Raw genomic sequence first — 127,191 nt, 5'->3', positions numbered from 1 at the left:
TTTTGCATATTAAAACAACTGTTGTAGTTAAAAGCAAAAGGCTATTAAAGCATTAAAGAAATTTAAGTATAAGACTACAACTAATTGGAATGTGTGGCAACATAGTGTCCTATGCATACGGACAAAAATAAACTGTTCATATATAGAACAATATAAATATAGGGATGTTACATTAGGTTTTTGTAAAGGTGTATGACTGTAATCAGAAAAAGTACAATCAGCAGATCAGACATTTCAGGGATAGTTTTCTGGGCTCTCACTCGTCTACAGTTGGCACAGAGTGCTGGTATGGGCATTTTTCATAGCACACACTCTGACATGTGACACTTGGACAAGCTGCTTCAGTTTCAGGTCCTCTTGTTGTTCATGCTTGGACACACGTGTCACTTTACTATGACAAGTGTCAAAATGTCTGCTGTGAAAAAGCTGGTTAAGTTTCTGAATGACCGCACAGTAGGCAGTGAGCTCTGGGTCCTTCCTGAGCAGCATTTATGTAGTTAGTAGGTTTGATATGACAGGGTTTTAGAAGGCCTGGGAAAATATTGTTCAGGTGTGCTGTTGGGGTGAGTGCTGAGGGCTGCTGCCCCTAACGCTCCTGCTCAGGAGGATGTAGCTCAGAGATCTGAGGAGTACATGCTGTGTAAATGCACAGTTATACTGAAAAGCATTGCTCCACTGAACTCAGGGGACCCGAAGGAGTCCAGCTATATTGCAGCAATACACGGGGTGGACTACTGCTGCTGAGAAGCACCCAAGTTAGGGGGAGAAGAAGATAACCTGCCTTGTTACTTTACACATTATATTTACTTTAATGGACAACACCTTTCTCTGTCACAGTGCACATGCACCTGATGCAATTTTCTTCTGCTTTAAAAGTCACAAAGAAGATTGCCTACCATCTTGTGAGTTTGCACTACAGACAAATTTTATAGAGTGAAATCCCTATCAGCAAGCATAACTGAACACAGATTAAGATAATGATTAGCTCACTGCCACAGTGCACGTCATGTTGTATTCCTACAAATTAGACACACTCTCACTGACTTTTTTCACAGCAGGCCATGTGATCGTGCAGGAAAAGAACAGGTGTACTTAATTAAACTGATGATGGCTCTGTTACATCTCAGTGTTAGTAAATGGTGGTGAGCCAGCATGTGAAATGCCGTACCAGAACTTTTGGCGCTGAATCACCTAATGGTATGTAGTCATAATTAATGTTACTGTTTACGCCTGTGTTTGACAAGTCAAACCTTCCTTACGTGAGAAAGATCAGCAGCCAATGCCCAGTTCTCTGTGACCACTAATTACTAAACCACATGATATCATTGTTTAACAGTGAGAGGAGAAAATGCAACTACACTACTTACAAGAACTTGACCTTTCTAACAATTAATCATTGGAGACACTTTGTTCTGTGTATTTGATGGTTATACTAGATTAACTGACTTTGTGTCTGTAGTATTAGTGCAGTATAAGTATTGCACATAAGTCAGTATTATATGTTATATTTATATAAATTCTAGAAATTGTCCTGTGATTTCAGATAGATTGTCAGTGTATAATCTCAGTGTCAATACTTTCAAATCTGATATGCTATTTTACTGAGAGGTCAAATGTGAACAGTGAATTTTGTGAACCCACGTTTTGGTACAGAAGTCAGCTTTGTGAGAGACTCTGCTCCTGGTGGTGTCATTACTCAGAGTGGCCACTAGATGACATCTTCCTCACATATCAGCATGCGATGTCTTTTCACCTGCCTTAGGCATTCACAGTAGCTAGTTTTTGAGAAGTTTGCTGACTCACTCATAATATAGTAGCATTAGTATGTGTTGGCTGAAGAAATAGTGTGTATGTTTTTCCAGTGTAAAACAGTCTGCCTTTCTGTTGCATTCTTAAGATATTATAGAAACTTTAAATCTACTTTTTGATTCCCTTCTCTCTACTTAGCAACTAAGTTAAATAAATATTTTGGAGTAATTAACTCCAGTGGCTCGCTGCTATTCCCAGAACTGAAATTACACTGTAGCTCCTCCCTGATGTGTGCTTCCTTCTTTTGTGTGATGATGGAGAGTATTAGGCTGCACTTGCAGGAAGCCATGCAGCCTAATGAAATCCTGAGAAGCCAGAGGGAAAGGGACCTCTGTCCTTATCACCTGTGACAGGACATGTCAATGAATTCTGATAAACCTGTATTTACTGAAAATGAAACAGGTGGTGACTTCCTGTTTTCCAAAGAATAAAACCTGCATACCATAGTATTTCAGTTAAACTGGTGTTGGCTGTAGTGTGTCCCCATTAGACTGTTAAAAAGGGGTCAGTTGATGTTATGTAATGTGTGTTTGTTACCATCTATTGCTGATGGATATAATCAAATCAGTTTTCTGTAAACAGTTTGGTTGGTTAACAAGAACACATCACCCATAACTGAAAGTTGCAAACTGATGAAAGTCATGCTCCAATCACCATGATGTCAACTTTGCAACCACAGTCTAAGAGCTGGGGAGTGTCTGCACAGACTGTGTGTTGAGGGGTGATCTTTACTTCTTGTCAAGGCTGCAACCCTTCACTGTGTGGGTGATAGAGTAGATAACTTAAGAGGGAAAACTGGTTTGGTCACTTGTGCATCAACAACAAATCATTCAGATTGCAGAGAATCACACACAAAAAAAGTCAAAACATTTCACAGCTCAGTGCATATAAATAGTCCTAAAAGACTTTGTGGAGCAGGAGTAGCTGCCCACCCCAACATAACACAACAGCGTATCAGACAATGCACTGGCCTCAAAGATTTTACAGAAAACAATGAGGGTTTTACAACTGATCTCAAAGGACCTTGGTTTCCTGAGAAAAACAACCTGTGCTCTGCTTTTTAAATACAACATTTACACTTTCTAGCCATTTTACATTTTATATCCACATAAACACTTAAAAATTAATTTGTTAGAGGAAACAATTTCTGCCTGCTGATTTTTGATAAAGACTGGAATAACTGCCTCTTGCTTTGTTTGGAGGGTCAATTCAGGGAATGTCTTGCATGTGTGATAAGGTTTCGTCATTTGCCGTCAGTGACTTAGAGCCAGTTTCCCCCCCTTTTTGGTGAAAAAAAGTTGCCCTTTGCATCAGCCAAAGTTTGCCCTCTATTCATTTATGGGAGTCAAATATAGGACATGGGAACACTGATGAGTTTGAACATCTTCTTAGTTTGGCATGTTAGCGTGATAGTACTTCCTAATGACACTTAAAATTAGTATCTGCGGTCACTGATGAATGTGTGTGGGTTTCACATTTGAGTTTTTTCCAGATGTCCTCATCTCAGACCCTGATTCTACATGACTGTCTATAGGGAGTGGGTGTATCTGCTGATCAGACGTCAGAATCATCGTCACGTTAGCCAACATGTCCATAATCTGAGTTGTCACACACAGGGACTCCTCCCCCGTTTTGAATGACACAATGAAAAATGTCTTTCTCAATTTTACAGACTAATTTGTACATCGACACACATCCACTCTGTGACCTCTTCCCCTTTTGGAGAGCATGATATCTATTCTTAGGATCTGCTTTTTCAGCAGCTAAAAGGGAAGTGTGACGACCTCATTTATTTTTGGTTGCAAACAGTAAAACACAAAATGCCCACAAGATGATGGTTCAAGATAAATCACAGCAGCGTGCAGGATGATTCACAATATTGTCTATACATTATTAAAAATCAAACAGATGCAGCTGTTTGGATGACATCTGTGTTGTGCCTGTATGACAAAGCAAATCCAAAAGAATCAGAGTTTCTTTGATTTATCCAGCCTCACTACTGATCCCTGAAGTGTTATCTACCAGCCCTGCTTAACCAAGATGCTCCACTCGAGCACAGTTGCATGAATGAAGAGGGGTTTGCAACAAAAGACTGCCTGCAGAAATTTTAACCATATTCACTTAGATACCATAAACCTATTGGTGGAACTAGAATTTGTGACAAGAAAATACAGGATTCAACAGGGTGCAGAGATTTAGATGTATGCAAACAGAATATAAAAAGAAGGAAATCAGTTTGGTACAGTGGTGCATTGGTTACCTCATCAGATCCTGAGATCAAAGCATTCACTAGTGAATCACTGTAGTTTTGGCAGGGCTCTCTAGCTTTTTTGTTGTGGACTTTGTGCGTTTTTCCTGTGCTTTAGAGAGTTTCCTCCCAACAGTCCAAAGCCATGCAGTGTAAATTTTGGTTTATCCATATATTTAATCCACGTGACTGACTGTCGACCTGTTGAGGTGGTACTCCACTCATCCTGTATGAACTTATTTTCTCTCTCAGTGAGTTAAACACTCATACACACAAACTAGTACCACTACCCCCGCTGGGACAATCGTTGACTTAATGCACTCCTTAGTTCCATAATCTTGAAAACCTTGACCATCAAAACTAAATGCCTAATCATAATGCTAACCCTAACCTAATTATAAGCTGAACCCTAAAAGTTGTAACCTTCAAAAAGCAGTCTCTACTTGTGGGGACCTCACTTTTTGTCCCCACAAGTCCCCATGGGTTAGTGTGCATTTAGGTTATATTCCCCGCCAGGATATAAGGACATGAACACAGACACACAGCACACATGTTGCTGAGCACATCCACAGATGAATCAGAAATCATTTTTACCATCTTTATCATACTATTCTCACCAAATCCTCCCATAATGTGAATCAATTATTACATATATAGAGGAGGGTACTGCAGCTGTCAGAGCTGATTCACAAACAAAACATTGTCCCTGTGGGAGGACAGATTATCAGGAGGAAAAGGCATATTTTTTAATCTACACATTCTCCTGGCCCTGTACATGCTGTAAGAGGTAATTGGTGATGCCACGTGATTTGATAACTTTTTACTGTGCATGTGCCAGTTTAGACACTTGATGGAGGGTTAAGAGAATCACAGGGAAATTAGTCTATTTTTTCCTCATATTGTCATTGACCATCTGGTGCTGCCTGGGGGCTGCAAACATACAGGAATTCCTTGGAAATAAACCTTGCCCTGGGCAGACCTTTATAGTACTTTTAAACAATGGGAGTGGAAAAAAATTAAATTAAATGAATAAGTGAAATGCTTATAAGGGTGGCATATAAAACAACTTGTTTTAGGTGAACTCAGATAGGAGCTGTGAGCTTAATTATAACAAAATGTTTTCGTTTAGGATTATTTCAGGAAAGGGTGGGCTCTGATCCAATCTAACAGGCAAACTCAGGGTGTTTACAAACTGGCATCCCCTTTACCAAATATGGTCAAATAATTTAGTAATTGTCTGGGTAAAATGAAGACTGTTTGTTCACATTAACACAAGCTTGCTGTCGTAAATTGCTGAGGAAAGGAATGACAATTGAGCATGTTAACCATCACTTAGCTTGGTCAAAGACCTCCCCTTGTACTGATGTTTTTGACCGTTTGCTTCTAGTTTGTGCTGTTGTTGTTACTGTATGTGTGTTAAACCCTAGTATGTAATGACCGACACCTATTGCAGCAAGTTCAGTGAATAATCAGGAACATGCGTTGACTTGAAATGAGACATTAGTGGGTGTGATAAGTGCTGATAACGTTGTAAATGAATGATAATTTGAGACACGTTATGAATTTATCATGAAACAGTTTTTTGATTAACACAGAATCATCATCAATCAGTTGAACAGTGAAATAAGGAGACAGATTTGATATAAAAGATTGATGGATGAAAAAGGACTGGATGAGCAGTTCTGATGATTAAAACCTCATGCTGGTGGTTAAAATAGTAGTAATAAAAAGACTGTATTTGATAATAATGTGATGCTAAGTAGACTAAAACATGTAGATGTACCTGGTCCCTCAACTATTTCAGATTTTGCTGGTGAGCAAACCTGAAAACCTGAGGTGCAATTGCATGTGCAGATAAAAACCAAATTACAGCAACTGCTGCTCATTGGGTAGTTCTGAACTGTGTTGACAATAAAACTGAGCCTTGATCGTGTTTACTATTCCTGTCAACATGTCTAAGCACATGGGTTGGAGATAGGCAGGTCCCTTTCATAACAGTGCACCCATCAGCTCCTCATAAGACCCAGGTGTATGTGCATTTATGGTTTGTGGCTCACTAATTGGGCCAAGGAGGACTACAAGTCATTCATTTAGCTAATAAATGATCATTTGATGTTGCAAAGGGAAAATGTCTTTGCTCATCATGGAAAAGGGAATGAACAACTTTCTAACCCATGTGGAGAAACTTCTACATATTGTTTGGGTTTTTTGCACGTGTGAGTTTCAACCCAGGAGCTTGGGGAACTCTTCAGTTGTAATACATTCATTTTGAGGATTAACATTACACGACATTGCAAGTGTTGCCTAATGGCTGCACCAAGCTTACTGTAAAGTTCAAAGTCACACTTTAAGAGGAGGAGAACTCTTAGGCCAAATTTCCCGGTGTTATTACTTACCCTTACTTATGCAGAAGGGTCGGTGTTTACCATCATTTATTAAGTGTCCTGATAAGACTTCCTGAGAAGGTCCCTGCCCATTACCCTGCAGGTGGAGTAAGACCGTCTCGTGCGTCACGCCTCTGGGACTTTAAATAGAGGCTCCGGCGAAGAGCACGTATAACGGTCTGTGGAGGTGCGAAGAGACACATTTATTTACACTTTTGGCTATTTCAAGTCAAGATCTCGGACTTTTCTCGAAATTCACTGAAGTCGTCCGGTCTGTTGTTGTTGTTGTTGTTGTTTGGATACGATGGCCAGCTCGGGAATGCAGCTCCTCGGTTTCTTCCTCGCTCTCGTGGGTCTCGCTGCCACCGTTGCCGCTACCTTCATGGTTGAATGGAAGAAGCAGGCGCAGGGCAAGACGTACCGCATATACGAGGGCTTGTGGATGAGCTGCAGTGGCAATGAGAGAACAACCTGTGAATTTCACGAGTCTCTGCTGAAACTCCCAAGTAAGTTTGTTTTCTATCACATCTGGATCTCCTCTGAAAACCAGACACTGCTTGTTGAGATACTTTCCACTGACAATGTTACTATAATTAGCCAGAAGTGCGTCTTTGTTGTATAAGCTCTTTGGATTGACCTCATCTCATATTATGGCATGAGTCTGATTTTCAAACAAGGAATGTAGAGGGTCACAGGGATTTCTCTTTTACTCTTGGTTTGGGTATATCCAATCTCCTCCTCGTATATTTTGTGAAGTTATGTTTATGTGTGTGTGTGAGAGAGAGAGAGCGAGAGAGAGTGAGTAACATGCAGACTCAGAAAAATAAACACAAACAGAGATGTTAGCAAACACAGAGTGTATCAATGAGCAGTTCACCATATGGACTTACAATATCCTCACTTCCTCTAGGTGAAGTCCAGGCAACCAGGGCGGTGATGCTGCTGAGCATCTTCCTCTCTGCTGTGGCGCTGCTGGTCTCCACAGTGGGAATGAAGTGCACCCGCTTCATGGACAGCAAGGTTGAGAGCAAATCCACCACAGCTATGATCGGAGGAATCATGTTCATTGTTGCAGGTGTGTTCAGGATCATTCTCATCATCTTCGATTACATTTGTACAGAAGGTCATTGTCAGAGTTGGAACGTCACCTTAATCTAACGTTCAAATGTCAAAACTTTCTGTAATGTGTTGAATCATGTTAAGTAGTGGTACTAACAGAGGAAGTCACTCATCATTCCTTTATCTTTTATTTATCCTCTATATTAATTATTTTCTAATACTTTTTGCAGTCATTTCTATTAATAATAACATTAATAATATAACCACACATAAACACAAAAGATTTTAGAAAAAACAGAAAAATAATGGACAATATGAAATAAATTTATATGTGTTTTCATTTTTTCAGGTTTATTGACCCTCATCATCACCTCCTGGTATGTCAAGATGATTGTTCAGACCTTCTATGAATCCCACCGTCTACAAAGGTACAGCAGTCAAGAGGAGCCAAGAGCACACACACACACACACACACACACCACACACACACACCACACACACCACACACACACACACACACACACATTGATCATGTAAACACAAACATGCATCTAAATGTGTGTCTGTCTTTTTTTTCTCTGCAGCTTTGAGTTTGGTAAGGCAGTGTTTGTCAGCTGGGCCGGTGGCCTCCTCACTATGGCCGGTGGCGTTTTCCTGAGCTGTCGGCGATGCTCGCGGTCGGAGAGGGACGAATCCATAAGCTCCAACCACCTCCTGCCTACCTCCAGCTCCAAGTCCAACTATGTCTAGTTGGGAGGAGGGGCCAGGAAACACACTGCCTTGACACAGTCTGTCCAGAGGTTAGCTTCTATGAGGAGGAAACACACAGTGGGACTGTTACCTACATCCAGTCAGTAATTAGGATCAGGATCAGACTGTGTGACATGACTCTGAATCTAATTTATCATGTGGGTGGAAACAACTACAGCTGTAGTTTCTCTAAATGTCAGGAGTAAAGATATGAAGGATTCAATGTTTAAATTACTTTTTTTCCCATTGTCTGGTCCAGACTTGGTCAGTCTGTTTCTTTACATATGAAATCATGAAGTTTCTCTCCACAGCTGCAGATGAAGAATAGTTCACAGTGTAACTATGTTTTTACACTGTGCAGCAAGATTTCTGTACTTTTATGGTGTACTTTGCTATACAATTAATTCCATTTACCTCTTCAGTTTCACACTGGTGTAAATATTTGTTTATGTTGTTTATTATATGTATGACTGTTATATGTTTAACCTTGTAACTCTGGTTGTTTTATTGTTTATATGATACATTCTAATGTGGTTTAATATGTATATTTTGAGAAAAAAGTAAATCTATTTTGTTTTCCTTTAATCTGGTTTATCTTGTGTTCTGTTACACTGCATAACTGCTTTGTGTATACCTCAAGAAATTCTGCTGAAATAATTTGAAGTTAGGACTCCAAGCAGATGGTAAACTATTGTAGACTAACTAAAACTAAAACTAACTAAAATGAGCAAAAAACTTCATTGTGTAAAAAAAAAAAAAAGAGATTATTTTATACTGTATTTAGAGTATAGTTGCCAAATCATGCCAGAAGTCTTATTAATATCATGATATTAATTTAAGTCATGTCAGTTGGTGCTGCTTGAAGCATTTAAGACATTAGCCATGTTCATTTTGGATGCAGCCAGATTTTTGAACTTTACTCCACATCCAGTTTTAGTCTTATCAGAATTACTGAATATCTCATACTTTTTTTCTGTGCAGTTTTACTCTGAATTAATGTTTTGCCCTACCATATTCTTTAATTCCGACTCCCATAGTGCAGTGTGGTAAATTACCCCAGGTGGAAGAAATACTCAGAACTTTTACTTAAGTATAAGTATCATTAGTTCTCAGTGGCACAGTGTAAAAATACTCCATTACAAGTGAAAGTCCTACTTTCATAGTATTCTTTATGCGAAATGGCTCATTTAAGAATTATGCATTAAATGAATGGATTACGATTGCTGATGCATCAATGTGTGAGCAACAATTAAATGTTGCATTTGGTATAGTTGAAGCTGATTCTAGGTACTTTATATATGGTGGTAACCTAACCATGAAATTACATTTTAGTTCAGTTTTTGATAATATTTTGTATTAATAATCTGAATGTGCAAAGTAACTGAGGCTGTAAAATAAATGTAGTGAAGTAAAACAGAGAAGCATACAGTGGCATTACTTAGCCAAAGTACAAGTACCTCAAAACTGTACTCAACAGTGTTACTCTGGCCATGGTAAAGACTGTGGCCCCTGAGGCCTCAGTCTCTGTTTCAAGTGCAGTATGAGGGGAAAATCCATGTGCATTAGTCTATGTGACAAAACAGGGAGTCTGACATTAACTTCTCTGAATTAGCAGTTTCATTTCAGCAAAGATTCAACACATCATCAAATTTTACATTTAACTCATGCTCGTGCTTAATTTGATTTGGTTCAGTTTACATGATAAGACATTTCTGTTTGTCGTGACAGAACGGATCCTGTTGTCTTGAAAATGGCCTTCAGTGCTCTTGTAATGAGAGTTTTCCTGGCACTGAAACAGTTTCCTTCCTTTCATATCTTCTGTCATTTTACCCTTTAGATACTGTATTTAATGGCATCGGTTATTACTGCTGCTACCATGGTATGCTCAGAGTAGATTACTTACTGGAAGAGGAATGAGAATTTGTTTAAAAACTAAGCTGTGCTTTCTCCTGTGATGAGCAATTCAGATGGTGTTAAGAGAGTTATTTTGGGGAAAATGGGAGTATTACATGTCATAGGAGGGAATTACTGCTAGAAATAGAAAGTGTGTTAAAACGAAACATTTAAGATACTTAAAGACTGATAACTGAGGAGATAAAACTATGGAGGACTTCTCACAGTTTGTTATGGTGGAGAGAAATACCAGAGAGGGAATGTAGAAGCATCAATAAACAAAGAATTAAAATGTGCCTCAGTGGAGGTCCTGACCCCCATAACACGACTGTGCCAATAGATCTTAGTGAAGATTACAAATCCCACCATGTCAAGCTCTATGTTTTGAACACATTAAAACCACAGTTTGCTCCAGTCTCACACTATTGAACTGAGTCAAAGTGTATGTAACACCTTGTTTGACAAAAATGACTTGATCCTTTAAAGATATCAATTTCAGAGGAATTTATTATACAGGTAAGCCATCACAGAGTGGCTGCTGTGAGTCAAACTGTTGGAAGAAATGACAAAAAGCAGGAGGCTGTGTTGCGCCCTCAGTGGACGTAAACTAATGTCTCTCGAGGAACTGATACAATGCTGTCCCTTCCTGAACCCTCAGACAAGAAGTGAAAGTGAAAAGGTTAATGTTGCTGTTTTGATGCGCATTTTTGTACTGAGAGCACTTTGATTTTTCTGCCCCCTTTTTTTTAACATCTGAATGAATTTTAACTGTTTAAAGTTTTTTCTTGCTGTATCCACAAACAGACCACACCTTTACCAGTCATGCATCTCTTTGAGGAAAGTGCACTGCGAGAGTTGTGGGTCTGAAAAGTTGGACTTGGCTTGAGTCGCTTTACAGTTTTATTCATTTTACCTATTATTCCCATCAGACTCCCGTTAGCAAATTCAGTTGCAAAGAAAAAAGGCAGATGAACAAATTAAAGGGCTCTTACAAGTTCACCCAGTTTTAATAATACACTACTGATCACCACAACCACAAAATGAAACAACCATCCATCATATGTGGAATCCATGAAGTCTAGGTGATGATGAAACCCTGTGGAGTAAAAGACAACAGACTGAAGAAACACATGGATGGCTTTTTCTTGCACCTACAGTAACAGATAATACTGCTCTCCTACATGAACAGAAACAGCTGTGATGGAAATCCAGTACAACAGCTCTGCAATAAAAAACACCACTGTGAAGCTGACACTGAGTTACTGATTTGACTGTTTGTCTCCTGTGTTTGTTGTGTTTTTGTTGTTTGTTATTTTTTTCTTGTAAAGACATTTGAGTTCTCAGTTCTCAGTCTGTTATGCTTTGTGTATTTAATGGGTTCTCTCTGTTACAGTAAATGCATGCTTGTGTTGCTGAAAATGCAATTTCATCTGGCAAGAAATGTCTCCTGTGTTTACTGCCCTCTAGTGGTGGAGTCCGCATGTAGCAGCTTCCACAGTTTGTTTTTAGATTTCATTTGAGAAAGGCTTTTGATTGACATGATATCTTAAAACAGCTACACAAATATTTTACCTCGTCTTATTGCTAATAAAAGTCTGGACACACATGTAAATTAAAACAAACACATCCATAAAAATGTGTCTGCACTGGCAGCTGAATTAAAACAGAAGCTTATGTAAAGTATCTTCGGTGGATGTAAGTGGATAGGTTCACAGAAGTGATTTCACCCGCCTGACCACATACCTGTGGCCTCTGTAGTTTCAGGGAGGTTGCATGACAGGTTGAAGAAGTGTTTATTTATTTAAGATTCCCACACGTCTATTGTCTTGAATGATAAAGCTAGGAGAATGTCTCAGTGATCAAACTGCTTGTACCTGAAATGTCCTCAAGAGGGAGACAGTCTCCTTTAAGTGGATTGTTACTGTGACTGTCCTCAGACACTGAACCTCTCAAACAAAAGAAACTTCCAGAAAACGAGGCTGTGAGCGCTTGCACACACACACACACACACACACACACTACAACCATGAATTACACGGAAAAAAAGACAGCAATTTGTAAATGTTATAATAATCTAATGTCTATCAAGCAACTTAAATACTGGAAACTGTCCACTTATTATTATTTACATGTTTATTTAACATGGACAGAGCACATTAATAAACAGGCTTTAGTGCAGCAAGTTAAACAGGTTTATTTAGCATTTGTAGTCCCTGGATGTGATTAAGTCACTTTAAGAATGTTAGAATAAATATTATAAAGTTAATGAGCTTCTTTAGACAAAAATCTAATTTAAATCCAGTCTGTTGCTGCAGTTTTATGACAAGAACTCATTTTGTATTTGCTGCCGTTTGTTTATAATAGGCGCATTTGTTTTTCAGGCATTTCTGTAGTCACTTTATCTGTCCCGAGAAGGAACCCACACTTTTTCTTTTCAAAGTTTCCTCATATCTTCGGCGGCAAAATCTCAGTCTTTACTTCATCTATAGCAACAAAAACTCGAGCTGAGAAAAACTGGAAGTCCAAACTGAAATTTGTGCGGTGAAATAAACGTATTTTTTGCTCATGTTTGTGATTACCCACGGGGTTCCCTGAAGGACCCCTGTGACTGGTCGTAAGGAGAGCTGTGATTGTATCCTGGCCATTCATTCCTCGGAGGGGAGGAGTTAACACGGAGCCGGAGAAGGGGGTCATAACAAAATGTGTGTCCCTGACTAAAGCAACATTATTTCCGCCCAGGTCCCGTGCTGTCTCTGAATATCTCCACGAGCAACATTTAAATGGACTGTAAAACGAGTCTGAGCTGACTGTTGTTGTGACTGACAGCCGCTCCGTCTGCTTCCCCCCCTCCCTCCCCTCCCACCGCCCGTTGCTCCTCACGGTCTGAACCCGAAAGCAGAGGATGGATGGAAACTTTTCACCGGCTTCTATCTCAGCAGTGGTTCTCCTTTTAACCGTCGCGTTGTCATCTTCAGCCGCTTTTCTGGAGCCTTACGACCTCTTATACGACAACGCGGTGCAGGCGTTTTACAGCAGCGACTATGAAAATGTGGTGCGCTACATGGAGGGAGCGCTCAGCAGCTGCAGAGAGGTCCGGCGCACCAAAGTCCGGTGCCGGCTGAGGTGCCAGGACCAGCATCCGTTTGATGACACCTTCTCGGACCTGCGCTTCTTCGACGTGGTTCTCCGGAGAGCGGGGTGCATGAACAAATGCATCGAGGAGAAACTCGGCACGCAGTCCGTGCACAAAGTCAGCGAAGATGTGGTGCAGGACTTCAACAGGAGGATCCCCTACAACTATCTTCAACTGGCTTATAAGAAGGTAAGTGTGTGAGCAGATCTGCATGTGTGTCATGATCTGGGTCTGAGTGAGCGCTGTTGCCGTCCACCCAGTGGGGTGGGGGTGGGGGGTTTATCTCGCTGCTCCTCTCCACATTACCTGCTGCATTCTTCATCAGCTGTTGCTGCTGCCGAGCAACATGATGCAGGGGGAGATGAGAGGAGAGGTCAGAGCTGCTGCACAGCACATACAGTCTGCAGGGGATTGAACTGGTGTTCCCACTTCAGTAGTAGACCTCAGTATTTGTACACAGAGTAGAGCACGTACACATGTACCAGCACCTCCCTCATGTGCAGTATTACCAACACTGGACACACAGTAGAGTCCAAAAGTCAAAGACCACTTTAACGTTCAAGTTAACATTGAAGTGAAAAGGAGAGTGGTCTCAGACTTTGCGGACCCCACTGTAGGTGAAGTATAAGTCAGAAAACACGTTAATAAAAATTTGAAAACAGAGAAGCCAGCACCTGGCTGACAGCTACAATTCCACTGCACAAGTAGAGCCTAACAAATTTAGTTTTTTCCAGTTCCCAATATACTACTTGTAGCTATAAGTGAACTACTTACTCAGCAGGATGTTTCACAGAGCAATAAATGTTATTTCCAGAGTTCAATTCAATTCAATTCAATTCAATTCAATTCAATTCAATTCAAATTTATTTTTATAGTGCCATATCACAACAACAGTCATCTCAAGGCACTTTTCATATAGAGCAGGTCTAGACCGTACTCTTTAAAATAGGTATTTACAGAGAGAGACCCAACAGATCACACCATGAGCAAGCACTAGGCGACAGTGGCAAGGAAAAACTTCCTTTTAAGAGGCAGAAACCTCGAGCAGAACCGTCAAACATGTAGATGTGTAAGCCTAACTGGAATTAAACATGAATGTATTACATATTTGCCGTGTACAGACCAGCACAGGCCAACAGGTAGATCAAGGCTCAGTGGTGCAGCCACAGCAGGTTCTCACTGCCGATGTCTGTGCACTTGTTTCAGTCCTTTGTTTTACAGCTGCTTTGTTTTTTATGGCTCCCCTGTGTGCAATGTTGTGTTTGAAAAAAAGCTTGTGGTTTTTTTCAGTTCTGTTTCTGTTTTTCTGGCTTTCTCTCTCTCATGCTTCATCCCACATGGCACACAGCGGCAAAACATAGGCGCCGTGCTTGTTGTTAGAAGAGACAGCATTACTCAGGATTTACCTAGAAGTGCAGTCAGTGCAGTTTGAGTTTTGCAGCTCCTAATCTGCCACAATTTCTGCACCATAGAAATATTTGTTATTCGTGCTTCATCCCCTCTGCATTCATACAAAAAACAGCATTTCCCATGAGGTCCATCTTTTGGCTGGGACCATGTTGGGGACTAGGCGTGGGAACAATCCAAGAGGCTGATAAAACAGGAGAGCTGGGAACAAAGCGTAATTGCTTACTCAGACTCTGTGCGACTCTGTGCTGTATAACTCTCCCATGAGTAAGAAATTTTGATGTGTCTGTCGTATTCTGAGAGTATTCGCCATCAATTTTTTATGTTCTCCTTATTTAGAAAGAGTTGGAAACCCCTCCCTTGTTATGCATTGATCCTGCATCTATTCAACTGTATTCACAGGGCTTTGTTTGATTGTTTTGTGTGAAAAGAAAAGTGTCTCCCAGCCTCTTTTTATGCGAACTATTATTTTGGACCTCCAGCAGATGAAAAGAGTGGAACTTGAGCTTTTCAAACACTTGATTCAACATGCAGGCACACAATGAGATGTGTGACAATGATACAGTGACTCCTGCAGGGAAGTTGTCTTTTCTACATCCGTTCTTCAACTCAACAGCACAGTTGGGGTCAACTTCAGGACACTTCAGGGGGTGGATATTGGCAGTTTCAGGGGCTTGAAGTCTAACTATCATACAGCAGTGACTGCATGTTAGAATTTATAAATAATTCACTCGGGCTGTGGTTGAATTTTATTCATCTTTCCACCCTCATGCGAGTAAGAGAGTGACATTTTAACCCAGTTGGAGCTTGGCTGGTAAGCTGGCTGGCACCATCTCCTCACATGATCCTGAGACCCTGGTCGAATTCCACCACAGCCTCTGACTGCAGACCAGCTCCAAATGCCCGGGTGATGACACACAGCTTCCACACTGCTCAGAAGTGGTGCGAAGTTAATCGGCCCTGTTACTGTCTGCGGGCAAATGGTTTCTCAATTTTTTTCGGAATCGGCAGAGAAAGACTAAGAGCTAATGTTATCCCCTCATAAAAATGCACGCTCCTGTCTAGACATGAGCATGAAACGGCCTCACACAAAGGGCCTCGCCCAGCTGTAAAAATATTACTCATCTTTTATGCAAAGAACTATGATTTCTCTAACATCTGTTTGGGGGGAAAAAAAGTGGCATATTGTGTTTTTCCTGTCACAACAAAGCAGAAACCGAAAGCTCTCATGAATGCTGGAGCAGATCTTTATTTTGGCCTCCCCTGCGATTGCCCTGTGTTTCCTGGCGTGTTGACGTCTTCATGAACTGAGTACATGGCAGCACATCAAGGCTTAGAGCTCCCATGTTGATCTTACCACAGGTAAGGAGAGGCAGAGCTGGAGCGTTCCTATTGGCCAAGGCTGATGAGAGCACATCAGACCAGTTGGTGTGTACACATGCATATCAGTATCTGGATCTTCTGTGTGTGTAGGCATCCTCACATGTGCGTTCATATGGGGGCGCTTGGTGGTGTTTGTGAAAATAAATAACATTCCTGCAGTATTTAACATTCCAGCGTCACACACCCTCCTTTCCGACAGCCTCTGGCATAATGCTGCCATTGGATCTGTTGGAAGAGGCTCCACAGTCCCCAACTGTTCTCCTCGCAGAGGGCTGCTGCGTATGTCCCCAGCTCGCCCATCATTTAGCCTGGCAAATATTTTATTTTCCTGTTGTGGCTTGTTTGCTTTTCTAAAAAAAGAGAGCCACGCCACCTTTTGCGGGTATTAAAGGGAGACTTTTGTAGGTGCCAGTGGGCCTGACCCAGATGGCCTCCGCTGATCCCTGCCACTGTCCTCAGCTCTCGCTACAGTTACCCAACTGCGCAGCAGTCAAAGGCCCTGAACTGCCCTCGGGTGGAAAGAAGAGATCGTATCTCTGGCTGCTGTAGCTCCTTAATCTGATCTCACAGAGCTGCTATTCCAAGAAGTGATTATAAGAGTAGGGCTCATTACTCATTACTTATTTTTCATTATGAAAAAATGAATGAAGATCAGATAAACATCACGATAACAATATTGGGGTACAAATTTAGTATTAGAATACTGTTTGATTTGCAAATACTGTAACTTTTATTTTGTCTTATTTTTATTTTAGTGACAGGGACTCTAGGATTTGACCTGTTTTTTTTCCACTGTCTATTACCACCAGCATTTTCTACTGTAAGAGGTGCATGGAGACATTACATGCTATTGAAAATGTGTTTATATTGTCATCTCCCCATAAGATTCTTGGTATTTTCCAAGAAAATCTGTTGAAACTGATGAGCTTTAGGTATAGGAAAGGCAATGCAGAGGCGTACACTTAAAACACACCACTGATCAGTCTTTTCAAACTCAGACTGTGCAGCCAAACATTCTTTAAGCCCACAGAACTTTAGTCTAATTTCTAGTGGAGGACCTAAAGTTTCCAAAGATGTCAAATATGTCAGAGTGAATTTTGAGTGTGTATAAAAGCAGAGTCTTGGGTTTCTATATTTTACTCAGTATAAATATATAGCTTCAGCGAAGCCTGGAACCACATGGTATAGAATATACATATATGATACTGCTAGAGTGGAACAAGATTTTAAAAACTTTAAAGCACCTTAATGGGGAATTTAAATGAAATTGATTGTCAAGGGGTTAAACATGTAAACTTAGAAGTACTGACAAAGCTATACTGTATAACATATTTAAGTAAAACAATCTTACAGTCTACAACCTCCCAACTTCTCCCTCTTTGTCAAAATAAGATTCTTTCCTCAGGTATGAGAAATCTTCTGCACAGATATTTATCCTTTCCTTTCCTGTGCCTGAATGCAGCACACAGAGAGAGAGCTGGATACATGCTGTTGTCATCGATTGGTGTGTAAATGTGCTCATCTCACAATACGTTACATCTCATATAACCAGACTGTAATGGGGGTAGTCTAACAGTTTGCTTTACAACACTGCCAGCAGACATACCATTTTTGATAATGATCCAGTTGGTCCCAGGTTTTAGAGCTTAGGAGGACAATTACCAGTAATTAAGGGGGTTGATGATGCTCCATAATGACCGTGTTGACGTGCTCATCCTGTGTGCACAGTTTAACCCCTGAGTCCTGAGACCAGACAAGACTATTGGGTTTAAATGTAGCACCAGTGTTGAGAAACAGAGATGTACAGACTGTGCTGCAAATGTGGAAAATATAAGCTGACTGTGATTTGACACACACAAGTCATTTCTTCTAATTGCACTGACATAATAGAGAGAAGAGTTGCTTTCTCGTGAGCTGATTCATCTTGGGAATCGGGACACATGATTCAATAACCTTCCCATCGTCATTTTGTTTTGAGAAGTTCACAGAGCCTCCCAGCAGGATGTTTAAAGGTGACAGTAGGTCAGGACAGTCTCTGAAGCCTGCTGATGTTGTGGAATTTCCTTTTTAAAGTCAGACTCATTCATGATTCTCTCTCCCCTGTGAATATGATGATTTGATTACAACACAGCAGGCAGCCTGTGGCTCATGTACAACCCTACTTGCCTTAGCTGGCCATGTGGTTAGCTGAAATCTGCCTCCTTGGTTGTGATTAGAGGCTCGGTGTGTGTCTGTACATATGAATGGCTTGTAATGATCACAACGCTTTGGTACACTCTGGCTGTGATTGATTTACTCTTCCCTTTTTCAGTTTATTGAGAGAAGACTGACAGAATTAGCCAAATGTAACAACAGAGGCCACAGCAGAAGGGTGGGGTGTCTGCTTCCAGTTTTGGGCTCCCACATCAGCCTGAACCCCAGCAAGGAATGTTGGACGTAGTGAACATTTGAGTGGAAAATGAAAAGATTTTGTACTGGCAGAGCATAGCAGTGAGCATTTGTGCGCTAGATGGGAATAACAGATGATGTTATTGTCATCTGCAGCTGATAATAATTGGATTGAGAGGTCCAGACACAGGGAGCGTGAGCTCTGTCTTTGAATTGGGTAAAGCAGAAATGCTGCCATTAGCTCAGAGGCAGGTTGTTTGCTGCCAAGTCAGATTTATGTGTTTGATGTATCCTCAGGGTAGTTTTTCATTTATCTCATTTGCAGAGTGTCTGAGAGCCTAGGAAGGGAGGAGTGTGTGACAGTAGAAATCAGCTCTCCACCCCACTCTTCACTCAGATCAGTTACACAACTGTGACTCACTGATAAGTTACATTTTGAGGTTGCCATACATAAAGTAGTGCAGCAATGGTGGTGATTAATGACACTATTGCTCCACAGCGAGAAGGTTCTGGGTTCAAACCCAGTTTCAGTGGAGTTTGCACTCTCTAGGTGCTCTGGCTTGCTCCCACAGTCCAAAGACATGCAGGTTAGGTTAACTGGTGACTCTAAATTGGTGTGAATGTGAATGCTTGTTTGTTTCTATATGTCAGCCCTGTGAAGGACTGGCGACCTGTCCAAGGTGCATTTTGCCTTTTGCACACTGTCAGCTGGGATCCAATCAAGGCTCCAGATATATTATGTTAATTGAGTGAGCTTTGGAGGTGCTAGTCATTGTGCTAAGCTAAGCTAAGCTAACCTGCTGCTGTAGCTTCATATTTAAGATAAAGACATGACAGACGTATTTTTTGGTTGTCCGTGAATATGTCTTAAGTTTTCTGTACAACAAAGCTAACGCAGCTTTTGGTGCAATGAAATATCTTACCCTGATACTGGTGCTGCTGGTGATGAGCTGAATGACACTAATCACTGGTAAAAGATATCCAGTCCTGACGTCAAAAAGACACACATCTGTTTATTTTACTGCCTAAAACAGACGCTGGAAAAAGAACTAAGAGAAGCTTTTCTAGATAAGATTTAAACACCTCCAAGTCCTCGCTCATTAAAAAATATATTGATGATGGAAAATAGAGATTTAGAGGTGTACTGCACAGATGACTCTCCATCCCTCTCTCCTGTCCACACACCTGCAGTGCCATTCAGCTTTTCTCCTGGCTCCCCTAACCTAGCCTGCACCATGCTTTGCCCAGATGGCCAGACATTGTGGCACTCAGCTGTGCCAAAGGTCTTCTGCATGACTGGATTTGAGTGGATAATGCACCACAAGAATTCGGGGGCATGCTGTGGCATAACACACTAATATTGTTCTTGCCCTGATTAACAATTAAACGGCTGCAGGGGAGGTGGAGGAGGAGGAGGCGGCAGGGTGCAGGAGGCTGGTTAAGGATCACCCTTGAAAATGCTGCGGTGGTTTCCGAGCTGCGAGGAGACAACGGCAGGTTACAGACTTGGCTCAAAGGTGGTAAATTCTGTGAAAGCGCTGGCATCTGTGAAAGCGTAGTTGAATCCAAACAGAACATCAGACGAGCCAGAAGCAGGAGCTGACGGCAAATCAGAACGTTTTTGAATCAAGTTCCAAACCTTCACTTTTGATTAATTGAGATATTTATCACAATGACAGCATTCTGACCACAGTCTTTTCTGAATTTATGGAAGATCACAGTATCCTTTGTCACAGAGAGGGAGGATTTGGACCAAGATTCACTTTTGAGATCCAATCAGCTGGAGAACAGCAGTCATGTATACGTGTATATATATGCGTGTGTGTGTGTGTGTGTGTGTGGATCTCTGTTTTTCAGTACTTGAAAGGTTGGCAGCAGTGACAGTTGTTACTGCTATAGATTCATTGTGTGTGTGTGTGTGTGTGTGTGTGCGCGCATGTGCGTGTGCCTCTATATCCTGGGGGTGTGTGTATTATTCTTTGTATTTGGTGATTATCAGTCTGGCCAAAGACTCCTGGGTGTCTGCATGGAGAAATTAGGGCTGCAATGGAAAAACAAGAGTTTGCCAGGCATCTGTTCAGCTTCACTATGGCGACTTGAACTATGTGCTGGCTGCTGCGGGGGTGCAAACAGAGAAACCACCTCTATTTGTCATGTTATCTTTTTTGTATTTGATCAACACATGGAAAAGTTGTTTTTTATCTTCCTGAAACACAAGGAACATTCATTTCAGTCAAGTGTGACACCCACACTGAGCAAAGAAACTGAGCAGAAATGTGTGCTCATCTATTGACAAACAGCTTCCTGTGAACCCTGCAGTGGCTGCTCAGAGAGAAGAAGCCTTTTAGGATGATGCTGATAAGGTTGAACATACATTGATCTCTGTAGCTGAGTTATTCATACACCCATGGGTGTGTTATATACTGTAAACCCAGCTGTTAAAATAAAAGAGATGGAAAGGGCCAGAGTACACTGACTGTTTTTATAGCATTTCATAGTACAGACTCTCTTAGCTTAGTGTCCTCAGACTAAACACATCCAGTGTTCAGGATGTTGCCACAGATTTAAGCCAACCTTTTAATCCACACAAAGAGTAAAATGTTCATCAGGTTTTCTGAGGTATCCTATATCCAACTTGCAGCTTGTTCTGCGCAACCGTGAGCTATAAATTGTGCTAATGTCTCAAGTTGCTTCTGTCCTCGGCGGATTGTTTCTAGGAAGTGGAGAGCTGTGGGGCTTAGGGGTGGGAACCACAGAGGTAGAGGGTACAGGAAGTCAAATCTGTTGTGGAAAATACTGAAGAATGAAACGGTTTTCATTTCAACTAAACAAGATTCTTGCCCTCTTGCTCTTTATCAGTTCTGATGCAGATCAAGAATTTAAATCCCATGCTGCCCAGTCATGTATTGACCTGAGAGCTCCTCTTGGTAAATTGGGTGAAATTTCATTTAAGTCTTCTACAGCAGGAGGTTTGTGGTATTTGGGATGTGATCTCAGCTTGTGTGGCCTCATGATTAGAGCAGAGACACAGCAAGGTTATCAATCGCTTGTGTGTTTTTTGTTTCCCCACTGGCTTGCATGAGGCAAACTTAAACCTCGGCCTGCCACAATGTGATCACGTGCATTTCCACTGCACCCTCACATCAGTGGGTAAATGACATTGCAAAGTCTGGCTCGTGTTGTTTATTGTGATCATAACTCTATTGAATAGAAACACAGAGGATATAATAAGCATTTTCATATTACTCCTTTGTATTTCCTGTTTTTCATTTCTATGTTTTGAAGCATGAATGCAATTCAGTATTGATATAACTGGACCTGATGGTATAAAGTGTTGTGAACCTCTCTAACTGAAGGGTTACACAAGGTCATGCCCAGTTATGAGTCACAGAAATAAAGACATCAACTTTTTGGCAAAATCTGACACATATGAATCATATTAATGTTAATGAATGTGTGTTGTCCCAGAGAAATACATGAACAGAGTAAACTGAAGTAAAGTAAACCAGAAGCTGCTCTAAACAGAACAAGATTGTCATATTTCAATTTAAATTATGGATCTTGGGTCAAATGCTCCAGTATTCATCAAAAGTGAGAATCATTTATATTTTGAGGGCAGTTTGTTTGGCTTTTAAACCTCACAGCTGTTTCCTGTGACATTCAATTAGAGGTGTTGATTATTTATCCAGCCCCGCTCTGCTGTCGTTAGCCTGCAGGGCGATGGTGCCATGGTGACTCTGTGGTAAATGTGTGCTTATGTGGCCCTGTGGATGTGTGTGTGAGTGTGTTGACGTGTTGAAGAGACTGAGATAGATGGGCAATATCTGAGTATGTCTTACATCAAAAGGTCAACAAAGTCAGGCCTGAGATGCTCTGCAGCCACGTCCTGTCTGTCTTCTATTATAAACGCTCCAGTACAGATGTCTTTATTTCACACCATGAGAAGACAACATTACAGTTCTTTGAATCCACCCTGCGATACACATCAGCAAGTTAAGTTTGACAGCTGGCACAGAGAAGGGGACTATTTCCAATTGCACACCCCTCTTCCTCCCTCCATGCTACAACTGCCAAGGAATAATTCATCTTAGCAGTGCACAACGCCAGGATTTCCAACTATTATCCTTGCTTGTGACCTGTGTATCTCTCTCGTTAGATCTCAGCATTATCTCTCCCTGAGCACACTCTCCCTGCAGGGGAAACAGGTAGGATTACACCTATTTAGAGGACAGGAGAGAGTCGTTTTCATGATCCCGTGTTGACCTGACCCCTGGCCGACACTGACCTCCCAGCGTCTCCACATCTGGTTCAGATCTTGGTGAATTGCAGCAAATAACGGCCATAAACAGTGTTGGGCACAAACAGCAACAGGCAGGCTGGTCTGCTTTATCAGGGTGGTGTGACAGCAAGGGGAGAAAGTGAGGCTGGTACGTGCGCAAAGGTACTTATTTCTTTGGTTGCACTTATGTCATCTCTGGCCAATTAGAGAGTGGCTCAGGTGATGAGACAGTGAGGTCAGCCACTGACGGACTGCTGGTCTCAATTTTGGAAGTAAGCCCTGTATTATTTGTATGAATTACTTATCCAGACCTGGTGCCCTTTATTTCACAGAGCTGCTTTTTAGCCTCAGACTGCCTCTTGATTGTTGTTTATGCAATTATCCATGCTGCTTAAATCAAATTGAGACAATTATTTAGAAAACAATAATTCATCTGTTTCTAAAATAAATCCCCCAAGAGAGCTGAAAGTGGTTTTGGACTCTCGTGTGCCTGGGTCATATCTCATAGATTCCAGAAAGTGGTGATCAAACAAAAGTGTGTATGTGTTGGTCTTCCCCCAAAAGCATCCCAAGCCAAATGTCCTTAAAGAACCTTTGTTGTAGATTCAGGATTTTCCCCGAGCAGCAGGAGTATATCATCTGTGAAAGTTAAAGCGAGGTCAGCTTTGCATCATCTCTCTCTGGCCCCTGTCCTGTTTTAAAGATTAGCTGTACTGATTAATAGGGCAAAAAGTGAGACATAAGGAGTTACTCCAGATGGAAAAATCCTTGACAGTTGTTTGGCTTTGAAAATAGAAGAGTTCAAAACAAATTAATCAAATGTCTAATGGAATTAGTAGCCATCTGCTGAAAGCATGGCTGCAACAAATTATCAGTAATACTAATTATTATAGCAATTGACTTGCCAACTCAAACCTGCAGGAACTGATTTTCTGGGCACTTAATTTATTAGTTTATATGTTGACTTAATAGCCTACAGTGGCTTAGTTACACATTCTGCAAATGTAAAGTCATTCATTTTTGTAGTATTTTTGGCCACTTGATGAACAAGTATCCAATATTTACTCTCATTTTAGCTCTGTTTTGGTCTGCTCTCACTCCTCAAGGCAATATCTTGCTCTTTAGCTGCTAAATACACCAGCTAGTTTCTAACTTTGTCTGCTGTTAAGTGCCTGGTGGTTAGTGTACAAAGAAAACTACCTGTAGTGGCTGGGTGATAGCTCTCCGTTGGTTCATCTCTTCATCACAACAAGCCTTTCACTCCTTTCACACTAGAAGTCATATGTCAATATAAACATATTGATCATAACCTCTTTAGGAAAAAGTCAGCCAGATGATGGAAACAGAAAACTAACTTGCATCAAAGTTCAGAAAGCTCCACGCTAACAAATGTGCTGTGTGACGTTCAAAATAACATATAGATGTAAACTGTTATTATGTTCCTTCTGCAGCCCAGAGGCAGTTTGTGCTCTGTGCTCTGCCCAGAGTTGTAAAAAATTAACAGAGCGCAGTTTCCAGAATGTCCTGTGTATTTTTAAGTGTTTGTGATGGTGTGATGCCAAATGAATGCTGTGATCAGTACACAGAGAAAAACAAACCTGTGGCACCAGAAATAAACACCAAACTAAATTGCAGGATCCTGGTTTTATACCTGAAAATCTCAGTATGTCTCAGAAGAGGTGTTTCAGAGTTAAATATTTTATGATCAGAACGTTTTTAGCATCCAAAAGTAGATGTGATTATTCCAGACATGTTGCACTGTTCGCTGTCAACTTGAATGTTTTTATAAACTGGCTCAAACTATGAGTTTATTCTCTGTTCAATACAACTTCAGACCATCAGGATGATGTAAAATAATTTACTCATTAAGGCCCATCCTTAACCACAGTATGTAAGCCTTGGTTAGGTCCCTGAAAACTGCCGTCAGCTAATTCTGCATGTCCAAGTTCCAGTTTATTTTACAACAGCTTTTTACAGTTTACAGCTCGAGGCTCATGTTTATGCTCAGCTCTAAGTTTGCCAGTTCCAGTAATGAGTCATTAAAGTGGAGATTTGGACGTTCAAGTTTATGTGATGCATTCAGAGGACTGCGATGTCACCCTGTGGGAGACCCCAGCCCCCCACCCCCTTGGAGAATGTAAACTTTTTTGTTCTCCAGTTGTGATTTTGAGGGCAAACAACCTCAGACCTGCCACTTCAAGACGCTGTATCACCCTCTGACCACCTGCACCCAATAAAAGGGAAGGCATCAGTCTTCTTGAATGTCTACATGCAGAAGTGATCTTTTAACTTGTGGAGACAGAGGAATATTTGAAAATAAACGCTTCCCCCTAAAACGTTATGACACAGCCAAGACGCATTCAGTTCTGGAGACTTGTGACTTTGTGGAAACTCTACAGACTGTTGTGTCCATGTTGAGGGGATCCAGTGTTGCCCTGAACAGGTCTGCTTTGTATAATGGGGTGGCATGTTTACAATCATTTATTGTTGTGTCCTTGAAGCTATTTAGTTGTACTGTCTCTGGTTCTTGTTTGCTAAAGCCCTCAGTTGTGTTGTTATAGTTATGGTAGATATAAGTGTTTGCTGAGGAGGCCCCCTGAAGGAAAGGAATGGGACATATATTGGTGTAGATTGCACAAAATATGAACCATAAGGAAAATAATCCTTGTTTTGCTCAATCCTCATCTTCATTTTTTGTTATGTGAACAGTTGTGTGTCGATTGTGGCCTGGAGTATTTAATTCAAAATGGGAAACATGTTTCCATTCATCCATCTCAGTTACTTTGTGTTATTGTGTGATGAGACCTATGTCCAGCTAAAGGTAGAAAAAATTAAGTCCTCAACCTCCACAATGACTTATATGACATGTAACACTACAAATATGTGGCTGCTGTTCAGGGGAAGAAACTATTTGGATTTTAGTGTTTTTTTTAAAAAAGGGGGACTTTTTTTTCTTTTGGAGGAAAATGAATTGTTTTGTTTCTGCCATGACAGCTCAGGTTTTGAGGAATTTAATAGAAACGGGATTATCCTCTGGTATTGTTGTCTGGTATGGACATGTAGCCAGTCAAATAGGCCCGACAGGCTTCTTAATTTAGCAGACGAAATACTTAGGGCGCGTAAGACCCAGCTCAGAGGTATTTACAGAATGCGAGTCCTCTGGAAGGCCAAGGCCGTTCTATGCTGTCCTGACCAGTCCTGCACAAAGAGCTTGAACTCTTACCTGTGATTTTGCTACGAATACGTTAGGACTACAGGTTACTTTTGTATTAGTAGCTGCCCTCACTGCCTCCTCTTCTCTGGTTAAATTTCCACTTGCACATGAACATGTATTTGCATGTTATTCTTCCTCAGTTGAGTTTTAGGATTGAATCTTTGTTAATATTTACTTAGTTACCGACTATATCTATTTCTATCACCAGCTTTTTATATGAGGTAATGTTTATATGCAGAGGAAGGGGTGGTAACACTGTGTTTATGGTTGCTTAGTTGCAATCATAGCAATCATAGAGTAAAGACTTGATAATAAGTTAATTATATCAATAAAGGCCAAGTTGACACTAGGATGCAGTGACTCAATTATAAAACTCACTCCGTTTGAAATAAGTGTTATCTTGTAATAATATTTTTCTGCTGCATTCCAAAGTGACAATGAACTTTTGATTATCTTTATTGGCACAGACTCTAAAACATGCTGCTGGTAACATCCATCACTGAGTCTTTCACTTAAAATATAGCACTATTGTGTAATAGTGCTGCAGAATGGTTGAGCACGTAGCAGTGCGGATGAAGAGGTCCTGCTGCTCAGTGAATCTGGCAACAGTGCATCTTTTGAATACAGCTTCATGGCTGTATCATCCCTGTCAGAACATCTGTAAAACAACCATCTGTAAGTCTCTCTGTGTTAAACATCATTTCAAATCTCACCGGTCTCTTGTTAGAAACATAAAGACCAAAGCAGCTTCTTTTCAGTTCAGATGCGGAGTTGAGATATGTTCAGCTTTAGATGGCCTCCTCAGAAGACTGTACATTTTTCTGCCGAGCCCTGAGGTGCTGACGTATTAGAAATCCACAGGGCCCAGATATTTCCTTTCATGTTGCTTTCCCAGCAAACCCCAAGCTCTTGTAAAGTAAGGCCCAACATGTTTGCTTTTAATGGTCTAAATAAGGCTGTGCGTGGTAGTTTAAGTGGTTTTAGTTAATTATAGGCGTTAAGCCCTAAGAATATCTCACATGTTTATGGCATATGTGTGTGAGAGTGTGATGTTTTAAGCCTTTTGGCACAGCTGAAATAAATCATAAGTTGTTCAGTGTAATTAACTGAATTCCTTATTTTAACCACGGCTTACACAAACCAAACCACATCTCATCAAGATGTTGAATGTCAGCCGAGCAACAATGCCCGCCACCCTGTTGTTGCTACTTCCTCGCAGTGAGGGCTACTAATTAATGAAATCCAGTGCAGTAGCTCACCTTGTGGGCTGGTTTCTAAGCAGCAACAGGGATACAAATAGAACCAATGAGGGGGTTGCTGCTCTGTGGTGTGGTGGCTCACAGCATCTCTTCATCAAAGAGGAATTTTTACATGGTTTGGGCAAAAAGAAAAAAAAAAAAAGCCCTGAAAGTTGGAGACTGTGTCACACAGAGGAAATGAGCGGTTAATTCCCCCAGAGGCTCTGTAATATGGACTCAGATTGGGATGAGAGAGAGGAATATGACTTTCTGTACAGTAGGGCCATTGTAGCGCTGTGCAGAAATGACTTCATGACATCATGTAGATGTTGGACAGTAAACAACCATCCTTTGTTATACATAGTTTGAGTGGGAAAGTCTTGCTATGGGTTATTAGAATTCCATAGTGTAGTTTCTGAAGTGAGGTTTTATTGGTTTTACGAGTGGCAGTACATCACCTTATCTTGACAGCTTTTAATATACTGTACATCAGGTCACTGCCTGGCAGTAGTTTGGCCTGCTGTCATGAAAAACAGACAGCGGGTCATTTTTTTAATTGAGGCATCTTTTCATATAACTCACCAGTGCATTTTAATTAACTTTTTTCACTGAGGATGCTCTCTGTACGAAGCAGGCTCCTCATCCTCTCCGTCCCCCGAAACTTTAACTCTTTGAGTGGGCCTGCACTCACAGCCAACAATAACACAGATCTTTTTGTCCTCTCGCTCGCCAGCTGCGGTGTGGTTTCGAGGAACGTGTAAGCATGTAATACATACAGTGAAGCCTCCATGTTTCACGTTTTCCATGCTCCTACTGTACAGACCGGCTGTGGTTTATGGCTAGAGGTGGTGAGGTTTCAGAGCACCGTCTGCCCGTAGGAGGCTTCAGCTCAGGCAGCATGTGTGGTGTGAGAGGCATAGTCGAGAGGCTCAGTAATGGGATGCACAGGCGCTGACTTGGCCTCAGATGTCGTATTACTGCCAGGGCAGGATGAGCTCATGTATATTAGTGGTGCTACGATAGATTTTAAGATGTGGAATGAATGATGCATATCATGCGATCATAGTTTTTCCAACACGGATTCTGTCTGTGATCAGTGCTTCTTGTATTTATAGAGTTGAATCATGTTCACACCAAACATGTCAAAACTATTCAAACTCTGGATCAGTCATTGTCTTAGTCCAGTATGTGTGAGCAGGTAAGATATATACATATCTAATGAGGCATCAAACTGTATCAAGATGTGTGTGACTCTGACTCTTGAGACAAACAGAAATAAAAGTGTAAAACAGAGCCACTGGTAGGTATAAAGAGCATCATAGTCTGACCAATACTGTATATTAGAACTGGTATATGGCAGTTTAAGAAATCTGAAATATAATAATCCAGCCGATAGTGATGAGGATATCTTTTACTTGTCGGCTAACATACATACAATAAATTGATGTATAGTATCTGTAATAAGTTAATATTGGCCATATATATTAGTCCGGCCAATTCATTGGTCTGACTTTTAAAGAGGTTGTTGACGTTGCCATTACCCATACTGTTCATTTTCGAAGCATTACCATGAGGTCAGACCACAGTTTTGACTGATGCTCATATTCTTGCGTGGCACCAGCTGTGACACTGGATACTCTGTCACAGTGTCCAGTGCCTGAAGATGAGGTATCAGCTTTGGAAAGGATGAGGGTTCCTGTGTGTGTTGCCACAGATCTGTCATTGTCTCTCTAGTTAAATTGGTCTGTTAGTGCATCACCAGTGTTGGAGCGACGTGTTTGGAAAGGAACCCCTGCCCTGTGTGTTTTCAATCATGGCAGCCCTGTCTCTAATCACCCTCACCTTTGCTTCAACTGCCCTAAGGCACATGTCATGCACAATGGGGTCAGATGAACTTCTGAACACTTCACCATCTTCTGGAAAATCTGTGCACCCCCTCATTGTGTTATGTAAAAAGAAAAACCCCAGAATTACACTTAAGTGGGAATCATTATATGTCAGTAACATGTAAGCTACTATCCCTCACCTGGCTGAGATTAACAGGCAACGTAAATGTTTGAAGGTCTTCAGGAATGTTTTAGGTCTGCTTTGTTTTTGTCAGCCCCTCAGACTTACAGCTGTTGTGGCTTAGTGTACAAATTTACACTCAAAACAATCCTTCATCCTTGTTTATCCTGCAGGCCTAGGAAAGACAACTGTAGGTATTATTAACTGCCTTACAAGAGGCTTATTCCAACACTTTTGGCATGTACATGTGGGTGCATACCTTTGTGGATTTCTCAGTGAAAGTTTAGGCACGTACTTGTCACTCCCTGCTTTGTAATTTAGGGATTGTGTTTTGGAAATTACCGCTATTTTATAAGTGTGTTATTATGATGCTTTCTAGTTTTAACAGTAGCCTCTGTGCCTTCTCAGGCTATCACAACCAAGTGAGTCCATTTTTCCAATGACGTGATGGTGAAGAATGTGAAGTTCTGGTTTTATGACGGCGATTATTTCATTTTCTGCCTGTTTCCAGCTATTACTCTTCCTCACAATGCCACACGTAATATATCACAGCAATTCCTGGTATTGCACACCACAATAAAACCCAAACAAAAGAGCTGTCATTTGAATATTGCATCTGTGGGCTGTGGTCAGCAGCTAATGAAGTTAATGGAAACAGCAGTTGAGGCTGCGTGGTCGGATGCCCTGTCACATCTTCATCCCGGATGAACGGAGGCAGGGAGACAAGAGACAAGCAGAGATATGGCTGGTTTCATTCTCAGGGGCTCGGTATGAGCCAGCTGTGAGCAGAGAGGAAATGAGGTCAGTCACATTTTTGGAACCTCCCCCACATACACACACACACACACACACACACACACAACACCAATAATAGTGATGTATTTCTTCAGCCCCTATCATTATCTCCCCATATTTAAATACATTTGTACAGGGAACTTGTCAACCTATGAAGCCACCTGGCTCAACTCTTAATAGTGGCCGCAACAAGCTCTTCACAAAGCTTTGTTTTGGGATGTCTGGTGGTGTTTTTCTCCTCCAGATTGTTGGGGATTTCCTTTCCTCCCCTGGGGACATCCTGTTATCTGAACTATGATTCAGTGGAAAGACCTCATTCCAGTGACTGGACCTTTTCTCCCCCCTCCAGATTACTACATTTGACTGATGCAGACAGTTTTTCTAATCTGTAACTCCACATTAAAGACCTTGGTTTCATTATTTAGCACTGATGTAGTATTTCATTAGGTTACAGGCCAGACTATTAAGCTACTTAACTGCCAGTTCACAAAAGGAAACGAAAAGGAAGTAGAAATCAATCATCCTCTCCTATAACTCTAACAGCTGTGTGTGGGATGACTCAGGTCTGGACAAGAGGAAACTCTTTTTTTTAAAGGGGAAATTAATATAACATCCCCAACTCTAAAATTTCTTTTTGGGGAAGGAAAACTGAACATCCTCTTATTGTTAAGAAAATGGTTGAATTGCACCTGTTCAGACCCAATTCTTTTCGTGTTGACAACTGTTGTATGGATTGAGATAAAAACTTTTATGGTCCCTGGAGTATAAATCCTAAAGATGTTGGTCTTTTGTCTTTTTACACAGCGCCATCAACAGGCTTAAAATTCCAATTGTTCAAACTTCAGCTCTTCCAGCAGACCTCCAAAACTAATTCTTGTCAGATGAATTCTTGTCAGCCTTGGCTGTACTTTGAGAGAAATGTTAACATAGCTAATTTTCTCTCTGGCGTGTTAAGCTCGTACTTTCTCAGCCTTTGGATAAGCTCCAGTTTGGTACAGAAAGTTTTGGCCTTTCTGAAAATGCAGTCACCTCTTTGATTCGCTGTCTTGCCAGGGATGACTGTTCAATAAACCTCCATTATTTTTAATTGACCAAAGCAAAGACCAAACTTAAACTAAGGCCTCCCCTCAGCGATCTCATACTGTTGAGAAGCTGTCGCCAGGGGTTTCTCTCGTGTTTCACCTTAAAGCAATGCACACCCCAGTGAACCAGTCTGACCTTCGCTCGATGTAAATCTCTGTTTGCCCTCAGCTTCTGCCTCTGGCCTGATTAATTAGACTTCATGACAAAGGTTCGGTTGAGCCTGCTTTATGTCACACAAGCTTTCCCCAAATAGTAATTAACATTACTATGTGCTGTGAAGCACAGGGAGGGAGACTGATAGATATGTAGGCCAGCTGTGCCAGAGGGCCTATGGTTAAACAGCTGGGTGGGGTGAACTCTGGCCTCTCTGGCCCGTACTTTGGTTAGGGTTAGTCAGTTTGTCATTTTCTTCTCCTCCCTAGAAAGACTCTTATTAATGGAAAGTTACACCCAAAACCTGAGTGGAGATTTTCTCAAAAGATGCTGTGGTAGATAAAAACATCACAAGGGACTCATGCATCCAATAAAGGCTGAAGGGAAAATTGCATTTAAGTTAAGTAGAGTGAGTCACAAACATCTCACAGCCAACATCAGTGTTAGCTGCTTGTACCTTGTTTGACTTATTTTTGTCCAGAAGCCTTTGATTTATGAGTGAACGTGTGTTTCTGGGCCTCCTGACTCACCGTCTGAGTCTTGTCCAAGTTCAGTATCAGAAATTTTCCCCTCTTCATTTCCTCTTTCATTGAGACTCAGCACAGTGATCTCATTTTATGTCTGTGGAAAAGGAAGTGTTATGGGGGCAGCAGATTCTCAGGTCTGGGTCAGGATGTTGGGATCAGCATGTGTGTGTGAAGAATGTGAGTCTGGCATTCACAAATTAATCTGTATCAAGCTTCAAGAGACACATACTTATTCAATCATCTTGAGAATTTGCTGAAGTCATGCAAACACAGGCTTCAGGTGACTTTTTATTTTTTCAGTTTTTTATATTCTGTCAGCATGTGCTCTGTTTTGTTCACCTCAGCTTCAAAGAATCCCTTCTGTATGTCTGTCCTAAGCTCTCATCTCAAGAAACTGAATAATACTAATGTTCCATATATATTGTATTGTGCTTCCACTGCCCCCAAAAGTGCAAATTTTTTACAACTAAAGCAGACGTTTGAACCCAATTTTGTTGCCATAGGACCTTATTTTGTCATGGCTGTGGAGATTATGCAAGTAAAACCTGAGAATGAAGTATTTTATCAAAGGCACTAGATTATAGTTTGTTTGTTTTTTTTCTTTTTTCTTATTTCTAGTAGTTAGTTAAGTCTGAGACAGAGGTCTTCACAGAGGTTTGTTATTAAAGTTATTTAATTTCCAAAAATGCGACACAATTAAAACCAGACGCAAAATCAGTTTGACCCAATCTGAATGAACCTGAACGACACCAGTTACCAAGCAGAGATGGAAAACGAATGCATCTAAATGATTAAAACCCATGATAATCAGTCCAAATTACTGAATATAATTTGTCCAACTCAGATACAGAGAATGGAAGAACCAAATGGATCGAGGCTGAGATCCATAACATTATTCAATTTTATCCAGACACCAGCAAAGATGATGGAAAATCTTTAGGCACAATTCAACAAACGTGATCAGCAGTAGTCAATCTCTCAGTTGCACAATGTCTCCAGTGACAATGATTTTTGTTTCACCATACTCCACCACACTGCTATATAGACCAGTGATTAACTAAAGATGGTTCCAGCTTGAGTTTTTTGATTTTAATTTTGCTTTTGGGTGTGTTGATGAGTTAGCAGGTGAATTTTTGTGCAGCGAAGCTTGTGTGGCAGCTTTGTTTTGATTTTATAGACTATTTCATAATTCCATCTTCAGAAAAGAGGTGTTTGTAAAACAGAGTCAGATGTTAGTGGGGTGCTGCTGACCACAGTCTGCCAGCTACAACCAGCATTTCTCAGCAGAAAATAAGCAGACTCTGTATAATGAACAGATGTCTAATTCCAGACCTCCTGTGTGTCCTTCTATGCCAAACCACTTCCTCACAGTAGTAAAACAGCACAGAGTCCAGACCTGAAACTGAGACCTTTCAATCAGACCTCTCACCTCTGTAGTTACAGGTGACTTCCATCCAACATCTCCAACGTCTCAAAATACTTACCAGGGTTTAATAGTTGCTGAGGTCCAGAAGCCTCTTTGTTAACTATTTTAAGTGGCAGCTGGCATTGTTTCCTGCCAGAGTCACAGCCCTGAAAATAAGTTTTTAAGTGGAGCTGCCAGAGTCTGAATGTTCAGGATTCTTGGAAGAAGAGATCCACTTAGCTTGTGTTGTGGTGTTTGGCAGAAGAAAACCAGGACTCTATGTCTCTGTCTGCTTTTATACATTGCTGGGGAGGTTGAGACATTTGAGGAGGGGGGGGGGGGCAACCTGCAAAAATTTAGAGAGCATCTGCGTCAGTTTTTTTTCCGAGGGTCGGAACTCAACTCATCATTATTTATTCCTCTTGCTCAATTACACCAGAGAGCCTGTAAGCACTCAACCCCAGCAGGGAGATTGCAGCACACATGGGTGGACACACACACTCACACATGAGCACACAGATGCTCAAACAAACCTCTGCCTGAGGTGTAAACATGTGAGACTGCACACACGGGACGTGGTGCACTGGTGGGACAAATCAACAAGCAATAACTCAACACATGCATCCTCCTCCTGCCCACACACATCTCCTCCATCTCTGTTCAATCCACACTGATCCCACAGTGACTCTTGTTTAACCTTGACAGGTAATCTCGGCACATGTTTTTATTTCCCGAGGTGCTGTTCGGAGGAAGGGGCCGGGGCATTCGATCGTACAGTAGAGTGTTGATTTTATTGCCTGTGACCCAGCTTGACCCCAGCAGAAACCATTGCCAGGTGGACCACTCTGCCATGCAGACCAGAGGGTGCTGATAGATATCTCTGTCTCTAAGTGTTTCAGGATGGCTGATACTGAGGCATTAGCTGCTGTCAGTCATTCACTGTCATGGGCAGTGCTCAGAGAAACAACACATGCAGAGACACTTATTCCAAATGCAGGCTGGTGCTACCAGTGGTTTCATCTTAGAGACAGTGTCAGGATGAATTGTGTGCTCTTAGTCAGTAGACAGTTAGCAAGGCAGCCTGTCTATCAGCCAGTCAGTGACTAAAAGCTGTAGGTGCCCAAGGCCTTTAAATACTTACTGGTGTTTAAACAGATTACATTTACCCTTTATTTACACCCAGATTTGCCATGAAACTTTGCACAGATATTCATGGTCACCAGAGACCCAAGTAATCAAAAACTGGTGATCCTGTGACTTTTTCTCTAGTGCCAACAGCAGGTTCAAGTTTTCACTTATCCAGGGAAGTATCCCAATATCTACTGGATGAAATGCTGCAAAGTTGTGTCAGACATTCATTGTCCCCAGATGACGTACCCCAGTGATTTTAGTGATCCCTTGAGTTCTCATCTAGGGAAATGTTTTGACAACTCTAGTACTGGATGGATTGTTGTGAAAATTCATGGTGGTCCATTAACGCTCTGTCTACCACCATCATCATCTTTTAATGTCCACTTTAATATAGGCTCAAATATCTGCAAAATTAATTATGTACTGACATTCCCATCAGCCTCCGTTAGGAAATGTTACTAGGAGAACGTATTGAGTGTTGTAGAACACTGTAGACAGTGGCTGTAGACACTGTTCCCATACATGTATGAAAATATCAAGTGTCAAACCACTAGGTGTGGGGTAGAAACAGTCTATACAGCTTTTCACTTTTCATACTGACTATAAAGTACATATCAGATATGAATGACTTATGTGGGAAAACATCAAAATTAGAGCACTTTATATTTACATTTTGATAATATCTGGAGTCAGTCACATGCCTCAATTATGTAAAAAATTTCTCAAGAGAAGTTCAGGGCTCTCTCTCCACAGGATATGAGATCTTTTCCAGAGAGATGGAAGTGATTATTTTCATCTCCCACCGTGCTGTCCTCTGATAGTAGCCTCAGGTGCTGGTGTTATTTTGGGGTGCAGGTAAAGTCTTTTTTTTTTCTTTTTCTTTTTTTAAGAAACAGTCACTGGCATTTTTAGTAGTGTTTTGCATTGCCTCTGTGATTTATAGCCACTAAGAAAAATGACTAAAATATCCTGTCCTGGTTGTTTTTGTTCTGTCTAGTTTAAAAACTTATTTTTTTATGCTTTCCTCAACTTCAAAACAACATTCTTTCTGAGTCACACTGATAGAAGTGCACCGCGTTGAGTCTACAGTGTCAAATATATTTCAAGCATTTTCACATTAACATAGACACGCATAATCTGACAAAAGAGACAAATGAGGATACTGTGGGACTCTCAGTGTGTGGCCATGCTTGAACAGGAAATAGAATGTAAATAATGTTATCAACAGACAAACAAATAGTTTAAGATTGTAAACAGACTGCCCACATCTGGGCCAGCTCTCTCTCTCTCTGTCTATCGCTCTCTTTTTCTTACCTAACACACAGTGCAGTATTCAGGCCTGGGCTTAGTTTCTTTGGCTTATGAGAGCTCAGTTTCTCTAAATAGGTCCAATCATAGGGACACAGACTTTTACTCTTTCTTTAATTTGGCATGGAATAAAAACCAAATGGAAGGACTTGGATTCAAACTGGGGTCAATTGGTTTCTATTAGTCTGCACCCACATCGCTAGTGGGTTCCATACCTCCAACAGTAGAGGGGTTGCCCTTTTAACAAAGAACAATGGAGGGCAGAAGTAAAGTGGAAGCAGCTTTTCATAATGAAGGATGGAAATCCTAGCTGGAACCGTGTTTAAAGCCTCGAGGAAAAACCACATGGAGCATATTATTACCAGGACTGAATTTATGATGGTAAGAGATTGGCATGACTTCAGTATTTGTATGTTTTTATTTCTAGGTTAGATTTTGACGACGGCATCCTCTGGTTCCATATAATTTCAGCTTCGTAACGTTCCTATTTAAATGCTGCACGCGCTTGGCTGATGATTCTGACATTGTGGGGAAGCAAAGACGAGCCAGCTGCGTCACTGACATCACAAGAGGAATCCAGCTCCTTGCTGTTTCATTCATGTTGTACAAAACCACAGCCTTGATTACATGGTGCAGCCGAGCGGGCCTACCCTGCCCTATTATCAGCACTTTCCCTACAACACACAGTGTCTCTTTCATGAAGCCAGGCAGCGCCATCACAACTCAGCCTTTACACCGCACTTTTAGCCTGGTGAGGCTTTTGATAACATCTTTACATCCAAATTTCCATACGGTAGAGTAACACCCCCCCACCCCCCACCCCCCCAAAAAAAGCTTTAACAGCAGAAGTGAATGAAAGAGTAAAGAGCTGAGTTTTCCACAGTGGAGATCCAGGAGTGTGAGGCCAAGACCTCTACATTTGTTATTGTTAAAGAGTCTGAAAGTCAGGCATTTGTCTTTGGTGGATAAATCAGTGTTCCTGCCATGCTTACTTGAAACTTATAAAACAAAAACATATGAATTGTTTGTCTGAAACTCCCTGCTCGCCTCTGTACTTGCTGACTGCCAGCCGTTCAGATCTAAGAAAAACAATGGCTGTCTGTCAAATACACTCTTGACTTAGTGCCTGTTATGCTGTTCTGCACATAATGGTAGCATCTAAACCTGTCTGCCGTTAACTCTGTGGTTAGCTCACCAAAATTAAAGATTGGAATTAAAAACAAAAACACAGGAAAGAGTCAGCAAGTTTTTAATCTAAATGCTGAAATTCTGTTGTGTTCCCATAGCAAACAGCACCCACCAGTATAAAGACTTTTCCAGCTCTATCAGAGCAACGATCCCTGAAATGACACATCAGTTTGTCTGCCCCCCCCCAAATCTGTGTGTCTCATCTGAACTCAGTGGCTCCTCTGTCACTGCTTGAGAATGTGAGGCATGCCGGTTCCTATAATACGTCTCACCACCACTGGGTCATCAGCCTGGCACCCACACGACCCCTGACCTCAGCCCTGTCCGGCCACTCACAGCCAGTCACATCAAAGGGGAAAAAAAGGCATGGGGAGGGGAGTCCCTGCCTGTGTGGGAGGTTTAGCCACAGAGGGGAAGAGGTGGACAGGCACAGACTTGCTCGCTTACACACTCGCTTACTTATTTCTTTTACACACTTGTTTATCCCCTCTGTAAAACTGAGACCTGAATAACATTTCTCTTGAAAGCACACAACACACAAACTGATCATTTGGATTTTACTGTGAAGGAAAACATCTGCTCATAGATTTGACACACACACACACACACACTTATGTCCCAAAACTCTCAGGTTTAATAGGATCTCAGGAGAAATGTCTGGTAATCAATATCATGTGATTGTGTGTGTGTGTGTGTGTATGTGTGTGTGTTATTTGGCGAGTTTGGTCTGAATTCCAGTCAGCATGCTGTGTGTCAAGAAAACTAGATTTGTGTAATGTGACAGCAGCAACAGGAACATGTCGTGTTTATGAAGGGAGTACAAATCTCTTTAGAGGCCTGCAAAGAGATTTACCTCTGTGGTTGGTTCTTAATTAGCTCCACCAAGGAAACTGAAAACAAGGTTACATTGTTTTTGAGTAAAAATCTCAAAAAGCAACATACTGATAGGACGACATCAGGCAGACACACTGCTCTTTTAATATTTTGATGGTGATCAACGCGGATCCCCCTGTAGATAACTGGGTTTTAGCCACAACAGTTAAGCTGTAGTGACAATGAACAATACCTCTGCAGAAATGGTACTTTCTGCTGAAACCTCGTTGTACGTCATCATGCTTCAACTTAAGTTCATGACCATATCTTTCTCTCTTACCCCCATTTCACTTTTCTTTCTACATGAGAAAAGAGTCACTAATTACTCTCCATGCAGTAAATAATTCACACTGTGCCCTCATCTCTGTGTTTTTGCACTCATAAAGAAGAGTTGCGGCCGCTCGCTCACACGCCAACCAACATGGCCTCACAAGTTTGGGTTTTTCTCACACATGTGTCCGCACACGCTGACTCACAGAGAGTGTGTGTAAAGAGTCAGATGAAATGCAGCGGTGCGTTGACCCCCTGACACAGCGGCATGGTCAGGTTTTTTTTTTTTTTCTTAACAGAACCTCAGAGGGAAGTGGTGACGGGCTGAGAAAATGTCTGCAATGAGGTCTTGTCCGCTTTCCTCCCAACACTTCCACTGAAGATTTATTAGCTCTGTGTATCATCTAATTACATACAGAGTGTATTTTGACTGTGAAAATGCACTTACAATAAATTTGAGTTATTGCTGCCGTCACATGCGAGCAGCCTGTGCCAAGATCGCCTAGTGGTTGAATGTAAAAGTGTGTCTCAGGGTGTGTTGGTGTTTGTGCACATATTTGTGCGGATTTCTTTAGAATCCAGACCTAAATCATTTCTCAGTTGTGAGTTTGGGTTCTAACTATGTCAAGAATTTCTTCTATTCACAATAATGGGTCCAGCCTGTCAGTACAACTTACACCCAACTCTTTGTTTTCACTTTATATCAAGGTTTTCAGTCTTAAATGGTCTTGCTGGATGTATTGTGTAGTGATTTGTTTACCCTTGTGATAGAGATGTTTTTCTCCATGAACATGACACTGGTCTTCATGGTTTTGTTGTTGTTTTTGCTGTTTTTCTTTTCTTTATTGAGCAAAACAACAAAGTAAAGCCTCTCTATATTGTCCCGAATTTATGAGAAGCCAGTGGAGGCCAGTCTTAAATAAGCTTTTAGCCCTCTGCTTAAAATTAAGAATAATCTCAGCTGGTGCTGGATGCCACCCTTCTCAACAAGGGAAAAAACAGAAAATGACTTGCAGTAAGTGTGAACAGTACAGGATCTTCATAAAGACAGGATTTTAAACATTAGCAACAGGTGTTTTTTATTTTGCTGAGTGAAAAGAAAGGCTTGGTAAGAGGAGAAGAAATGCCAAATCAAAAGAAACACTAAGTTTATCCCTTGGAATAGATCCTGGATCCGGTTGCATCCTCTCTGTAGCGGTGGTCTCTGCAGGGGAACTAAACTGCGTGACCCCAGGGGAGGTAGTGAAAGGGAAATAATGAAGGAAAGATACTTATCTCACTCCACACCAGGCTACCTGTTCAGCACAGAGGGTGATTAGGTTTATTTTATGGGCAAGTAGACACATTACAGGACCTGGTTAAGCTGGCTCTCCATCCTCTTGGAAACTATCATGGGCTTCATCTTAGCCCTCGTGTTCTGCTCACATACCACCAGCAGCTTGACAAAGAGACTGAAGGAAATGCATTCTTCTGTCCTTTAGGTAATCCTTAAATCATGCAGGCTTTACTGTTTTTGCTTTACTTTCCTGACCATTTCCTTTTCCATACAATTGTCTGAGGCATGCCTAGGAGGCAGTTTTCTTTCTCCGGGGCCCAGGGGGCGGCTTGATTGATGGGCTGAGTTTGTGATGAAACACTGTACGGGGCCGCTCTGTCATTGTTTGATTTAGCCCACCCACCCCCAGAAAAGGTGGATCCATTACCTCATAAGAGAGTGACGCTGAACCATGTTTGAAGTATGAACCGGGAGATACTCCTTCAGGGCACTTGAACCTTTCATACTTTAATCTGGGGGAAAATCTTCTGACAGTCAGAGGTTGAAGAGTCTTTCAGATGATGTTCCTGTCATGGCAGCTGACTGATAACATTTTTCAGTGACATGGGGAGTTGCTCTTGAGGGCACACTTCCTTGTGAAAAGAACAGTTTATGTAAATTTGTGTCAAATTAAAAGGACATTAACCGTTGATGGTTTCCAACGGTTTCTAAATTTGTAGCTCCCCTGTTAAAATTTGACACACTACTGATTTTTGTCTCCATCACTGGTCCTCCGATGCATATCAGTCTCTCAGCAGCTTCAGTTGACTGTTTTGGGCATTGTGTAATGCCCTTTGTCTTCTCATTGCTACAACACCAGATTGATTTCAACATGAACAAATATATTTTATATTTCTCTGGGGTATATGGAGGCCAGTCAGGGTGAGAACCAAGCATCTGGATGAATGCTGGCATTGTCTGCGAGACACACATACTCACTGCCCCACACACACACACACACACACACACACACACACGCACACACACAGTTTCCCTCTCTCTACTCCTTTAAGCTTCTCTTTAAGACCTTGTTGTGTATGAGCTTAGCACTTAAACACCACATCATGCTCACTTTGTCTTATTTTCCCAGCTTGATGTCTTTACAACCACCGTGGAAAAGCTGAGTGCACCCACGCTCATATGGGAGAGTGATCTTTGACCCCTGTCTCTGAGTGGTGTGCCCATAAATGATTCCTTCAAACGTGATGTTCTCTGTAATGTTCCTCTCAGACGGGAAAACCCCTCATCTCCTGTGCTTTATTGGGAAACGGAGTGAAAGTCTACAACATTTCTGAAGTGGCTGGTCTCATGTTATCTCCTCTGAGATAGTGGTGCATCAGCAGTTTGGGGAATTTGCTTATTCGCTCTCTTGCCGAGAGTTAAGTGATGCCTCTCTGGATTGCGCATATGTGAAGGTAACAGGCATCAGTTGGACATAGTTGGACAGACTCGGGGTGTAATCTACATGTCCACTAGGAAGCAGTTTCACATTTAGCAAATCAAACACACAGAAGAAATCAGGAAACAGAAATCAGTTTCACCCTGACAACAGTATAAACAAACCACTAGATCCATGAACCAAACATCAGAGAATTTGGATTTATTAGCATAAATGTCTGCATAAGTTTGCAAAGACATTTGATGTCTGATTACTGAAGAAGCTACAGGCAGCTAGCTTAGCTTAGCATAAAGACTGGTAAGAGCTACCCTGGCTCTGTTCAGAAGTTTTAAAAATCTAAATACCAGTAAGTCTTAAGTCCAGCACATAACCTCCCATAAAACCACAATTTTCACACCCTGGTTTTTGGTCAGATTAAAATTAGATTAGTGAGCTGTAGAGGTGCTAGTAGATCTCCAGACAAAACTATGCTAGCTGTTTCCCCCTGTTTCAAGTCCTCGTGCTAAGGTTGAGCTGACCAGATGCCTCGATCAGCCTCATATTTTTCAGAGACATGAGAGTGAAATCGTTTTTCTTCTCTAACCTCTCACCAAGAAAGCGAATAAGTGCATTTCCCAAAATGTCAAACTATTCCTTTAAGACATTTCAACACAGCGGAGGTTGCTGACGAAAGACTCGGCTGCTAGTATTTGTGGTATCCCATGCGTGGGCACCAGTTCCAGTCTGTATACACCTTTGATACACACACCACATCCTCGCCTAAAGGCTAAGTGACAGAGACAAAACACAACTGTGGACCACATTTCAGATCTGTGGGACCAGTCAGAGTGTGTTTTTCCAGTCTAGAAAAAGGCACCTTTATGTGAATGGAAACTGGTGGACTGTGAGATCAGAGGATAGTAACTTAAAAATAAGACGTCAGCTAACCAGGCCTGTTTTTAGAAGTTCCTGAGAGAAAAGAAGTGTGTGTGTGTGTACACGTGTGTTACTGTATTTTGGGCAGGAGGGAACGTGAGAGAGGTGTTGGGAGGGGGAGGAAGACATTATAGGTGATTTTCCAGCCTGTCTGCACTGCTTAAAATGTACACACCTTGTGTTTTTGAGGTTTCCACACAAAGCTGGCCTTGTGTGTCCTGAAACTGCCCAGGAAGCGAGATCAGACATGGGAAAGAGTATGATGGTTGACTAAGGATACAGTAGCTGATGGGGGTGTCGGGTGGCGTCAGGATAGCTTAGAGTAAAAGGTTGTGTAGCCTTACAGAGTTAACTTCCACCGAGCTTAACTGGACTGTCACTTGAGATGGAGAGGATAATGGGAGCAGTCATTTCCCTCCACAGCCAAATGATGTCAGCCACAGGGCAGACACAGCTACAGATGTACAAACAACCACCTCACTTCAAGTTGCCTGGTCCAGATTAGCTCATAATGGACACGAACTGTGTTTTGATAACTAATAGATTCTGGATCATGAGCGTCTGTTCTACATTCTGGGTTCCCAGTGAGTTCATGCCACTGTGGTCCAGTATATTCACCCCCCCCACCCCCCACTAATCTAAGCCAGCGGTTTTAAAACACACAGCTTGGGCATTCCACACAAAGCCGAAGTCATGGTTTGCTCCTGTGCACAGTGGCATTATTATCCTTCCACTGTATTTGTTTTTTCGATGTACAGTCTCTGCTGAGGATTCATGAGGATGGAGGCCAATGATGGAGCAAGCGAGTGCCAGCTCTTCCCGGCTCGCCGTTCCTCCTGTGTCCTCGTGGGGTAATGAAAGAGGCTTTTTAGCAGTGACAGCGTTGAGGCTTTTTCAGGCATTCCTTTGACATGACCTTATAGGAGGAACACACTCTGGCCCAGGGTGGGGTGAGGACGGGCAGAAAGAGGCCACTGTGCAGAGCTGTCAGCAGGACCAGGCAGATGAGAGAAAGACGGGTGGTGTGATGGAGAGAGCAAGAAGGGGAGGGAGGAAGGACATCGAGGTAGACAACTTTTACCCATGACATCACTAAGAGGAAACACTCCCCCATTGCACTTTTTTTTTTTCCCACAGCATGAGCTTAGCGTGTTTAGCCATGTTGCATGTAATGTACACCTTGACTGGCCGGCTGTTTCCCTGACTAGCATGGCAAGAAGCATGAGTTTCAATCCAGGGTTTGTGTGAAAGTGTTATTTGATTTAGCAGCAGAGCAAAAACAAACCCTGTCTGGTTCATTTAGCTGAGATTATAAAGCAACTTATTCATACCTTCAGTGTACAGTAAAGACATTATATGGCCTGTGTGTACAGTAAGCACATATTTTGTCCATCAAAGCTACTGGGTTAATGAAATGAAAGGCTTGATGGAGAGGTTCATTTGTACAGGCCATAATGTTTTCCTGCCCAATTAGCGCTGTACATACATCATGAGCTCCCTTTGCCTGTGTGTATCTTAGAGTTTGAGTGTGTGCCCGTGGACACGTGTGTCCAATCAAATGTTTTGTCCATATCTTGTCAAATCCTACCTCTGTCTGGTTGGATAAGGGTCTACATATTGTCATACGCTAGGGGATCCCTTAGTGTAAACAGTCAAAAACAGACATAAGTTGTTTTCCAGACTTCCAGGAATTTCTGAAGTTCCTTGAATCGTCAATCCAAGTGCTCACTGTGTGCCTTTGAAACCATCCAGAGTGGAAGGAAGTGGGGTGCTCGCTTCATGGGGAGGTAATCAGCCATTTAGACAAACTTTCCTATAGTGAGTTCCCCACGCCAAGCATTGGTGCCAATACCTTCACTCAGCATAGCTGCTACAGCTATCACTGGCAACAAAAAGCTCTGTTTAATGGAATCAGTGGGCGTTTGCATCTTTCCTCGCCAGGCAAATGTAATCCCAGTCTTTTCCCATTTGTTAATGATTTACAAGTGTTGTGAAATGGTCTCAATCCTCTTTCCAACCAGATGCTCATATCCAACTGCCAGCCTCTTGAAGTGCCACATGTTTTCTCAAGCTTGAAACTCATTAATTAAATGGACCTCAGTGGTGGGAACATAAAGACCCCATTGTTGATGTTTGATTAGAAAGACTACTGTGCATTTCCTCTCAGGATTCAATAACTTGCTTAGATAGATGTACCACTAATGAGTACAGCTGGATATTGTTTTATATTTTTTATATCAATCCTACGGCTGCAACTTAGTTATTAATTATTTTGAGTATTTATTATTCTGACGATTATTTTCAATTTAACTGATTCATTGTTTGGTCTGTAAAATATTAGAAAACAGTGAAGAAAGCCCATCACAATATTATACAGCACGAGGTTATGTCAGTGAAAAAACTATACTTTTCACTCAACAAAAGCCAACAAAAGTCAACATATCAAATGTAAAATTTTGATGAAACACAAGCATGTGTACTGACCCAGTGAGGCTCAAAGTCTAAAATTGCTAAAAAAATTCTTTAAAACAGGAACTGTCTTGTTAAAAAATAAGATAATAAGAGTACAGATCTGACCAGATAGGTACTGCAGATTTCATTTGGTACCAATGTGTTGATGTTCTAGACTCAGCCCTTCTGATGAACTTATATCTCCTCTTATCGTAAAGTTCACCTCATGTTGTGTCTGAATAGCTGAGATGTTCGTTTTTGTTTTGTCCTCTCTCACTCATAATTTGCTGCTGAAGCAAAGACAGATATTATGTGGTTTACTTACTTGTTTGGGGTTTACATACGTAGTAAAAAACATGCTCCAGACCCTCCACCTCATTACACAAATATTGATTTAATGACAGTAAACTTGCCATGGGTCCGGTGAGAAAAATGACTCTTGTGTTTACAGAGGAGTAAATATTCCTCCCATTAAAACAATCCATGGATGGGTAAATACAGACTCAGTGCTTCTCAGACAGATGGCTGGAATGTTTAGGTCCCAGCTGTGCAGCAAAAACATTATTTCTACTGTTTATGGGTCCATAGTTTTAGAGCAACCTGTTTCGAGCTCTTGGCAGTTGAACACTGTCTGTCTACTTTTCAATGCAGATGAGAGTTCCACTTTATGTGATTTAAGGGCAAGATTTATTTTCTTTCCATCCTCTTCTTCTTTCAAGAGGGTTTTTTTTTTTTTTTTTTTACAAACCCAGGTTTTACTTGGAAACATTTTTTTGTTATAATGCATAACATCTTTATCATGTGGTTGTTTTCTGGTGAACACTATCACAACGCAACACTATCACAGTACATTCCTAAACACCCATATCATACAGACCTTCGGAAGCAGATACAACTCTCCTTCACTGGCCTTAAAGCCATTATTGGCTATATAAGGACGCTGTTATCACGCTCGCAGATGTTCTCCCTGGAATGTTTTCAGTACAAAGTGCTACAAGGCCATACTGTACTGTAGGTAGCCAGTAATGACTTCATGCACCTTTTCAGGAAGGGTCAGTCAAGAATTGGCAGCCTAAGTGGTTATTTGACAGCAGCTGTAGGAAGTTTTTGGAGAGATTAGCACTTCATTTGGAGTTCTGAAAATGGCTGGAATGGTGTAAGTGTATTGTTACAGGTACTGTGAGAAGATTAAATGTGATCTGTGAAGTCCACTTTTTGTAATACATCAGTGTGTTTTAAGGCTTATTCAACTTCAACGCACTGCACAGCATTTTGTTACACTATTAGACAGGATTTCAAGAACTTAATGTTTGAAGGGGGAGAGAACTCTGTGTGCTATAACCTTGAACTCTTATATGTGTGGACATGTGGAAAAGCAGCTGTTCTTGTGTCCACTGTAAACCTGAACACTAACCTCTGTCTGCTGTGCTAGAGTTTCCTACCCTCATGAGCGCCGTAGAAATTCTTTCAAACAGCACGTCTCTCAAGTATTCAGCACTGTGGTTGCCAGGTTTGACCACTTGTTGCCAGCTCCTCTGTCATTTTTTGGGTGGTAAGTCCTGGCTCTGACAAGCCATCTGTGTAACACTCTCCAGGGCCTGTTTGTGGCATCGGGATACGTGCTTTTTGTCACAACACCATCTCTGCGTCTGTGGCGCCAGCCCAGGCCTATTAACATACCTGTGAATCAAGCAGGAGGCCCAGTGGAGAAAGGCATGCAAATGTACATTTGCCTTGGCACCACTCAGTGCCCACATCAAGAGCGCTTCTCTCAGAGTGGCAGGGCGGTCCAGCAGCTCTGACACAGGTTCCTCTTTAGCGAGGGGTGCAAACCAAGGGCTCAGACTGAGTGATAGTTATTCTACAGGTGCTCCTGTGAAGTTCACATGGGGGGAAAAATGCCCTCAGATGTACACCTCTGAATGTGTTTTGCTTTTCATGGCAGAGTTTTACTGCTTAAATCTTGTAGCATTTAATTCCAACATTAAGTGAGTTTAGATTAAATATTTGTGTTGTGTGGTAAGTTTTTGTGCCTGTATTTGGAGTAAAGTGACTTACAAATAGAAAGCATTTTGAAACAGCAGCTTTCCAAGAGTCACATTAATACTGTGAGCAATATGATAATAATATGAGATGAGATGAGATATTATAGATTTGTTCACCATCAGAGACAAACCTAGCTACCCTTGTTAATATCTCTGGCTTCATAGGGCACACTTGACTGTATTTTTCTATGTTTTTTAAAAAGTGCAATAAACCACCTCAAATTATCAGGTGTTTCAGGTGATCATTTTAACCACAAATTATTTCTCAAGTGATTTATCAATTGATTTTCCTTTTAGCCATATCACCCACACTTACAGAGATACAAGTTGGCTAATGATGTACAGATATTACAATATCAAGGGGTTTTCTTGGAAAATTACTTATTTTCTCTGTATCCCTTTTCTCCTCTGTGGCAGACACAGGAGAGACAAGTTATTACGATTTATCCATGCATGGCTGCATTGTTTTCCATTACTCTATTCAGCTCAATAACAATCTCCCTTTAAGTCCATGATTGATTTCTGCTGTGTCATCCTGAGGGGGTGTTTTAACCTTTCACTCTGCTCATTTTGATTTATGAGCATCTGTTTTTAATTCAGACTCTCCGAGCCTCGACCCTTTTGGGTTTTTGACAGTTTGATACAGCGCTCAGACTCCCAGAAATGCTCCATGCTGGATTATCTGTCTCCGTAAAGCACTAGCAACCATCATAAATGTGTTAGCTCAGGTGCCATCAGATATGACCATAGATCCATTAACACTACAGTGTGAGTCAAGCACTGAACCACACAGTAGATCTCACTTAACTTTTCCTTATTGGAGGATCTCTTCCTAAAGAATTCTTAGACTATAATGCTATATCTCTTAGAAATAGAAATCCTAACGTGATTATGAAACCCCATGATGGAAGAGGAAAATTACAGGGAGTCTCCCATGTTCAAGGCTTCCCCGGGTTGTGGGTTGTCTAGTCTCAGGACAATAGATCTGGCAGTAGCTGACCACAGCTGTGTTTGTGCTGGATTGGTGTTCTGGAGTAATTCCCCCCTTCCTCCAGCTGACCCTCTGGACTGAGCCAGGTCATCCCCGAGGGGGCTTAGGGCAGCCAGGCCCGAAGGAGGAAAAGGTGGAGGCAGGTGAGTCCAGACTGCAGACTAACCTCCCCCTTGCCTCCTTCCTGTGTGATTTTTGCTGCTAAGTCTCAGGGAGTCTGGACAAAACATACAATATTAACAGATGATTATCAGATCTAGTGGAGTCAAGTTGACACTGGTGACTTAGGAGGATGTTCTCTGTCCTGAATTATCATGGGGAGACTTTGTGAAGAATGCAGCAGCAGAGGACACATAATAGAGCAGTGTGTGTGTGTGTGTGTGTGTGTGTGTGTGTGTGGGTGGGTGTGTGTGTGTGTGTGCGTGCGTTTGCACTCCTGGTTGCACCATCAGTTAGAGGAAAAATCCACCCTCAGATTCACTTACACTGATTTCATCAGTTTAATTCAGTCCAGGTTTTACTTTGTGCTCAAGTGTTCTAGTTGTGATTTACTGAGTCCTGTCAACGTGCAGTCGGTAGTGAGAAATTTATTCCCACATATTTCATAAGAATTTTGGTTTTGCATGTTAGTGCAGTTAGTTTTCCTGTTGATTTGATGTATGACTGTCAAAATCAAGACATCCAAACCTGACCATCACTGTTGGTGTTTCAGAAAGCTCAGTATTGATCATCAGTAGGCAGGCATCAACGATGGGCTAGTAACCCAGGTGAATAAGAGCCACAAAAGCAACATGATTAATCAAGGAATGCCTGCAACAAAAAGCCAAATTTAACATGTTTAAGGAGGGATTTTGCCTTTAAGACACAAACTATGTATTTTCCTCATCTCTACTATTGTTATGTGGATGTGGTGCATCATCCTCAGAGGGGATATTTTGATTAAATTCTCATCAAACATTTGATACATTTTCATGTAGTCCCTAGAGGCATTCATGAGTTGCTACACACAGTATTTCATAAACCATGTCATGGAGCAAACAAGAATTCACAAGAAAACATAAAATGCCCCATTCACCTACCCCAGCAGCTCCCCAGGTGATCTGACTGCTCGACGCCACCTCTGTCTTTGGCCTTTCAGGGGTAACCAAGCACGTCCAGCTGGGCTTTTCTCTCCTGCCTCTTCTGCTACCACATGAAAGTGACCCAAGTTTGTCAGACAGGGGAGCCATTCTTCAAAAAGGAGTGGGTTGTATGTGGGGGTGGAAGAGTTTCTGCTTCTTCAATTGCAGCAGCACAGTTTGTGTTTTACGATGTATTGTACCGACTTTGTGGAAATTGTTTGTCTCCCCCGTAGACGACCTTTGAACTAGAAATTCCCCACGTTTTTAATAAATGTGGAAACTCCCAAGTTTTATCTCACTCGCAACACACACACACACCTTGAAAACAATACAAACAGAACAAAAGTTTTTGTTGCAATAAGTGTCTTTCCTGGCTCCTGTGAATCAGTGCTGAGTGGCAAAACAGAGGCGGGTGAGTGTGTTGAGAAGGTCTCGTCTCACAGCCAGTTATGTTTTTGGAAACCGGGCAGGACTGACCTTCTCAACTGTCAGGAGAGAGGCTGTGAAACAATGGGCTCTGGTTTTAGGTTCACACCTGTTGGGAACATGAAGGATTTAAACAAATGGAGTCAGATGCCTCAGAGATACTGCGACTGAGTTAATGTCGAGATATCCAATCCTTCACAAGAGAGCAGGCGCTGTTTTGCTGCTTACACCTCTCTGTGTCTGTCTTTTATTCTCTCAAAATCATTCTGTCATCCCTCCACTGTTTCCTGCTTGGCTCTTCATCTCTCTCTCTCCCCTACGTTCTGCCCAGTTCAGTCGCTGTGAAACACCCCGTAACTGCACGAATGGAAAAAGAGGACAAAGCGAATTGACATGCAGCAAAGGTCACAGAGCAGCAGGCTCTGTTTTGCGAGTTCATGTAGGTGTGCAGTGAGGTGGATTCAGTGCAGGCTATTATGTAACCTGGCCATGTTGAGGCTTGAGCACGATTAGGATCTTATCTGACTGCAAACAAACAAGTTCTTTCAAAATGACATGTTTTTTAAGCGGTCAGAGAGCATCTTAAATATACAAAAAATTTGCTCATACCATATTTTCTTGAGAGAGAGAACTGAGCCTCACGCATTGTGTGTGTTGTGTAATACCAGAGAATAGTATTTCACAGGCTTTTGATGTTAAAGACAAGCATCTTAGCTCATGTGTTATGATGTATAGTGGTGTGTGGTGAGTTATGGTGGGGAATGGAGATATCCCCTCTCTTTTCCTCGTGTCATTGCTTTGTGCTGCAGGCCACCTTCTCTACCTCAGTGTAGCAACTGTAAAGGAACAAACCTCAGAAAGAAGTTACAGTCAGACATGATGGACACATGGAGTCTGTGATCACTGACTGTTTTTATGAGATGTTGCAGAATGTGAAGGGAACTTGACAACATAAATTAGTTTAGTATTAAAGTATTTGTGGCACAATACACAGAAGGACCACTTCATATCTTCTTTTAATTTAAATTAAAGTTTAATTAAAGTTTATAAAGTAAATATTTGATAAAATAAAGTATGAAATGGTGCAACTCTTTTCTCATTTGTTTCAAATCATATATTCTTTAAAGGATTAAAGGTGTTTAAAAGTAATTTCATTTGTGTTATTGTTTATTTTTCTGTTTTCTTGCCTTAGATATCCAGTGTTTGTTTTTGTTTTTGTTTTTGTTTTTTGTTTCTGTTTTATCTTATTTTAGCTTAATAAATTAGATAGGCCATGATCTCCAGTTTTCCACTGTGCATTATATGGTTTTATTGTCTTTGTAAGAATTTATGTTTTACTGCAAATACTGCATTTCTAAAACAATAAACAATATTTACTTATATATACAGTACTATACTTAATGTTTTCATTCATTCATCCGTTATCTATACCGCTTATCTGTTAAGGGTCGTGGGGGGCTGGAGCCTATCTAAGCTGACATTAGGCGAGAGGTGGGGTTCACCCTGGACAGATCGCCAGTCCATCACAGGGTCAACACATATAGACAAACAACCATTCACTCTCACTTTTACACCTACAGGCAATTTACAGTCACCAGTTAACCTAAGCTGCATGTCTTTGGACTGTGGGAAGAAGCCGGAGTACCCGGAGAAAACCCACACAGGCAGAGAGAGAACATTCAAACTCCACACAGAAAAGCCCTGAACTGTGGCTCATGCTTAATGTTTTGTGTATGAAAATTCTTCAAACATAATCAGTGGTATATTATTTGAGGAATGTACTTCTTCTCTTTGGCTTAGTTCGTCAGTCAACCAGCTGCTGAGACCGAGATATGACAGCTGCTGGCTTTCATCCTTCAAACCTTAGAGTCATTCACGCAACACACACATTGATATGCACTTGTCCCTCTGCATTTCTCTTATCTATTCTGCAGCTTTCAACAGTAAACTGTCTCTTTTTTTCATTTGTTTACACTCAATACATTTCCCAGGAAGTGGGCAGCATTACTGCGGTGATTATTTCATTCTCAATACTCCCAGCATCCACTAAGCTCAGAGACCTCATCTAGCTTTAATAATGAGAGCTCACTTTAATGACAGGATGTGCATGGGAACAGTCTGTCTCGGGATATCTGCTCAGTTTTTATCTGATTCACAACCAAATTCACCAATATTATGTATTTCAAGTGGAGTCCAAGAATCCAGTTTTAGGAAAGGCTTGAATGGCTTAAATTTTGGCGAGTTTGTTCTTCCTGCAGGAACGGCCTCAGAGAAATGTCTGCCTGTTTTTCCTTATCTTCCAAAAGCAGTTCAATTTATGAAGACTCAGAGCAGCATGTGGATTTTGTCAAAACTTTTGACATTTTTTAAACATGAAGACGTGTTTCTTTGTTTCTGTTGAAACTGTGAAATTGGGGTTGCACTGGAGAGTTAATCAAATACTAAGCAAACATTGTCTTCTTTCAGTTACATCTCTCATGACTTCATCAGCTACATTTATGTGCTTTTAAGGCTTTTATGGGTTACTGGGATAGTTGTACAGAAAGCTTAGCGTAATCACATTGCCAGTGTCTGTTCTGTTATTCATTTCAATAAAATCTCTCTTTCTGTTTCTCTCTCTCTCTAGTTGAAGCAGCCTGACAAAGCAGCAGCTGCAGCTCACACCTACTTCCAGGCCAATCCAGAACATGTGGAGATGGGTGAGAACCTGGAGCAGTACAAAGACCTGGAGGGCGTCAATGAGGACCACTTTGTAGACCGAGAAGCCCGGCCTCACCAGGTAAGCCAGGAAATCTGAATCGGTGAGTTTCAATGTAGATATAGTTCTACTTCAGTTCTTTCCAAAAGGGAAAAGTACAGATGTTCTCACTTTACATGTGAAGTGGCCGTTTGTGTTAATAGCCCTTGCAGTTTAATGACTGGAAACTCATTTAGGCCTTCTCGAGCTGGTTGTGGTGATGCCCTGAATACCCAGGAGCTTTGGATGCTTTGTCTGCTGCTCCGACATTTGTCTGTTGTTCCTCTTTTTTGCCGCCTGTTTTCTCTTGATCCTCAAATGAAACTCATACTTCTCTACCTTCAGGAAAACAACAGAGACTTGCTCAATGTAAATCTACCTTAAAAAGAGTTCAAGCTTTTTAAGTGAGCAGCTAGTGTGCAGCATTTCAGTCCAAAGCAAATTTTCTCTGGTGACAATATAGTCATGCATATAATATCTTATTTTAGATATTTTGAGACATTGCTGCTGCTGCAGGACACTTGATGTGCACCAGAGGACTTGTAAAAGCTTTTATGAGTTGGCCTAAGGTTTACTTACAGTATTAGACAACAACAAGCTGATATTTACTCATGTAATATGTCAAGGATGAATAGCTTTGCTGAACACCAAAGGTCATAAATACTGATCCCAGTTTTCTCATCATCTTCCATCTCTCCTCCGTCCGCAGCATTCGTTCACAGCAGCAGTGTTGTTGTATGTCAAGGGCGACTACGAAGGTGCCATCATTCTTTTTGAGGAGGCTCTGGCAGAGTACTATGAAGCAGACGTGGAGTGTCGGGCCCTGTGCCAAGGGCCGCAGAGGTTTGAGGGCCATGATCACCTCCGCTACCGTTACAGCCTCCATGAACTCGTATCAGGTAAGAGCAGAGAACTGAGCAGGTTCAATTGAAAACACTTCTTAAAATGCACTTATCCTCCAGTAGCATGTCTTCTCAATAGAATCTGAAGCAGGGCATTGGTAAGGGCTAGAGCTCAATGTCTGTTGTTTATAACCTCTTTGTATGTTACATCTGCAACAACATGTCAAAGCTGAAGTGATGTTGATGTGACAGCTGGCAGTAATTAAAAAACCCATGCAAATACAGCGACAAAATGAACAGGAAGATCACATCCAACGCTGGTTTCCAAGTTTGTTTTGGTGTGAATTTTACTGTGAGAGAACAACGTTGCACCACATTAAAAGCTTAAACAGGATGCTGTGATTCTCTGCCTTCTGAGAAACTTGTTTGTTGATGTGTAAATGCCACTTTGTATTAATATATAGTTGCACAACCCTCTGACAGTGGTTTCATAAATCCTGTCTTGACTTGATTCTGACCAATCTCAGAAGTCCCTTACAATTTATGGCAGATGAAGCGAGACCGTTCAATTGATACAGGAAGCATTTTATCAATGTATCGTGACACTTCCACCTCCAACACATCTGGCAGTGCTGCCTGGAACCTGAGCTGTTGTTGTGCTGAGAGAGCCCGGGGAGGTTTGGGAAAGGCCAAGCAGCGGTCTTGTGCTCACTAGGTGATCAAATCTGCCTGGCAGTGGCTTGGCACTGGATGGAAGTTAGCATTGGGCAGATCGGGGCAGATGAGGGATGAAAGTCATGTTTGGACTGGAGGATGTACAGAAAATAGACCGAAAAGAGGAAAGGAGTCAGTTTCATTGATGAAATCACTGCAGAGTCCTGGAGCTATATATAAACACAAATACACTTGTGAAAAAACATGTGAGTCTCACAGAGCAGTACAGCAGAATTCTTACAATGCAAATACTCAAACATAAAGAAGTGAGTTGTGTTTAACTGGATATATGCATTTTATTTATGATGTTGTGTTAGAAATGTAGACTGTTGGGGCATCTTGGTGGCCTAGTGGTTCAGACGTACACTATACTGAAATCACAACATCCACAGTCCAATTCTAGCCACAGATCTTTATTACATGTCACTCTGTCTCTCTTTCCATTCATTTCCAATTATCTCTTTAATGTTCACCTTTGGAAAATGCCAAAAATGCCCAAAACAACAACTTTAAAAAGAAATGCAGACTATTAGTCACAGCTGAGCTTCAACTTGTTGTATCAATATTTGTTTTAATCAGTCGCCAAGCTTCTCCTGGCGCTCCACGTGTTGAAATAAAGAGATTTATATGTCAGTGTACTGGCTTGAATTTCGTGGTGTTAAAAAAAAAAGGTATAAATAAATGTCTAACTGTAAAAGCTTCAGAGCAGATTCATCGGTGTAAATCAGGACAAGGCACACACAGTGTAATTAGCAGTAAAAACAAGCACATTCAGAACATGTTCAGAACACAAGCAAGGGACATAGACATGAGGTCCCCTACACAGATTTTGCAAGACTGTCCCACAAACTCCCATGAGGTTTTCATTGTCGTGTGGTTTACCACAGCACTGGGGTCTTGGATTATTAAATTAACTGGAAAACTACATGCAGAGAATGGAGCGGCTCTTTTGCATTCAGTATGTATTCCAGATTTTACAGTTTTATTGATTGGAATCATCAGATCCTTAGGTCCACTGACATTGCTTTTATAGGTACAACCACATTATACAACTTTGGGAGTCACTGAACCAGCTGATCTCAGTGAGTCCCCAAATCATTTGATTTTGGGAGTAATAAACTTATACTGTATTTTTCAGCACATTCTCCAGATTGGATCACATGTGGATGCAGCTGGGAGACATTTTGTATGGTCTCTTAAAAATAAATCAAATAATAGAAAATAGAGAATAAAAGAAAGTACAACTGGCCAAGCCTCAGTTAACGTCAGGGTGCTGAGTGATATTCTCTGCTGTTCAAACCCATTAGCTGAACTATGTGCATTTAGCTCTGGGATTTTGGTAGACATGCTCTATTACCATCTTTGACAGTCCAGGAAAACATCCTGAAGCAGGGCCAGGTTAGCAGTTCTGAGTGCACCCGAAATCCCACGACTCACTTCAAGACTGCCTCCTCTTCTTCTTCCTCTCTCTTTAACCTCACTTAACCTTGTTTCTTTACTGGAATAGTGCAACATAAGAGCTTTTTCTTGGCATCTTTTCTTAAAGGGACATGCTGGTATTGTTTTGTGTGTCTCAGCTCATTTACTACAAATTACATATAGATATTAGACTTAAATGTAAAATAGTTTAGCAAATAATCCAGTTTGGTGCATTCATAATCTGGGTCAGAGGCTTGTTGTTGCTTAACAGCAAACTTTTTCATTAGTATTATTGTTTTCTCAGTGTCTATGTTTGCTTACTGTCTATCTTTTGAGTATGTTTTTTTTTTCTGACAAATGCAAAACTATGTGGGAGCTGACTCTTAAAACTCAAGTTTTTCAATTTCAGTCCAAGTTCCTCCTACATCTGAACACACAACCAGTCCACGCTTTCAGCTGCATTTACATTAACACAAATTTGACAAACATAGAAGTTGATTGTCAGGTACACCTGTGTAGTTGAAAGCAATCCAATACTAACTGTTTTGTCAAAAGTCTACTTTTATAATGCCTGGAATGTCATAGAGGTGTCAATTCAATTATACACATGTTTTAGCACTAAGACACTGGACTGGAGGGCAGAAAATGAGAAACACCTCTCAGTATAATGTACAACAACTCCTTTAACTATGACCCCAGTAATGAACATATAATTGAATTTGCACATTTCCAACAATGTCACCTAAAACTGAAAATTAAGACCATCATAATGTAGAATTTATGCTAGTGCTGTTGTATTGGATTGCATTAAATTCTACAGGGATTTTTAATAAAAAGTGGCCAATTTAGCCAAAGTCTTCTGGACAGCAGTAGTAGTGGTAGTAAATAGGATAAAACTGCATCTTCCTCCCACCTGCACCTCCTCTACCACTCTCTCTCTCTCTCTTTCTCTCTTTCTTTCTCTCTCTCTCTCTCTCTTTCTTTCTCTCTTTCTTTCTCTCTCTCTCTTCTGCTGCTCTCTGTGTCCTAAACAGGACAGAGCTTTTCAACAACAGAGGTCACTATAAGACAGCTACAGCTCTAGAGCAGCCACTGACATTCATCAAACCGGCGGTGCCAGAGAGGAGCCTGCATTTTTTCATCACTAAGTGAGGTCATACAGTGAGCTTCATAAATAACAAGCACTTATCTCACCTTTTATGCAGTGTGTTATCGTTTTACTTTCTGTTATGATATGGTGCAGAGCCAGCACTGGAGGAGTCTGTGGGTGTGTGTCTTCCAGTGTAGAGTCAGGCATGTTTGATGTGGAGGGATGCGTGTAAAACGCTTGCACCAGATGAAGCAAGTATACTCATGCAGCAACTTTTGGTCAGACGTGCCTTTGTTGACACTACTCAGGCCTTTTTCTCTGGAAACTGAGGCGTGTTATGTGCAGTAGCCGCAGCTTAATTGCTGACAGAGTGTGTGCTTCATCTCAAGTATGTATGGTCTGGTTGCAAAAACACTGTAAAAATAGCTAATTAGTTTTGGCCGGGCTTTGTTTTACTTACAATCAGTGGATTATTTTCCATAGCAGCCCTATAGAGGCTGTCATTATTATGTTTATTTATGTTAAGATGTATGTATTTTTTAGTGTAATTTTTCTGTTTTGTGCATTGAATTAAAAAAAAAAAAGTATTTCAAAGAATAAGTTTTCATGTACAGGCTCTACTGATCCAGAAACAGCTTTATATTGAACCTTGATTCTACCGCAACACAATTCAAATCCCCTGCTCCGCTGAGACTCTTGAGATTCTGTTGCTCTGAGAGCGAGGAAAAGTAGTGCTGCAGCTGCTCAAAAGTGACCTCACTATACATTCACGCTCTCGTCACACAAACGCAGATAAAATGCTATCAACCACTCTGCAGCCTGTCCTCTCGGGGCTCGACATATGGAAATGATATGTAGCACCCTGTGAAATCTGTCCTCCCTGAAGGATCAACAAACACCAGGAGCAACAAAGACATGAAAGAGCTCTGTTCTGTTTTAAAGCAAACATCATTTATTTGATCTATTTCACAGCAACAAGGAATGGTTTATTTGAAAGTCCTAAACAGCCCCTCAACCAAAACTGGACAACAGGGAACAAGACACATTTACTACCAATGATGCACTTTAAGAGTCATTATCAGTGTCTGTTTAATACATAGTTCTTTTTATTTTCAGCTCCGGGACACATTATGATATGCTCTCATGTTCATTGGGGATCTTTACGTTACACAAATAATATTTTATTAGCTAATTGATGTAGCCTTGACACGTCATGTTTGAGTTCATATAGTTTTTCTCTTTCTCACACTCTGTTTTCCATCTGTCTTCTCTGATTCTTCAGACATATCATGTGCTTTGATGCCAAACAGGTTCTGCTGTAGTCAAAATAAGTGGCTGCATTTCATCACTGTAATGATTTTGTGCTGTTTTGTCCATTAAACTGCCTGAAATTCTAGCAAGTAATTCCTCATTTTCAGTTGGTGTCCATTTAACCCTGAGCTGATATCACACAGATGATCTCAGCAGAATTAATAGCTGTGGGCATGAGATAATATAATAATAATATAAGATAATACAATAGTGACCATATTGCATCAGTGCATAAATTAGCACCAGACCACACAAGGTCTTAACTGGGTTTATAGCACCAGGAGGAAGTCCAATATACTGTCACCAACTGTAACTGTAATTTAAACACTGTAATGGGAGTTGTTGGTAGCCATTTTCTGATTTGAACCATGTGGGACTGAATAAATCACCATAGTTTTATTTTTTGTTTGTTTTTATTTTTTTGTTAATCAGGACAACAGGCTTTCTGTCTACTTATTACACAAAGCTTCAGTTGGAGTCCTGTCTGTCCTGGAAGAGGGATCCCTCTTTAAACATTAAGTAAACATTAAATAACGCTCTTGCAAAATTATGTTAGACATGCAATAATTTGCCTGGACAAATGATAGCATGTTTTAGACTGAATTAGTTCAGGTTATCGAAAATCTCTTGCACACCTGAATGATGTTGTGACAGGTGCGTAGGTGAAGCCAACACATCTAGTGAAGAAGAAAACACCCATACACTGTCTTCACTTGCTCAGTACTATTGATAACAATAGTGAAATGATTGAAGAGTATGGTTTACTACCGGTGGATGCTAGTATCACTACTTTGTCACTACTTTGTCACTACTTGTCCAATTTGCCAATTTTCTATACATATGACTATGATCATTTAGACAATTAACCTATAATGTTGTAATAAAAATAATGAATATTTGTGGGGGAATTAACTTCTAGGGTTAACTAAGTTATGCTGATGGTCTAAAAACAGATTTCAAACCAATTTGTTGCAGATCACTTCACTCAGGTGCTGCACTGTGAACATGAGTGTGTCAGAGATCTCGCCACCCGTCCAGGCCGTCTCTCACCCATGGAGAATTACCTGCCTCTGCACTATGACTACCTTCAGTTTGCCTACTTCCAGAGTAAGTTGGAGATCTTTAATATGTTTTTTTGGAAACTTCAAAAACAGTCCTTGAACATAACTTCTCACCAGTTTGTATTTAATAAGAATTACTTTTTACTGTGTAGCAGAGGGAACTGTTACACCCCACCCCCCCAAAAAAAGTTCCTCAACATGACACCTATCTGACTGTTCTCAGTGTAATAATGAACAAAGAAGATGGATACACCCATAGGTCATACACCCAAACACACACACATGCATATACAAGAACATGGTGACCACAAAGAGGTGCAGACAGGTCTACTTAATCCCTGAACCACACCCAGCATGAGTTTCACATCAGGTATTATTGGTATTGTCTTGTGTGTTTGTGTATCTGTCTGGATGTATACAGTCTGAAGCTGGGATTGTCAGCTGTGTCTGCATTTGTGTGTGTGTGTATGTGAATAAATGCTCAGCCTCAAGTTTCCTATAGTTGATGGATCAATGAAAAGCTCCTCTGCACAGGAGTGTTGGCACAACAACAAAGCGTAGATGGGAAGGACAAAGTACTGAGTAGTTGTGAGAACACCAGATTATACTTAATGACCTATAAGCATGTGGCTCTAATAAAGAAAAGTGGATCATAGGGTATGTGAAAACACACTGATAACTGGCTCTGATTCCTAACAGTTGCAGATGGATGTGTGTGTGGGTCTGTGAAAGCCTGAAAATCTTTTTTACCTGAGTGTCGCAGTGAGTCTATTGTATTGTAAAAGTGGGAATGGCTCACGGCTTAGTGTGCATCACTTCCTAAAAACTTTTTTTTTCACAATATCAAACCCCATTTATATTACTTATATAAATTATATTATGGCATTTTTTCAGCAATAGCCAATCACCACCTGTATTTGCATTCTGTTTCTATATAGTACAGTACAGATTGGATTGTTATTGGCAGTTGTCCTTTTCCATGTGAGATTCAGATTACATATCCACACACAAGGGATTCACAAGAAATTAGGCACGCATATACTGAACCTACTGCAGAAGGCAAAAGTCTGATCATAAATTTAATATTACCGCTTTGAAAGACATTGTTGCATGTCTTTTTTTGTCTTCTTTATTAAAACAATGAGATGCAGTGAATCGCCTGAGCCCATGGTTTGTTTGGGTGCACTGTAAACAAATACATAAGTTGTTTATCTATATCATTTCTGAACCAATTAATCAAAACATGTGACATTTTGACAATGGAAATCTCGGATTATTAAAATGCACTTGCCATTAACATTAGAAATCACAGATTTTGCTTAATCAGCCATGAATTAAATGTTAAAGCTTATAGCCCAAAGGTCTACATGCCTTAATGTTTGAAAAGAGGATGATGGCCACTTGTTTTCTGTGAAATCTAATGCAAAGCCAATGCAACAGCCCAGGCATAAACTTTACCTTTACAAAGACGGTAATGTTCAGTTTTGAGCTGTCACTATCAGAGAGATATGATCATTGAGGTTGTAGGTTGCAGCAGTGTGGAAATGAACTACTTTATCCTGAGAAGTGTTTCTAATGTTTTGTTTACCCCATTTACAACCATGAGGGGGGAAAACTGGCCTTTTGAAGCTTGGTAAAGGGAGAGTACGTGGCAGAGTTGTTGTACTGAATTGGATTGTATAAGTGTACCTAATAAACTGGCCAGGAAGTATATATAGAAGATACAAAGATGCTTGCATGGTGATCACAGAAAATATTCTGTTCTGAAGGTGTTACTGACTTAGCCTTTGCATTTTTGTTTTGCTGCACAAAAATGGCTTGTTACAAGAGTGCCCCATCAAATTGAATGCTTAATTTTCTCCTCCCATTTTCATATGAATAAACTAAAATGTTAGCTCAACGCCCACTTCACAATCATTCTCAGTATGTGATTTGTATGTTGGCAGTCATGTTTTAAATAGGAAATACAAGGCTACTTCTATTTTTTAGTGTCAAAATTGGAAATCTAGGGCAGTTACTGTTTGCCAATAGTCAGTAATCTGAGTGCTCTAACACCCAGCAGCACTGTGACCCTGCTGTGTTTTACACTCTTCAGTGGCGTCACGCCGCACTGCCGTAGTAGACGTTTGCCATCACTCAGCAGCCTCCCTTTGTGCTTTAGTTGCTTAAGTTTCCCGAATAAATCTTCAGTGACATTTTTCTGTTTGACTGAGCTCAACTCTCCAGACTCTTATTGACCCGCTAACACACAGCTGACAGCAGCAGATACACTGCCGCAGCCTCGGCCAAGGCAGGAAGTCTTTGGTTAACCCTGCACCTTTACAAGCCAGTAAAGAAAGTGTTTGTGTGTGCACTTAGCGGCAGTAGTGTAGAGCAGAAGGTGTGTTTAGGTAACATGAGTGATTGCAGGGAGACAGTACAGTCTTGTCCTGATGTATGTTTGTCTCCTTTCAACCGCAACATCCTACTGTTGTAACAAGCAACTCCTGGGCCATTTGTGTGTATGTGTGTGTGTGTGTATGTGTGTGTGTGTGTATGTGTGCTGTTTCCACTATGTCAGAGTGCAGCTTTTGCTCCATTGTAGTAATGGTTTTGGAATGTCAGCCGCGATAGATTTCCACATTTTACTTTCACTGGTCATCCAGTTCATATAGTTGATAGCTCATCATCTGCAGAAAAGAGCAGAAACCCAACGCAGCTCAACTGTTCCTGGTGAGATCTTTGTGTGTGTGTGTGTGTGTGTGTGTGTGTGTGTGTGTGTGTGGTTACAGCTCCTTAATTTTGTTCACATGTGAAGTAAACCATGAAGAGAAACCACTTAAACTGCTCTTTGTCTCTCTCTCTACAGTGGACAGGCTGGAGGAGGCATTACAGTGCGCTCTGACCTACCTTTTATTCCATGAGGGAGATGAGTTCATGACGGAAAATGTGGATTACTACAGAGATGTGCTGGGACACGACGGTGAACCAAGAGAGGTCAGGATCTGCTCTGAGGACATGGGGTGTGAAGGCACAGACGGTTGGCAGGATGTTTCTATAGATAGATGGATTGTTGATTACACTGTATTTTAGAGCCTAACTACACATGCCACAGTTCCCTTTCACTAGAAACTGGAGGTTGGCCTATTTTTACAGGCATTTTTAAAACTTTACAGCACTTTTTCACCAAGATATTTTGACGGATGCACAGATCTTAGAGTCTGTATTAAAAGCTGTGTGTGTGAAAGAATATAGATGAATCAACATAAATAAGAAAAGAAGACAAAGTTTTACTGTGTATTTAAAATACCTGCAGAATCTGACATTTCATTGAAAGCTGTTCTAAATTTCAGTGGCCACAACTACTGCGAGTTGTTCTCCTTTTAGATTTAAGTTTGGTTTTTAGGATGATTTGGTGATCATGTGTTCAGATGACCACAAACATCAAGTACTGAATAGTTTTTACCAGGTGTAATAATATCCATCATGCTAGCCAATAAAGACATTTTGCATCCAATGTAATGAGGCTAAAACTTGACTAATGTGAGCAGATCTCTTTCAGACTCTGGCAGCAGAGCTTTGAACAAGCTATGGATGATAAATTGAAAACTGTAAAAAAAAAAAAAAATAATAAAAATCAAGAGAAGAAAGAATTATAGTAATATAACAAGGAATGTGGGGAGAGACTGCAGAAGAAAAGGAAGGAAAGAGATCATGCAGAGAGGAGAGAGCGTTAGCTGTATTTCTTGGATGAACTTGCTACTTGCCACTTGGCAGGAATTGCCTCTTAAAGTTTGCTTTTCACTTGTATATGTACTCCGTCCAGCTGGAAGTATTAGGCAGATTTTGCTACGTCAATGTGTTTACAACAACATATTTTTTCCTCTGGGCATGCTCGTTATTATTTCTCCTGTTTATAACGCTCTGTTTATAACACTCTTGAGTAATTTAAGGCTGAATATGTGCCTGCCTGAGAAAATTAAGTCTGGCTACTCATCAGCCACTTCAGCGCTGAGAATTTGTCCGTCCTAGACTCTGATCAGCTCCTTTGAAAAGTCAAGCAGTGCCTTGTTTAAGTCCCAATTACACAACCTCTTTTTCCTAGAAAGCCTGGTACTCATTAGAGCGAGCGAGGCTCCCGTCAGGACTGTGTGAATGCGTGAGTGTGTGCAGTTGACACTGTACATGTGCATGTGTGTGAGATAAAGAGAAGCTGAGAGCTGACATATAGCAGCTCATGTTTTGTTTTTTTTTTAACTCATAGCTTACATTTTTCTAGCCCTCAAGTCTTTCCAGTCCCGTCAGTTTACAGTACGGTCGCTGGCCCACAGATTGCCTCTCCTGTCGGTGTCCCTCCAGCCTCGGGGAGCTCATTTACAGGGCCCTAGATCTCAGTGCCAGGCCAACCTGCCTCCCTGCCAAAGAATCCTGCCTTTCAGGAACACTGGAGGAGGAGGAAAAGTCATGTCAGAGTGCCCACAGAAGTCTCTGGAAAAATTTTTGCGGGCTGTTTGTATTAAGAGTGATGCAAGAGAAGGCTTTTTTAGGCCACTGCAAGAAAAATGCTGAAGTTTCATCGTGGCCTCAAGCCCCAACTCCAAACCCCTGTCTCACAAACAGACAAAAATACAAACAACAGGACACATGTCATCTAACACATTTAGAGTGAGATGTATACATACAGAAACTGTACTCACACATTGTCTCTTTGTGTCAAACACCTTATGGGATGAAAACAAATGCACACACAAATGAGACACACAAGACTGTGTGCTCACATATTATACAATATCCATAAGATTATATTATTATAAATTACAATTAATTTAGGTCTGAGTAAAGCTGGATTTTGCTTCCATTCATATTTTTACTCCAGACAGGAAACAGTAGTAAAACTGTCTCTCAGAGAGGACAAAAACAAAGAGAGGCCATCGCACTCCATTAGTCCTGGCACTGAGGCGAGGAGAGCCGAGGGAAAGAGAAACTCTTTCTTGTTCCCTATATTTGGGCAGAGATTCAGTCAGGACAGGAGTAGACCGCACTTTGAGAGTTTTGAAAAGCTGGCCACAAGCTTTGACGCATGAAAGATAAATATTAAACTAGTACTTATTTTTACTTTTGCCTCTACTGTATCTATGCCCTTAAAGTTGGATCGTTTAAGAGAATCCTTTAAGGGGTGTACAAAGAAATGAGCAAAGAGGACAAAATGAGAATGTTTTTGACCACACACTCAAAACAAAGCTCTGTATAGACCTGAGGATGTTGTAAAATGAAGATGTTGTTCATTGGACCTGATATGGAACATCTCTTTTCTACAGTTTGTCTCCAACATCTCTCAATGAAAAAAGCATGCCTGTACATGTACCTTTATAACTCAGGAAATTGTTTTCCATTTCCATTTGGTGTGTATGTTTGTTCACAGAAAGCTGCATGGTACCTGAGGAGGCATAAACAGGAACTGGAGCTGCTTCTGATTGGAAGCAAAACCATGGGTGTGGAATTTACCGAAGGGGTGAGTTAACAGAATAGATCTTTATCCCACTGTTACTGTTCATTATTCATGTTCAGCTAAAAACTCAAAGCAGACTGTGGGAACAGTCAAACCAGGGCCCTAAAAACCTCAGTTTTATCCTGAAATGTGTCATTTAATGAGCAGTTATTGGTAAGCCAGTCCACATGTCTCTGATGCAGAGCAGATCTACTGCTGGGTGTGTAACAGCCTCAGTGTGCCCCTGCTGCCGGCTGAGTCAGAGCAGGGTAACAGGTGTCTGGCACAGCTGCCCCTGCATCATTGCCCTCTCGTTCAACAGTGACACCTGCTGGTTATATTGAGACATGTCATATTTCACATTTCTTTGCGTAACTTCCATGTGGCCCAAATAATCCGAGGTATTAGTCAAATCAGTCTCACTGGTCTGGTGTATTCTTACTTTTACTGCTTTTACTTTCAACAGTAAAATTACAGATTTCACTTTGTCTTTCTTGTAGAATTATTGGAGCAGCACAGGTGGAAGAGACGACTCAAACAGGTAAAACAAGATAATTGCAACTGTAACAAGTGTCCTCTGTCACTGGTTTCCTCTTTAAAGAAGCTGTAATCACAACTTTTATGACATCAATGGACCAAATGACTATGTAGGGAGGTCCATGAAGAATTATCACCTGACTCTCTTTGGCTCACTATCACTGCTCTCACAGTGTCGCTTTCAGCTGCAGGAGCTGGCAGCTGTTGTAAAAAAAAAAAAACAAAGATAAAAAAATCCACAGCACACTACCTGTCCATCACCAAACAGAGTTAGATTAGCAGGTGAACATAGTGGAGCATTTGGCCACTAAAGAGCTATTTCCCTCAGGAGTTATAGGAGGCTAAAACAGAAATTAAATCATGTTGAACTTAAATTCATATGGTGGCTGGATTCACAACTTAAAAAGTAGAATAACTTTTCTCTGTGTGTCCTGGATCTGTCAGCAGGCAACTGTTTGTTAACACATTCACCAGATTAACTTAAAGCAGGATGTCAGAATTTCCCAATTTGTCTTGCTGCCTCCAAGTGGCCAAAAAAAATCAGTTATTGCAAGTTTAAAGTATTAAATTTATTTTCTGTTCTCTGCTCACTCTCAGGATTCCCTCTGGCACAGACGGCTGGATGGAGTACGTTCCCATCTCAGAGAAGAGCAGCGTCGCTGTTGCTGCTCCACAGCAACTCAAAGAAGGTAAATCTTCACTGCAACCGGAGCTGAAGGGGAACAGTAGTTAAACTGCAACCGTTTAATCATTAGTGTTCATTTAAGTCTGCTCTCACCACCATGGTTGAGATAACATGTTGCATTCTTTAAATACTGCTCTGTGATCTGTGTAGGTGGGCCCTTGTTGTATGACGGCGTGCAGCTGGTGCAGAACTCTGTGGCCTTGAACGGGACCCAGCGAGTGCTGCTGGATCATGTTATATCTGAGGAGGAGTGTGCAGAGCTCAGACACCTGGCACATGTAAGGGCATTACACAATGCTAATAAAATAAGGACTCTAAATCACCGCAGCTGTCAGAGACAACATTAAATCTTATTGTTAGGGTTTTCTTACGGTTGAAAGTTTTAGTACCTCTTCAAGGTTTGAAAATGACGCTCGACTGATGATAAATGATCGTCAGAGCTTGTTCTAATAGCAAAGCTTGGTGTGTGAATCTGTAATTGAAGCTTAAATCTGGCTGTACTCGCGTCTTCCAGGTTGTCACCTTGGCAGGAGATGGTTACAGAGGGAGGATGTCTCCACACACTCCCAATGAGAAATTTGAAGGAGCCACTGTGCTCAAAACCCTGCAGGTATACCAACATAAACCCATAAACTCCTTATCACCTGTACAGGCATCTTCCTTGATGTATTGCTCGATTGCATGTTACAGTCTCTTTTTGTTTTGCTCTCACCTGTAGTACGGATATGAGGGCAGAGTGCCGATGAAGAGCGCTCGCCTCTTCTACGATATCAGTGAGCGAGCGAGACGTATCATTGAGTCCTACTTCCTGCTCAACTCCACCCTGCACTTCTCCTACACACACCTGGTGTGCCGGACAGCCATCACAGGTCACCCACACTCAGACACACATAGTATACTGTCATTTGATTCTATGTCTTTAACTGATACTCCTTATTAGAGTAACATAGAAAGAGCCCAGCAGAAGGATAAATCCCTTTGTTTGAATAATTACAGTCAAAACAGGTTTCAGGGAGGCAGAGACACTGTGCACCAACAACAGATTTAGCAAATGTTCCTGTTGATGGTTCACATTAATAAATGAGAGAGTAGTGGTAGATTTAGGAAGAATAATAATATCCATCGGAAATGTAAAAATAATGTTTCCTGCATTCATTCAAAATAATATTTGCTGTATAGATATGTATTTATGTTTGTTTTTTTTTCTTTTCTTAGGCCGACAAGACCACAGGAACGACCTGAGTCATCCCATCCATGCTGACAACTGTCTACTGGACCCCCAGGCCAATGAATGCTGGAAGGAACCACCAGCATACACATACAGAGACTACAGGTATAGTATGAGACTGCTGCGGTGAAATCTACTTTGTTGCTGCTGTGTTATATAGTTAAACATGTACAATGGTCACTGTCGTGTCCCTCCGTTTGATGCGGAGTCTGTACTGACCTGTACTTTACTTTTATTTTCAGCGCACTGTTGTATTTAAATGGAGATTTCGAAGGAGGGGAGTTCATATTTACAGAAATGGACGCCAAAACAGTCACGGTAAACTGGTTCTCCTGACATGACACCATCGATTTTCTTTCTACGCATCCATCCATCCTGATAGTGTATATATATACCACCCTCCAGCAGGAAATACCAGTGCACCAGACCAATAAAATAGTGTCTAGTGAAATGTCTCACAGTGATATGAACACAAGACACGTGTCATTTTTTCCTCACCTTTGTCCCTGCTCCATCTCTTTCATCCTCTTCAGGCATCTGTGAAGCCCAGGTGCGGCAGGATGGTGGGTTTCTCATCAGGAGGGGAGAATCCACACGGCGTAAAGGCCGTCACCAGCGGGCAGAGGTGTGCTGTGGCTCTGTGGTTCACCCTGGATCCACTCTTCAGAGAACTGGTAAACGCCTGCTGAAATTAAAGTACTTTGGCAGCCATGTTGGCTCTGAGTAACAGTCATTTTGCCTATAAGTTCATCCTAATTTTGATTTAACTTTTGGGTCAACATTTTAACACTGTTATTGTTAGAATTTCAGACAGGCATTTTTTTCACCTGACTGCATCTACCAGACAAGGCAGCTTCAAACTGGCAAAGCCTGTCTTTTCAAATCATAAACTGAACATAGCAAACAGAGGATAGTCCCCTCTTACATAAATAAGAGGCCATAGATTCACTATGTGCCCATATTAAATTCTGGTGCGAGTTGATGAACACTGGTGAGAGACCTGAAATATTTATTCCACAACTCACTGGCTAATTTGACTTCACAAGTGAGAGACTTAACAATTTCCTTTAAAAACTTTTTCTTTGTCTTCTTCTTTTCTATTTTTATTTCTTTTCTTTTCTATTCTTCTTCTTTCTTCTTCAGGAGAGACTACAGGCAGATGAGGTGATCCAGGCACTAGACACACAGTCTGTGTGGGGTCAGGGCCTCAACATCAACCCTAAAGATGAACTGTAGAAGCAGAGAAACAACTTCACCCCACCCCATCCTCTCCCAAATCAAATTCTTCTATATATTTTAATTATTTATTGAATGACCTTTGGATCAGAACATCTCTATTTTTGTACTGTTTGAAGGGCAAGATCAATAATATTGACATTTTTGTTGTCAGTTTTATGTTTTTATTTTCATGTTTCTTTACACACCAGTACTTGAGTTTACCTTTGGTTCTTTGTCTTTCCTTCCAATGTCAACCTCGAGTTAAGAAAAAGTCAGATTCACCTCGTTTTGTTTTGTACCTGGTTGAGTTTGCAGAGTGTTTTCAGGAGTTTTCAGACTGTTTTCTTTAGACTGCTTGTACCTGGAATCTCAGTGAACTGTGAAGAAGCCAAAGAGAACAACGGCAGTCGACATTTTTCTGCTTTGGGCTTGTTCTTACTTTAGACAACATATTCAGTGGGTTTTATTCAAAAACACTATGTACAGTTCTTTTAAAAAATTACCTTAATTTCAGTAGTCTGGAGCTCAAAATAATGTTTGATTTAATCTTTACAAATAGTACTGTTACATATGCCTTTTTTCCGTGCCAGTAATAATTATTTTCAAAGTAGGCAGTGCACTGTTTTGTTTTGTTTTTTTATTTGGGTACCTTAAGTTTCAAATAGCACTCATTCAAAAAAAAAAAAAAAGATATGCTCTAATATGCTGAATATTTAATGATCATGTACTATGTCCTCTGTGTGTCTGAAAATATCTTCTGTCACTACTTTGTCCACTTCTCCTCTTCCTTCCTTTGTGGGCACACAGAGCAGAATACTGGTTTACATGTTCACTGACATGAGGGTGTGTGTGAGAGTGTGTGTGTGTGTGTGTGTGTATCTGTGTATGTATGTGTTTATGTCCTACTTCTATTTATGTGTTTTTAATAAGCTGCTGTTGTAACTGTCTGCATTTAATATGAGAAACTTTTTTCATATAAGATGTCGATCATTCCTGTTTCAAGGAATACATATTTGTAAGGTCTTTCATTTCTTAATATTTGTGTTGATGATACAGATGATAGGCCGAGTCGTGCACTGTAAATCCAATGGAAAGAAACATACAAAGAGTAGCTTTGTTTCTGTATATAGATTTAAACTGCTAACCAGAAACTTAATCCTGTCATTTTATGAGGTTGGCCATTTTTGTTTCACTGATATTTTATTTTGAAATGCTCTAACACATTAAAATGTATGTGTACAGGCCTATAAATTAAAAATAATATTCCATATATATATATATAAATTGGGTTTTTTTAAATTTTATTATTATTTAATGTTCAGCATAAAGTTTAACATCATTCATCATTCTGTTCCAACTAAAAATGCTTTTTATGTGAAGAAAATTGTTTTGTCTGTTTCACACCATCAAACAGCTGGTGTATACAGTTACATCAGTTCAAGTAACCTCCTTGTTTTATATTTATGTAACTAAATACTCCCTGATAAAAGGCAGACAGTAAGAAAAGGTTCTTCCCTTGTATATAAGCTGCACAGCACTGCAGTTTGTGAAGGGCTCAATTTAAAGTAAAGTGCATCTGCCTGTAAATATAGTGGAAAAAAATGCACTAAATACATTTTATCACACCTATCAGCACAATTGGGATTAATTATTTACTCAGGTATCTTCAAACCGACAAGAAAAGTGCTATAACACAGAAATAGAAATGATAGAACCAAAACTCAAAACAACAACCGAACGCAGAATAAACAGTGTCTTATGTTCCACACCAAGTGTTGTGATGTCCAGTCTGTGGCAGAATTACTGTATGAGAGATAGATTCGCAACATCCAAATAGAATCTACTCCAGCTTTAGGTGAAGCTGTGCAGGTTCAGCTGGTTTGTTGGGTGTGTTAAGTTCAGAAGCGGTAGGCCAGCTGCTCAGTGAATCGGAACGGCTTGCTGTCATTGACAGTGCACAGCAGGTCCCGCATGCGTCGTGCTCGCCGCTCCTCCAGCACCAATCTGCGGGAGCGCTCTCGAGCAGCCTGCTGCTCTGCTCGCTTCTCCGCCCGCTTTCGTTTCACCCACCTGAGGACAGAGACACCAAATTTAATGTTAGAATATTAAGCAAACTATTTCCAGACGAATCAAATAACTGGGCAGCAGACATAGTGAGGCTCTCAATTTATTTATATAGCGCAATTCACAACAGAAGTTATCTCGAGCACTGTACATATAGTATTAATTAGTATTAATATTGAAAAATTATACTACACCTTCTTTCTTTTTTTTTTTAAAGCTTTTCTGCTTCCTCGTTGCAATTACTTCACGATCAGGATCAAGAGCAAGATACTGATACCCTTTAAACCTAACGGTGTCTTTCTCTATCAAAATGTTGTACTAATGGCTATGTAATTCATCAAAAAATTACTAGAGGCTGAAAAAGCTAAAAGGATTAAAGTGAACTCACAGTTTGAAGGCACGTTCACACTCCTCACGGCTGCGTAAGAGGTAACCACTGTCCTCCTCCAGCTTCTTCAGCTCCACCAGTTGTCTCTCCTTCTGCTGCTGCTCCTGCTTCCTCTGAAGCCACAGCCTGAAGGCCTCCTCTGAGTCACTGTGCAAAGAATCCTTCTGTGAAGACGCAGAAATTATTAAATTATTAGTAACAAAGTGGAAATGATGGCAAACATTCATTATGCAGTGTTTCTGAATGGCTCCGACTAGTGGTCAAATTTGCTTGTCTTTCTTGTGAATGAGGTTTGAGTTTCTGTAGAGTTATTGGTCTGTTTACTCCACGCAGAAAACCAGTTCCTCCTTGTTTGGATATAATAAATAAACTATCTAAATAAATTCTCTATTAATAATTCTTTTTATTTTGATATTCTAAAGCAAGGCTTCGCCCCTATAGGTTAAAGACTGAACAAACCAGCACTTGTTAAATAGTAAACAGATAAAAATACACAAGGTACACTGAAAGGACTGAGGATGACTAATCAGTACAAGTAATTACTGGCATCTGAAATGTGAAACTGACCAGTCACAGAGCCTTATTTCTTCCGTTGCCTACATGAATCTTTAAAAACTGGTGTATTGTCTTTTAGTAGATGGGTGTGCTGCCCCCTTGTGGCCATACCTTAGAATTCATCCTCTCCATCTCCTGAGCTCGGTGGATCCTTTTCTCCTCCTGAAGCTGCCATCTCTTCCTCATCAACCAGGCTTTGAATGCCAGCTCATTCTCCTGCCTCTTCTGCTCCTCTTCCTCATGTTTCCTCTGCTCTGCCTGACATGGGAAAACGAGAGCGAGTTCAGAATTCAGAATTGACAAACTTTCTATTAATTTAATCAACTGTATCGCTTCTTTCCTACCTCTCTGGCCAGTTTCTCCTTCCTCTCCTGGATTCTCTGCAGCAGCTCTTTCTGCTGGGGTGAGAGGGTGTAGGTGGCCTGGGAGGGTGTCCCCGTGGCCGACTGCACCCGCCGCTTGCTGCTTCTCCTCTGGCTGCTCCTCTGGCTGTGGCTGGCTGAGCTGGGCCTGCTCCTGGGCTGGGCTGGAGGTCTGGGGGCCCGGAGGTGATCAACACCCTGCTGGAAGGGGGAAGAGCCAGCACGGGAGCGAGGAGAGGAGGAGGAGGAGGAGGAACTGTGGATCTTACTGGAGCTCGCAGTCTGCTCTTGGAGACGTGGGGAAGAGCGTGAGTAGTCATTGTAGTTGTGTGTGATAGGGGGAAGAAGAAGTCCTTGACTCTCCACCTCTTTCAAGCTGACGAGGTCAAACTTCCCATCTTTTTCTACAAGGACTCTGCCTTCCTTTACGCCCTGCCCTCCATCACTGCTTTCCCCAGCCCTGCCAGATCCTATGCTTTCCCCCCGAGGGGAAAGCTTTAGTTCGGACAGCTTCCCTGACACTTCAGTTTCCGCCTCTGTATCCTTTGCTCCATCTTTGTTCTCCTTTCCCACCTCCACCTCACCACTTTTGCCATCTTTCTCAAACTTCAGCGGAGGCACCACCAGGTCCACCAGCGTCTCTTTAAAATGTAGCCGCCTGCGCCTCGTCATATCTGGAGCTTCTTGGTCCTGCAGCTCCCGGTTAGCCTGCTGGATCTTCTCCAGGATGTACTTCTTCTCCTCGTCTGTCTGGTCATCCATCCCTGGAGGAGGTGGGACGAATGGGTGATGACTTATTTGGGCTGTCTCTGTCAGAGTCGTACTCCAGCGGCTCCATAGGTGAGGGCCACCTCTCGTCATCTTCCTCCAACTCCTCTGCTTTGTTGCCTTTCTTTTCCTCTTTGTTGCTTTTCTCCTTTTGTTTCATTCCTTGCCGTTTCACATCCTCCTCCAGTTCCTTTTCAATTTCTGCTTCAATGTCATCATAGTCAGGACCCTGTGGGGTGGAAAAGGCAGAGGTGCACTGCATTCATTAATTAGGTTTGAATGTGAGTAAATGAACAGCATCAAGACTTAGCAGGTAATAGGTGTGCTGGTGTGATAACAGACATGTGATCATCAATATTGCATCCAGCAGCGGCACAGTGAAAGTATGTCACTGTATGTCAACAGAGTAGGTTTCACAAGCAAATAATGAGATGTGCTAGCTCGGGTAACTCAACACTTCTCACTGTCACACTTTCAGAGAGCAGGATAAGAGACTCATTCAGCACCCAGGCTGCAGTAAGTAGATCACATAAAACAAAGATACAGGGTGATTTTAAAAAAAAAAGTGGAGTAAAAGTAGAAAGGATATGCAGTCATTCTGCCCAGTCGTCTTGCATAAATCGCACTTTGCACAGTGAGGCCCGACTTACCTGGTCCTCACTCCGGCCTTCCTCACTGATCAGCCAGTCCAGATCCTTCTCAAAGTCATCCTCATACTCCTCCTGGGACTTTGTGGGAACCACCTCTGTCATAATCTACCACTGAGAAAAGAACACAGATAAAATTCATTACTGTCACACTTGCTGCTGGACCTAAGAAAAGTGAGAACAGCCAGTCAGTCCTGAACAACTGTCCAGAAAACCAAGAAATAAGTTCTGGTGCATTTGTGACTCTCAAAGAAGGATGCAGGATGATTCCTGATGGTTTTAGTTATTCCACAGACTTTTTGTGCACTGCAAGATGTTTTAATGTTTAAATAAATAATCGTTATTTATTAAGTTTACCCATGTAAAAAAGTTAATTCCATGAATTTCATCGTTGAGGTGCATAATACAGTTAAAAGCCAACTGCAATACAAACAGTCATCACAATAAATATTTTGCAATGCATTTGCATGCATTTGATGTACATGAATATATTGTTTTACATTGTGGTGACCACAGTCCATAGCTGTTTACCATGCCATTTTAACAAGGTACAAATGGCCCAGAGAGGTAAACATATCTGTGACAGTCCACCTGTCACTGATGTATGTGGGATGAATGACAGTGGTAGATACCCTATGACCTGTGTGACTCAGGATCTAAACAGATGAGCAGTAACTAACCTACAGTGCATATCCAGATATCCCAACAGGTTCCCTTTATCTGTTTGGATGATCAAAATGACATAACACAAGCCAAAATGCAAGCCAAATATTCCCGATTATGTATTTAGTTTGGTTTTTGTTTATGAGAGAACTGAGGAGCACTTCAGTTTTTCATCACTGTGGCACAGATTTCATTCAGTCCAACTACAGATCAAGTAAATTTATGTAAGTTAAACTACATGAAATTACCTCATCAGCACCAGCCTGGCTATCAACACTTCACAGTATGTATATGGGTTACTTGTGCGTTTGGTCGTCACCCACTGGACAGAGATCAGTACTGCAGGGTTAGCAGTAAACTACAGTATTATTCTTGTTTTTGCTACATGTCTGCTAGCATGCAATTTATGTTTACTGTAGCTTTCGTATCCGTATTTCTGTTGTAATTCAGAGCCACTTTCACTGGCTATAAGGCAAGATTTAACACAAAAAAACAGAGTAATCCTGTTTATTTTTATAGCTCGGCGGTTTATAAAAATAAACATGACACAGAACAAGAGGGTGAGCTGTAGAGCAGAGTCTACCCCTACAGGAGACGTATTGATCAAGCTCTCGCCTACTGGGAGTAACTGGCAGCAAACATTACGATACGAGGGCTGTTAAACTCACCACCAGCTGGTTCTTGCGTAGCACTCCTGTTCAGTTAAAAGCGGTGAAAAGAAAACATCCAGCCGGACTGTTATGTGACTATTTCTCCATCTAACGGACCCACGTAGAGCCTAACAGTCTGCGGAGCAACACCTGAGCACATAATCTGATTCTAGTCCCTCTGCAGCCCTAAAAGGTTTAATGGACCCGTCGTCATAGAGACCTACAACACGCTTTACCACTTGCGCATGCGCGGTCAGGAAGGTCTCGCACCTGAACTCACTTTACAGCTAATAAAATCTCTGTGTCCACACTGTAAACAAGGGATCCAAATGTTACTTGGGGCCCTTCAGAAAAAAAGAACTACTGTAATGGGATAGGATATTTATAAGGTAAATGTGTGTCGGTTGGACTATAGTAATTTGATTAATACAAAAGCCTTGCATCATCAACTCTCTTGTAGAGAGGGAGTGATAAAATGGTTCAGACAACACAACACAACCACATTTAGCAAAGGATGCATTTATCTGTTAGCTAACTTAGAAAAATATTGAATTCAAGTATAAACTATCCACGTTGACTTAATGATGATGGGCTCTGTAATACTGCAAAGATCACATTATGATAAACAACAAATATGTCGAGATGCTGGTCTGACTGCAGTTAAAGTTTGGTCGGAATACTGTAATTACACCACGCTGAAAAGCAGCACTTGAATCCATCATCACGGCTAAATGAATAGGACGGAGCATATGAGGAGTACTTGAACGCAACATTTGGTTTCAGTCGCACTGCACTCTGGGTTGTGCAGTTCGTTGAGGGCCTCGGCCGCTGGGAATAGCTCGGCGCCGCACGACATTTCCCGTGTTGCCTCTGTCACTACCGAGGAACTACACGCCTCCTGACTTGACGCACGACTTGAAGCACGTAGCACAACTTCTGATTATGTGAGTATGAGTCGTTATTAAGTTCACCTATAGCTGCCCACGACCGTTACACACCCGTACGCACCGTGGAAAGAGCGGGTGTTTCGCTCAGAAATGGCCACCATCGTATTTTGCACAGCAAACAGAACGGCGCAGACTACGGCGAGACGGTGTTTGACAACACATTTAACGGGGCTTGCTAGTGCAAGAGAGTCACACTTGCCTTTTTCCTCCACTCACAGCCATTCAGTCACTCTGCTTCCGGGAACGAGATGGTTTTCCAGGGGTACTGGAGTGAGGTTTATGTCCCATGGGACCGCAGGCAGATCCGCAGCCGGACGAACCAGAAGGGGAGCCCTGGCGCTCAGTGGAGCCGCAGCAGTGACAGCAGCGGCGGCTGTAGCGGGGTTTTTAGCCAACGCTAACCACTTCCAGCGCGCGGAGATGGCAACGAGAGTCTCTCAAGCCGCCGAAGAAGAGGAGCAAGAAGGGGACATCCTGGCGAGATGCCGGAGGTTCATGTCTCCTCCGGTGACCGACACCAGCGTGCTGCAGCAGAGGAAAATGGAGATGCGTACGAGGATGGAGATGCTGATCATGGAGACGCAGGCCGATTTCTGCAGAGCCCTGCAAGAGGTGGACGGTGGGACGTTTAAGGTGGACCGGTGGGATAGGAAAGAAGGTGAGGGGGGGAGAGCTCGGAACGGAGCATAACAGATCCACTGTTATCCTAATCATAAAACGGAGGGTGTTTATCAAATGATGCATGTCTTTTTTTTAGTTAATTATATCTTGACCCTCTATGTCTCCCTCTCCCTCTTTGTGTCAGGTGGCGGAGGAATCAGCTGTGTGATGCAGGACGGAAAGGTGTTTGAGAAGGCAGGAGTAAATGTGTCAGTGGTGTTTGGGAACCTGACCGAGGAGGCTGCCAAGCAGATGAGGAGCAGAGGGAAAGTCCTCAAAGGGAAAGATGGTGAGTCCTGTTGACCTACGCTCAGAGCTACACATCATGGGCCGAGCAGTCTGTTGACATCAAAACATGTCTGAACCGTGTCTTTGTTTGGACTTAAATATTGTCTTCTGTGCCTCCTCTCAGGCAAGCTACCATTTTGTGCCATGGGTGTGAGTTCAGTGATCCACCCCAAGAACCCCCACATCCCCACAGTGCACTTCAACTACAGATATTTTGAGGTCGAGGAAGAAGATGGTGAGAGTGTGACTGTCAGTCCTTGACATCAGCAATTGTGTCTTGGTGTCAGTGACACTATTGAGTACGTGGATGAATGATAACCCTTGTTTCCTACTTCCTTGTCTGTGTGTGGTGTGTGGTGTGTGTATTCCAGGCACTAAGCAGTGGTGGTTCGGTGGAGGCACAGACCTGACTCCAGTCTATATTAATAAAGAAGATGCCTTTCACTTCCACAACACCCTGAAGGAGGCCTGTGACAAGCACCACCCGCAGTATTACCCTGACTTTAAGAAATGGTACTCAAGATTAGTGAAAGTCCACATATGTGTGTGTACTTCAGCACGTACGCATCTGTGCGCCTGATTTCTGTGTATTTGTCTGTGTGGATTACAATGGGTGTACCCTCACTGTGAGACGGTGATAAGAGGAAGTCTCTGCCTAAAATTTGCAGTTGCAGAAAAACCGTTGAGCTGTGACGTTCGCCAGTTAATGACCATTGGGGATATGAAAGGAATGGGTGTGGTTTATCTGATGTAGCTAGTAATAAGAAAATTTTGCCATCTTAAGTTAAGATAAATTTAAAAGGAATAATTTGACATTTTGGTAAATATAAACTGATTTGCTGGTATGAGATTTTTTTTTTACTTTTAGAAAGAACCAGGTTTGCTGTTTCCCCCTGCTTCCAATCTGTGTGCTAAGCTAAGATAGATACCTCTTGGCTGTAGCTTCATATTCAGTGGGCAGATGAGAATATGGTTGAACAAGCATGTTTCCAATTCTTTTTCTCTCTAGGTGCGACAGATACTTCTACATCCGCCACAGAGGAGAGACCCGGGGTATAGGAGGGATCTTCTTCGATGACCTGGACTCCCCGAGTCAGGAAGAAGCGTTCAATTTTGTCAAGAGCTGTGCTCGCACTGTGGTGCCCTGTTACCTGCCCATCGTGTACAAACATCTCAACGACTCCTTCACTGATGAGGAGAAGGACTGGCAGCAGGTACGACGAGGCAGGTGAGTAAAAGACGCTCAAGAGATTCCCTGGCTATTAAAGAGTAATGCATATATTTTACATAGGAGATTGTTAAAATAAGTTGATTATTTATTTATTTATTTAGTTAGTTTATATTATTTTTCATCACTTGGTATGTTTGCTCATCTCTTATAGCTGCAGTTTTCAAATGATCTCTGCTTAACAAACCTAACCTTGATCCTGAAGTTCTAAGACTAAATTTGCCTTCTCCATACATCAAATTACTGTCAGCCAAACGAAATATTAAGTAATCTTACCATAAGTAAAGCCACATAAACATACATATTGAAGACAGGTGACCCATCACAGTTAGTTTCCTTTATTTTGTAAAAGACTTTGACTTCCATTAATGATTGTAGTGCAAAATCATTTTTTAAAAGCTTTGGTGTAGACTCTGTGCACAACCTGTGTGGCCCAAAGCTGGAGCAGATTCTGGCAGAGTTAACGGCCACAGCAGGGAGTCTTGTGTCATCTAGCGAAACAATCACAATACTGAGAATGAATGCTGAAGAGCTGGTTTATGAAAAGGACCAAGCACAGTAGTGAGCCAGAAACCTGGACGGGGATTGGATGGCAAGGTAACATGGGAGGGAGGGGGAGAAAGAAGAGGCTAGACTGGAGTGAATAGTGTGAATTTTCCTTGGTTCAGTCCTGTAAGTGAACTTAACCTTTACAATTTGCATAAAATTTGTGAGTTTAAGCAGCTGAAAGTGCTGTAAGGAGCTATTACATTACAAATCCCCAAATGTATGATTCACAGGTTGCTGTGAACTAGTTATCTGTTGTAGAATAAGGCTCAACAAATCTGAACTTAATATCAGAAATCACGAGGCCATGTGTCTGAAGTCGGCTTTGTGTATTTGTATTGTAGGTATGTTGAGTTCAACCTGGTCTATGACAGGGGAGTGAAGTTCGGCTTGGCCACGCCCGGCTCCAGAATCGAGAGCATCCTCATGTCCCTCCCCCTCACTGCCAGGTAAGACAACACACCGGTCTGAGGCAGCGGTTGCCCTGCTCCTTGTATGACAGTAATCTGTGTCGCTGTGTCGCTTGGTAACCAACTCACCTTTCATCCTCAGGTGGGAGTACATGCACGAGCCTGCCAAAGGTACCATTGAGGCTGAGATGCTGGAAGTGTTACGAAACCCCAAGGACTGGGTGTGACTGCAGTGTTCACAGGTTTATATGTCAATATAGACAAAACATCCAGGAAAATCATCTTTGTTTTGTTCCGTCTATTTGGCTAGATCAGCAGGTGATAACACCATTTACCAAAAAAATATTAACTTGCTTTGAAATTGCCTGAAAATAGTTTCTTAAGCTGCGTTGGTACTTTCCTGTCTCCTGTTTTCTACGTTTTGTCATATTAGTCTTGTTAACACTTAATCACAAGGGACTTTAATAATGTAATAATAAGGCACTGTGTTGTTAAACTGCTTACTGCCTGGCAAAGTAAAGCAAGACCAAATAATGTGACTTCACAGGTGGCAATTACGCCTGATTTTAGGTCATCTCACATTGATGATGTGCTCCTTTTAAGAAGTGTTTGTGTCAAACACTAGCTGTGTTTTTTTCCCATGCCTGGGCTAAATGTGGCATGCTCTACTTGAAGCCGTCTGTGCTCTACTCTCCTCTGCTCTTCTTTAACAAAGCACTGAAAGGGAAAATAAGGACAAACTGAGCCACTGTTTATATTTGTGCCACTGCTCAAATCAAATGTCAATAAATCTGGTTTTGATGTTTTAAGTGCATCGCGTCACCACAATTACTATATTAAGCCAAATAATGAGAATGAACAGTTCCCTGTTGAGCCTCATTTACAATTGCAGTTGGTCATTCATTTGTGGTTAATGAGTCACTTCCTGCTTTGTTTAAACAGTACTTGGATTTTGGATCATGTTCCAAGGATAGGAGAGGATAAATGTGAGTCACAGGCCAGGTGGTTCCTTGATGTCTCCAAAACACAGTTGTTTTTTTAAATGTATCCTTTAAAATAATTCTAAGAAATTGTGTATTCTCCAGCAGGGAAATGGAGAGCTGTAGGACTCAGTACACCCATACACTTGCAAAAACACATTTTTACACACTGGCTCTTGTTCTTGAGACACAAAGACGTTATGCACAGCACAGTTTAAAATGTTTTATTACAAATTAATTCAAGCTTTTGCACATATCAAGAATTTATAACAAGTTCCCTTGCATTTCATGTTATATAACATTTTTGTTTGTTTGATAAGGCATTGTAAAAACAGAGCTCTGTTAAGTAACAGTACAACAACTGACCTAACCAAAATGGCTACCCCTATCAGCACAACTCAGTTCAAGGTCATAGCAAGTGCTGAGGTTCAAAGGTCAACTCACAAAAAAACACAATGATAATAATCAGTGCTCAATGTTTGTGAGGTGTAGACAGGAAATGTGTGACATTATCAGTATCAAGTGAAAATTAGACACATATTTGGTTTTTAGAGTGTATGCAGCAACATTGCATATACAGTTTGAGCACTTTTTTTCCAGAGGATTACGGTGACATCGTTATTGCTGAGAGTCACACTGAAGACGGCAAACCAGACTGTCCTAGTTTTCATTAAACAGCTCATTTTGAGCTTAAACACAAAGTGCCTTCTTATACTCACTACCTAGTGTATAATCATTATATTGATATCAATGCATTCACTGCATTCCTATGCAGTAAAAACAATCTCACTGTAACTTACTTTCACACACAGACTATACATTTATATACAGGTACATTACACATGCTAAACCTGGACTCTGTGCATAGTGACATTAAATACAGAGCCTCTCTGATAACTCTTTTCCCAAAATATTCAGTCTGTTGCTTTCTGTCCCACATTCCTGTGCAAGTCACTCCACAACTTCCATTTACTGTGTAGCTGCAAATCTATTTGAAGAATCCTCAATGTACTTTTAGTGAAAGCAGCTCAGCAAAAGACTTTAAAGCAATATCCAACAGAGTTACATTTTCTGCAGGGGAAAGAGTGGGGAAAGATTTTCACAGTTAAAGCAGGCTCTGAGCAACTGTCAGCGGCCCAAACGTGAACATAGACCAACTAGCACTGACCATCAACTAACAGTGTAGAGCCAGATCCAACCTCAAGTGCACTGACCAAGCTGCATGCATTACCAAACTATGAGCGCATATGACAAACATTCACAAAATTGCATTAGTATTCAGCACCCCTTTTACAACCAGTAAAAACTCAAAAAACATTCACAAGTGTATAGCGAAGTTGGGCCAATGCATTAGTTTGGCAACTTGATTTTAAACCTGAATTAAATCATACTTTTGATATAAACAATCAAATTAGCAATTGTTATAGAGAAGGGTCACTATTAGTGCATCTTTAGACAGTTTTAGCTAACTGTTTTGCTTCATTAGCCTTGACAGTTGTATGTATTGTTTGCTCAATGCTCCCTTGGTCTAAATGCTATTTCTGGGTCTTGCAGATCTTATATATGCAATATACAAAACTGTAGGTGGAAACAGTAATTTTTTGACAGAAATCAGATTTAAACATAGTAAAAATAGGTACAAAAGATCTGTTATTAAGAACATATGTCTAAAAAATTGGCACTAACCTTCAATAAAGCATTGGTCCAACCCCTATATACATTGTGAATATTTGTCCTTCGGTATGGCAGTCATAACCTTTTTTTTCTTTACACCACATGCAACATTTGTTATGCCTGCAGAGTTAAATGATTTGCTACAGTATGACAGCATAGATGCAACGTCAGGAAACTCCGCAGAGGTGTTGGTTGGTTTTGGTTTTGGAGTATCACTTGCTCCTTCCTGCTGTCACTTCACCTCATTGAGAAAAGGTTAGTGCAAATTTCAGCAGCGCTGGCTCTGGCAAAAACTGAATTAGTCCATTGACCAGACAGTTATTAGTGCTTCTGTTTGTGTTGAATGAGGAAGGCTGGTGATACCACAGCAGTGGCACTGCTAGATGCTAGTCTTAGTGTAGGTTAGGGGTTTTGTTGGAGTTGATAGTGAGAGACAGGTTTACTTCCCATGGCCATTGACGCTTGTAATGCTGTTGGAAACTATATCCTCATACTGTGGAGGTGGCTCCGTCTCTATCTGGACATCTGTATGGCCCACAGCCTCCTCATAAGATGGCGGCGGGTCTCCAGCACTTCCTCTCCCCGATGTGATCTCCGAGCCTGGATAAGCAGGGCTGCTGTGGACACTGAGTTCTGATTGGTCACCGTGGTGGTAATCCCTCCCCCAATGGTCCATAGAGACCACTGACAGGACGTGGTCATGATGCGAGTGTCCCAGGCTAGGGCTGCGCTGTGAGCGCTTGCGGGAGTGGCAGCGCCAAACAGTGATGGCGACAGCAGCGATGATGAACACAACCAGTAGCAATGGCACTATCAAGTAGAGAGAGTGGACCCCACCTACAACCGTCTCCAGCCCTCCAGATGGACTGCTCTCCCGCACGTATTCATCCCAGAACTGTCTCTGCAGCCAGTCAGAAGAAAAACACAAGTTGTCAAAAAGATTGCATTTTTATTCTTTTAAAATACTTTGTTCAAGACATGACTCAGCTACATGTATGCAGGCTACAGTGTAACCATGGTGGCACAAAATTGTTTCCAAAACCAAAGGTCACAGTACACACTGTGTCCACTGTATGAATACTTTTTATGTGGATTATTCCAACACAAAGGCAGCAGACAACAACACCCAAACAGAAAGAGACCACATCATTGTGCACGTCCATCTGCGTGACTCTGGCTCTCTGGCTTTTCACAATAGTTTAACAAATACGCCTCCCTATCTAGCATGCACTCGGTTGTTCTTCCTGCTGATAATCATCACTTCCTGAAAAAACACCCGCATTCCACAAACTACCATTCTTGGCCTGGGATTTATTATTTGACACATGAAACTTACAGAAGAGCACATTAAAGGGATACTTTTGATTCTTATTTTCACAGAGTGGCTGATATCAGTTACTCAGCAGTAGTAATATTGATTTGTGAATTTTAGCTCTGGCTGGGAGATTTCCGACTACCATCTGAAATAAGAATCAATCAGAATTAAGAATTAAGCAGCAGAAAGATAACAGAGTTTTTGTACTATCCTGGGGATAACTCTGTGTTTTTGCTTATTGTGTTGTCATTTCTTTTTGTTGTTGAATGACCACACCAGCTGTGGCAGATTTTTGTGAGCCCAGTCACAGTCTGGCTGGGAAATCACTGGGCACATGACTTCCTGCTGGAGTTAATCTTCCTGTGTGTACAACACAACTGGTGTATAACTCACACCACTTAATGTAAAAAACTAAAACAAAGGCCGTATCATGTGGTTTATGTATGGCAGGTGCTCTAATATGTTCTACTTGAACTCCTGTGTGTATTTAGTTGTCACGAGAGCCTGTGTGTATTTAGTTGTCAGGAGAGGTCTGATGTCTCTAGGTGCAGGTGTAGGTCCAAGGTGTCTTTCATTGCCTCACCGTCTTCTCGTCATTCTCGAAAGCCTCGCGGGCCTCCTCATAGGTGCAGATCTCCTCGCGGCACTCCCTCTGGATGTCACCCTGCTTCAACTCCTCCAGCAAGGAGTTTGCCCTGCGCAGCCGCCGCAGCACAGAGTGGGCTGCGTCCGCCTGCAGGAACACTGAGAACAGGAGAGGAACAGAGGTTGGGGGTGTAATACTAATAAAAATGAAGATATCAAGCGGAGACAGCTGGAGTAGGGGTGAGTCAGTAAGCGGAACAGCAAGGAGGAAGAAACAAAGTGAGGGAGAAATGAGAGAGACAGTACTGAAAGGGAGAGGAATGAGGCAGAAAAAGGAAAAGAGGATGCTGAGGAAAAAAAGCAAAAAGGGAAAAAAAAGGGAGAGGGAGAGAGGTGGGGACTGAAACAAAGGCAGTGGAGCTGAGACGAGCGCTGCCCAGAGCCCACATTTCTGCATAAAAACAAAAGTTCCTTTGATTTAGGCACCCATCCATGGGCCACATAAGAGAAACTGGAGGAATTAACTTAGTGAAACAGAGTGCCCCTCTGTTTCACACATGCAGGATAACAACATAAAACTCTGTGACAGAAACTGTGAACAAGATACCACAACATGCCCTGAGAGTGTGTGATGTGCTACTGAATTAACAAGTAATGGCGTCTGTGTGACTCATAAGTTCAGGGATGTGATCAGCACAAGACTTGAAAAGAAAAAAGGAAATAAATGAAGGGCAAAATGGAGGAAGACAAGAAATACCCTTAGGAAACAATGGGAATTGTGTGCTAAAGACAACAGAAAAAAAACCTGAAGAGTCACACTCCAACGACTAACTTGTTTGACAAACAATGTTGAAACTCAACATAATAGAAAAGAAATTGGAGAAGAGCTTCTGAGGAAACGGTAATGGCGTTCATGTGATATTTTTTTGTGAGTGTAGAGTCAGTAAACTCACCACTCCCCATGATTCCTGCAAGTCCGTCTGGGGTGATTTATCTGTAGAAGACCAAACACACATTAATGCACAGCTTTGAACCTGCGGATACAAGCCAGACTATAAAGAGCCCCCCCCCTCCAAAAAAAAAAAAAAAAAATACACCTCTTCCTTTATTTCTTTCTCAAGATAAACAGTCAGTTTAACGTGGGATAAAGGCCTGTGAACATTATTGTCGACAAAATTACCTAATATATTCTCGTGACTGAATAGTTTCAAACTGAAAACACCACATTGTAGTAGTTGTAAGACTGAAACCATCACATCGCTTTGTCAGATCCTTCCTCCATGCTTTGGAGAAAACTATTACCTGAAGATTACAGTAAAAAAAAGAACTGATAACGACATTGTTTTAACGAGCTGCTGTTAAAGGGCGTTGCTGCCCAGTGAATGTGAGACATCCGTGACCAAATAGTGGCGGTGACCAATGGCGGCTGCAGGCCAGTGTTACACATGGATGTCTTACGGGAATCCTGCTCGTTGCTGCCCAAAATAGAACACAAGCAGCGGAAACATCACGAACAAAGCGCCGCCGCCCCGTTATTCACCTTATTAGAGAGACGGAACAAATGAAAGCTGCTACATTGTTGGCTAAAGCTTCACTGCGTCTGTTTGCCGGTGGCCTACTCTCGCCCGTTTGAGCGGGTTGGAGCTGGTGGTTAGCGGGTTAGCGGGTGGTTAGAGCCCCGTGTATTGACAAGCTGGGGATGATTTGTAGGATCAGTGCGCCTCCAGCCTCGGATGCGATGTAACGAGCGACGCGCGATTCAAACAACACACAGGCCGATAGAAAGCCCCCCCGCTACATACTACAGGTTTATACTTCATGTCAAACAGTGTGTTAGTACAGAAATACAGTTCATCGCTCCAGCTCACCTCTTTTTGTCCCCAAAATGCGGATAGACGATCCCTCGTCTCCTCTGCTGCTCCAGAGTGCAGCGCAGGCGCAGTAACTCTGTTTGCGTACAGCGGACCCTGAGCTGCCCCGGCCCCTGAGTTAAAGGGACAGTCCTCACATCAACACAGATTATTGTGACCACTGCTGACAACATAATATCACAGCACAAAATAACTTGATGAAACCCATCAACTGAGAATAACGGAATTCAGACAACCTTATTAAGTGTTGATATCTATGAAGGTTTAGTAACATCCTACTAACTTAGATGAATAATACAATCCTGCATTGCTTTCAGTTGAAAGGTTAAAAAATGGTGTACCTCTTTCTTATAAGGAACCATACATAAAAGGTTTATGGTTTGTTAGGTAATGACTAATGACTATTATGTTATATTACATTAGATTAATTTAGAATATATTATATATTGATATATATTATAGCCTAAAAAGACATTAACTGCAGCAAATGATCAGCTACAAATGATCTGCTGAGAGTATGTAGCTGTTGACATCTTCATGGCCTCAAAGAAAAAAATGAATTGCAATTATTCATTTTTAAATAATAATGTTTTTGTAATATGTGCCAGACATAATGCGTGGAACAACATCCAACTGTGAAAACAAGTCTCCCTCCGGACCAATAAAGACAATCAATCCATCTTCCCTCCTGCTTAAATTATGTTTTTTGCTCATCAACTAATCAGCTGTGATTTACTGCCAGCCAGTTATTGATGGCAGAGGAACAGACAAGAGTTATCAATTTGTTTCCACATGGTCTAACCTTTGCTTAATGTTTTGTGTCAGTCAATTGAAATTTTCAATCACTTCACACACACAATGTGTGCATACTGCAACTCCACAGCAACGATGTTACATTAACATTGATGAGTTTTGTTGCTGCGTGGTTAGACCAAGATTCTGTGTGTGTGTGTGTGTGTGTGTGTGTGTGTGTGTGTGTTTGCTTGTACCCACCGAGTCTCTACTGATTACAATCTGTAATCATCAGTTACGATGTAGAAAGACTTTGCCGACAGGAGCAGTTGACCTACACTCCTGTAACTTAAAGACACACACACACCACACACACACACCACACACACACACACAAAAATCAAATCAAAACTGCTGTGATTGGGCGAAAGAGGGATTTTTCCATTATAATATAAACCAGCCTATTAAAAAAGTAATACAAATTTGGTTGTGTTTGATGAAACTGAAATCTCACTTTGTGTTTTATTAATTAGACGACCACTGGTTCCTTTAATTCAGTGGATTCTACCAACCAGCTAATAACATTTTACATAAACTGAAAAATAAAAAATTAACAAAGCAGTCTAACACAGATGTTGCATTTCTATTCAAATGTGACTCTGAAGTTAATTTGTTTCAGAAAGTGTGTGTATATATACATGTGTGTTTGTGCATGTGTGTGTGTTAATCAATATGACTTCATTTCGAGATTCTTCCCTAAGGACAAAGAATTAGCTAAGTTCAATTAGGAAAAAAATTAGCAGTGTAAGCTTCCCTCAGCTCAGGGTGTGTGTGTGTGTGTGTGTGTGTGTGTGCACATGTGTGTGAAAGACAGAAAATGGGGTGTTAAATAAAGTGTAACCTGCAGAGATAGAACAGAGGAAGAGAAGCAGGGTAAGATGTGTGGCAAGAGAAGCAAGGTTGTAGTTTAAAAGTCAGAACTGCTAAAATTAATCTTTTCCCTCGATAGATTCAATTTAAATGAAGAAAAATGATAAAATACTTTGCCAATATTCCACATAAATTTGACATTTCTCCCCCTTAATACAGACCTCTAAAACTGTCAGGCACCACAGAATCCACATTAACCCTTGGAATAAAAAAAAAGGTTTTCAAGAAGCTGCAATGGAAAGTTGATAAATACAGTTTCCATTCAGGTTTTGCCAGCTGCACTTGTGACTGTGGAGGAAGATGCGACAGGGTAATATTTATAGGCCTTTTTTTTTTTAAATGCACCATTTGTGTCAGTTTGGCGGTGACTTCTGATTGCCCTGATTTATCCAGAGCTACTTAAAGCGCCTACATTTCAGATTAATATCATACACAGAAAACCTATAGTTTTTTAAATAATACATTTAAAGGAATAACTGCTTTACAGTACTTTCACCCAGTGTCAGCTGGGATAGGCTTCAGAGCGGTATAGATAATAGATGGATGGATATTTAATGTAGTATATGTAAGATAATACTGACACGAGCCATTCTGCTTCCCACTGAATACTTGTGCTACTTTCAGTTTTTCTACAGTGTGAGAAAGTTCCTGCACCACTGCTGCTGAGAATGATTAAAATGCACCATGAAAACTGCTCATTGTCATAGCTTTAAATGAATTCCCACGCTGTTCTTATTTTTACCCCTACATCAGCGAGTATGAGAGAGAGAGAGAGAGAGAGAGAGAGAGAGAGAGATGCTGAGTACTAGGCACTAGGACCCAGCAGGTGCAGCGGCTCCGTGTTATTTCAGTGATCTGCAGCACAGTCCCGTCAGCAGAGCGCTGGGTCCACAGCAGCATCGGCAGCAGCAGCGTTCTCTGGACTCCAGGACGCGGAGCGAGCGGCGGTCCCCATCCTGCTTCCCACAGCACGGGCACGGGCAGGGGGGACGACCACAACTTAAACCTGACTCATTTTATAGACTAGAGGGAGGACACAGACCCTGACCAGGAAAACACACGTGCTCTTCTACTTCTTTTTCTTCTGTTTTTAAATGAGTGAGCTACTTTAGATAGAATGGCTTCATCCGTGAGCGGCGCAGAGGAGGTCCGGGTGTCGGCGTTGACGCCCCTGAAGTTGGTGGGACTGGTGTGCGTCTTTCTCGCTCTGTGCCTGGACGTCGGAGCCATGCTGAGCCCGGCTTGGGTCACGGCAGACGACCAGTACTACCTGTCCCTGTGGGTGTCCTGCTGGAAGCCCGTCAGCTCCGTGGAATGGTCCTGCAACAGCACACTGACCACCGGTGAGAGACACGCACTCGTGCGCCTGTATCAGCCTATACACACTGATGGGGTGATGTGCCACCATGTTGTTTGGAAGTTTTAAACCGGTTGGGTGTTGTAGTTTTGGTGGGATGCTGCACCCTGGAAATGGCAGAATTTGGGTTGCAGACAAACACCCACATTCATATTCAAATGAAAGTCGGATGCACAGCGCTCGGGGATAACAAAGGATCCCTGCAGACAGTGCGCTGCTGAACCAATCTGTTCTGTGGGTGAGAATTATAAAACATCACCCAAGAGAGTGCTAAATGTTAATTACTTTATAATTAGCTATTGCCTGGTTAATTTAAACTGCACACATTTTCTCCATGAAATATGATAGTGAACAATGGGGGTTCACATTACTGTTTTCCAAATTGAGACTCAAGGATAAAGTTTTTTTTTTTTCTTTAGTCGATTATTTCCAAAGTCTCATGAATAGGATACCTTTGATTTTCTATCTAGGCTAGTTAACTTTTTTTTCTCTCTCTCGAAACATTTGCCCAGTGCGACGCTGAATGATGTGGGAATTTTGCCTCGCCAGGAGCGGTACAGCTGGGGTTTCATTTGGCCTTTTGTTGCGCACAAAATGAGCCTTTGTGTGGGGTTTCTTCACCGGCCAAGGAGCGAGGGCAACTCAGAGCAGAGAACTCCCCAGAGATCCAGATGCCTGGAGATTAGTTACCAGGGAAACAAGTGAAGCACTCCAGAAATGCTGATTTTCTCTATTAAGGAAACTTCTGTGAGGAGTCCCCACATTAAGCTTCTTTTTTTTTCCTTTCTGGAAGCATTTCATATTTCCACAACAGCTGGTCATTCAGGGGTAAAAAAAAAAAAAAAAAAAAAAAAAGAAGGTTGTTGAACTTTGAGAGAACTGGTGTCTGTCATATGAACAGCAACCATGCTTTCAGGAAATGTCTCCTCTAAAACAGCAGCCATGAACTTTGTGAGGTATATAATGTTCAGTTTTACTGCTGCAGATGCAGCTCTGGCAGATTTTTAGGCCACAGTTTGTGGTTTTTCCATTGCAGTGGATTGTAGGTGCACACAAAATAACAGATACATAGTACAATATAATCAAAGCACAATACAAACACCATGATATACAGCCCTGAAAACTACAAAATTCATCAGAAAAACAAAACAAAATCCAGATTTCTGCAGTGCTTTTTATGAGGTTGCACTGCTTTCTGTATTATTTTTTTGCACCCACCTAACTTAACAGAGCTTCATATACTTAGCATTCAATATTGTGTGAATTTATTTCAGAAGGCGTTATATCAAGCTGAAAGTTGCTTAAGCTCTACAAATGTAAAAGGAGGGTAAAGCTTATGTCCTGCCACAGTCTCTGACTATAGCTTCTTATGTGTGTGTGCCTATGTGTGCCCCTACTTTGTATATACAGTACATATATATATATATATATTTCCTTTTTTGCTGCCTCTGGCCTCCTCCTGTGTGCTGAGTGGCGATTTGTGTTTTTGTTAGTCAGACAAAATGTTTTCTTTCTGTCTGAGAGGGATGAGTAACTGTGGGTCATGCTGGCCCCGATCCTCTTCTGTCAGCGCAGACAAAGTGCACTTTGGTGCCATATAAAGACATGCAGTCTCCGTGTCAGGTCTCAGCAGCAGCAGCAGCATACCACAGTAAATGCACACAGCGAACTGCCCATTTCCTCAGGCCTGTGCTTGGCTAGGCTTATTGATTCGAATCCCAGTAATCAGTTTCTACCCCCTCCCCTCTCTCTCGCTCTTTCTCTCTCTCTCTCGTCAGCCCCCCAATATTTCCTCACTGTCATGCTTTGGGCATTAAATAAATCCTGTTAGTCTGAAACACCAGCTGGAAGCTCAGATGTTTTTCAGCTTGTACTGCACGGCCTGCATGTCATGTGTGCGAGTGCATGTGTCTGTCTGGGAAAACACAGTAATATGCAGTGTGAATTAGAAAGCAGACATGAAATACTGTCTTGTTACACTTGCTCAGTGTTTAAAATACACAGACACGCTCATGGTCGCTCTCCCTCTCTCTCTCACACACACTTAGACATGGGGGTCAGAGGTAAAGAATAAAATATACAGACTTGACACAGAGCTAGGAATGTGGAACGGTCGTGCAAAGAGAAGCGTGTGTAGATGCCAGGTTAGTGCGAGATGAGGGGACAAATGTGGGGCCAGTGTGCGAGCGAGTCCAGCACAATCGGACACAGCGATGGGAAAGCATATTAATAATGTAATAAGTTATCGACCCTGTGTATCTTCTTGCGATTGTCTTGTCTTTGAGGGAGGGCACAGCACAGTGTGGGCCATGTACAGTAAAGCTGGTAGGGGTTCTGTGTCTTGCTTAAGGACTCAGAGGTCTTGAACCAGTCAGCTCTGATTGAAGATCCTCTCGCTCACCTACACATCTCCATCCTGCTGCTCTGAGACAGTGAGTGTAAGCTTGTGTGACAGTGAGAGAGAGAGAGAGACTCGAGGCTCTTCTGTGACACAAATTTTCAGCCATTGTCATCCAGACAAAGAAACAGAAATGGGGGCCCTGAAGGATTGTTTCGATTAACACTTCAGCAGCCCCTGACACACACATGAGGGTGTGGAGGAGGGGGGGGGGCATAATTAATGCTCAGATTGGATCTTGTATACTGTATCTCCTTTTCCATCTGTCATCACGCAGGGGCTCAGATTAATAGTTTGGCTCTTCCTGCTCGTCAAAGCCTTTAAGCGCTCCATCGCTGGCTGTGTTTGTGGCACAGCGCACAGGGTCTGTTCCAAATCTGAGATGAGATGACTTTCCGTATCCTGCTGTTTCATGGGGAACACACTGATAAGGCTGCTTTGGTCGCAGACTGGGTTGGGCTGAAGGCACCAAACTGACCCAGAGAAGATATCTCACTGACGATTCGCTTTGACAGCTGCGGGTCAAGTTCGCCGTGGCCTTGTTACCAACAGGCAGCCAGCGAGGGCCCGGTGGAAGAGAAAGTCAAGGGGTCAGTCTTTTTAAGGGGGTGGTGGCAGTGGGGGGCCTCATGTTGTGCAAGCCGGAGGGAGCTGGAGGGAACGGGTGCTCTGCTTTTTGTGGGCTCTTTCCAACTTCCTGTGGTGACAGGGCCCATTTTTAAACTCTAAATCCTGAACCATATTTGGTCAAAAGTAGTTGATGTTTGTTTATATTTGAGCTGCTTGGCCCCTGGAATAAAGTTTCCCTCCAACACGAGTGGGAACTGTATTTTAAGCAGCTTATGTTCCGTCACTTTCTCCCCGCTGGTGAATGTTTTAATGATTTTCTGCCTCAATAGAGAGGAAATATTCTTGGCAACACTTAATCTTTTTCTTCTTTATTTCCTGGGCTCCATAATAGACAATACCATGTATAGGCTATTTACTTTAAAAAAAAAAAAAAAAGGCGGGGGGGTCACATTCAAACTGATGTCTGTCAATGTTAACTTTTCCACCCACTGTAATACTGAATCAGTTATGTAGCGCCCAATCCCCTTTATGCTTTGATGTTATTTATTTTTTTCCACCCACTCCACTTTAAATTATTTCCTCCTGTGTAATCAAGTGCCTCATCATAATATCCTCTGCCTGTTTACATATGGGCCTCCTGTTTCCGTAGTACATCGCAAAGTTACGAAAGAGACTCTTAATCTCTAAACAATAACATATAGTGTGTCCCTCAGCAATCCTCAGTTAACGTCCCATGGATAATTAAGTTTCTAAAAATCGGTTGTTTTTGCCTCTTCTGCTGAAGTGATTTCTTTTGCATAAAGCAAACAAAAGTCTCTTCTATGGTGTTTTTCTCTTTTGGACAAACACGTGGACCTTCCCCTTTTTGTTCTCGTTCTGTGTCCACTCCAACAACAAGGATAGGAAGTGAGATGGAAGCGAGGCAGTAGTCATTTCCAGTTGAGTTAAGTGTTTTCGGTGTAAATCTGAATGAAATGCTGAGAATGCTGCTGAGCTGGCATCAGCCGAGAGGAGAGGGATGCTCATTATCCGAGTCACCTCACAGAATCACTTTGTCTTTCTGCTGCATCGGGATCCGTTACTGAGCCGCTGAAATGTGCGCGTAGCCAAGCGTGCGTACGTTTGTTTCTTGTCAGCCCGAAAACCGCTGCGCTCGGTTCGAGCGGGTTTTTCGCTGCATGGTTCACATTCTTCTTCTTCTTTCTTCTACCACTGGCCACGGATCCCCAGTGGCTCCTCATCAAAACATTATGAGCCATCGCCAGGGAGTTGTCTCAGCCCCCCTCCCCCGGAACCACAAATAGTTTGTGTTTACACTGCGGTATTAACTCGTTTTTTTTTTTTTCTTGTGCGAGATTGAGCATGGCAGAATTACTGTGGCTCACCAGTACGGCCTGTGACCTACTCTACTGCCTCCTTCTTCTCTTTTTTCCCATCCTTCCTCATTTATCTACCCACTTTCCTCTCTGCTGTCAACAGTGCAGACATGGCTCTCCAGAGAAACCTCGTTTTAGCCACCTATGTCACGCTCTATCTCAGTGTGATTTCATGCCCTTCCTCCTTCACCTCCCCCCTCCCCTCTCTCTGTCCCTGTGTGTGTGTGTGTGTGTCACAGACTGGCAGATCGCCACGCTGGCCCTGCTGTTAGGGGGGGCAGCACTCACCCTGCTCTCCTTCCTCGTGGCGCTGGTGTCCCTGTGCTTCGGCTCCAGGAGTCGCTGCTACAAGCCCGTGGCTGTCATGCTGTTCTCTGCAGGTACGTGAAGAGTTTCCGCCCCTTTGGAAGCAAGAAAAGAAAGGGTTGAGGGATAATCAGAAAATACAAAACAGTGACTGTCCAGCCCCCCAAAACATGTTTGTCTTTGGTAGGTTGGTTGTAGGGTCCAAGGCACCAAAATACTTCCAAGTTTGAAGGGAGGATTTAGTGGCATTAGTGTGCCTCACACCTCCGTCTGTCCAGATTTTGTAAGCTGGTCAGCCATTGTTTTAAATGTTTATTCTTTTATATGTGTATTTGACATACCTTCTTCTTTCTTCCTTTGCAGTGGTTCTTCAGGTGTGCAGCTTGGTCCTGTTCCCCATCAAGTTCATAGAGACGGTCAGCCTGAGGGTGTACCATGAGTTTAACTGGGGCTACGGCCTGGCCTGGGGATCCACCATCTTCTCTTTTGGAGGTGCCATCCTCTACTGCCTCAACCCGAAGAACTATGAAGACTACTACTAAAATATGCGAGACAAAAGGAGAAACCAAGGACTCTCTGTTTTACCACTGTCCTCTCAGCAATAGGAACTTTCTGTCTGTTACACAGTGCACAACCACAGACTAGAAAAGTAGGAAAAAAACAAACGCTTATTGTTAGTTTCATGGCTGGAAACAAGCTCTTCCATTTGATACTGTGAACTTGTTGTCTCAAAGACTATCCTCACTTATTGGACTGAAGCCCCCCCCCCGGTTCTCTCTTAGGGGTGTTGGCAGCAAATGCAGCTGTGAAAAAAAAGAAAAGAAATCCAAAACCAGAACCAGTCAGTTTAATTTGGGAGAGAATGTCAGCATTCAGATAAGTCTGTGTCCCCTTTAAGTGGAACTCCAGTAGGTCTTAGATTTGGGCTGAAAATCTGGAGGGAACAGATGGATTCACTGACCCCATACCAGGACGAATTGGTGGACTAATTAACCAATCAGAGCAGAGGAGGCAAGGAATGATGTAAACTCAGGCCAATCGGGGAAATTAAAGGATCCCGGGAAGAAAATGTTGTATTGAAGTCACATCCTGAGGATGACAAAGTGAGGGAGAGAGGGCACACCAAAGGAAACAACAAGCTACATTTCCCCTGACATATACTACTGGAACTTGGCCTAGTCTCCTTCCTCCAGTAGAGTATAATAGATTGGTGAAATCATGTCATGAAGCTGCAATGGACTGGCTTTATTTTCTCCTGCCCTATTTGAGTCTATTAAAAAGGTCAGAGTTAACAATAATGAACAGGAGCAACCTAAAGACAGTCAAAACATTCCACAGGCACCCTCCAAGTGATATCATACTGGTGAGAGGAACAGTTGCTGGTTAATGAATAGCAGAGTCTGTTACATGTAAACAGTGGTAACACCTTTTGCCACTAATGTAAGCCTGCAGCATAATCCAAGTTATACTGGCTTTTTGATAATATATATATATATATATATTGTATTATATGTAAGTATGTGCAGTAAGCATAATAAAGTAATATTCATTCCAGGCAGACCAGTGGGAAGGAAGAGGGCAAATGACCATGTCTGCTGAGTGTGTGCGCATGTCTGCATGATCATACCACATGGCATGTGCTCACACACCTCCCCATGTGATGCCTCCTTATCTTCCCCACTCTGTAGGAAATGGGAATGCTCTCAGTAGAAACAGTAAATGCCAGAGTTTTCAGATAGGGAGAGGCTGTAGAAGAAAATCCTGGTAGTTACTGAAAAAAAGTCAGCATATTTTAGTTTTTGCATCTAAGGTCCCTGACACAGTAACTTTAGGAAATGCCAGAGTGCAACGTGCTGTGGGTGAGCAGCGTTACAAGCACTGCAGGATCGATTAAGTTGAAACTGGGAAAGTTTCAAACCCGAGGGAGGACAGTGCGGTCGTGAGAGGTGAGACTTGTCGAGGCAGAGGATCTACACTGATCTGCTCTGGTTAACGCCTGTCTTCTCAAACCTCATTCAAGGTGGTCAGAAATTTCTCCAGTTCTCTATTGCAACATATGAAAGTGAGTGTGTGTGTGCATGCCACTACCATTTGCTGCTGTATTTAATTCCCACTGGTTTGATTACTAATATAATAAAAATGTACTGTGAAAATAAGGTGTTTGGTTCATTTGGGCAAAAGGAGCGTCTCTATATTAGGACATAAACTATGTAGACATGCTAGCTGTGCATGGTCAAGTCACATAGAATCAGCTCCTTTATTAAGTACAGCAAGTTGAGGCATTTGCACAGGAAATCAACATCGTTTGAACACATAATACAGGGTGGCATAATATGCATAAAAGTACCAGGAATATACTTGTATGCAAGTGTCTTTAGTGTTCTTTCAGTGAAATGAGCTCTAATACAGAGCCAAATACAGTGTACAGTCTACATTTTCGCATTAGTCAGAACTTATATACCATTGCTTTCATTGTTCCACTGTCAGAAAGGGAGTTACAGATCCTGGATTAAAGTGGAGGTTCCTCCATTTTGAGTTCAGGAATGGGCGTAGTTGTGTAAACAGGGCAGTCATTCATTCTGCATGGAATGTTCGCTAGGTAAACCATAGCTGCTCCTCAAAACCTCAATCGCTTTGACCTCTCCAAAGCCCCGTGCCAACCACTGCCAGAGTCACAGCATGTCACTTGCCTCTTTTACACATTTGCCACGAGAAGAGTCTCCAACTGTCCAGAAAAAAGATTCATCATCCGCCAACAGAAACAAGGGTCAAAGTGCACAGGAGTAGTGGGTGGGAGCAGGACAAGTGGGCAAAGAGGGATAGTGGCTCTTCCTCAGCAGGTAAGAGGGGCTTATATATTTGATTGACAGGGTAGACCTCTAGAAAGATTCTGGAGGGGTGTGGCCTATAGTATCCAAGGATTGGCAGGGGATGGGGCAGGGGGTGGGCAATACAGCGCAGAGCTAAGATCAGGTGTAGCGCGGCATCTCGCACTGTTCACAGCGGTTGAGTGCAGGGTGGTTGAGGAAGGTGCAGCTTTCACAGTTCCACTGGGCGCCTTCAAAGTCTTCATCCCTCTGGGGCCCCGGCACTGGCTTGGGGCCCTGCTCCCCTTCTGACAAAAAATTACAACAGAAAAAAGCGGTGCACGGAAAAAGACGGTTTATTTGTGTGATAAAGACCATAACAGAACCACAATTTAAGTGTCATCAACTCAGGGCTGGAATTCACCATGGCTGTCACTCAACAAACATTTGAGGCTCGCATTCAGGCATCAACCATTCAAGAATAAATGTTGCTAGACGTGGGCATTCACTCAATAGCAAGGTTTCTCATCTAGTTTCCATGCCAACAGATTTGTGGAGGCCAACACAGACCAAAGTCAGCTAAGCTTTTATTTTCAGTTTTAAAACAAATCTTCATTGTGCTGGAAGCCAACTAAGACAAATATGAGAGTAACAAGGACCTCAAATGGTCTTGCATTGAAGCTCAAATCTGTATCTTGGCAACAGTATTAACGCCTGATCCTACCCTGAAGAACATCTAGTTTTCATCCTCATGAAAATATCTCATGACTAATGTGCATGCCATGAAAACTGCTTTGGACAATTCTCACCTTTCTTTCCAGGTTTAGGCGGCACAACTGGACCAGGCTGAATGTTGTCATAAAAGTTGTTCATTGCTTTTGGGTCAAACTTCCCTGCGGAGGAAAGCAGAAATCAGATACTGAAGTTTGTTTAGAAGTGCCCATCCCAGCTAGAAGTCCAAACAGCCCAGTCGGCTTCCACCCACTCTCTTTAGGTCTCTAGACTGGCTGTCATGTTCAGAGAGACAATAGCAGTCTCCTCATTCAATGCAATGCCCATGACCAAGGCAAAGACAGTCAAAAAAGCTTAAATTAGCTTAATTTTTGCAGCAATGTGATGAAACATCATCTGGCTACGCACTATAATTGGCCAATCAATTTCATACACGTGCATGCACATTCCTGTTGAACTAATTTTATCTGTTGCTAAATTAATTAGCCACAAAGTTAGTTAATGCCGTGGTTTGTCAGTGAAAGCTAATGATCTGTTACTTATAGTCAGTGCATTGGGAATATCTCATAATAAACCAAAGATATAATACCAGGATATTGTCTTAAAGGTTTAAAGCTGACACAGTGCCCTTTCAGAATTAATCCTAACCTCCTGAACTAATTTCGGACCATCACATGTCAAAACATCACATTTCTAGAACTGGTATATTAGAGGGATTAGTAGACCAGCTGAAAAACTAAAAATAAACATGTGCACTCTAGGACAAGTAAATGAAAGTTAATCCTGTTTCAGAGATCCCCTCAATAACTAAACCTAGGGGATCCTTATAAAAAGATCCTTTTTAAACATTTTCTTGTGTTTTCTATTTAAAAAATGTACATCAGCCAATATATTGTTGTCAGCTTATCTAAAGCCACAAATATCGAAGTTGCAGTCAGCCTGAAAAATCCTGTATCTGCTGGGTTCCAATCCAAACATCGCACATCAACAGAAACCCACCATCCCAACCATGAAGCCTGACGTGGCAGCATCATGCTGTGAGGACACTTCTCTACAGCACACCAGGAAAAACTTGTTAAGGTAGAGGGTTAGATAAACACAGCAAAATACAAATAAATCCAGGAATCCCTGAAGTCTGCAAGAAAACTGTGACTTGGGAGACTATTTATTTTCCAGAAAGACCACAGTCCAAATGTTCAGTGACACTGGGCTGATTGAAAAAAAAAACTGGCCACACTTTTGAGCCTGCTTCCAGTTATACTGTTTCAGCTTCCTGCCCCACCACTCCTGGTAAAAAGACAAAGCATTGCAACTTATTTCCACACACTGTGGCTTGAGGCATTTTGAGGTACTACAGTTATCAATTACATGATCGACAAGGATCACGGATCAGCCACACTGTCCACAGATCAGATGAGGGTCAACTGTGGATCGGCCAGTGTCCTGTCACAGACCAACCAGTCATGTTAGAACGCTGCATCTGTATGCAGCGTGATGGATCACCATCCATCACTTTGGACCCAACTCTGTCTGCTTCTGGGCTTGGCTCTTTCAAGATCAATGCTTTCAAATAAATCAGAGACACACTTCAAAGGTTTGTGTAGAAATGTGCATTTCTGTGTGCACATGTGGCTTGTGTGCATTTGTGCGTGTGTGTATGTATACCTCTAGACTGCAATAGATCTGTCTCCTTCAGGGTGCAGTCGATATCAATCTGAAGCTGTCTGTTAAGACTCCGCAATCGGGTCATCTCTTCAGGCTGGTGCCGATGCAAACACACAACCCAGTTAGATTAGACAAAAACAGACCACCACCATACCCCCCCCCTTCAAACTTCTTACAAGTGAGAAACAGTTTTAACATCAGTTGTGCAACAGTGCAATTTGTCTTATTACTTTTCTTACTGCATTTTTAATTGTTATGTTAACTTTAATCCTTTTCTGCCTTTGGAAACAGAAAAGAGGTCCAAAGGCTGATTCACACCCAGGATGTCAGTTGCAATGTATCTTCTAGAGCCCAATGAGCCTCCATGACTATAAAAAAAATTTCCAGTGAAGATTTACAAATGCATAGAGAGCAACAATGTACTAGTGAGTGTCTGTACATGCTCAGTCCTTACTCTGGGTATAAGACTGGTTGAATTGACTCGTCGAAAGCGTCTTTGAAGAGCATCATACTCCATGTTGTTGACATCAGCCTTCAGCTGCTCTAGTTTCTGCTTCTCCAGCATCAGCTCCTTCAATAGACGTTCCATCCTGGCCCGCTGGTGGAGCAGGAGGGCTGGAAGGAAACACACCAAACACAAAATGCTTGACATTCAAGAATAAAAAAATATAATTTTATTTTACAGCTTCTCTCACTTTAGTACTCTGTTAACACTCCATATCAATTTACAAGCCACTGACATTACGGTATAGGGGCTGGGCACACTAATGAACACTTCCCATGAAAAACACTAAAAAGGCAGCAACACAGGCAAATAATGAAGTAAAATAGCAACTTACATTATGTGGGTTTCAAAACAAACATAAAGATCAAAACAGCCTACAGAATTTATATGGCTGGAAGTCAGTCAAATATAGCAAATTATGCCAATTATGCCACAAAATGGTGATCATTTATCTCTTATGCAACATTTATTTGTCAAATAAAGAAATGTCACTTTGAACTGTAAGAAAGTTGCAGTTACAGTAGCAACATTTTGTATCCTTGGCCAGCACAATTTTGGTTTACAGTGTAACCTTTCAAATAAGCAATGTGAAAATGGAGGAACTCTCTATGCTGTTTCTGGTATTTTAATAGTCGCTGTATAGATATATAAAGTAAACATGGGGAAAGAGAAAGGGGTATGAAAAGTAAAAAATGCACCCTGCTGGAATTGAACTGGGACACTGCAGTTATACAGCACACGTCTTAAAGCAAAATTATCACCAAATTCTAGGATGAAACACACTCGTAAACTGTGTTTGACAAAGGCTTCATGAACTGCCATCAGAAGAAAGGTCATCTTACATTAAGTCAGCTATTATCAGGCTAAATGCTGGCCTAGTCTTTACTCTGAACAACATAGCCCCAAACACACAATAAATGTCAGCTGCAACTGGAAAACATTATAACAGTCACACACATTAACAGTAACAGAAAAAAACAAGAATCCCTTACCTTGTGTATAAGCGTAGTCATCAGAGCCTGAGCTTGAACGTCGGGGCATTTGCTGAAACTGACTGGCAACGTTCCCTGGTAGAGCTGAGATGGGCAGGATGGGTGGGGGTGCAGCATTGTGCTCCCCTTGGTCTACTATGTTGAGGAGAGACTCCGCTTCAGCCACCGGAGGTGAGCTGGGTGGCCTCTGGGCCTGACCTCCGGGCGACACTTTGATTTTGAAAGTGTAGGCTGATTGGCCTGGTTGAGGAGAGGAGGCGGGCCGAGGCCTTGCAGGGCCCTGGTGCTGCAGGTACATCCCAGGGTGAAAGGCTGCTGGGCCTGAAGGTCCACTCATTGTGATGCCCCTGGAAGGGGAGCTGGGCGAGGGGCTGGTGGCCATGTAAAGCGCTCCTTGGGGGTGAGGGGTGTGCACGGGAGAATTGCTGCGTGGCCGCGGACCCTCTAGAGTAATCTCTATCTGGTTCTTGAGGGAGCTTTTTGAGTGGTACGGCCTGTAAACAGCTGGTTGTTGCTGGGGTTGTTGCTGGTGATGGTAGGGCATGCTGGGAAGGGTTGGGGAGCTAATGGGGAGGAAGACGTATTGCTGGTGCTGGGGTGGCGGCTGGGGCTGTGGTTGGGGCTGCGGCTGGACCTGATGCTGTGGGGAGCTGTAAGGAGAGCCATATGTGGGAGTGCTGTAGGGAGACTGCTGATGCTGATAGACAGGTGCCCCTGAGGAGGACCAGGGCGCTGGCTGTGGGCTCTGAGAGGGTGAGGGTCGAATATACAGGGTGGTGTTGGTGCTGTTAGCATAATGCCCAGGGGGGATCTGCAGAGCCTGTGGTACATTGGGTATACTTTGTGAAAGTGTGACTGTTATTGGGTTCATAGTGTAACGAGAGACGGGGGAGAATGTGGGAGACATGCCCTGCATTGTGGGTGGAGGAGTAGGAGTGCTGGCCGAGCGGCTCTGATCGTTCATGAAGAAAGGATTGTAACCCGGGGAGGGAGCCATAGTGGCAGGGGCTGACAGTGGCTCAGGGTAGCTGGACCGCTGGGGTTCGATGTGACTGTCACTAGTGCTGTGCACTAGGGAGCGCCCTACTCCCACTGCTCCTCCATTGGCTTTGCTTGCCTCTGAGCCTGGGTAGCCCAAGCTAATGTGTAGCATGTGATTTCGGCTCAGTCGCCCCTCCTCTGGACTGTGATGGAACTCTCCATACAGGTATCTATTACTCTCCTGAGCCAGGAGGTGGCAGCAGAGATCCAGGTTGTTGTTATTCTGAGACAGAAACAGAACAGTCTCAGGCATGCAGTTGTGGTCAGAGGGAGTGTTCAAATGCTTGTCTTGCTGTCTTACTGTTCAGTATACACCATGAGGGATGACACTAGAGGTTGATAATTGAGTAATACAAAAACAGGAAGACATACAATAATAGAAACCTCCACCCAAGTAAATATCACACTCACAATTTTCCAACGCTCTCCAATCAGCTTCTTTGAGCATGTGCATGAACAGGTCTGTGTATATGTGTGTGGATACCTGCAGAAGGCACTGTGACACTACCCCCTCTGGGATCTCCGGGAAACGCTGCTTGAGGTCCTGCAGGATGTGGTAGTCGAGCTGAGAGCCTCCCTGCGCCATCCTGAGCCAGAGAGTCAACGAGCCCTAAGCTGCAGTTGCGGAAATATCCGATCTCGTCTCATCCCCTGAAGATGCAGAAATGACAGACAGAACTGAAGACAAAACTCAAATCGCTTGCAATAATCTTATAAACACCGCTGGCCTCACAATGTCTGTTACACACCCTATGTGTCAGCACTCACTGCAGCGAACATTTCAATTACACTGCCTTTGTGAGGCATGTCAATCTGAGTTTTTCTTTTTTGTAAACAGAGCATAATTTATTCACCAAGAGTGGCCAAACGGCCAAAATTTAACACACAGCTACAAAGAAAATACGCCAGCGTCACTGGTATCCATTCACATTAGCACACGGGTGCTAGCAAGGTGCCTGTCAGTCTGTTGTTGTTTGTTTAGCCATACTGTTGCACCAAGCAACGACGACATACCGTCGCTAGCTAGCAGGCTAGTTAACAGCATCAGTTAGCCTCCGTGCATCACTCAAACAAACAACCACACCTGTGTATATAGAGGCTACAACGGCAAACAACATTACCACCACTGGGACATTATCCGATGTCACCTGTGACTATATCAGCAACACAGTCACGTAAACAAGGTTAAATAAGATTAACTCAGTTCCTCAACAGCCTGCCAGCTAACTATGCTAATGCTAGCCGTAGCTCGGTCCTGTTGGCTGGTCAGCTGTCACAAGCCTGGGTGTTGATGGATTAGCTAGCTAGCCATGCTAAAGTCGGCGAGCATTAGCGCGAACCTCTCGATAAAACTCACCATATGTTAGGAGTGTCCCGCGTGGCTCAGACCATAGCTGAGTCCCATGGAGAGCCGAGATATTTCTGAAATGGTGCGCCAAGGTCTGTCAATTTTTTTGTTTTGGCTAAATAACTTGCAGTTTCGCATTCCAGCGTCAGGCCCCCGCCGCGGAACTGCACACAGTCTATCGCGATGTCAGATTTTCCCGGACCAGGAAGTTGTTCAAATCGGCCGGATCGACGCTGTACGTGCTTGCCGTGCCCATCTGTGGATTGAGAGGCAGAAATCCATTCTGTTTTATTGATTTTTACACAATAGCTACGTTTTTTCCCTCGGAAAGTTGTGTAGCCCGTAATATACTGTGTGATTGAATAAATTAGAGTTACATTTATTCGGCCAATACCAGTGACTTTTATTTAATATTATCACCTAAATATAATCGATATTGTAATTAGAACACTATTACACAAAATTGCATTAAACATCGCAAGTGAAAAGTTTTTATACACACTACACATTCAAAGTTGAAATAATAATGATAATCTTTACTTATAGAGCACTTTCTAAAATCTATACAGGTTTTGCAAGCAAGGTTCTACATTAGAAACATTAAGAACTGGATTAATTTGACGAAAAACATAGTTTCTTTTAATACGTTTTCTACAAAGAGCACATGTTCAGTGCATTTTTTTTTTCATTTTTCCATATTCATCATTTTTTTAGGTATACATTTTCTGGGGGGGTGACAGCTAAATTATATCTCCCTATCTATATATCTATATCTATGTGTGTGTGTGTGAGTGTGTAGGATAATAATAGAAATCCATAAATGAATAAGAGTATTCAAGTAATACCAAAGATATCAAGAGAAAGCCAAGTAAGTACATTTTCACTTATAGTTGTCCACGAGGATTTATAGTTGTCAACAAATACATTCATAGACACTTACCTTCTCATAACTACATTAGAGTATGTAACCCATTTTAACAGGTTATACATTGCTTAATATCCAAAGAGCAGGACTTAGGTAAGGTATTACTATATCTAATTGTATAAACAAAATGTATAAACAGGTATCAATCTGTAAAATGTAAAAACAAACAATAAATTTAGAAGGAAATGCATTGAATAAGGGTAGTATTTGCTACACCTTTTAAAACTGATGGGAACTAACTAGAGTTTGGCATCATTGATCAGCTATTCACTTTTCTTCTTTTTTTCTTTTATACATTGTTCTGTGAGGAAGAAACTCAAACATACACACCCACTGAGCCAAAGCATGAAATGTGTAAATCAGTGGAAGAGGATGAACTCTCATTTCCCCAGTCCTGAAGACAGGCCTAACCAGCTCTTGCTGTGTGTTGCCCCAACAGTATCATATGTCATATTTCACATGCTTGTGTGAACCTGCAGCCTGTGTAAGCAACCAAAAAGATCAGTCATCTGATCTAAATGAATTTTGCATGCCTTGATAATTGGTTTTGGCATGCTGAGATGAACTGACAGTTACAACGTGAATGGGTGTGAAAAAGGGAAAACAGACTTTGTAACCGAAGGTAGAGTAAGAAACTGTGTCGCTCAACCACAATTTACATATTTTAAGTTCATGTTTCCATTAGATCTGTGAATTGTCCTTAAACTAAAGCGCTGGCCCACATACGTGTAGTAGGCTATAGAATACAGACAGTATAACTGGGACTCCTAAAGCACATTATGACTCACAATCACGAAAAAAGTATCTCATTATGACGAGATCCTGATCTCTAATAATTACGAGATAACGTTGAACAAATGGGCAAGAATTGGAACACTTCAGAACTTGCCTGAGGATCATCGGGTTTTAAAGAGTTCGTCAGTCTCAAAGTAATTCATTGATAAATGTCAGGACATCCAATGATGCACAGCAAAAAGAAACGATTAATACTCATATCGGCATAATTTGTTTTCCAAAATGTTAACAAATATGAGCTAAAAAGAGGCGTTCAAATTTTGATCGACAGAGAAGCTCACGGAATCCTTGGCAACATTACACTCCCTGTGTCTTGAAAAACTTTACATCTGCTCACACAAGTGAAGACTTTAAACATTAAATGTAACGTAATCTTACTTTTCTTATAACAAGAGCGAGATTCTATTCTGATCCTGATCCCGAAATTGTGAGATATGTTCTCGTTAATACGACATACGGAAGTCACGATTACAGGATTAGGTCTTCAATTTTTTTTTCTTTTGTGAAAGCACCAGGATTCGTAAATTATCTCACATGTGATGCTGTCTGTTACACTTCGACACTGTAAGAATAGTCAGTTTGTCAGAGGCATGTCCTAGCGCTTTCCACTAGGGGGCAGTGAGAGATTCATGGATTCTGCACAGACCCTCTCACTTCAGCGACAATAACAGGAGATGAGATGAAAAACTTGGATGTTTTTCTGTAGAGGAAACGGTGCTTTATGGTTCAATTGGTCTAACAGCTGAGGAAGCAAAACACATCTCTCCTCGTGATTTCGGCAGATTAAGGAGAAGCTTAAATTAAAAAGTCAGAGCATGGTAACAACTGTAGACTGCTCAGCTGTAGGTGCACAACTATGTAGGTGTCTTTCATAATGAAACTGATAGGGCTCAAATTAGAGATTAAATCTGGACCATTTCACACCTATTTCCAAAGACAATCTTGCATTGTAAGGTAGCCAAAAATTAAATTATATTAGTCAATTTTCCTTTTTTGCATATAATACTGAATATATATATATTTTCATTGTTCTCTGTCCTCTTTTTCCACTTGTAAGGGTTTGCTTTGTCTTTAAAGCAGCTTGGATGCGGCCTGCTCTGCCTACAGTCAGCACCTGTTCTGTGGTGGAGTTGCTTTTTCTCCTCATGACAGCTGAGCACTCGGCAGTCACAGCTGGTAAATTATGACATTACTTACTACTCATGTAGTTCAAGACAGAATCTGTTCAATTGCAAACCTCTCAGAGATAAATTCAGCACTATTTCCTCACAGATACCTTCAAAAGAAATGCCTCTGTGTTCTGATTTCAGAGACAGGGAGAAAATTTGCTCCTCTTCCACTGAACAGCAAAAACATGCCTGTGTGGTTTTCAGCTTGCAGGGCTTGGTCAGTCATCTCAGCAGCTATGAATTTTACCTCAGTTAACCCTGTGTAACTGGGCAAAAGACAGAGGCTCCGTGGAGTGCATCGCCTGTGTGGTGTGCTCACAGTCAAGTGTGGTTAGCACATGCAACGCTCACAGCAAGAACAGAACAGAGCATCCTGAGTATCTCCACACCCCTGAGATTATTTCATAGATCACTATTGTTGTCTGTCTAAATAGACTGCTGTGCAGCTCAGTGGCATTCTTCTATTTTATTCAAAAGCTCACTTCAGCAACACCACTATGAATATAGAAACCCAGGAAGAGTAAAAACATGGCTGACATGATCGAGTGCCAAAGGAACATTCAGTGTGTTAGACATTAATGAGAAAGGGTTCTTTTGTTTTGGTGGATAGGAACATAAAGTGCCTCCCAACTGGTATGAACTACTGTTGGCACATTAGACTCAGAGGAGTCAGAGATGATTTCATTTGCTATTTTATTTTAAGATATAGTGACACGGTGGTTCAAATGATGGGAGGGCAAGGCTTAAAGTCTGGGATGATTTGTTGACAGTTTGCGTCAAAGAAGAGGAGTCACCATTCGTAACATAAGCAGGTTCTTTTTCAGTAATGTGGTTTGATATCTGCTGATATAAACTGGAGATGGTTCAGTAAAGCTGTGGACAGGCCACACTGATGTGCCCATCCACCAGCACATGATACAGTTTTGACCTGCAAGTCTACCAGGGTGTCAGCAGGGGGTGTGGGGCTGTACCACCACAAAAGTATTCAGAGGGGTGTCCTGCAGCAGCTGAGGCTAAGGCCCGGTCTGACTCAGGTTAGCTGTCCCCACAGTGTTGATTAGTTGCCACAGCTGTGGTGCTATTTAAAGCGACCCCCTTGTTGTCCCTTATGCCCTACAGGACTCAGAACAGAGGAGGACGGAGCCCCTTTGCCCTGAGAGTTCACAGAACAGACCAACTCATACCTGAGCAGGAAGTGAATCTATGAGGAAAACAGCAACAGCAAAACATGGTTCTCCTCCAGCTTTGTTTCTTTTTCACTATTTCTTTCAATGTACAAAATGTAACTTTAAAAAGAATATGTATGTTTTCCCACATTTAGATGCAATGACAAAACAATACACTTCAATACATATGTCAAATACACCAGAAAAGTTTGGCCTGCAGAAAACAGCATAAAGACAAGTGAGAGCTCCACACCTGTTTCAAGGAACTGCCCTCAGCTTCAAGTTCATTTGCTATGAATTACATTACAACCATGTTCAGTTTCTCTCTGTGTGCATTTCTGTTGAATTGTCTGCAGACAGGGACCTTCAAACCTCTTTTGTCAGAGAGTTCATGTGTCCCTCCTCCACTGCTCCTCTGGCTCTCAGATTTCACTTCTAAGTACAGTATTAGTGAGAGCATTGGCCCTCTTGTTGGGGGTTTCCCAAAGCCTCAGCATCTCTAACTGGACACAGTGAGTGATTTGCTGAAATTATGTAACATTTGCTTTTTATTCTGATATTTACCTTTAACCTGTGAAGCATTTGTTTCACATCATAATTTTCATGTGAATGTCATGTTACAGTGTACCAAACAGTACGCATGCTGTTTAGGCAGTGAAAGATCAATGAAAGCGTATGTGTATGCCATCTCTCAAAAAGTCTGTAACATTCCTAGAATACCTGAACAGCGACTTTACTTGCTGTATTTTCTGCCTGAGGCCTGTTTGGTCAGTGAGTCAGCAGCTGCACATGGAGCCACTGGGGCAGACAAAATGTGTCTGCAGCAGGGTTTCTATTTACATCCATCCACAGTGAGAGAAGCACTTTCTCATCTTCATTGAAATGAAGACTCGCCCACTGGGTAGTGTAACAGGACTGTGATGAATATTTTACACTGTGAGCTTATATTATATATTATTATTCTGTCTGAACTGTGGGGATAAATGGTTTCTGACTACCCATGACCATACCGAAAAACTGGTGATGAGTGGTTCTTTTGCATGACGATATGAGCTCCAAACATCATTGCATAGCAGACTGACAACAATATCTAGGTTATCACATTATCAACAAGCAAGCTGGTTTCCCTCTTAACTGATAAGTCAGGAATCCTGGCTCTAACAGGCCAAGAGGCAGATAATGATAATGTCTATCTGTATTTAGGCCATGGTGCTCCCAAACAGACTTGACCAGAGGAGTTTAGTCTAGATTCTCTTGTACCAGACAATTCAGCGACTTTTCTCTTCTTACTACATCTCTGGTGAAAAAGAAAGTGTAAACTGGCAAACCATATTTAGCATCTATAAAAACTATATAAACAGTTAATACATGTTTATAACACACATAATATGGTGTTTAGCAGATATAAGTGTTAATTAAGGTATTTAATGACAACATAACTCATCCTGTGGGTCCTGTAAGTGCAGGGCTAAGGATAAGTTATAGTTATTGACAAATAATCTACATTAATAAGCACTTAAAACATCCTTAAAGGTGCATACAACTATATTGTAGTGTCTCATAAACCATTTATTAAACATTTGTATAGCCTTCTTCTTATTGATGCTAAATATCTATGAAAACAGAAAAAGGCAAATAATTGACTAAATCAAGGCAGACAAGTGGCAAATAGCATGTAACATGCATTAGGTGTAAGTTAAGGGCATCTGGTGGTGGACAACAAAACCACTGCCATAGACTAAAGGATGTTTTATGCAAAAAATAAATAAATAAATAACCCCCAAAACAAAACAAACACAGTCTTATTGGTATTTTACTGTGAAACCACTGGGAGCTAAATGGTGAATAGATATAACCACAGCCACAGCCTATTTATAATAAATTGAACTTAAATGATTTCAGACACATTATCATACACTGTATTATGGTTGATATCGACATAAAGTGATAATATAAAAATATCACTCAGGTCATTATAACGTGATTATCCACCTGATATTTAAATAAGTGACTTTACCAAAAAATAATCATTGACAACACAATAATTAAGCTAGTCCGAACAAAAACGGGCAGTTATTAACATTATTTATGCAGCTGTGACCGCAAGTGATCAGGATGAGAGTGTATGGGTGCATGTGTGTGTGTCCTGCGCACACGCCCGCGCGATGCAACAGCTGAACCTGTGGCAGGCGCGCGCGGAATGCAGTATCCGGTAGAAAGTAACGGTACTTTTATGGAAACAGCACACCGACACACAACCAGCAACCAGTCGAGTTGGTGCACCGGGTGGTCGCATCTCGGATTGTATTGGCCTGAGTTTTTCACTTCTTCTGGTTTATATCTCCACAGAGGATTTCTGTTTTTGTTTAATAAACTAACGTAAAGGAGGACGAAAGCACGCGAAAGAGGTAAATTCTCATTTCATAAATTATGTAGCCACAGGAGGTGTGTGAAACAAAAAATAGTCTCTATCATTATTAGGCAAGGTCAAAGCTGTTTGAGTTTAGTCAAGAGTTAAACAGTCTTAAACAGATCGTAGCCAACTAACTTAGTTAGACATGAACTGCATCAGGTGTATAAAGTATTTTAAATTGTAGTTAGTTACAGTTACAGCCCACAATATGAGATTAGGCATACAGAACCAGTTAACAGTACAGTTCTGACTAATGGAGGCTGTAGTAGTCAGAATATATTAGCATATTAATATTAGCATATTAATGTACTTGTAAATGTGTCAAACTCAAACTTTTTTCTGACACAGACTCATGATATCTTGTGCCAGCTGAGTACAGAAATAGGACATCACCAGCCAAACCTAAAACGTTTCCTGCAGAAGGTTAATACCCTTCAAGGACCTAAGAAGTTATCATAAAAGATTATTTCCTTGAATATTCTGTGTCACAGGCTCTAGTTTGAAAATGGCAGATGAAGATCTGATACTATTGTTATTTTGCTCTGTCATTCACCTCCTTGTTACTCAGGCTGAAATTGTGAGGTGAGGGCAATCAGAACTGATCATAATCAATAAACAAACTTTTATAAATGGATATTTAGCAGAATAACAAGCACCTTGGTAACGACATGAACCTTGCTTATAATGTTGAATGCACTACTAGTCTACTAATATCATTTTATTGTAATTCTGACTTCAAAAATATTTTTATGTTTGCAATTTCCTGTATGTGTATTGACAGAACCATGAATACACGTGTTGACTCCTACCGACCGCACCAACAATAACTTATGAATCTCAGTGGGGTGGACATTTTATGTTGACCACACCTCTGAGGCCTACAATGGCCAAATCTCAGTGTGGACTCAGTGTTGACTGTAGGCCGAGAAACAGGAGGCAAATCACTATGACATGGGATGATTTTTGGGCTCTATATTTCTGTTGTGTTGTAAACCATGCGGCAGAGAAGTGGCTGAGCTCCTTATTAGCAGCATCATGCCACACTGTGATCTTCATACCTGAATGGAAAAGGAATTTGAGGACACTGATAAGCAGAAACAGTTTTAGTGTTGCATGACTAACAGTCCAAACAGCGTCTCATTCATCCAGTTGTCTAGCTCTTAGTCTGGCCATTTTGTCAAGGGTCTATGGGGCGACATGTGGGTGCCAACTTGAGCTCTGTCCAACTGCCTATCACTCATCAGAAATAGCCATGATCACATGTCCAGCACCCACAAGTGGGCTATAAATAGAGGTCAACGAGCTTCCATTACACTCTCTCTCGACATATACTGAGAAGTGGAGCAAGTCTTTTTGCCCTTAACTTTGTTGTCAATAAGTGCACAGAAACCCCAGCACCAGATTAGGAAAGCAGTATAATTACAGAAACATAAATTAGTTAGGAAAAGTATTAGGTAAGAATCGAACCTTTCAATTTGGTTGTAAACTAGTTGCTTAATATTCAACAGTTAATATTTTGGTATTTAACAGAGGAATGAAAACAAAGATTATGAAAACATCTTGAAAATGAAAATTTGAATCCATAAATTGGTCAAAATTTTATTAAAATAAGTTAATTTGGGCTAAAATATTGATTATTTTAAGAGGGCTCCAATGGACAGGCACTAAACAAATTAATGTAGTAGCAAATAATAGCATATAAACACATTCAACTTTGTATCTGTCAGTTTATTTATTTTTTTCCTTCTTTGCTCTACAGGTAAAACTTTAACACAGCCTGTTTGTCAACTTGTCATTGTGGTACAAACATGACGGAGGTGGCGCAGGTCGCGGACGTAGTCGCCCACAACATGGATGACGTCACAAGTGAAAATGAACACAGCTTGAGTGATGCAGAAAACAAGGAGGACGACACAGCGGTTGACAAAGATGACGTCCCGGAGGAGAAAAGTGAGAAGACGTCATGCAAAGAGGAGAAAAATGATGAAGAAAGCAATGAGACTGGCGTGCCACATGTGAACGGTGTGGAGCACAAAGACAACAACACAGCCAATGAGAAAAAAGAAAGATCAAAAGCTGTTAATGGCGTAACAGAGGACGGAGAGACGAAGAAGCATCCTCATCCTGACACAAATGAAGAACAGAATATATCTGATGTGGCACTTAAGAAAGATGTGAGACAGAAATTTAAATCTTACATGATGTGATTCTCCTCCATAAGAATATTGTCCTTGAGAAATACTGCTACATAAAATAACTTTCTCTCATCCTTTTTTCTCTGTTAAATCATAGAAACTTCTCAGATCCAGAAAGCCGGTGGCCAGAAGCTATGTGCCCAAGCTGAGCAAAGAAAAGGGGGATGTGACAGGCAAGTTTGAGGCCATGCAGAAGGCCAGGGAGGAGCGCAGCAGGCAGAGAAACAAGGAGGAGCAGCAGAAGAGGAAAGAGCAATACGTCAAGGAGAGAGAGTGGAATCGCAGGAAGCAGCAGGTCAAAGACAGATAACCCCACTAACCTGTGACTGTGACCTGCATGGCATGATGAGGCATGACGGGGAGTGACACGGCTGCTAGTTTGAGTGAGAATTTACTGTCTCCTCTACACTGCACTGCAACATGCACTACACAGTGTTTTATATAATTAACCTATTAATTATTCTTATTCCATATAATATTCAACTTTAATTTGTGCTTAACTTAAAAAGAAGTCTTTTTAAAAATAAGTTGACTTTAACCCTATTGTGCACTAGGAGCACTAAACAACTAAACTCCACTTGCCCTCCAATGGATCCACAATTTAAAATGCATGTTGTGCAGCCAAACACTGTGTAACTTTATCTTAAATCATCACACAGATCCCAAATTTACCATATTCCAAATAAATTAGGCCAAATAACAGGGGAATGTGTCTGCAATAGTGCTGAAACTCTTGTTGAAAATTTTGTGGAAAGGTGGTTTTTCCAGGAAAAACATGAAACACTATGTGGAGCCTGGTCAGGAAAAAGAACTCTGACCTTTTATTGAAATATAAGCAGCAATGCAACAGTGTAGTTAAAGTAATTCCTTCAAAGATTTACTCAAGTATAAGTATCAAAATATACTTAAGTGACCAAAACATAATGTACTCATTATGCCCATTTTAGAATAATGAACATTACATTATTGCTCTATATTAGTGATGCATTAATGTGTACATTACTTGAGTGCTTGACTGTTACAGCTGGTAAAGGCAGGGTTAATTTAAATCACTCTGTATAATGCTGGGTAGTTTGTGAAATTACCCCTGGCATCAATTAAATCTAATCTTAACATATAGCAGTACATCCAACTGCACAACCAATACAACCAATTTATTCATTACATTCTACTAGTAACTAGTAGTTGCGGCCCTAGCATAGAATGATACTCATTTAAAAAAACTGTATCTACACTGATGCACTAGTAGAAACAGAGTTATTATATGTATGATATTGATATACCGTATGGAAGACATATTTTTCTGACTCAGAGGCTGCTTGTGGGAGAATTAAAGGCCAGTGTCAGAGATTAAGAATTCAAAGGCTAAGACAGCTTTTCTACAAGGTCGACTGTGGTGAAATAAATGCAGTGATACGGTGTCCTGTGAGTGGATTATCTGTGATACTCAGACAGAACAACCTTCCTGTGTGCAGCCGTGCCATCGCTGGCCGGGCTCGGACACCTACGCTCATCTCCTCTGTGTGCAACAACACCGTGGCCCAATCACAGGTGCACCTGCAGGTCACGTGACCCGGCTATTAGCGGGGATTAGGCTGTTGTTCTTGCTGGGACCAGCATGGCTCCTGAGTGGCAAAGGAGATGATCCCAGCTAAACTGTAACCTCACCATACTCTCCATCTGATCCGCCACAGATAAAAGAACTACTCGCTTCCAGTGATGAGGAGGAAGAGGTGAAGCCAGCGAAGGTAGAAAAATCCTATGTCCCCAAAATCACAGGTAAGAAACACACAGGGATGAAGAGTAGGAAAGACGGACATTCACAGGGGGATCTGGGAGGAAGGGGAAGCTGAACGCTTGTGTCATTCTCTGTGATATTTTCAGGTAGTGTGAAGGGGAAGTTTGCAGAAATGGAAAAACAAAGACAAGAGGAGGAGAGGAAGAGGATGGAGGAGGAGAGGAGGAAAAGAGAAGCCCAGGACAACATAGAAAAAGCCAAAATCAAGAAAGAATTGGCTCAGAAAGCAGCTGAGGTAAGTGGACCTAGGGTGAACTCCTTGCACAAGGAAGTGGGACAGCATGTCTAGGTGGTTCAGCGCTGCCTCTCTGACAAGAGTGGCGCTCCTGTATCTGTAATGATTCAGGTAATCCTCAGCTGCCACTCGGATGAGTTATTTTAAGTGGCATTTGAGATCCAAACAGTTGGCAGAGGCTGGATATAGGTCTGAAACCACCAGTAGCATTGTTGACATGACCAGCGTGTGAACTCATGGCAAACAGACTCCCCTTTCTTTATCTCACTGAGCAAGACTTGCATTAGTTGGGAAAATTATGTCATCTAAATCAAAGCAATATTTCCATTCAGTACATTACAGATGGAACAATGTGAACGGAGTTTTTAGCCTTATTATACCTTCAGGCAGGCAGTATAGTTCCTGGGAATGGTTACATAAGCATTCTTGTGCCAGATAGGCAATTAAAGGCAATTACCTGCTACTTCGCCCTAATTCTGCTTTAGTACAGTTGTAACAGTCAAACGTATAATAACATTAATGATGTTTTAAATGTTCCACAGCTATACAAAAAGCTTGAACAGGACTCTGTTGTAAAAGTATTAATTTTATTCAGATTCTGAATTTTAATGTCTTTACAATTCTGCTTTTATCATCTTCAGTGATGATCAGGGCCTTAGCTGCTGTACCAATGAGGACACTGGGGTCATGACCTCTGGAGTTTCCATTGGGAATTCAAGGGTTTTAACAACTTCAGAGGAGATAAACTCTACAATGAAAGCTTAAATTTCACTATTTTTCACTCTTTTTTTAGACACTACTTTTCCACCAGGATGCAGTATTTCACCACCTGGTGGCTTGGACTGGGTTTTGGAACTGCATTTAGGGTCTGGAAATAAAACTGTAACGGTTTATTTTATGGTTCTGTAACTTGATGAGGAAATTGCTTGGAAGTTTCTTAGAAACACAAAATGCAGACAAAGTTGCAAGTTATTTACTTTGGTTGGTTGTCTTGAGTTTAGGAGCAGCTGTTGGCTTTTGGAAGATTTTTCTTGAAATAACTGCCTGTTTCAGTAAAACCTACAGAATATATAACTGGAACAGGTAACTATGAAAAATCCAAAAAATAGGAAAAAAATAAATAAATTGAGAGTTCTGAAAAATCCTGACTATGGCCCAAGTAATGATGCAGACAAAAATCATGTAGGGAAGTACTGACTCTGTGATCTAGAAACAACTGGAACAGGGCTGCCAGGTGTAGACAGCATATGACTGGCAACTGTTTCCCACACCTCCCACTGACTAAATTAGCCCCAGACCTCCTTACTGTGACTGAATTAGACTCTGCTATCTTAGACTGACACCCATACTCTGACCTACTGCAAATGGTGACATTAGGCTAATAGAGCTGCCCCCAACCCACCCACATGCTCTTATTCCCAGTCTGTGTGTGTTGGGCATGCACAATGAGTGACCTGAATTTGTTTTCCTTCTACCACTGAATGGTCAGTGTGTGTAGCACTACCCCTCAACCCCTTGAACATGACTTGCCAAAATGGTCTATGTTTCATTATTCATTTACTTCAATGGAGTCCTTAGTCTGTGCCTTGGATAATCTTACTGTATCGAACACTTTTTAGGAGGGAGATGACACAATCCTGGTTCGGGTGGTTCCAGCGAAGCCATCACGACCTCCAGGCAGAATCAAGGTGAACTTTGAGGACATGGAGAAGAATCGAGAGGAGGAACTGAGGAAGAAGGCAGAAGAGGAGAAAAAGCAACGGTACAATGAAAACAAACGCTCCTTCAGGGAAGCCAAGCGGCGCTCGGTTGTTGAACAGGTAGGAATAAGGCTAAATAAATACCAGGAACATTCAGCTCAAATAAGATGTTGTTTTGGGTCTTTTTTTTCAGTTGTCACACTTATTTGGTTTTAGGATGAAGAGGAGAAGCCCTCTGAGAAGGTACAGGTGACCCCGGGAAAGCTGAAGCTGACATTTGAGGAGCTGGAGAGGGAAAGGCAGGAGCAGAGGAAGAAGCAGGCTGAGGAAGAAGCCAAACGCCGCCTGATAGAGGAGAAGAAAGCCTTTGAGGAGGCCAGGCAGGGATTGGTAAACAAAACTTCAAAACATAATATCAATTCCTAATGGAAATTTTAGAAATCATATGGTATTTCACCATCCCTTTTGCCCTTGTCCCCTGATACTGACAAACAGTGTAATTTGTGCATTATCAGGGAGAGGATGAGGAGGACACTCAGCTGTCCCAGGAAGACAAGGAGGAGTTCCGACCTGGAAAACTGAGGTTGAGCTTTGAAGAGCTGGAGAGGCAAAGAGTTGAAGAAGTGCGCAAGAAAGCAGAAGAGGAGGCCAAGAGACGGATGGAGGAGGAGAGAAGAGCTTTTGCTGAAGCCAGGAAGAGCATGGTCAGTATGCTTCTCATAAATCAATACAAAATTCACTACAAAAACTGAAGTGAAGGCAGCGCTCTCATGTCTGTCTGTTAAATTTAAATATAAGGCTACAGCCTGTAGCCAGTTAGCTTAGCTTAGCACACTTAGCAGAGACTGGAAACTGGGTAACAGCTAGCCTGTCTCTGTCCTCAGGTGACAAAATACACCTACCAGCATCTCGTAAGCTCACTAATTTACACAGAATATCTCATTTGTTAAATTCACACAGAACCAAAGTGTAAAAATGAAAGGTTGACATTTCATAACCCAGACTATTTCTGGGCAGGAGGCAGAAACTTCCTGGAGAGACAGATGCTTAGGGCCAAGAAATAGTCCAGCATGTATCCTGTATCCAGTGAATAGTGAATTGTTGTAGTATGGATTAAACAAATGAGCTATAACATGAGCTTTAGAGGCTTTAGTGAGTCATGTTACTGCTAGCTGTGTCCTTGTTTTCTCAGTCTTTGTGCTAAGTTAAGCTAACCGTCTGTAGCTTCAGATTTACCAGACATACAAGAGTGGCATTAATCTTTTAATCTACCTTTCCACCATAAAGTGGATAAAGTGCTTACCAAAATGTCAAACAATTCCTTAGCTTCCTCACACTTTGAAAAGTCAGACACTTCTTATCTACAGTCCTCAGACCTTACCTCGCTGTGCTTTTACTCAGCTTGTAGATGAGGATGATGAGGTGCTGATGGCCTTGTTGAACCTGGAGGGCAGTAAGCCGGGGAAGATATGTGCCAGCTTCGAGGAGCTGGAACGGCAGAGAAGAGAGGAAGAGCAGAAGAAGGCCGAGGAGGAGGCCAAGAGGAGACTGGAGGAGGAAAAGAGACTCTTTGCTGAGGCCCGCAAGAGCATGGTAAGTGCGCATGACTCCGTGAGCAAAAAGTGTACAGTGTGCATGTATTTGTCGGATCGCTAACAGGTCAGAACGATGTTAATGTTGCTCAGTGTTTGACTTTTGCTGCTGCTGAGCTGCTGAGCTTTCCCCTGTAAAAGAACAGGGAGAAACAACACGCGAAAACATTTTCTATGAAAATTTTAAACAGCCCAACACAAACCCAAACTGTACAAACATAAACTTAACACATACTTTTCCTTATCATAGCTATCTGTAGAGCATAAAACAGCATTCGTCAAAGGCATTATAAATATCAGTTATGACCGTAACTAACACTTATTTCACATTTTCTTACTGACTTTATCTGTCATTTATAATTGGATTCTAATTGGATGTGGATGATTCAGTTTTCTTCATGTATTGTATATGATTCTCATGGGCTCATATGGTACACCTACATTGCTGTTCCCTTGTCCAAATTATTTCTTCAAGAGCCCTGGCCTGGATCAGGAAAAGTCTGCATATGGAGATGAAACAGTAAGATATTTTCAATTTCAGTTGTACATTATTCTTAGAACCATAAGAGGAAAAAAACTGTTGTGCATACGGTATAGCATCCAGTATGCTACTGATTTAATCCAAATACATGGGCACAAAGTTCTTCAGATGATTTTTGGATGCATGTGCAACTGGCTCCTGCTTAGTTTTTCTGGTTTTATGACATTATTCAATGTTGGGTAAGTAGTAATAACTTTAATTGTTTCACTCTGTTCTAAATGGAAGTCAATACTGACTTAATATAATACAACATGGGCACAATACTGAATGCTGTCAGCAATTTCTCTCCTAAATCTCTGCCTCTGTGTGTTCTGGTGCGTGTAGGTACTGGATGAGGAAGAAGGGATGGTGAAGAGTGAGTCTCAGGAAGCACTGCATCCTAGGAAACTGGAGATTAACTTTGAGGAGCTGCTGAAAGAGAAGGAGGAAGCTGAGAGAAGACGTAAGGCGGAGGAACGCAAAAAGAAGATGGAGCAGGAGAAGCAGGAATTCGAACAACTCAGACAAGAGATGGGCGAGGTCAGTCTGGATCAGTTGAAGATTTTTGTGGGGCATATCAGTACTGCATGCTTTTTGGAACTCAGACTTAGTCTAACTGTCGGGCAATTAAAACAGTTCTACTTCTGTATTTTTTTTTTCTATAGTCCATAAAGTACTCACAGACACGCCACTTATTATTAATCTGGCTTCTTCTTGATTCTGGCTTTTTCACAGGAGGAGATAAATGAAAGCTCTGATGTGGTAAGCAAAGAGTATGAAGAGCTGACTAAGCTCAAGAGGACCGGCTCCATCCAGGCCAAAAACCTCAAGTCCAAGTTTGAGAAGATCAAGCAGCTGACTGAAGAGGAAATTCAGAAAAAGATTGAGATGGAGAGAGCAAGAAGAAAGGCCATTGATGATGAAATTAAAGAAAGAGAGGCTGAGAGGTTCCAGGAGGTAAGAAATCTCCCACACTGTACAGGAACATGAATCAATAATTCAAGATGTCACAAGCAAAATGTGTGAGTTGTATTAGTTAAAATTACTATAAAATCTTACCCCTCCCTGTATTCTTTCTTTTAAATTCATGAAATGTTACTTGAAAAAGAAGTCAGGTTTTCCACAGATAGCCTGGTCTCACTTTTTTTCCTTACCAGTGCAGGATTATCTCAGCATCACGTATTGAGGTTGGTGTGTTTTTTAGGAGGATGAGGAAGGAGAAACTACCTCAGCGAGGGCTGAGGAGTCACCATTCAAACAGAAGGTGGACATGCGAGCCCGATTTGAACAAATGGCCAAAGCCAGAGAGGAGGAGGAGAGGAGGAGGATAGAGGAGCAGAAGCTGCAGAGGATGCAGTTTGAGCAGCAGGAGATTGATGCTGCCCTCCAAAAAGTAAATCTTGCACGTTCATGAGCGTACATGACAGCTGAACAAGAGTCCTCTTTAAAGTTTGCTTTGACTCCAGCAAACACTTGTGATTCCTCTTGTCTGTTTGCAGAAAAAGGAGGACGATGGGGAGGAGGAGGGCAGCATCATCAACGGCTCCACGGCCTATGAAGATGAGGAGGATCACGCCAGGTCGGGGGCTCCGTGGTTTAAAAAGCCCCTTAAGAACCAATCGGTGGTGGACTCAGGAGCCTGTTCGGTTCACCGTCAAGATCACCGGGGAGCCGAAGCCAGAGGTGACCTGGTGGTTTGAGGGAGAGATGCTCCAGGACTGTGAGGACTATCAGTATATAGAGAGAGGTGAGACGTACTGCCTCTATCTGCCGGAGACCTTCCCAGAGGACGAGGGAGAGTACATGTGCAAGGCTGTGAACAGCAGAGGCACGGCAGCAAGCACCTGCATCCTCACGATAGAAAGTAAGACCACCTTGGTGTGATTGCATGCCTGCATGTGGATTCCAACCTCTCTGTATTGAAGTGGATTGCATGCTCCTCTTCCTCGTGAACTCGGGCTCAGCGGCTGATGTGGATAACGGCTCTTCTGTTTCTTTTTTTCCCAGCTTATGACTACTGATGCCCTCTTCCACGTTCTGGAAACTTTCCCTGTTATCTCTCACTCCTTTTGTAAAACTGTGTCCCTCATGGTATGGTATGGTCAAACAGCAGAGGGAAGAAAATAGCAGTATGCTTGGCATTCCTTAAGGAGGGATACACACACACACACAAAAAAAAGCAAGATGTTGTTTACGTATTGCTCAATTGTAAAGCTGCACTCCCTGTTAGAATAGCATGATACCTGTGCCAAAAAACAGACATGATTCTTGTTCCCATGCCAAGGGTTGCATAAAACGTCAAAACTATCTTCACTGAAAGGCCCTAAAGATATTTATGATACCAGCAATGTTTAAGTATCATAGTACTGTACTGTAAATATCACACTTTATGGTCCATACATGGCAAACATGATGCTTGAGGCATTGTAATATAAAGAGTACAATGTCCTTATCTGCTGATTTTAAAAAACTAAATGCAGGAACATCAGTAAAGCATCTTACGTGCTTGCTTGGGTATTTTACTACTGCTCAACAACTTCATGAGCATTAATCAACGTACCCTTCCCCATATTAGTAAATGGTTTTGTGATACTTGCCTGGTATTATATCAAGGGGTAACATGTTACAGTGATATGACATTGTAATGTTAGTCACATATTGGAGGAACAAAACGATTCGAACTTGTATACCTCCTGATTTTCAGTGAAACTCTTCAGGTCCAGATAAAGTGTTTTTTTAATTATAGCATATAAACAATTTTAATATGTTGATTTTTCATGCACCAACTCCCCTGTTTCTTTTAGAGTTAAATGTAATACTCTGATACTTGTCATAATTCAGTTGTGCTGAACAGTAGGTAACTGTTTTATGGTTTGATAATGAGAAAAAACATAGTTTAGCCTGAATATTTGTCATATATTATAAATGAAAAATGTTTTAATAAAATGAACAAAAATAACAGCATTTCTAGTGATGTCTTTTATTGCTATCCAGGGAAGACTTGAATAACTGCTACCTGCTGTAGATGTTACTTGATATACTTTTGGGTGAACTGTCCCTTGGTTGTTAATGGTAATGATAATGGAGACTACTGCATTAGATTTGCAAGACTGCTGCACAACAATATAGTCAGAACAGATATGGACAGAATGCTCGATAAAAGTTTCTCTTTCCATGAGCTGCTACTACTTTTTAGCCTAAAGTTTTGCAGATAAAGTTATAACAAATCCTTATTCAGCCTATCCACATTCTGTGTGTGCATTGTAAAACCTTACTACACCAATAAACAGATTAAACTTGCTCCGGGTGAGCATTTCCATTGAAGAGAGCAGAGAGCCGCCATATTTGTATATCTCATCCATACGCGCACAGGGGAGCGGAGCGACTTCCGTCGCCATGGAAACGCACATTGGCGAACAACAAATCTGAAGACTGGCGCAGTTTCACTGATCTCTAGCACACATGGATCGTCTCCGAAACGGCCACGTCCCCGTCAACCTTGTACAGATCTGTGCGTCCTACTCTCGTGTTATGTTTCACTGGTCGGAAGGGCCATAGTCAGAACAGTCTCTCATAGATAACCTGTGTTCGAATCAGTCAGTCTATGTTTCCATCATGGTTGTTTCAGTTGAAGAGGTTTCTTCGTCGCTTGTACGGGAATATCTGAGTCGAAAGGTAAGTAAGCTAACGCTAGGTGGAGAACAGGCGATGTAATGGACACATCGTTTCTGTGACAGCACACTGCTAACAGCGCTAGCATTAGCTTCCGTTCAGCTATACTAAGGTGTTGTGTCGAAATCTGTATTTCGTCTGATTGTGTGCCACCAGATGTGGATTCAGCTATGAAACCAGTATGATCCCGTGTATTGAGTTTAGCGTTAGCTAGGACGAGGGTCTCATAAAATCATAGCTGTAATATCAACATCTGTGGTGTGGTCATAGTATAAAAAAAACTTCTGCTGCTTCAAAACGTCTAAAGTTCTTTGTCACAGGACACAGAATAGAGGTTAATACTTCTCCCGCTTATACTGACGAGCAGGGGCTCAAGAGGACAATTGCCTGCATGGATGAGGAGCATCCACGCACAGAGGCCAGTATCAACAACAGGTCCCACCTGAGGCAGATTCTCAACATCGAGAGTCTCTATAGAAAGAATAAGGTAGGTCTTACAGCTAGAGGTTGGCTGCTGTGCAAGTGGATAACACTAAGTGTCTGTAGCTGACATCTCTGTCATTGCAGGCTCAGAACTCCCCCCTGAAAACATTACTGGAGATTATTGTAAAGCATCACATTGCGGGCCCTAAGAGTGACAAGATCAGTAGCAGTGACAGTGATCCTCTGCCCTCTGCTCCAGCTGTCAGCTCGACTACTTCTCCTGCAGTAACACAAACAGTGATGACTGACACTAAGACAGAGGATAGAAGAGCAGCCTTTGTTGTTAGCAAACACATCAAATCAAGGTATTTCACAAGCCATGTTTCTAATATATTATTTTGTGCTGTTTTGACTATTTGAAAATTGGTTTGAACTTATAGGACTTTTGTTTCTCACAGGTCTGATATAGAAGAAACCTGCCCTTCTCAACCTACCTATACCTCATTATTGCCTGAAACAGACAGTCTGTCCAGCCATAATCAAACAGGTTTCTGGACCTGTGACTCAGAGGACCACAAAAGCCATCCACTGCTGGCTCCTGTCCAGGCCAATGAGAGCTTCATGAGAAGAGAACCAGAAAAAAAGACTCCCATCACTGAGAGTACCCACAGGAGCAGAACTAATCGAATTAGACGTGGCATGATGGCTGGACCAATAGCTAGTACACCTCAGGTACTGAACTTATGATGCAGTTCTTAAAAAACTGTATTGATCCCATATTCATTATATTCTTGCCCTTAACTGATGTTTTTCCTCTTAGGAGTCGAACAAAAAAAGACAGAGTCGGAGGGCAGAATTTCCCCAGCCAGTACTCAGAAAGCAGGAAGAATACAGGCATTCTAGGGATGGACTTGTAGTGACTGGCTCACATCTAAAAAACTTAGAAAGTGGCATAACTGAAATCAGCCCAGCTGACTGCGGGAGACGGGAGTTGCAAAGTACAACAGAGAGAGTGCAGAGTGAAAACAGCTTTGAAAAAGCAGGACAAGACATACTGAAGACAAGAAAGTAATAGCTTTAAGATGTTACACTTCGCATAATCAATGGTTTTATACTGTTGAGCACATTTTTCTACTCGTTTCAGGATTACGTTGATAAGTTTATGTATATGCTGTCCTTTTTCTTAGAGTAAAGACCAGGCCAAATGTGGCTGCCTTGGATGTCTCTGAGATGGTTTTAGGTAGGTGCTTTTGCATTATTATGCATTTGCCTTTTTTGACATTCAACCTGTTGCCTTGGATTCGTCAAAGCTGATGGCATGTGAATGTGTTTCCAGATGACATTGATGATGATGATGACGATCTGCGAGATCTGTCCAACGTTTCCTTTCAGAGAACCATCGCAGAGCACAGCTATGCGGGTCACCCGATGGACGAGCGCACTGCCACGGTCTGTGATTTACGGCAGTGTTTCTTAGAAATGTTGGGGACAGTTTCTGCAGTTGCCTTTGATTTACTGTGTGTTTTCTGTTTTTGTTTTTCTCTAGGAATTGAAAGCGGTTCTTCTCGGCTCCAGCCTAAATTGTTTCAGTGTTGAGTGGAGGAATCAAGGCTTCGCATTCTCAGAAACGCATGATCTGAGATATGGAATTGTGCAGAAAAAGGTTTGTCTCAACTGTCCTGTCTTGATAAAATTTAGTAATCCAGCACTTTACGATTTGCTGAATTGTGGTATTATGCTTTCTTGTATTTGTCCTCCGTGTATTTATCTTCTAGGGGGGTCCATGTGGAGTTCTGGCATCCATCCAAGCATTTGTTCTAAAGAAACTGCTGTTTGAGAAGATCGAAAGCAGTAGTGCAGGCCTCCAGTACGTCATCTTTCAATTCAGCTACTTTGCCCCATAATGTTAACCTCTGTGTGCCCTGGAGTAATCACTTGATTGCTTTTTACATTCGCCATTAATTCACATCAAGGAGTGCTTTGTAGCCACTGTTAAGTATTGACCCCAGCATTTTGGTATTAACTGTATAAGAATGCAACTTTGTTCTCAGGAGGTTAAGACCTTCCAGCAACACCAGAAGAAATTGTCTTGTTTTAGCTGCGGCTGAAATCCTGTGGAGGGCCGGTGAAGAAAAACAAGCCACAGTTGCAATGTAAGATCTTACTATATAATCCTCTACAGCCACATATTTACCAATACGCAGAACCACATTATGGGTCGAATGCATGTAAATACCTGGCTTAGATGTTATGAGCAACATCCACCACACTTGCTTTGTTAAACTGGGCATGGATCATCTGTAGAAATCTTATTTAAGATGCCACACCACCATCCTTATCTATACTGGCACTCGCCAGACCCATTCATTTCAGACATTACTGATAAATCTGCTGTTCCAGTTACAGTATGTGTGTATGTCTTTTTTATACACATTTCTTTCTTCTTTTTTAAAAAAATAGAAGTTCAGGAAGAAATCATTTCACCCCAACAGGACACTACAAAGCTGAAGGAGTGCTTGAAAAGGTATAGACATGCCACTGCATACTCATCTCCTGAAATGTATTTATTGTAGTAAAATGTATTTATTGTGGGTTAGTGTTTTGGAATATTGCCATGTCTAAAATATTATTGTTGGAAATTGGTGGCCATATTTGAATTTCCAAAAGCAAAATGCACATTGGTAGTTATCTTTCATGTTCTTATTTGTAATGATTGGCCTATGTTTAAATAACACTTTTGTTTTAGATAACATGTTTCACTGTGGATAGCATCAAGGATCTGCAGTTGCTTCTTGAGCAGCATATTGAGCAGGTGAGAGATTCAGTATTATCTACTTAAGTTTTCATTTTGCCTGTCAGATGTACAAAAGGTTGTCAACTTTCTAATTTAACCTTTTTCCACAGTTTGAGACCGGGGCGTTGGGGTGCATACTGCTGACCATATCTGCCGTTCTCTCTCGATCTATTGAAAAGTATGTGGAGCATTTTCAGCACCAATACTCAACAGTTTAAATCGCTGTCAGCCAGATAGAGAAACAAATCCTTACATGTGCTTTCTCTTTTTTTCTGCAGAGTAAGAGAGGATATGGACATGCCCACCAACACGCTCATTGGAGCCCATGGTTACTGCACTCAGGTTTGACTCAGATCATCAAATGGTTTTAGAGCACTGGGTATTGTGTTTGTTTATGATCCAGATAAGGTAAAGGTGCAGAAGTTGCTCTGGATGACACTGGTTTAGGGACTTAATCATGTTAAAATAGTCATTGGTTGTAAGTGTAAAAAGCATCAATTTGCTTGTTGTTTTCCAAGTCTGCCGCTTTTAAAGTTAATCTTACAGTTTAAGGTAGTGGTGAACAGTTGCCTTAAAGCCATCTTATCTCTTTAAATAAACAAGCAGCTCTTAAATTGACAACAAAAATATAATGATGATGATATTCTTTACTGCTACTACTCCATATACAAAAATATATTCTGGCACTAACATTGCTTTTTTTGTTCGTGTTCACCAGGAGCTGGTCAACTTGTTGCTCTGTGGCAGAGCAGCTTCTAATGTCTTCGACAACGACATGGAGTTAGACTCAGGCAATGGCAATGTGACTCTACTCAAGGGAATCAAAAGCCAATGTGAAGTCGGCCTTCTGTCCTTGTTCGAACATTATGACATCTGTCAGGTGAGCGACATTGCTGGCTGACTCTCTAGTCAACCCGCCACTGACAGACCAGATACTAGACAGATTCAAGTTAAACCGCCAGACCTCAGGGGGCATTCTTTGCCGTAATTGTGGGCACATCTGTGTTGCCGATGGCACAGATGTGCCCGTAATCACTATAAAGAATGTTCTTAAATCTATTATGGGATTTATATGATAGTTAATAACACATTACAGCCTGAAAATGTTTACTTCATCGTAGTTCACATGCACAAGAAAAGGATAACTGAAGGAGTTGTGACAGTAACAGACTCTCTCTGGTTATCTCAAGCAGAAGCATTGTAACATATTAAACTGACCAAGTGAAGTTTGATTCTAATCAGAAGGTCAGTAATCACATCGTTGACATGTGATTGTGCTTTGACGAGTTGATGAGTTTGATGTATTAAAAAATATCTGCCCTCAGGAAGCACTGATTAAATGCAGATATTGTCCTGATGTTTCCAATTATTGAGACCTCAATGTTTTATTGAATGAAATAAAAAGGTTCATGGTTCAAAAATTTGCTTTAACATGGAGAAACTAGATACCTGATGGTAGAGGTGAGGGAAAAATCGATTCTTAGATGCATTGCTATGCGGACATTGACAATTCTGAATTGATTTACAAATGTCAAAAATCGATTTTCTAAGTGTTAAATGACAACATCACGTCGGCAACCTGCGGCTCTGGAGCTACGCATGGCTCTTAAGCCCCTGTGCAGTGGCTCCCTGTAGCTTTGCCAAAAAAATAAATAATGGAAAATAATGGAAATATTATTTTGTACCATTTAATGAATATTAATTTATTTTTGCGCAATGGAAAGTTCAAAGAGAACACCACTTGTCTTGGAGTACAGAGCGAGGCAGGGCAGAGTGACATGTTTTTGTTGTCATCTCCGATACTGCTCCAGTGTCAGGTGAGTTCTGTCTGCTGAGAGATGCATGCCCATTGGGGGAATACACACAGATCAAGCCCGTGTTATGGCGAGTTAAGACAGGCAGGCTGACAGTGGCAGCACCTCGGCAGGAGAAACACTCCGTAGTGTGATAGGATTTCATAAGTGAGCTACAAACAAGACGCCAACTTTATGTTTCTGCTGTATACATTTTGTAGCTGCGGCCCGAGAGAAAATTATTGTTGCTGCAGTGTTATGAAGTGGAGACAGTGGTGATACCCGATTGAGGCGAGAGGGAGAGGGAGAAAGAAGAGAAAATGCGAGAGAAAGGTAGATTTAACTAACTAAGGCTAAGTTCGATTTCCTGGCACAAATCCCAAGTCCAGTGAAGCTGTTATTGGCCACGTCTGTCTCTACCGGGCTTTCGCACTATCTTGCACACTTTGGAGCAAAGACACAGCGTGCCACCTCGAAGATATTTTTCTGACACAGCGATCACTCTACAACGAGACTAAAATCGAGGTCATGGAATTACTGAAGAGAGCATTATTAACATTATTAAGGATCATTACAAATACTTTGCTTTGAAAGTACAGAGTAGTCACACAGTGAGGAAAAAGAGATCCTGTATAGAAAAAAAGATACATCAATAATCACAGCTCTCTGGATTGTAATCGAGTCAAATTGTGAGGTGCCTAGAGATTCCCACCTCTACTTGATGTCATACTCTACCAGAACCTGAAATAGGGAGGAGGAAGCTTATACAGACTTTAATGGCAGACAGGGTAATGAGTCTATGAACATACTGCACTTTTTCCTCCATTTCCATCACACACTACTTCAAACAGTGACAGTGTGTTGATGCCACTTCACTCCCACCCTGGTAGCAGCAATGCATTTTTAAGACTTTTTAATGTGTTCCTTTTTAATTATGTGTCCTTTATCACGTTGAAATACAGAATAACAGCCGCAAGACATCATCCTAATCGGTCTGTTTCACAGAAGACATCTTGACATGTCACAGTAGGAAAAACACAGGTATAAATAATAAAAGTGGTGATGCCTGAATTCCATTTAGCTTCTCCTTGTATCGTGAACACTGATTCACTGCCACACTGTCATGGTGTACTGCAGCACATTGTATTTGCTGTGAAAAGGCCTATGATACTTCTTCATGACTGTAGCAACATGTGCATAACATGCACACTGTGGCTTCATGAAACTATATGACTGATGCGACAAAAGAGAAGATGAAACACTTGAAATGATTTCACCTGACATGCTAATATGCTACTTTTTTCCTGTTGTTTTCTGTTTTTTTTCTATATAAGGTAGGAGCCAACTTGAAGACTCCCAATTACCCCATCTGGGTGGTGTGTAGTGAGAGTCACTTCAGTGTGCTGTTTGGCCTGCAGAGGGAGCTGTTGACCAATCCGGACAAAGGTCTAGAGTTTGACCTCTACTATTATGATGGCCTGGCCAATCAGCAGGAGGAGATCCGCCTCACAGTCTGTATGTAGCATCAGTTCTGCAACAATTTCAGTGCACATGTACTTTCTTTTTCAATGTTATGTTTCTTATTAGTTCCCCAGTGAGTGACCACTCAGAAAAATGTTGATTTGGATTTGGGTATTGATTATGTTATTTTGCTGTTTCTTTAAATAAAAGTATTCCTAAGTGAAATGTTAATTAAATGTTTGCATTTTAGCTGTTGGTAAAAAGGCTATGAGCTGCCAAGATGTTGACGCCGATCTCATTCCACCACTGGAGCACTGTATCCGAACAAGGTAACACACGGACATAGACCCGCATGTACACTGATGTCTGCAGATCCTGAAAACAACCATAAGATGTTTTGACATTTATCACTGTTTAATCAAGGGGAGTTCAAATTCCTTGCATACTCTAAACGCAGTATTAAAGGTCCCATGTTTTACACTTCTCAGAGGTTTTATTTGAGGTGTTATCCCTGACAAGATATGTTTGATATATATACTGTGTATGTATATATAAAAGAGGTTGGACAATGGGTTTGGGTTGGCCATGCTGGAGACGTGCTGGTGACTTTATAGTTGTGACATTACAAAGTTACGGAAGTCCTGACGGCTTGTTTAGAGGCACACTTCTTAAAATCGTGCCGTATACATTTTTTTGTGGATTGAGCATTTGATACTTTCACAGTGTTTATGCAACACCTTTACCTGATTAATAATCAAAAAACATGAACATGGAAATGTCACTTTCTACAGTATGGGACCTTTATGTACCTGCATCAGTGCTAAATGCCTCAACTTTGTTTTTTTATTTTTTATTTCAGGTGGAAAGACGCATTTATCAATTGGAATGACACAGAGCCTATTCTCTGACTGATCACATGGTTTGATGTTATAGTATTTTAATCATGGTCAGGGCCATTGACATTTTTTCACCATCAATATAGATATTTTTACATACGGTTTACGATATTTTCTTCATACTATATTATGATCTCTTCATATATGTCTGTATATTTAAGCGTAACCATTGTTTTCTCTTTCAAGTGAAGCACAGTGAGACAAATTTGACTTTGTTATGCTTTTTTGTTTGCTGGCCTAGATGTTACATATCACACGATGTGTGTGCAGCTGGAGGGGACAGGACAGGACGGAATATGACATATGTTAGCCATAAAGTCTCATGCTGTTGCCTACAACACTTTAGAGACTACAATAACTTTGTTTTTTGAAAAGTTTAGCAATAATGTGTGAACGTGAATAGGTTTGGATGGAAATTCTTATATGTTGCCTGTGAAATGTAAATTGGTGCAAGATACAGTATCGACCATGGTGGCCTTTTAATCTCTACCTGTACTTTTAGCATACAGATATCACAGATTGGTGTCCATATTTTTCATTGAAATTATGTGATTTCTCTGTCTATTGCCTATTATAAATGAATATGTGATATTTTAATTATAAAAAACCATTGGAAAAATATAAGTAATAATACTGTATTTTCACATCATGTCTTAACAAATTTCACGTGCTAATTATAATCTTGATTTACAGTTTGGTTTTGAAATGGCCAAACATCAAATTACCTTTGATTACATGTGCACACTTGAAATTAGGTAATCTGTTAGGTTGTGTTGTGTTTGTTTTCATTGTTCCAATTAAAATTCAGAGGTGTTTTATGAAGATAACATTACATAAATACTGATTTGTGTGTGTGTGCGCGCGTGTGCGCAGACCTGATAGACCCTAACTGCCTTGATTAATTTTCACTTTTGACAAACCTCTCATCTGGAACAGAGAATAAAAGAACTCAATACCTCAACATGTCTCAACATAGCGATGGTTGTTTGGTGTCACTCTTGCATCTCTCCATCACAGTGGTTTAATAAACACCACTTCTGCTGCCAAGCAGAAGTGTTTTTGTGTTCCTTTTCTCGTGAAGCTGCTTTTACCTGCCAAATAAAAGCATTTCAATCAATTGTGGTAAATATAATTAAACATGGAATTATTGGAATTACTGCACATACATTTAGTTATATAACTTAACTATAGTTATAGTGTATATTGTTGAGAAAAGATGATGAAGTCCTCTAAAATAGAGCATAATCAGTCAATGCTTATATCTTGAAAACAAGTTACCCCAAGTTGCCAGTTTATTAGGAACATCTACCTAGAACTAATGCAATCGATTATAACAGTTTTGTGATAAATCCTACCATCGTGAAGGTTATAATGTTTTGTACTAACT

General features: G+C 41.6%; 9 protein-coding genes across 11 annotated transcripts; 6 read left to right on the top strand and 3 right to left on the bottom strand.

Moving 5' to 3' along the window:
* The first annotated feature begins 6,595 nt into the window (after positions 1 to 6,595).
* LOC108881306 (claudin-1) lies at positions 6,596 to 8,833 on the top strand. The gene is made up of 4 exons (XM_018673229.2): positions 6,596 to 6,947; positions 7,352 to 7,516; positions 7,850 to 7,928; positions 8,085 to 8,833. The coding sequence occupies exons 1-4, from the start codon at positions 6,746 to 6,748 to the stop codon at positions 8,248 to 8,250; spliced, it is 612 nt and encodes a 203-aa protein (XP_018528745.1). The 5' UTR covers positions 6,596 to 6,745; the 3' UTR covers positions 8,251 to 8,833.
* A 3,482-nt stretch (positions 8,834 to 12,315) lies between these two features.
* Positions 12,316 to 68,167, top strand: p3h2 (prolyl 3-hydroxylase 2). The gene is made up of 15 exons (XM_018673231.2): positions 12,316 to 13,465; positions 51,215 to 51,367; positions 52,035 to 52,224; positions 57,677 to 57,808; positions 60,611 to 60,738; positions 63,164 to 63,253; positions 63,730 to 63,770; positions 64,364 to 64,455; positions 64,602 to 64,729; positions 64,966 to 65,061; positions 65,170 to 65,320; positions 65,667 to 65,784; positions 65,922 to 65,997; positions 66,213 to 66,353; positions 66,823 to 68,167. The coding sequence occupies exons 1-15, from the start codon at positions 13,046 to 13,048 to the stop codon at positions 66,913 to 66,915; spliced, it is 2,049 nt and encodes a 682-aa protein (XP_018528747.1). The 5' UTR covers positions 12,316 to 13,045; the 3' UTR covers positions 66,916 to 68,167.
* A 618-nt stretch (positions 68,168 to 68,785) lies between these two features.
* On the bottom strand, positions 68,786 to 73,497 carry ccdc181 (coiled-coil domain containing 181). Its single transcript, XM_018673232.2, is given in 7 exon segments — positions 68,786 to 68,967; positions 69,350 to 69,513; positions 70,016 to 70,162; positions 70,249 to 71,055; positions 71,057 to 71,263; positions 71,685 to 71,795; positions 73,013 to 73,497. Coding segments are annotated over 6 exon segments (1,599 nt in total). The 5' UTR covers positions 71,787 to 71,795; positions 73,013 to 73,497; the 3' UTR covers positions 68,786 to 68,795.
* Positions 73,498 to 73,884: 387 nt separating this feature from the next.
* On the top strand, positions 73,885 to 77,882 carry cpox (coproporphyrinogen oxidase). The gene is made up of 7 exons (XM_018673233.2): positions 73,885 to 74,599; positions 74,747 to 74,890; positions 75,014 to 75,124; positions 75,261 to 75,402; positions 75,899 to 76,117; positions 77,008 to 77,112; positions 77,216 to 77,882. Exons 1-7 carry the CDS (start codon positions 74,032 to 74,034, stop codon positions 77,298 to 77,300), a joined length of 1,374 nt encoding a protein of 457 aa, XP_018528749.1. The 5' UTR covers positions 73,885 to 74,031; the 3' UTR covers positions 77,301 to 77,882.
* Positions 77,883 to 78,262: 380 nt separating this feature from the next.
* prrg1 (proline rich Gla (G-carboxyglutamic acid) 1) lies at positions 78,263 to 83,612 on the bottom strand. Its single transcript, XM_018673234.2, has 4 exons — positions 83,496 to 83,612; positions 82,581 to 82,621; positions 81,626 to 81,786; positions 78,263 to 80,628 (listed from the first exon to the last, which is right to left on the bottom strand). Exons 2-4 carry the CDS (start codon positions 82,588 to 82,590, stop codon positions 80,167 to 80,169), a joined length of 633 nt encoding a protein of 210 aa, XP_018528750.1. The 5' UTR covers positions 82,591 to 82,621; positions 83,496 to 83,612; the 3' UTR covers positions 78,263 to 80,166.
* Positions 83,613 to 86,015: 2,403 nt separating this feature from the next.
* Positions 86,016 to 93,323, top strand: tmem47 (transmembrane protein 47). Its single transcript, XM_018673238.2, has 3 exons — positions 86,016 to 86,503; positions 91,101 to 91,241; positions 91,531 to 93,323. Exons 1-3 carry the CDS (start codon positions 86,278 to 86,280, stop codon positions 91,707 to 91,709), a joined length of 546 nt encoding a protein of 181 aa, XP_018528754.1. The 5' UTR covers positions 86,016 to 86,277; the 3' UTR covers positions 91,710 to 93,323.
* Positions 93,324 to 93,405: 82 nt separating this feature from the next.
* On the bottom strand, positions 93,406 to 100,465 carry tab3 (TGF-beta activated kinase 1 (MAP3K7) binding protein 3). Of its 2 annotated transcripts, none has more exons than XM_018673235.2 (7): positions 100,267 to 100,465; positions 99,394 to 99,560; positions 97,869 to 99,132; positions 96,826 to 96,986; positions 96,372 to 96,465; positions 94,784 to 94,867; positions 93,406 to 94,282 (listed from the first exon to the last, which is right to left on the bottom strand). In XM_018673235.2, the coding sequence occupies exons 2-7, from the start codon at positions 99,493 to 99,495 to the stop codon at positions 94,137 to 94,139; spliced, it is 1,851 nt and encodes a 616-aa protein (XP_018528751.1). In that variant the 5' UTR covers positions 99,496 to 99,560; positions 100,267 to 100,465; the 3' UTR covers positions 93,406 to 94,136. The 2 variants fall into 2 exon arrangements, with proteins under 2 accessions (XP_018528751.1, XP_018528752.1); XM_018673236.2 differs by having other exon boundaries at positions 93,406 to 94,279.
* Positions 100,466 to 106,540: 6,075 nt separating this feature from the next.
* Positions 106,541 to 117,724, top strand: nexn (nexilin (F actin binding protein)). Its single transcript, XM_018673239.2, is given in 16 exon segments — positions 106,541 to 106,720; positions 108,485 to 108,899; positions 109,018 to 109,215; positions 110,615 to 110,699; positions 110,805 to 110,953; positions 112,573 to 112,773; positions 112,870 to 113,043; positions 113,169 to 113,357; positions 114,055 to 114,246; positions 114,721 to 114,765; positions 115,111 to 115,305; positions 115,501 to 115,722; positions 115,970 to 116,158; positions 116,265 to 116,399; positions 116,401 to 116,629; positions 116,773 to 117,724. Coding segments are annotated over 15 exon segments (2,583 nt in total). The 5' UTR covers positions 106,541 to 106,720; positions 108,485 to 108,533; the 3' UTR covers positions 116,787 to 117,724.
* Positions 117,725 to 118,149: 425 nt separating this feature from the next.
* Positions 118,150 to 126,765, top strand: mindy4 (MINDY lysine 48 deubiquitinase 4). 2 transcript variants are annotated; one of them, XM_018673240.2, is made up of 18 exons: positions 118,150 to 118,440; positions 118,805 to 118,924; positions 119,005 to 119,225; positions 119,319 to 119,592; positions 119,681 to 119,928; positions 120,048 to 120,100; positions 120,197 to 120,309; positions 120,407 to 120,523; positions 120,636 to 120,727; positions 120,912 to 121,013; positions 121,321 to 121,384; positions 121,607 to 121,672; positions 121,765 to 121,832; positions 121,933 to 121,996; positions 122,373 to 122,534; positions 124,782 to 124,962; positions 125,159 to 125,237; positions 125,768 to 126,765. In XM_018673240.2, the coding sequence occupies exons 1-18, from the start codon at positions 118,381 to 118,383 to the stop codon at positions 125,814 to 125,816; spliced, it is 2,133 nt and encodes a 710-aa protein (XP_018528756.1). In that variant the 5' UTR covers positions 118,150 to 118,380; the 3' UTR covers positions 125,817 to 126,765. The 2 variants fall into 2 exon arrangements, with proteins under 2 accessions (XP_018528756.1, XP_018528758.1); XM_018673242.2 differs by lacking the exons at positions 125,159 to 125,237; positions 125,768 to 126,765 and having other exon boundaries at positions 124,786 to 124,931.
* The last annotated feature ends 426 nt before the right edge of the window (positions 126,766 to 127,191 follow it).

Source organism: Lates calcarifer, linkage group LG17 (assembly GCF_001640805.2).
Source record: "Lates calcarifer isolate ASB-BC8 linkage group LG17, TLL_Latcal_v3, whole genome shotgun sequence".
NCBI classification, from domain to species: Eukaryota; Metazoa; Chordata; class Actinopteri; family Centropomidae; genus Lates; species Lates calcarifer.
Note: the sequence above shows the minus strand (reverse complement) of the source record. Positions and strands in the feature narration are given on the sequence as shown.

Excerpts from the sequence above, each read along its gene's own strand:
- LOC108881306 (XM_018673229.2), top strand. The coding sequence starts at position 6,746 with ATGGCCAGCTCGGGAATGCAGCTCCTCGGTTTCTTCCTCGCTCTCGTG. Across the intron at positions 6,948-7,351 it reads GTCTCTGCTGAAACTCCCAA|GTGAAGTCCAGGCAACCAGG; the intron begins GTAAGTTTGTTT and ends CACTTCCTCTAG. Across the intron at positions 7,517-7,849 it reads AATCATGTTCATTGTTGCAG|GTTTATTGACCCTCATCATC; the intron begins GTGTGTTCAGGA and ends TCATTTTTTCAG.
- p3h2 (XM_018673231.2), top strand. The coding sequence starts at position 13,046 with ATGGATGGAAACTTTTCACCGGCTTCTATCTCAGCAGTGGTTCTCCTT. Across the intron at positions 64,730-64,965 it reads AGCTCAGACACCTGGCACAT|GTTGTCACCTTGGCAGGAGA; the intron begins GTAAGGGCATTA and ends CGCGTCTTCCAG. Across the intron at positions 65,321-65,666 it reads GTGCCGGACAGCCATCACAG|GCCGACAAGACCACAGGAAC; the intron begins GTCACCCACACT and ends TTCTTTTCTTAG.
- cpox (XM_018673233.2), top strand. The coding sequence starts at position 74,032 with ATGGCCACCATCGTATTTTGCACAGCAAACAGAACGGCGCAGACTACG. Across the intron at positions 74,600-74,746 it reads CCGGTGGGATAGGAAAGAAG|GTGGCGGAGGAATCAGCTGT; the intron begins GTGAGGGGGGGA and ends TCTTTGTGTCAG. Across the intron at positions 75,125-75,260 it reads TGAGGTCGAGGAAGAAGATG|GCACTAAGCAGTGGTGGTTC; the intron begins GTGAGAGTGTGA and ends TGTGTATTCCAG.
- prrg1 (XM_018673234.2), bottom strand. Across the intron at positions 80,629-81,625 it reads TCGAGAATGACGAGAAGACG|AGACAGTTCTGGGATGAATA; the intron begins GTGAGGCAATGA and ends GACTGGCTGCAG.
- tmem47 (XM_018673238.2), top strand. The coding sequence starts at position 86,278 with ATGGCTTCATCCGTGAGCGGCGCAGAGGAGGTCCGGGTGTCGGCGTTG. Across the intron at positions 86,504-91,100 it reads CAACAGCACACTGACCACCG|ACTGGCAGATCGCCACGCTG; the intron begins GTGAGAGACACG and ends TGTGTGTCACAG. Across the intron at positions 91,242-91,530 it reads TGTCATGCTGTTCTCTGCAG|TGGTTCTTCAGGTGTGCAGC; the intron begins GTACGTGAAGAG and ends CTTCCTTTGCAG.
- tab3 (XM_018673235.2), bottom strand. The coding sequence starts at position 99,495 with ATGGCGCAGGGAGGCTCTCAGCTCGACTACCACATCCTGCAGGACCTC. Across the intron at positions 96,466-96,825 it reads CAACCAGTCTTATACCCAGA|CCTGAAGAGATGACCCGATT; the intron begins GTAAGGACTGAG and ends CATCGGCACCAG. Across the intron at positions 94,283-94,783 it reads GCCTAAACCTGGAAAGAAAG|AAGGGGAGCAGGGCCCCAAG; the intron begins GTGAGAATTGTC and ends ATTTTTTGTCAG.
- mindy4 (XM_018673240.2), top strand. The coding sequence starts at position 118,381 with ATGGTTGTTTCAGTTGAAGAGGTTTCTTCGTCGCTTGTACGGGAATAT. Across the intron at positions 119,929-120,047 it reads GACATACTGAAGACAAGAAA|AGTAAAGACCAGGCCAAATG; the intron begins GTAATAGCTTTA and ends CCTTTTTCTTAG. Across the intron at positions 120,524-120,635 it reads ATGGAATTGTGCAGAAAAAG|GGGGGTCCATGTGGAGTTCT; the intron begins GTTTGTCTCAAC and ends TTTATCTTCTAG.